The sequence below is a fragment of the Budorcas taxicolor genome, chromosome 2 (genome assembly GCF_023091745.1).
Source record: "Budorcas taxicolor isolate Tak-1 chromosome 2, Takin1.1, whole genome shotgun sequence".
Taxonomy (NCBI): domain Eukaryota; kingdom Metazoa; phylum Chordata; class Mammalia; order Artiodactyla; family Bovidae; genus Budorcas; species Budorcas taxicolor.
Genome location: NC_068911.1, coordinates 165,930,040 through 166,053,513, shown reverse-complemented (window position 1 = coordinate 166,053,513; position 123,474 = coordinate 165,930,040). Strand labels below are relative to the sequence as shown.

Genomic DNA, 123,474 nt, shown 5'->3' with positions numbered 1-123,474 from the left:
AATGGCTCATGGGAGAGAACACTGAATGCTCTCTGGGCTTCTTAGAGGAGGGGTCAGTCTGAGTTGTATCAGCCACTTCACAGGGGGACAAGAGGAGGAAAAGGTGCTTCAAGCAGAGCAGTAGCAAAGAGATTTGGAACATTCTGGTGTATCCAGGGAGGGTAAGCAGAATGTAGTTCCTAGAACAGGAAAGATAAGGAAAGTGGGGCAGAGGTGGATTGGAGCTGGAAAGGTCTGCAGGGACTGGATCAGGGAACCTCAATGGCTGTAGGCTAGGGAGATCAAGGCAGTCAATCCTAAAGGAAATCAGCCATGAATATTCATTAGGACTGAAGCTGAAGCTGCAATACTTTGGCCACTTGATACAAAGAGCCAACTCATTGGAAAAGACCCTGATGCTGGGAAAGATTGAAGGCAGAAGAAGAAGGGGGTGATAGGATGAGATGGTTAGATGGCATCACTGACTCAATGGACATGAATCTGAGCAAACTCGGAGACAGCGAAGCACAGGGAAAGCCGGCGTGCTACAGTCCATGGGGTCCCAAAGAGTCGGATAAGACTTAGGAACTGAACAACAAGGGAGGGGATGTGAGCAAGGCCAAGGGCAAGAATGGAAATGAAGCTGCTTGGAAGCCCTCCTGGCTCCCCGTGGACCACAGGATGGAGGGCTCAGGGGTTGGCAGGAGAAGAGACACAGTTATAGACACTCATCTAGTCTGAGCATGTCCCCTGAGTCCTTGTTCAGCCACAAGTTATACTGGCTCTCCCTTGGTGGTGCATAAAAGACAGACACTGCAGCAAATGTTTTTGGTGCTTTTGTTGAGTCAGGCATTGTGCCAGGCACTGGGACAGAGACAGAGATGAGGAAGATACAGTCTCTTCCATAGACAACCAGGAGAGAGAGACACCTCGTGAACAACTTACGGTGCCAAGTGCTGAGGAAAATGTGTGTCCAGGGCAAGAGGGAGCAGAGAGGACATAGGCTGACCCTGTCTGAAAATGCAGGGATGTGGGCTCGATCCCTGGTTGGGGAAGATGCCACGTGCCTTGGAGCAACTAAGCCTGTGGCCCTTGAGCTGGTGCTCCAAAACAGGAGAAGCCATTCCAATGATAAGCCCACGCACCACAACAAAGAGTAGCCCCTGCTTGCCATAACCAAAGCCGACACCCAGCAAGGAAGACCCAGCACAGCTAAAAATAAATAAACAAAAATACTTTTTAAAAAGCGTATGGAAAGGCACAAAAGAAGATAGGAGCATACATGGGAAAATGTGGTTTCCCAAATATGGATGGAGCCTGGATTGCCTGGTGGGGAGTTGCCCAAGAAGCCAGTAAGGACCAGCCTAACATGATAAGGTCTTTGCTTTTAAAGAGATTGGGGCAGGGAGTCAGTGCGGAGAATTCCCTCGTGGTCCAGTAGCTAAGACTCTCAGCTCCCAATGAAGGGGGCCTGGGTTCGATCCCTGGTCAGGGAACTAGATTCTGCATACAACTAAAGATCCCAAGTGCCACAACTAAGACTCACCATAGCCAAATGGAGCAAGTGGGAGAACCTGGACACAGGAGACCAGTGTGGAGACAGGTAAAACAGACCAGCAGAGAACAAAGGGGTCTGACCTTGAGCAGTGGCAGTAGGAAGAGGAAGATAAGGCTCCCTTTCTTGACCCCGAATCCTAGAACTGGCGTTTTGAGTTGCTTCCGTCAATGGGCTGGGTACACAATTAGAGATGGCAATTTATTGTGACAGGACCTCGGCTCCCAAAAGATAGTTCCTTCTTGGGATCCATGACTTAAAGACATAGCCTTCCTCTGTGTGTTGAGGTGGGGAACAGGCGGACCGGAATGCAATTATGTAAAAAGGGAGGTCTAATGTGTACCAGCCATAAATTTCATGATTCAAAAGGCACATAAGGAACTTCCCTGGTGGTTCAGTGGTTAAGATCACAGGCTCCCCACTACAGGGGATGAGGGCTCGATCCCTGGTCAGGGAACTAAGATCCCACACGCCACAGGGTGCAGCCAACAACAACAACAGCAAAAGACACTTGAACCTCAGAGTCTCAATTTCCTCATCTCAAAATAAGGAGATCATATTCCTTGTTTTGTGTAACTCACAGATCTGTTCATTCATCCGTTTATTCATTTAATAAACGTTTATGGAGCACATACACTGTCCCATATACTGTGCTAGGTGCTGAAGAGCAGTAATAAAGGGTATAGAACCGACCTCTGCCCTCAGAGAGCTTGCAGTAGGGATAAATGAAGCGCTCTGTCAACTATAAAGCCTGGCACCAGTGTCATTTTTCTACTTATCTCTCAATAGGATTGTAATCAGGTTTACTTTAGATTTCTTCATTTCCTTATCTCTATATCCTTGGGCAAGTCACTTTACCTTGCCGGATAACTCCTTATTCATATCCAGTTCAGGGTCTATGCGTGGTTTTAACTATTAATACAAAAGGAAGGAATGCCTTTTTGGAAGAAAAAGTTTCTAGGGGAGGACACCTCACTACAAACAGGAAATAGTAGAAGAAGCTGAGAAATCTTAAGCAGCTTAACTTTATTTAGTAGGTGTCCCTCCCAGTTTTCCTCCACCCACTGCTTTCATATCTCATCCCAGTTCCCCTCCTTTAGCGGCTGCGGTCTCTTTAAACGAGCTCGTCTGTGTGAACTAGAGGTTGGGGCCGAAAGCGCGTTTCTTCCCGGTATTGAATGTTAAGTTGTTTGTCCATTCCGGGCTGCCGTCCTGCAGATCCGCCATATTGTCTGCTGAAGCTGCCGCTGAAGCTGCCGCCGCTACCGCCGCCAAGTAGAAGCGAGCGGGGCCGCGATGGGTGAGTAAGGAAACCAGGCAATTGGGGATTCGGGCTGAGACAGTCTCGGAGCTTGGAGTCTGGCGAGAGCCTATCTCCAGGCTGTAGAGGATGTCTGAATCTCCTCCAAATAGATTTGAGGGGAAAAGCCAGGCCGGGAGCGCCGCTCAGGCCAGTTTGGGGCCGGGTTAGGGCCCATGCGGGGAGCAGTCTTTGGGGGTTGGTTCCGGGAATACCTTGTCACTTCTGGAACCCCCACGTGGTGGCCCTGGGCCGGATCGCACGCGTTCCCGGAGGCTAGACAGGGGCCGACCTTCTGGTCTGTGCCGGGCCTGGGCTTGGGGGCCGGGCTCCGGGTGGCAGGCCCGGACGACGCTGAGGGAGCCCTCTCCAGGCGTGTGTCTGACCGACGCGCCTATTAACTGGATTCACTGACTCCCCTGAACTTAGGGAAATCCTGCCTACGTCTGAGAGAGAAAGTCCTCTGGCGAAGGTACGCCAGGCGATCCGGCTCTAGGCCTGATAACCAGGGGCAGCCATGCCAAAAGCAGCTTGGGCCGCTGAAGGCCTGGAGAACTTACCGAGCCGAGGCGGAAATGGGGTGGTTCGGCTGGGTTCAGAGTGACAGCCCTCGTAGTGGTAGAAAACCAATGCCAATACCTCGTAGTCATGTATAGGTCGGGGACTTTAGGTTTCTGGGCCTGGCCCTGATTAGCAGAAAAGGAGCGACCTGTTGCTCTTATTAAAGGGACTCCAATCAGCAAAGGCAATGCTCAGAGAGATTACGATGGCGAAGTCTTTGGACTTAGGAACAGACCCATCAGTGGTACTTCTTCTCCAGCAATAAAAGCTGTTAAATTTGCTAAGCTCTTCCTGTTGTGCAGGCATTGTTCTGATTGCTTTACATGTCACGTTTTATTTAATTTGCACCATCTATTGAGATAATACTGTTATCCCAGATAAGGAAACTGAGGCTTAGGGAGGTAAAGTAACTTAGGCAAGGTCACACAGTAAGTGGCTTAAACCAGGTGGATCGCTCCAGAGCTCTAGTTTATAGCTGCTTTTTTTTGTGGCCTGGCCCTCTAGTGGTTGGGCTGGAAAAGAGGGAAAGAAAGCTTTTAATCCTAGGCAAGAGTTGTAAAGGTGTTTTGTTTTTGTTTGCTAGTGGGCCTGCTTTGAAATCTTTAATCTGAAAGAAACAGAACAACTCAAAGGTGAATTGCTAACCCCAACTATTGTGGGTGTTTTGGGGGTGGGGAGCTAAATGAGATTCTAAGATTGAGTTTTGTAAGATCCCTGATCCTGAGGAAACATAAATTATTCCCTTGAGCTGAACAACAATGAGTTTAGAATCAGATCTGGTATTATAATCCTGCCTACTACTTCCTAGCTCTCATCCAGAGAAGTCACTTAAATGTCAAATGTAGTAATGCATATGGAAAACATCTAGCACAGTTCAAAATAAATGTTATTTTCCTTCCTTTCTGAGCCTTCCTTTCCTCATCTCTAGAGAGGGGGAGGGGAAGGGGACAGTGTTACCCAGGTGTTTAAGAATTAAATGAGGTACCACATTGTCTGGAGACTAGTAGGGCTTCCCCAGTGGCTTACCCCAGTGGATGAAGAATCTGCCTGCAGTGCAGGAAGCACAGGAGACCTGGGTTCAATCCCTGGGTCAGGAAGATCTGGAGAAGGAAATAGCACCCCACTGCAGTATTCTTACCTGGAAATCCCATGGACAGAGAAGCCTGGTAGGTTACAGTCCGTGGGGCCACAAAGGGTTGGACAAGACTGAGCACACAAGCACAAGAGCTCTACAAATATCAAAACAGATTCTTTTTCACCTTCTGTGTCTGTTCCTTTCTTTTAAGCACTCTAGTTTCCAGAATCCTTCATTAAGGCTGATAGGCCTGTTATTTGCAGTTACAAATAACTGCAACTTCATGAATGAATGAAAAATTTTAGGGACTTTTATGTTATAGATTTTGTGTTGGCCTTCAGTTTCAGCAACATTGCTGCCTCAAAAGGGAGGGAGCTAATATTTAGTTTATTAAGCCCAGTGAAGTAAATTTGGCCATGATTTACTCAGTTTTTACAGATTGGGAAACCACTTCAGAGAATAGAACACACTAGTTACAGCAAATCCAGAAGTGAGATTCTTACCCATTTTGCTGCAGAGAAACCTCTAAGTAGAATCACGTTAGTCTTTTTCTGATACACTTTGAAATGGAAGTTCTTCAATAGAGCAGCAAAACCTGACCAGGGTCCTGAAGGGGATTTTTAGTCTAAAGTCAAGTAGCTTCCCCTTTTTCTCTGCAACCCCACTTCAGGCCGCTCCCCCACCCCATCCCACCTCCCACTTTGTCTTTCTGAATACTTAGCTGTTGGTGGTGATGTTTTGTGTGGGTTTTGTGGATTATTGTTTTGTTAGGTGTGGGTTGGTTGTTTTTGTTTTCTGATCCTTATACCACAGAGTGAAATGCATCCTTACATTTAATCCTAACATCAAATTCAAGATGGTTTTGTGTGCGTGCTCAGTCACTTCAGTTGTGTCTGACTCTGCAATCTTATGGACTGTAGCCCTGCCTGGCTTCTCTGTCCATGGGGATTCTCCAGGCACAAATACTGGAGTAGGTCGCCATGCCCTATTCCAGGGGATCTTTCCGATGCAGGAATCAAACCTGCATCTCTTAATGTCTCCTGCATTGGCAGGTGGGTTCTTTACCTCTAGCACCACCTGGGAAGGTGGTTTTGGTTATCCTCAGGATTCATGTCAATGTATGGCAAAACCAATACAGTATTGTAAAGTAAAATAAAGTAAAAATAAAAAAAAATTTAAAAAAAAGAGTAAACAGGCTTTGAGAAGATTTGGTGTTTAGTCCAAGGCTGGTGATCTAAGCCCTAGGGCTGGGGACACTAACACAGCCTGCCTCACACCTCCATGTCTAGACCCTGCTGTACTTCACTGCCTGACCAGCATACTCCCCTCAGGCTGTGGCCTATACTATACTGTTTCTTCTGTGCCAGACTTCACTAGCCTTCACAGGCCTTTGTCGTTATTTCATTGCTATTAGGAGTTTTGTAGGGGTGATGCTTGCAGCTCTGGAAGTTATTTGTTTTAACCCTCCTTAGCAGAGACCGCAGACTCTCAAGACTAAGTCTCGGCAGACGTTGATTGTTTTTATCAGGTTCCTACCATCCTGCTTCCCCAGTGGTGCAGAAGTTAAAGCGTCTGCCTGCAATGTGGGAGACCTGGGTTCAATCCCTGGATCGGGAAGATCCCCTGGAGAAGGAAATGGCAACCCACTCCAGTATTCTTGCCTGGAGAATCCCATGGACGGAGGAGCTTGGTGGGCTACAGTCCACGGATTGCAAAGAGTCAGACACGACTGAGCGACTTCACTTTCACTTTTACCATCCTGCTAACCAGGAATCTGGCAGCACCTTCCCAGCCCTGGGGTGATTGATATAGCCCACTAGTCTTGATTGATATAAACTCTAAATCAATCATAATTCTATCTCTCTAGACAGTGATTGATTTAGGCATAGGCAGGTGATACAGATTTTGGCTGATTAGATGTGAAGGGAAGCCTGGAGGACTTCTGAAAAAGCCTTTCTTATTTGCCAAATTTTATTCCTTTTTGCCAGTTTATACTTTAACCCAGGTATCTCACCAAAGTTTGAGAACTTAAAAAGAAATGGGAAAGCTATAGTAATAGTCATTACTTCTATAGAACTTGCTACACTAAGTACTGTAATACTAGTTCATTTATTTCTCAGATTCTCACATTCTAATTGAGAAAACTGAAGCACAAAGAGGTTCAATAACTAATGCAAGGTCAGAGCTAGTAAACAGAAGAATCACTTCCTCAGGCAGTATGGTTCTAACCAAAATATGGGCTATTAAGGACTGAGTTCTGCCCCTGGAAAGAAAGGAGCCCTTTTCTGACTCTTGAAATTGCCATTCGCAATGCTGGGAATTCATGAGGCAGAATTTATAAATAAAGAGCAGGCAGTTCTAAGAGTGAGGGTCCAGACGGAAAGAATCCGATCTCTTCGTGATGTTTTGGAACTGTCATTGCCATTGGCCTGTAGGATACTGAAGGTTGCCTCTAGTTTACTTCGAGTAACAAAACCTTTCTGATAACCCCTGCAGGTCAGGAAGTAATCTAGAACATTACTTCCAGCCTTGCCTCCCCACCCACCCCATAGTTCTAACAGCAACAGAGAAGGCGCTAAACTAAGTGTTCCCCAGCCTCAGACTCACTCCCGCGTGGGGTCCCTTTCCTGCATTTTTTGTTAATCGTCAGACCATTGGTCTAGACACTAGGGCATAAGAGAAATCTTACCTTTGGTAAGACTGGTTCCTTACTCTTTTCTTCCTTTCCTATATTGGCCGTTGTTGGATACTATGATCCTGTTACTGATGTCCTTCGTCATCCCTAAATTGTTTTGTGTACGTTTTTCTCAGAGCATGGTCCCAAAAAGACGATTAATTCTGTGGTCGTTAAACTTGCTGAGTCTCAAGCTCCTTGATGTGAAAATATAATAATACTGTTTATTAATGTTGTTAATGAAGTGTCAGTGAAGTATCAATACTAGAAAATACTGTAAGAAATACTGTTAGAAAGTCCTGTAAGTTGTAAAGGTGTCATTATTTCAGAAACTTTCTAAATCTCTTCTGTAACCTCCTATACCACAACCGCTTCTGCTGCAGCAGTATTGCTAAAACACCCATCAGATCTTGTCACCCTACTCCTTAATTTAGGAACGTTCATGGACTCCTTATTGTCTGCAGGATAAAATCATAACTCATAGGGTGTGGTATTGAAGGCCTTCCTACTGACTCCATTTAATATTTATCTACATATGCTTCATTCCACTCAGACGACCTCCTAGGTGTGTATTTCAGCTTTCCTGGTAGAGAAAGTGACAAAAGCAATCCCTTCCCCGCCCGGCTTTTCCTATGGAAATCTTGCCCCTTTTACAAGATGTGGTTTAAAGGCTACCTCCCTCAGGGACCTTTCCGAAATATGTACCTTATGCCTTTCAAACTGGAAGTGAACTATTCTTGTGAATTCTGTAGCACTTTGTTCTTGCCTTTCATATAGTCCTTTTCATATTTTATCTTGTGTTACGGCTAGAACTTTAGCCAGTTGCTTAATCTCCAGAGCTTTAGTTTCTTCATCTCTTGAAACAGGGATGATGATAATATCTGCCTCATAAGAGTGTTTAGGTGATTAAATGAGCAACTGCTTGTAAAGCATTTTAGCATGGTGTTTAGCACACCATGAGTACTCAGTAAATGATAACTAATTGCTGTTAGTCACTTTATTAGTACTTAGTATGTGTCGGGCCTTGTGTTAAATATAAAAGAGTAATCAATTTGTCTTTTAGGGGAAGGCAGAAATATTTTTAAGATTTACTTATGTTTGTTTTTGGCTGTGGTGGGTCTTTGTTGCTGCATGTAGGCTTTTCTCTGATTGTGGGGAGTGGGGGCTGCTCCTCCTTGTGTGCGGGCTGTGTTAGTTGTGGTCCGTGGGCTTAGTCGCTCCATGGCTTGTAGAATCTTCCCAAACCGGGGATCGAACCAGTGTCCCTCGCGTTATAAGGTGGATTCTTAACCACTGGACCACCAGGGAAGCCCAGAAAGCAAAAGTACTATAAACACTTGTTGGAAACATGATGAGACAGGCGACAGTTATTCATCATTAATTTCAGCAAATGTTTCTTGAAGGCCTACTGTGTGTCAGCTACTGTTTTAGCCCCTGGACACATAGCAGTGAATGAAGCAGACAAAAGTGTACTTCTCTAATGAAACCCTAGAATTTAAATTCTAATGGGTAATTGAGTAAAATTAACCGGATGGAAACTGACAGGCCAACTGGAGTCCCATGAGATCTGATTGATGAGTTCCAGCCAGTTGTTGCCATTACAGAATGTAGGTCTAATGTTGCCTTATTGCATAACTTCCCAGGCCTTTCCACAATCCCTTTCCCCAGAAGTTGGAAATCTGAATTTTCACATGATTTCTTAGTGGATTAAACATTTTTAGATGTTGCATGCTAATTTTTAAAATCTAAAAACATCTTGGAAATTCCCTGGTGGTCCAGTGGTTAGGACTCTGAGCTTGCACTGAAAGGGGTATGAGTTCGATCCCTGATTGGCGAACTTAGATTCTGCAAGCCACTGATGCAGCCAGTAAATAAACATAAATCTGAGAATATCTTCTTCAATATAAATAAACGAATAAATAAATAAATGTTTTTAAGAAACAGAATCTAAAAACATTAAGCTAACCAAAAATAGAAGAATATTTGAGGCCAAATATAGCCCCCAAACTGCCTGTCTTATTGATAAGTTTTGCCTTCATTAATATTCTATATATTTTATAAACTGTCTCAAGTAATCTATGTATTTTACCAGATTCTATGTATTTAAAAAATATTTTTGAGCGGTCCACTAGATAGAACTCGGCACTTGCAGTGCAGTAGCCCAGGTTCAATCCCTTAGGAAACTAAGATCCCACATGCTGTGTTACCAAAAATAAATAATCTTTAAAATAATTTTAAGTCTTTGGCTTCCTTAGATCTGATTAGCTGGTCATTATGTTATTTTGTGTTGTTTTATTGTGATGGGGCAAGTAAAATTCTGGTACTTAGGATCATTTACTTCCAGAGACATCAGTTCTGCTGTTTCTTTGTTCCTCTTCCTTGCATCATTAACATTGTCTTCCATTCAGTTTCTTGACAGAACTCTAAGCTGTTTATTTTGTAAATGTTAATTTAGTTAAAACTAGCTATCTTATAAATCCACTTAATGAGTTGCAAACCACAGTGTGATGCAGTATGATAAAATGTGAATGAACTTCTTCACCTGCAGATAAAAGTTGCCAGTATTAATAGGCTAATATATAATAAAGGTAAGCCCTACTAATGTATAAGTACATATTATATACGTATATTAGTAAAAATATGCATGTATGCATTTCTTCCTATGTCCCAGTTGATTTTGTATCTCATACTTTGGAGACCATTATGGTAGTATTTTGAGTGAGCAATCCAATCCACCCCAGCCTAGGGGAGTCAGGGAAAGCCATTAAGCTAATGAGACCTGACCTATGGATGTGATTTGTCAGCAGCAGGGTGGAAATGATTTCACAAGAAAAAGATCGCTAGGCTTGGTGGTTGGTAGCATTTCGGGGAATGATATTTAGACCTAACCCTGATGACAGTGAAATGCCATTGAAAGGTTTTAATCTCAGAAGTGACATGATCAAATTTATTTATTTATATTACTTGAAAGCTCTGGGGAGAATAAATTAAGACTGCTAGAAGATGCTAACCAGGAGATTCTTTAAGTTGTTGGTGGGGTTTTTTTTTGTTGTTTTCTTTTTAATTTATTTTTGGCTGTGCTGGTCCTCGCTGCTGAGCGAGGTCTTCTTCTAGTTGTGGTCAGGCTTCCTATTGTGGTGGCCCCTCCAACTGCGGAGCACCAGTTCTGGGTGCACAGGCTCAGCAATTGCTGCTTGCGGGCTCCCAAGTTGTGCCTCATGGGCCTCGTTGCTCCTTGGCAGGTGGGATCCTCCTGGACCAGGGATGGAACCCGAGTTCCCTGCACTGGCAAACGGATTCCTAACCACTGGACCACCAGGGAAGTCCCAGTAGTTAGTTCTTAAGTAGTATGGTAGTCCTAGCAAGAGAGGTTCAGAGACTGAGAGATGGTTACAGTAGAGAATGTTGTTGTTCAGTCACTCAGTTGTGTCTGACTCTTTGCATCCCCATCGACTGCAGCACGCCAGGCCTCCCTGTCCCTCACCATCTCCCTGAGTTTGCCCAAGTTCATGTCCATTGCATTGGTGATGCCATCCAGCCATCTTGTCCTCTGACACCTTCTTCTTCTGCCCTCAATCTTTCCTAGCATCAGGGACTTCTCCAGTGAGTCAGCTGTGTGCATCAGAAGACCAAAATACTGGAGTTTCTGCTTCAGCATCAGTCCTTCCAACAAGTGTTCAGGATTGATTTCCCTTAATATTGACTGGTTTGCTCTTCTTGCTGTCCAAGGGACTCTCAGGAATCTTCTCCAGCACCACAGTTCAAATGCATCAATTCTTCAGCGCTCCACCTTCTTTATGGTCCAGCTCTGGACCACTGGGGTAGCCTTGACTATACAGACCTTTGTCCGCAAAGTAATGTCTCTGCTTTTCAACACACTGTCTAGGTTTGTCATAGCTTTCCTGACAAGAAGCAGTTGTCTTTTGATCACAGTAGAAACTTTGAATTATCAGGCTTGGTTACTGGTTTCATTGGAAGGCTGCAAGTGGTTGGAGGACAGGGGTGCAATTAAGCATGACTCCTGGGCCTCTTGCCTTGAGCAGCACAGTGGATAGTGTTACTGTTAACTGAGTTGAGTTTAAATCTGGACATTTCGAGCAATCTCTGTGACCTCCAAGGGAAGATGTCCAAAAAACAACTGGATAGAGAAATCTGGAGCTCAAGAGTGGAGCTTGGGGTTGGAGACAGAGGTTTGATCATCTGTTTATTATGTGGTGGCTGAAACTGCTGGAATCACTGATAGTACCTATGAAAAATGTGTATCATGGGAGATGGGCTGACAAGATAACCTTTAATGTGCAGGAAGAAATGGATCAGCAGCCTTAATTTGAAGAAAGTTAATGAGTGACTGATGTCTCATAAACCAATGGAGGAGAAGGCAATGGCACCCCACTCCAGTACTCTTGCCTGGAAAATCCCATGGACGGAGGAGCCTGGTAGGCTGCAGTCCATGGGGTCGGTAGGAGTCGGACATGACTGAGCGACTTCACTTTCACTTTTCACTTTCATGCATTGGAGAAGGAAATGGCAACCCACTCCAGTGTTCTTGCCTGGAGAATCCCAGGGACGGGGAGCCTGGTGGGCTGCCATCTCTGGAGTCGCACAGAGTTGGACACGACTGAAGTGACTTAGCAGCAGCAGCAGCAGCAGCAAACCAGTGGAAAAAAGTAGGAAAGAAAGGAAGGTGAAGTCGCTCAGTCATGTCCGACTCCTAGCGATCCCATAGACTGTAGCCTACCAGGCTGCTCTGTCCATGGGACTCTCCAGGCAAGAATACTGGAGTGGGTTACCGTTTCCTTCTCCAGGGGATCTTCCTGACCCAGGGATCAAACCCGGGTCTCCCGCACTGGAGGCAGACACTTTAACCTGTGAGCCACCAGGGAAGACCATATGGAAAAGAGTACTTTATTTATTTATTATAAAATTTTATTTATTTTTGGCTCCACTGGGTCTTCATTGCTGCCAGCGGGCTTTCTATAGTTGGCAGAGCAGGGGGCTACTCTCAAGTTGCAGCATGAAGGCTTCTCATAGCCATGGCTTCTCTCGGAGCACAGACTCTAGACAGTGGGCCAGAAGTTATGGTGCACCGGCTTAGTTGCTCCGAGGCATGTGAAATCTTACTGGAACAAGGATCAAACCTATGTCCCCTGCATTGGCAGTTGGATTCTTAACTACTGGATCACCAGGGGCATCTGGAAAGAGGATTTTAGGAAGAAGGAAATGGCTGTTAGAATTGAGTGCTGCCAAGAGGACCAGCAAAATAAGGACTGAAGTTGAATTTAGCATCGTGCACTCCATCAGTGTCTTTTACAAAACCAGTTTGACATCATGGAAGCAAATTGGAGTGGACTAAGATGAGAGAGGAGAGACAAACTGTTTCAAGAAGTTTGAAATAAAGAGAAAAGAAGCAGATTAATGAGACTTGTAAAGTCTAGGCAAGAGATCATGAAGATCAGAGTTGGGATAATGGCAGTAGGAAAAAGAGACAGAGTCCAGAAATAATTAGGAGATAAAGCCCCTATTCTTAGTGATTGGATATGAGGATAAGGGGAAAGGAGTTGTCAAGGGTGACTCACAAGATCTGTCTTGAAAAGCTGAGAAGACACTGACTGGTACAGATCCTTAATCCTTTTTATCAGTGTTTTCTCAACCTTTCCATTTACTGTCACCTTTCTAAGAAGCCTTCTTAGGCATCTTTTTTCCCTAATGCATCCCTCCCAGAAAATTTTAAAACACAGATATACTCTATGGTTTTTTGCTTCCCTGATGGCTCCCACAGTAAAGTGTCTGCCCGCAATGCGGGAGACTCTGGTTCGATTCCTGGGTCGGGAAGGTCCCCTGGAGAAGGAAAAGGCAATCCACTACAGCACTCTTGCTTGGAAAATCCCATGGACGGAAGAGCCTGATAGGCTACAGTCCATGGGGTCACAAAGGGTCGGACATGACTGAGCGACTTCACTTCACTTCACTTCAGTATGTCTCTGCTTTATACATAAAAAGAATAAACATAAAACTTACTTTAATATTCAGTGCAAGGTTAAGAGTGACTGAACAAGATTTTTAGATTAGAGTTAAAAGACTATTTACATTTAGCTAAATTTTATAGCTGTATTTGCTGGGTAACTTTGATTTAATTACTTTAATATAAAGTATATCAAATTGCATATGCAAATTAGTATTTATAAATACAGAAACAAACTAGTCAAAACTTTAAAAATTATTTAAAGCTGTTCATTTTGCAGCAAAAGTGGAACAATAGAAAAAGTCAGTTTCTTGAAATTATTGTTGCTTGATATGAGAAAATAACTTTCAACAAGCTGCTGAATAGTCATTCAGATAGTTAACATTCTTTATTTTTAGCACTTGGCATAATTAATTGGGACAAATTTTAATTTGTCGAATTAAATAATAAAATGTAAAGTTTCAATTACCAGAACCATGGTCACATACAAAAGCACTGGGGATCAAACATAAATAACATCCACATAACAGGCATGCTCATTGCTCAGACCACCTCTTGTCATATGCCTTCAGAATTCAGCCGTCAGTCAAGAGAAAGTCCCCCAGTCGTGGCCGTCTGTTTGCCAAAGCTTTGTAGTACAGGTCTGATATACTTTTTTTTTGTCAGCCTTTCATGAAGTCAGTGTCAGTGCTGCTCATGGCATACTCAAGAAAATCCAGCAAGAAAAATTAAATACTAGGGAATAAAACATTATCGATAAAGGTTGAGCTTTGGAGGGCCACATACCATTGTAAAATCTAAGTTCTTCCCCTCTCTCATTAACCAGTTTCACCCTTTTGAGTGTATAACACCTCCAGCAGGGCCTGGGATAGAGCCCTGTATAGTCAAATATGATTAATATTTTCTGCCAAAGCATTTGAACGTTGAGTGAGATTAATAAGGGCTGTAAGTAGTCTCATGTTAGTTTTTGTTTTTAATATTTATTTACTTATTTGGCTGTGCCAGGTCTTAGTTGCAGGATGTGGGATCTAGTTCCCTGACCAGGGATCGAACCCTGCCCCCTGTAGTGGGAGCTTGGAGTCTTAGCCGCTGGACCACCAGGGAAGTCCCCTCATGTTAGTTTTATTCAGGTTTTGTTGCTTAAATATATTTTGAGGTTACATATACTAAAAACGTTCTTAATTTCAGTGCTCTTTTGATTCCAGAAATCCAAATAAGGGGTTGTGGTCAATGAAGTGTATAAAGAATGAATGAGGAGCAGGTTTATGGAGATAATGCTGACTTAAAAAAATTTTGTTTAAAGCATTTGAGGTGCTTATGGAACATGGGTAGAAAGAACACCTTGAGTGTTAGGTATGACTGCAGATATGGATTTAAAAGTCATCAGCTCCAAAGAAGCAATTATTGCAATGAGACGTGATCAGAATTGCTTATATTGCAGTGAGGTAAGTAGAGAACCAGCCCTTTTTAAAAAATCTGGCTCATTGGTTCTTACAGCCTAGCTTTGGAAGGAATAAAGATGGAATAGAAGGTAAAGATTAAGAGAAAGGAGCTACAGTGTTAGGAGAAAGGAAGAGGAAAAATCATCTATTAGTGGAGAGCAAGGAAATAGAATTGTTCTTTTGACTCTAACTTCCAGGAAATTGCCCTCATGGGGAATTGAAGATTTTCAGGGTAGGATCTGGGACGAGAAAAGAAATACCACTGATTCAGCATTTAGGGCCTAGACACTTTGACATTACCTCATCAATCATACAGGGCTATAAAGTTTATTGTTAAAATGAGAAGCAGAAATTCACAGGAGTGGGTAATTTGCCCATGGTTATTCAGTTGGGATGGGAAGCAGTTCACCTGACTCCCAAATCAATACTCTATCTCACTATATCATAATGGAAGGAGTTGACAGGGTGTGAGGGGCAACACTGAGTGTCTGTCTATAGTACGTCTAATGAGGACAGAGAGGATTCCCTTTGTGTGGCCTCTTAGTCTGTCTCTTCCCAACGTTGTCCCAGGCTCTTTGTACATAGGGCCTCAGAAGATCACATTCCAAAGCCAGCTCCTTTTTGAATTAATATACACAGGTTAGAGAAATCCTACTTTTAACTTGTCAGAATGGCTGTTGGAAAAGCTCTTTCTCCTATTAACCAAAGGTTGAAATGAAGACCTGATCGAAGGATTTGTGTAATTCTCCCACAGGTAATGCAGAACCCTCCTTGTCGGAAGACTGGGGATGAAGGGGTGCAGTGCTGCAGAATGGGGACCAGCAGCTCACTCGTGTGTCTCAGAGACATTCTGCTTGTGGGCCTTTGTATTTATACCTCTCTAACCAAACTGGTCTTGTTCCTCAAACCAGCCTTGGGTTTTCTGATCTCTTTGCTTTGGACTGCTCTCCCTCCCCGCCAATTGCCTTCAGAAATAATAACCATCTACCCTTCAGAGACTACTTCAGAGCTCACCACACAGTAAAAATAGTTCTCACTTCCACCCTGTGATGTCATTGCACACTTAGATTCTTTTTTTATTTTTTTTAAATTTTTTTTGGCCCTGCTGCTTGGCATGTGGGATCTTAGTTCTCTGATCCTGAGCTCCTTGCAGAAGAACTATGGAGTCTTAATCACTGGACCGCCAGGAAAGTCCTTTTTGGTTCTTGATGGTATGAAACTAAAGTAGATTGTAAAGCTTCTTGAAGGCAGAAACTTTAGCAGAGTGCCTGGCACATACATTTGATTAAGTGAATAATAAATCACTTGTTTATATGAGTCAGTTTAGAGATTTAACCATTTGGATTTTTTTCCCCCTTGATTCCTTGAGCAGTATGAGTGCTTGGGAGTTACTCAGTGAATGTTTTGGCATTGACTTAAGTGTAAGATGAGCGCTTTGGTTTTCCTACTTTTAAGTAGTTCATTATAGTTCCTTATAGCACCTAGTGGTAGTGGCAGTGGGGTGTCCCTAGGAGGGTAAGAACCTTTAGATTCTGCATAGTCTACAAGGGATGTTTGGAGCTTTTCTTATGAAGAAATCGGACTACAGCTATCCTGTTGGTTAGTTGCTAAGTTATGTCTGACTCTTTTTGCGATCCCATGGACTGTAGCCCACCAGGCTCCTTCTGTCCATGGAATTTCCCAGGCAAAAATACTGGAGTGGATTGCCATTTCCTTCTCTAGGGGATCATCCTGATCCAGGGATCGATCCCACATCTCCTGCATAGGCAGGTGGATTTTTTACCACCAGGGAAACCCGTAGCTATCATAGACCTCACCTGTATTTCTCACCACCCCTTACTTCCCCATTTCTAGGTCTGAGCATTGCGTTTAGATAGATAGATAGATAGATTCAAGGGCTAAAAGGACTGGTAAATGCTAGGAGAGAAGTACGACTAGAGAACTGGGACCATCAACTATCTGGTTGATTCGGTGCCTCAGAGTGCCATGCTTCTCTTAGGTCTCGAGCTTTGAATATATTAGTTGTGTGTACAAAAGATAGTTTTCCCCACATAATCTTTTAGCCAGACCTCCTGGTTTATAGATTCAGCTTTGTTTCCTGGAGTGATCATTCTTCAGTCCAGTCCTGTGAGGATCTGCCAGAATATGAGCTGCCTTATTATGGCTCCATTATGGACTAATCCAGTTGTCCATAGAGAAGTCTCTCCCATTGTCTTGGTGATTAGCAGTTCTGACAGGCTTGCAAATAACCCCCTGAGAGCCTCGTTCTGTCAGACTGTTGCAGTACTGTTTTCTTGTTTGCAGTATTGCTTGGTCATAGCTCTGAGAGAAATTCCAGAAGTTTGAAAAACTACTACCAAACCCAGTCCTACCTTGCCAGAAGAGCATTGTATTTTTCACAAAGCACTTTCGTGTGTATTCTCATAGGGCCTTCACTGTAACTCTGATGTGGAGAGGGTAAGGGTAGGAAAATTGAGATCCAAATAACAACAGACTGGTTCCAAATAGGAAAAGGAGTACGTCGAGGCTGTATATTGTCACCCTGCTTATTTAACTTATATGCAGAGTACATCATGAGAAACGCTGGGCTGGAGGAAGCACAAGGTGGAATCAAGATTCTCGGGAGAAATATCAATAACCTCAGATATGCAGATGACACCACTCTTATGGCAGAAAGTGAAGAGGAACTAAAAAGCCTCTTGATGAAAGTGAAAGAGGAGAGTGAAAAAGTTGGCTGAAAGCTCAACATTCAGAAAACGAAGATCATGGCATCTGGTCCCATCACTTCATGGAAAATAGATGGGGAAACAGTGGAAGCGGTGTCAGACTTTATTTTGGGGGCTCCAAAATCACTGCAGATGGTGATTGCAGCCATGAAATTAAAAGACGCTTACTCCTTGGAAGGAAAGTTATGACCAACCTAGATAGCATATTGAAAAGCAGACATTACTTTGCCGACTAAGGTCCGTCTAGTCAAGGCTATGGTTTTTCCAGTGGTCATGTATGGATGTGAGAGTTGGACTGTGAATAAAGCTGAGCGCCTAAGAATTGATGCTTTTGAACTGTGGTGTTGGAGAAGACTCTTGAGAGTCCCTTGGACTGCAAGGAGATCCAACCAGTCCATTCTGAAGGAGATCAGTCCTGGTTGTTCTTTGGAAGGAATGATGCTAAAGCTGAAACTCCAGTACTTTGGCCAACTCACGCGAAGAGCTGACTCATTGGAAAAGACTGTGATGCTGGGAGGGATTGGGGGCAGGAGGAGAAGGGACGACAGAGGATGAGATGGCTGGATGGCATCACTGACTTGATGGACGTGAGTCTGAGTGAACTCTGGGAGTTGGTGATGGACAGGGAGGCCTGGCGTGCTGCGATTCATGGGGTCGCAAAGAGTTGGACACGACTGAACCGACTGAACTGAACTGAACTAAGTGACGCCCAAGGCTGCACACTTGTTAAATAGCAGAGCAGAAATCAAATAGTCTGTTCCCAGTGTGCCTGCTGGTGGTCCATCCAGCACAGCTGCGTTCTCTCAGCCTAAGTATTTCTGATACAAACCCTTAGAGACAGTCTGCTCATTCACATAATGTTGAATTTTTAAAATAGATTTCAAGCCCTACACCAGAACTGGGAGAATTAATTCAAATGGTTGTTTTTGTTTTTCCTTTAAAGTGGCAGATAGCCTTCAGATGACTACCTAACTACTTGCTAGTCCCTACAATTTTCTACTTCCGTTCATATCTGTCTTGGTACCTTCTGATATTTGTATTCCCTAATCTTAGCAAGAACTGGACCACATCTCATTGACGGATTTAGACAGGCAATGGTTAGGGTGGTAGAATCCAAGGAGGAACATTGACATTTCTTCCAAGAAATAACAAAGGAGTTCCCTGTGGCTAGTATGCTGTTAAGTAGAATATATGTAATAGAGCTTTGATTTTAGTCAGAAAGATCTGGATTAGCGTCTCCCACTTATTATTATCTGAGGCCTTCTGCAAGTTGTGCCTCAATTTTCTCCCCTCTAAAATGGGGGTTTTATATGAGCTTAGACTTAAAAACTAAGTGAATTATCACTAAGTCATTGCCAATCAAATTTGAATTGTCCCTGGGAACATACCCTCTGTAGAGGTTAGAGATGACTTTGGCATTTTGAAAGAGCTTTCAAAGGAGATATCTTGACTTATAGTCCAGATCTAATAGATAAAAACATTCCACCATGGTTAGAAGCTTTGGAAAACATTCTGGACTGGACTTGAAAAGAGTGCTTCATTCACATCAAGCAGTGAGGACACAGATGTGTAATCTTCAGCAGGAGCATCATGATCCTTGCCTGCCTCGGTGCCTGACAGAGGTGTCCTAGCAGGACATGGAAATAAGTAGCGTGACACATGAGAGGAACTTATATACAGCAATAATTTGTTAGTTTAGTAGGTTGGTTCTGTCACAAAAACTTTGAAGGCATCTTAGTGCTAAATTCGTTAAAGGACTTGTGTGAATCACGGGATTACCCTAGCATGCTATTGCTATCTATAATGCCTAAAAAGAATAGGTATGCATATGCAGAAGAATGAAGCTGGACTCTACCTTACACATAAAAATTAACCTAGTGGATCAAAGACCTAAATGTAAAGAGCTAAATCTATAAAACTTTTAAGAAAGCATAGGAGTAAATCTTTATGACTTTGGATTAACAGCATTTTCTTAGATATGACACTGAAAGTACAAGCTACCCCTCACTACCCCCCCCCCCAAAAAAAAGAAAGATAAGTTAGGCTTGGTGAGAATTGTAAACTTTCGTGCTTCAAAGGGCACAGTCATGGATAATAAGAATTATGTAAGCACTCACTCATAATTGCTTTATTTTGGCTGACAGGTAGCTGACAAAACAAAATGCAAGTCAGTTTTAATAATTAAATGATGCTTGGGTTCTGCTTAAGTGTTGAGTTTAATATTTGAGAGTATTCATGTGCTGTGCACTGTGCTATCGACTCTTAATCTCAAAGATTTAATGATCTGGAAGTGAGAGGTGATGAGTTGTGACCAAAACAGGGTCATTGATGGTTGTCAGTGGGAACCAATTTATGGTTACAGGTGTCACAGATAAACAAAGCTGGACACTAGTTAAAGTGGTAAGGACAGGTTTTAATCAGTAATATACTATTGCAATAGGGAAAATTGAACTGATTTCAACTTTGATTTGTACAGAGTTAACTTTAAAAGGGAAAAAAAAAAAGGATGAGGGAAAAAGGGTCGGAGTGAGAGAGAACTCCGTACAGTCAGGGAAATGAAAAATTACAAACTGCAAGGAAGGGGAGGTGGTTCACATGAACCCAGCCAGGCTTGCTGCTGGCGCTTATTGAAAGTAGTCTCCTACCCTCCCACAGAGCCTGGGAAGCAGGAGCCCTATTTTCAGATGCTAGCTAAAACTGTAAATTCATGCAGCAGCCTTGAGATTTTCCCAGGCAGGCACTTTTAAGTGTGGCTGGGGTCATCTAGCATCGTGACCTTGAGCTGTTAGAAACTATTAGTGTTTTTTATTCACATCTTTATTGGAGAAGGCGATGGCACCCCACTGCAGTACTCTTGCCTGGAAAATCCCATGGACGGAGGAGCTTGGTGGGCTGCAGTCCATGGGGTTGCTAAGAGTCGGACACGACTGAGCGACTTCACTTTCCCTTTTTACTTTCATGCATTAGAGAAGGAAATGGCAACCCACTCCAGTGTTCTTGCCTGGAGAATCCCAGGGACGGGGGAGCCTGGTGGGCTGCCGTCTGTGGGTCGCACAGAGTTGGACACGACTGAAGCAACTTAGCAGCAGCAGCAGCGACATTCACATCTTTATAGGCCACGGTTGAGCCTCCTTGAAAAAGGGCTCAGAGGAGCCTGGATAGAGTTTAGTTAAGGACAGAATCTTTGGTACAGGTGAAAATCAGTTTACCAGCCTGTCGTCTTAGGGGAATAGAAAGTTCATGAGTGACTCTAAGACCAGGTGAATGGTAATGGCATGAATTCTGAACTAGGGAAGCTAGGGGAAGAAACTCGTTTAAGGAGACAGAAAGTGAGGTGGAGCTAGCCAGTTAGGCATTTGAAAGTACACTTGACATATTGTGACACTAGAGATTTGGAACTTGGTATAAAAGTGGACGTTGAAGCTAAGGGAGACCATTGGGAACAGGAGGCTGCTTCTGCTGAGAAGGACTAAGGGTAGATACACACTGACACTGAGGGACTGGTGGTGTGAAACCTAGGAGCGGTTAGGAAGGTAAGAGAACTGGTAGAGGGTGGTGCCCTCAGAATCACGGGTAGTTTCAGGAGGGCAAAAGTGACCGTCAGTGACAAAGTAGAACGTGACATACAATGAATTCTGACAAGGTTACTGGATGCGGCTGTCTAAAATGTCTCTTTCTGAGTCATTTGTGTCCTGAAGTCTCTTTTCTTTTAAGCTTAAGTTTTTTGTTTGTGTGTGTGTGTCCTTACATCAGAGCGTTTCCATTCAGTTTTCATACCCATTCTGGAGGAAACTTATGGTTTCTGGATTTCTAGGAAGAAATCTTTTTAAATTCTGCTTTTAGAAGATCTGCTTCCCTCCAGTCCCAAGGAAGATTCCTTTGCTGTACAATTCTTCCCTTACCTTATACTTGTTGGCAAACACATGTTAAGCAACTGTTATGGCTAGACCATATATCTGGGACAATGTAGGTGTTCAGTAAGTGTTGAGTAGGTATTTGAACAGTGATTCATTCAGCAAATACTTGTATATAGCATAGATGCTGGAAATAGAACAAAAGTTTTTGTAGAACTTACACAGCTGATGGAGGAGAACTGATACAGATCGTAAATAGTGTAATGAAGGAAATAAAACAGGTGTTCTGACAAAAATGGAGTCGCTTACTTTGTGGTGACAGGGGAAGGACCTAGCAATTCTAAGAGCTAGGGAAGAGAATTGTGGGCTGAAAGAAAACAGGAAATGTGAGGACCGAGTCCAGAAACAACTTGATAGTTTCCAAATGCAGAGAGCCATTGCGACAGGGGCATTTGATGACTAAAGGTAAACAATTGAATGAGATGAGATGAAGATACAGGCAGCGCTTTAAATTGTGAAGCTTTTACATGGGAGCAGTGGTATAGTCTGGTTTTGTTTTGTGGTGGTGGATTGGGGTTGAGTTGTTGTAGTTGCAGGCAAGAAATGACTTTGGGAAGGGGTGCTGTGCTTAGTCACTCAATCGTGTCCAACTCTTTGTGACCCCAGGGACTGTAGCCCCACAGGCTCCTCTGTCCGTGGGGTTTCTCCAAACAAGAATCCTGGAGTGGGTTGCCGTGCCCTCCTCCAGAGGATCTTCCCAACCCAGGGATTGAACACATCTCCTGCATTGCAGGTGGATTCTTTGCCGTTTGAGTCACCAGGGAAGCCCATGAATACTGGAGTGGGTAGCCTGTCCCCTCTCTAGGGGATCTTCCCAACCTGGAGCTGAACTAGGTCAACTGGGGTCTTCTGTATTGCAGGCAGATTTTTTACCAGCTGAGCTACCTGGGAAGGGGTGAGAGAGAGATAAATACAGTCAAGATACATTCAGGATTTGTCAGTAGATTTGATCAAAGAGATGTGAGAAGGGAAGGAATCAAGGATTTTTTTTTAACCTAGGGTTTAGAAAATACTTGTAAAATACTCTTGCTGTTGATGAGATCCAACCAGTCCATCCTAAAGGAGATCAGTTCTGGGTGTTCATCAGAAGGATTGATGCTGAAGCTGAAACTCCAGTCCTTTGGCCACCTGATGCGAAGAGCTGACTCATTTGAAAAGACCCTGATGCTGGGAAAGATTGAGGGCAGGAGGAGAAGGGGACAACAGAGGATGAGATGGTTGGATGGCATCACCAACTCAATGGACATGGGTTTGGGTGGACTCCGGGAGTTGGTGATAGACAAGGAGGCCTGGCGTGCTGCAGTTCATGGGGTCGCAAAGAGTCGGACACAATTGAGCGACTGAATGGAACTGAACTGAAGGGTATAAATTAATGACACAAAACTAGAATGTAGGGCATTCATTGAGACAACTAGTCTTTTCAGAGTCAGTATCACAAGTAAGCAAAAGGGTTGGGGGAAAGGAGGACAGGAACGTTGTAGATTAAAAGTGACCAAATGTTGAAATAATGATGATGTAATGTTTTAAAAGTACCAAAATTTTGCCGTCAACTTTGTAGGCATTCACTGTAGTTATCTGCTAAGTAGACCAGCAAGAAGACAGGCAAAATTTAAGCCAGTCTGTGTTTCCTTATGGCATTGTTGATAAGAAAAGGGACCATGTAAGTTTTAGAATCTCTTTAAAAAATGATTGTGTTTATTAGTCTCTGTATCTGTCACTTGTGTTATCTTCCCACCCTTCCAATCCCAGCATCATAGTGGGTTTTATACACTTTGGAGGAGTTTTGATTTCATTAATTCCAGTGGTACAGGTGTTCACAAAGGGTCAGATGTACTTTAGATTTTATGGTTGATTGGATTTGTGGTTTAGGGAGAGAACTCACTGCAAAAGAAAAACCTGCATTATGAAGTTGAGTTTCTAAAAGTCATATGGTGGGTTGAGGGGGGGAATCTCTTATGCAGATGTCTTTAGTACTAGTTCTTATGCACCTACAGAATTGATTGTCAGTAACTTTGTTTTTTTAAACAAGATACAAATTTAATGGAAATTAGTCATTGGTCAGTAACTCTTAAAGTGAGTAAAGAGATCAAGATGAATAGAACCTAGTCTAAGGTCAGGAGCCAAATAGAATAGAATTATGTGTCTTTTCAGAGAATTGAAACAAAGCAGTTCTTCAAGGATGGATGGAAAGAGAAGGCTATGAAATTAGAGAGTCTAGGTCCCAGTCCCAGCTTCACAGTTTAATAGCTAAATGATCCTGTGCAAGTCATAGCACCTCTGAACCTGGTCTCCTAGCTGTTAAGTGGATGTGCTCCAATTGACTGATATTTCTCATTGGATGTGGTAGAGTTCAGTTAGATGTTGTAAATGGAAACATTTTTTGAAAAGAGAGGTATGATGCTGGGGTTTATTTGATTGTTTGATTGTCCACAAATGAAGGGCTGTTTAACAGCTGATTTCACCCTAGCTCTTGTTGAAATTAAATTTTGCTTGTCTGGTACAAAAATGAATGTCCCCCAAGAAATAATTTTTTTTAACCCAAAATTGAATGTGTTGTAAAAATTGAATGAGAGTATAGTCCCTGATGTCCTGTTATAACTGTCCTGTTAAAAATCATTAACTCCTTGGGAATTCCCTGGCAATACAGTAGTTAGGGTTTGGCGCTTTCACTGCCGTGGCTGAGGGTTCGGTTCCTGGCTGGGGAACTAAGATCCTGCCAGCTGTGCAGCACCACCAGTGCATATTTGATAGAGAATTCATTGTGAGAAGTAAATGAGGTACCCAAGCTGAGAAAGCCATTTGAGTCTGGGAGGAATCAGGTTTCTTACATTCCTGAAGGAAGAGGCACTAAGTTTAGCTCATTTTCTATGCCTGAGGGGGTATAATAATATTTTATTAGAAACTTGCCCTCTGCCAAGAGAAGTGCTCACTCAGTTTAGCACCAGGATAAGACAAGTCTATTTATTTATTTATTTAGGCCACACCTAGAGACTTGTGGGATGAGGGAGCCTGGTGGGCTGCCATCTATGGGGTTGCACAGAGTCAGACACGACTGAAGCGACTTAGCAACAGTAGCAGCAGCAGAGACTTGTGGGATCTTCATTCCTTGACCAGGAATTGAACCTGCCCTCTTGGCAGTGAAAGCATGGAATCCTAACCACTGGACCACCAGGAAATTACCCCAAGAAGTAATTTTTTTTTAACCCTAAGAAATAATTTTAAAAGGCTGAATGATTGATTCATACTGTTAAATACAGACCATGAGTGTAAGACATAGATTGGGAAAATCCTAGACCCAGTGGCTGCCCAGGATGTGAGTTTGAAGGTGTAGCAGTGTCATTCCCGTTCCATACACAGGACTGTTGGCTATATGTATTATGTCTTTTTCTGAGAAAATATGTATAATTTTAAAATTTTATGAATCTTAAAAATTTTAAACATACCATTGATTAAATGGAGTACTGCAATAATCTGACTTCTCCCTTAGTATGTGACCTTAGACTCAGGTTATTTCTGTATCAATGAGGGCCTGTATTAATTTGCAAAGACTGAATAACAAAATACCACAGACTGGATGGCTTAAACAACAAAAATTTATCCTCTCATAGTTCTAGAGCCTAGAAGTCCAAGATCAAGATGTTAGCAGGATTGGCAAACCCTGAGACCTGTCTTCTTGGTTTTCAAATAGCTGTTTTCATGTTCACATGATGTTCTCCTGCTATGTACATCTGTATCTTAATCTTCTCTTATAAAGGCACTGGTCATATTGAATTAGGGCCTTATTCCAGTATCCTCATTTTTAAAAAAGCTATCTCCAAGTACAGTCACATTTTGAGGTATTAGGATTTCAGATTTCAACATATGAATTGGTGGAAGATGAGGTACAATTCAGGCCATAACAGAGTCCACACTTATTTTGTATTATTCTTGCTAGTTCCTTGGCTCTAAGAGCTTAGGAAGTGCATGGCAACAGTAGCAGTTATTTCCTAGAAACAAGAGGTGCCAGCAATTTCAGGGACCTATTCAGAGAGTTCTTCAACTAAGAAAACTCAAAGTCTGCCTGAGACAGGCAGATGTTTGAAAAGGAATGTTTGTATTGTGGATTTCCCGATCCAGGCTCAGCAAGGAAGGGAGTGCATGATGATAGAAGCCCCTTTGCCTGCTAGTCCCTGAATGAGAGTCCAGCATTCCTTTGGTCGCTGCTTCCAGATGTGCTTCTGCAAATGTTCCTCCTCCAATCTAACCTCCCCTGTTTGGCTTCTCCAGTGAAGTCATAAGCAAATATTTGTGATAGTTTCTTGTCACCATGGTGACTAAAGCCCAGCCTAGTTCTCCTTCCAAGCGTCACTGTCAGCTCTGCTTGAAGGAAGACACAGCCCTGTGGGAGAGCCCAGGCTCAGAGTCATGAAGAACCACGTGTCAGGTATTGGGGAACAGCAGTCCATAGTGTTGCCTTTAGGAATATGCCTGTGCCTATTAGTCTCCAGGCATGGGGGTGATCAGGGACCCCAAAGGGAGGCCACTGCATTCCCCTAGAACTTTTTTTTTTAACAGTAAATCGACGTGGGCTTTGCTAAGTGGATGTAGAAACTTGTACATCATGAGACCGCTACTGCTGCTGTGGTTTGCCTAGCTGTTCTCCAGAATGAACAGAGGCACCTTTTCTGAAGTTTCATTTCCTTAATCTCTAGCTCCAGAATTCAGCCTTCTCCTCAACTGCTTCCATTTTGATTTCTCTTTCATGCAGATTCTCTTAATAGACTACTTCCCCCTCACATTTATGTACTTTCTTACTGCACTTGAATCCTCAAGGTCTCCTGCTTGAAGAACCAGCCCTAATCCTACCTTTGGGAGATTTCTTTTTAAGCTCTCATCATGATCACCCCAAAACACTCCCCCAAAAAGGTGATATTAGAGTTAATTGTCCCTCTCTGTGTGCCTCTAAAACTTATTTTTCATCCCTTTTGTGATACTTTTAGTAAGTGTTTCAGATTAGAAATTTAAAGGATAAGAAATGACTGTAAAGGGTAGACCAAGTTAATAAGGCTCCCTCTGCTCATATTTCTACATAATCAGCTTCACTTTTATCAGTTTTTTAAATAGTGATGTAGTTTTTAAAATGTCAATATTGAGTAAGATATGATAAAGTCGCTGAGGTCACAGGAGGAAACACAAATGAGCCTTGGCAGGAGGAAGTTTATTATGGGTCCGCGGGCTGTGGGAGGTGGGTTACCACTTGCCACACAGGGTCACAGAGGAAAACACCAGGGTGGTCAGGGGGCAGAAGGGGCACGAGCAAGCAGAAGGTTTAGGCCAGATCCTTTATTGCAGTTTCAGAGGGAAAGTGAAGGCAGGGCAGAATAAACAGTTTAGTATTGGCTAATTTGAATAATTCTGGAGGGCTTTGGGCTGTAAGAGTGGTCTCTAGTTACCCGCTACTTTTGGGGCCCTGGGATGAAGCAGAGGAATATTGCCTCCTGGGTATACAGGCAAGATAAAGGAAATATGACTCTGGGTTGGTTCCTTTACAAAGACATGCTTTTAGACATGTTGTTATCTGTAGGAATTAGCTAGCCATGGGAGTGTTGATCTGTCCTGGGTTTGTAGGTTCCCAAATGGCGAAACATCAGGAACTCAGAAAATAAGAAAATATAATCAATATAATCAGCCCTGTGATGAATGAATACAAGTAGACAAATACAAAATCTTACCAAAAAAAACGACTAACTAAGATTCTATGTTAATGTAATTGGAGGAGATATGCTGCTATTTATAAATTTTGGGGTAAAATATGACACCAGAGGACTTCCCTGGTGGCTCAGATGGTAAAGCATCTGTTTACAATGCGGGAGACCCAGGTTCAATCCCTGGGTTGGGAAGATCCCCTGGAGAAGGAAATGGCAATCCACTCCAGTACTATTGCCTGGAAAATCCCATGGTCAGAGGAGCCTGGTAGGCTACAGTCCGTGGGGTCGAAAAGAGTCAGACACGACTGAGCGACTTCATGACACAATTCACCACTTTAGTCATTATTAAGCAGCATCCCTTGCATCTACAATGTTGTGCAACCGTCACCACTATCCATTTCCAAGCTTTTCATCACTACAGACAGAAACTTTGTTCCATTAAGCAGTGATTTCTCATTTCTCCCTCCCACTTGTACCTGATAATCTCTAATCTACTTTTTGTCTCCAGGTACCTCATGTAAGTGAAACCATGTAATCTTTATCCTTTACTTTATCCTTTATCCTGGCTTGGTTTACTTAACATACTCTCTTTAGGGTTCTTCAGTGTTGTTGTTGTTCAGTTGCTAAGTTGTGTCTGACTCTTTGCAACCTCATGGACTACCATGAGAAGCATGCCAAGCTTCTCTGTACTTCACTGTCTCCCAGAGTTTGCTCAGATTCATGTCCATTGAGTCAGTAATGCTACCTAACCATCTCATCCACTGCCGCCGTCTTCTCCTTTTGCCTTCGATCTTTCCCAGCATCAGAGTCTTTTCCAGTGAATCGGCTCTTCTCATCAGGTAGCCAAAGTATTGGAGCATCAGTCCTTCCAGTGAATATTCAGGGTTGATTTACTTTAGTACTGACTGCTTCCAGGGGTCTCTCAGTAGTCTTCTCTCACACCACAATTTGAAAGCATCAGTTCTTTGGCGCTCAGCCTTCTTTATGGCCCAACTCTCACATCCATAAATGACTACTGGAAAAACCATAGCTTTGACTGTATGGACCTTGGTTGGCAAAATGATGTCTTTGCTTTTTTATACACTGCCTAGGTTTGTCATAGCTTTCCTTCTAAGGAGCAAGCATATTTTAATTTTATAGCTGCAGTCACCGTCCACAGTGATTTTGGAGCCCAAGAATGTAGCATGTGTCAAATCTTCATTCCTTTTTATGAATGAATAATACCCCATCATATGTATATGCCACATTTTGTTTATCAATTCATTTATTTTTAATATCTTTTAAAAAATATTTATTTTTATTTATTATTTTCTTTTTGGCTGCACCATGTTAGTTGAATATGCATGGGATCATGTGGGATCTCCTTTCCTGACCAGGGATCAAACCCAGGCGCCCTGCATTGGAAGCATGGAGTCTTAGCCATTAGACCACCAGGAAGTCCCATTTGCCTATTTTTACTTTTTATCCTTTCTTTCTTTTTCTTAAATTTTTCATTTATTTTTGGCTGCTCTGGGTCTTCATTGCTACACAGGGGCTTTCTCTAGTTGTAGAGAGAGGGGGCTGCTCTCTTATTGGTGGTATGGTTTTCTTGTTGCAGTGACCTCTCTTGTGGAGTGTGGTTAGAGGCCTTCAGTAGTTATGATACGTGGGGTCAGTAGTTGTGGAGCATGGGTTTAGTTGCCCCATGACATGTGGGATCTTCCCGGACCAGGAATTGAACCAGTGTCTCCTGAATTGGGAGGCAGATTCCTAACCACTGCCCCAGCAGGGAAGCCCCATTTGCCTATTTTGAAGTTGAGTTGTCTTTGCTGTTGAGTTGGAGAAATTCTTTATATATTCTGAATATTAAAACCCTTATCAGATAGATTTGAAAGTTATTTCTCCTGTAAGTTGTCTTTTTACTTCCTTGTTAATGTCTTTCTTTTTTTTTTGCTTGTGCTTTTGATGTCATAGCTAAGAATCCATTGCAAAATCCAAGATCATAAAAATTTACCCATGTTCTATTGTAAGAGTTTTATAGTCTTTGTATATTTAGGTTGTTGATCCATTTTAAGTTTTGTCTTGTGTATGGTATAAGCTAAGGATCTGACTCCATTCTTTTGTATATAAACATTTTAGTTGTCCCAGCACCAGTTGAAGAGACTCTTCTTACTCCATTGAATGGACTTAATACCCTTGTCAAAAATCAGTTGGCTGGGGAAATTCCCTGGTGGTCCCGTGGCTAAGATTCCCTGCTCCCAATGCAGGTGGCCTGGGTTTGATTCTGGTCAAGGAACTGGATCCCACATGCCTCAGCTAAAACCAGCACAGCCAAATAAGTAAATAAAAATATTTTTAAAGATCAGTTTACTGGCCACGGATGTGTGAGTTTATTTCTGGACTCTCAATTCTGTTCTCTTGATTATAGAATTCTCTCTCAATTCCGTTCTTTTGTTTATCCTTACACCAGCATCACACTGTTTTGATCATTGTAACTTTGTAGTAAATTATGAAATCAGGAAGTGTGAGTCTTTCAACTTATTTAAGAGTCTGTTGTTTGGTTTCCACATATTTATGGATTTTCCAGTTTTCTTTTACTGTTTATTTCTAGTTTCTTTCCATGTGGTCAAAGAAGATAATTTGTGTAATATCAATCTTCTAGAATCTACTGAGACTCTGTGCCTTAATACAGTTTATTCTGGAGACTATTCCATGCATTCATACTTGGCAAGATGTTTTTTGCTCTTGTTGGGTGGGAGTGTTCTATGTGCCGTTTAGATCTAACTGATTTATAATGTAAAAGTCCTATTTACTTATTAATCTTCTGTCTAGTTTCTATTCATTATTGAAAGTGGTGTATTAAAGTCTCTAAATGTTATTGTAGAACTGTTTTTCTCTTTACTTGACTATTGTAACAGTTTTTTACTTAAAAATTTTCATCTGATATTTAGTATAGCCATCCCAGCTCTCTTTTGCTTACCATTTGCATGAATATCTTTTTTCACCCATTTACTTTCAACTTCTTTGTGTTTTCAAATATACAGTAAGTCTTTGCAGACAGCATGTAATAGTAGATCATGGTTGTTGTTTTTTTTTAATCTGCTGCCCGTCTTTGCCTTTCGACTAAAGAGTTTAATCTATTTAACTCCTCTGTTCATGGAATCTTCAGCAGGAATACTGGAGTGGTTAGCCATTCCCTTCTCCAGGGGATCTTCCCGACCCAGGGATCAAACCCACATCTCCTGGGTCTCCTGCATTGCAGGCAGATTCTTTACCATCTGACCCACCAGGGGCCAGTAAGTATAATATAATTACTTGGGTGTTCACTGGCAGTCCAGTGGTTCAGTTCAGTTCAGTTGCTCCATCGTGTCCGACTCTGTGACCCCATGGACTGCAGCGCGCCAGGCCTCCCTGTCCATCACCAACTCCCAGAGTTTACTCGAACTCATGTCCATTGAGTCAGTGATGCCATCCAACCATCTCATCCTCTGTCGTCCCCTTCTCCCACCTTCAGTCTTTCCCAGCATCAGGGTCTTTTCAGATGAGTCAGTTCTTCGCATCAGGTGGCCAAAGTATTGGAGTTTCAGCTTCAGCATCGGTCCTTCCAAAGAATATTGAGGACTGATTTCCTTTAGGATAGAGTGGTTGGTTCTCTTTGCAATCCAAGGGACTCTCAAGAGTCTTCTCCAACACCCCAGTTCAAAAGTATCAATTCTTCAGTGCTCAGCTTTCTTTATAGTCCAACTCTCACATCCATACATGACCACTGGAAAAACCATAGCCTTGATTAGATGGACCTTTGTTGGCAAAGTAATGTCTCTGCTTTTTAAGAGGCTGTCTAGGTTGGTCATAGCTTTTCTTCCCAGGAGCAAGTATCTTCTAATTTCATGGCTTCAGTCACCATCTGCAGTGATTTTGGAGCCCAGAAAAATAAAGTCTGACACTGTTTCCACATCTATTTCCCATGAAGTGATGGGACCAGATGCCATGATCTTCATTTTCTGAATGTTGAGCTTTAAGCCAACTTTTTCACTCTCCTCTTTCACTTTCGTCAAGAGGCTCTTTAGTTCTTCTTCACTTTCTGCCATAAGGGTGGTGTCATCTGCATATCTGAGGTTATTGATATTTCTCGCGGCAATCTTGATTCCAGCTTGTGTTTCTTCCAGCCCAGCGTTTCTCCTGATGTACTCTACATGTAAGTTAAATAAGCAGGGTGACAATATACAGCCTGGATGTACTCCTTTTCCTATTTGGAACCAGTCTGTTGTTCCATGTCCAGTTCTAAGGGTTGCTTCCTGACCTGCATACAGGTTTCTCAAGAGGCAGGTCAGGTGGTCTGGTATTCCCATCTCTTGAAGAATTTTCCACAGTTTGTGGTGATCCACACAGTCAAGGCTTTGGCATAGTCAATAAAGCAGAAATAGATGTTCTTCTGGAACTCTCTTGCTTTTTGATGATCCAACAGATGTTGGCAATTTGATCTCTGGTTCTTCTGCCTTTTCTGAAATAAGGTTGAACATCTGGAAGTTCATGGTTCACGTATTGCTGAAGCCTGGCTTGGAGAATTTGGGGCATTACTTTACTAGCATGTGAGATGAGTGCAATTGTGCAGTAGTTTGAGCATTCTTTGGCATTGTCTTTCTTTGGGATTGGAATGAAAACTGACCTTTTCCAGTCCTGTGGCCACTGCTGAGTTTTACAAATTTGCTGGGATATTGAGTGTAGCACCTGCACAGCATCATCTTTCAGGATTTGAAATAGCTCAACTGGAATTCCATCACCTCCACTAGCTTTGTTCATAGTGATGCTTTCTAAGGCCCACTTGACTTCACATTCCAGGATGTCTGGCTCTAGGTGAATGATCACACCATCGTGATTATCTTGGTTGTGAAGATCTTTTTTGTACAGTTCTTCTGTATATTCTTGCCACCTCTTCTTAATATCTTCTGCTACCATTTCTGTCCTTTATCGAGCCCATCTTTGCATGAAATGTTCCCTTGGTATCTCTAATTTTCTTGAAGAGATCTCTAGTCTTTCCCATTCTGTTGTTTTCCTCTATTTCTTTCCACTGATCACTGAGGAAGGCTTTCTTATCTCTCCTTGCTGTTCTTTGGAACTCTGCATTCAAATGGGTATATCTTTCCTTTTCTCCTTTGCTTTTCGCTTCTCTTCTTTTCACAACTATTTGTAAGGCCTCCTCAGACAGCCATTTTGCTTTTTTGCATTTCTTTTTCTTGGGGATGGTCTTAATCTCTGTCTCCTGTACAATGTCACGAACCTCCATCATAGTTGATCAGGCACTCTATCAGATCTGATCCCTTAAATCTATTTCTCACTTCCACTGTATGATCGTAAGGGATTTGATTTAGGTCATACCTGAATGGTCTAGTGGGTTTTCCCGACTTTCTTCAATTTTAGTCTGATTTGGCAATAAGTCCCATGGTTAAGACCCTGCATTTCCACTCTTGGGGGCCCACATTTGATTCCTGGTCACGGAACTAAGATCCTGCAAGCCACTTGGCACTGCCAAAAAAAGAAGTATAATTATTGATAAGGAAAGACTTCTGCCATTTTGTTCTTTTTTCTTTCTTTCTTATACCTTTTTGTCCCTCTCTTCCTCTATAACTGCCTTTTGTGTTTAATTGGTTTGTTGTAGTGAATTGTTTTCATTCACTTCTCATTTCCTTTGTGTATATTTTTATTTTGTGTGTTTTTTATGTATGTGTGTGTGTATATATATATATATATATATAGCGAGAGAGAGAGAAAGATTGTGGGCTTTACATTTAACATCCCAAATTTATCACAATGTAGTTTGAATTGATACCAACTTAATTCAATAACATACAGAAACTTTTGTTCATTATTATTTTATGCATTTGTCTTTTTAAAATAATTTCCTTGTTTTTCGTTGTGCTGAGTCTTCCTTGCCATGCGCAGGCTTTCTCTGTCTGTGGCGAGCAGGGCCCTCTCTTGTTGAGGAGCACAGGCTCTGGGCACATAGTAGTTGCAGCTCTCGGACACAATAGTTGTGATGGACACGTTTAGTTGCTCCGCAGCATGTGGAATCCTCCTGGACCAGGGATCAAACCCATGTCCTCTGTATTGGCAGGGGGACCCGCATCTATTCTACCACCAGAGAAGTCCTACGTTTTCTGTTAAATCATATAGAAAATAAAAAGTGGAATTACAAACCAAAAATCCTAGAAAACTGGCTTTTATATTTCCCCTTGTAGTTACCTTCGCTGGCTTCAAGTTACTGTGTAATGTCCTTTCATTCAACTTGAAGGACTCCCTTCAGCATTTCTTATAGAGAGTGGGTCTGGTGGTAACAGATTCCCTCAGCTTTTGCCTGAGAGTATCTTGGTTTCTCCCTTGTTTTTGAAGTGCGGTTTTGTCAGATACAGAATTCTTTGAACGTTTTTCTTTCAGCGCTTTCAATATCTATACATTTAAAGATCTCAGTGCCTTTTTGGTGAAAAACTGGCTTGTATGTGATAAGTCATTTCTTCCGTGCTGCTTTCAAGATTTTCGTTTTGTATTTGGCTCTCAATAGTTTGATGATGTTTCTAGATGTAGACCTGAATTTTTCTCCTTGAAATTGAGTATCTTTCTGTGTACATTGATGTCTCTTTTTTTGCCATTATTTCTACAAAATTCTTTCCCCCTTTATCTCCCATTTCTTTGACTCCCATAATGCGTATTTTGTGATTTGATTGTTGGAGTTTCATGGATCCCTAGGTGCTCTATTCACTTTTCTGCATTATTTTTCCCTTTCTGCTCAGACTGCATAATTTCAATTTTCCTATCTTCAAGCCTGCTACTTCTGTCTGTTGCCTGCTCAAATGTGCCGTTGAACCCTTCTAGTGAATTCTTCATTTCAGCTATTACATTTTTCAACTCCAGAATTTCTTTTTGGTTCCTTTTCTATTTGTTGAATTACCTTCTGGTATCATTTTCCCTCTACTTGAAGAACTTTCGACTTTCTTTAGTGCAGGTCTTAGAGCTTCCCTGATAACTAAGTGGCTAAAGAATCCACCTGCAGTGCAGGAGATAAAGGAGAAGTGGGTTTGATCCCTGGGTCAGGAAGATGGCAACCCACTCCAGTTTTCCTGCCTGAAAAATCTTGTGGACAGAGGAGCCTGGTGGGCTACAGTCCGTGGGGTCGCAAAGAATCATACAGGTCATACCTGACTGAGCCCAGCGCACACAGTGCAGGTCTGCTGGAGACAGTCTCAGCTTTTGTTTGTCCGAAAAAGTTTAAAGTACAATTAATGAAAGGATATTTCATTATCCTCTTTAACTTTATTTTTTGCTGAAGTATAGTTAATTTTCAGTGTTTTAGATTCAAGTGTACAGAAGAATGATTCAGTTATATATGTGTGTGTGTGTGTGCATGTGTGTGTGTGTGTTCTTTCTCAGATTTTTTTTTTTTTTGGCTGCACCATGTAGCATGTGGGATCTTAGCTCCCCAGTCAGAAACTGAGCCCATGTTCCCTGCAGGGGAAGTACGGAGTCCCAAACACTGGACTACCAGGGAATTCCTCAGATTCTTTTCTGTTATAGGTTACATTATAGGTCTTACAGGATATTGAGTGGAGTTCCCTGTGCTACACACTGGTTCCTTGTTTACATGCCTTATATATGGTAGTGTATATGTGTTAGTCCCAGACTCCTAATTTTTCTCTCCCCCACCTTGTGCTGGTATCATTTGGAATTTTTGTAGCTTCAGACATGACTAAGCAACTGAGCATGCACATCCTTGTTCATAAGTGATGCAGGAAATTATAGGACCTTCTCTCATATTATCCTTCTTTGGTATTGTTATCAAAAGAATGCCCTTTTTCCAGAAGGAAGTATGTGTAAGAGTGAAGCAACTTATTTAAAAAATTGGTAAAACTCGAGCATTCCCTGGTGGTCCAGTGGTTAGGACTCTGAGCTTTCATTGCCAAGGGCCTGGATTTGATTCCTGGTCAGGGAACTTAAATCCTAGAAGCTGCATATTGCAGCCCCCCCAAAAAAAAACTTTTCTTTTTTTAATCTCATTTGTAAAACCATTTAGACCTGGCATTTTCTTTGTAGAAATATTGTTTAGTGCTGATTCAGTATATTTAATGGTTATAAGGCTAGTTAGATATTCTGAGTCACTTTTAGCAAGTTATACTATTCTAGGAATTTGTCTTTTCGAGCAAGTTAGCTAGCATAAAGTTGTTCATATTCCTTTTTTTAATCTTTTTAGTTAACTGTAGTTATGTTCTTTTTTTCTTTTCTAAAATGTGTGCCCTCTTTTGTTCCTGAGAGACCTAACCAGAGACTTGACTATTTTCAATCTTTTGAAAGATTGAGTTTCACCCTTGTTGATTCTCTCTACTGTATGATTTCTCTCTCCTTTCTACTTTTTCTTCCCTAACCTGTGTACCTAAGTCATTAATGTTCAGACTTTATATTAACTTCCTAAGGCTTATATCCAATTAATTAAATTTCAGGCAAATGAAACACTGGCATGTAAAGGGCAAGCCTTAAAACTTTCAGAAGACATAACAGGGTAGCTTTCTGACCTTGGGAGCATTAAAGGATTTATTAAACAAGACACACAGAAAGAGCTAAGTATTAAAGCAAAACTTCCATTATAGTTAAGAACTTGTTAAAGAACTCCATAAAGTGAAAATTGAAAAAAAGTGAAGAGAGACTAGAAGATATTTGTAATACAAATAATCAACAAATAGTTAATAACTAGAATATCTTAAGAACTATGAATCAATAAGAAAAGGACAAGTAATTCAACGGGAAAATATTCCACGTACCATAAACACATTTTTCACAGAAAGGGAAACATGGCTAATTAACATAAAATCTAATAACCCTATCAGTAATACAAATCTTTATCCTAGTGAAGTACATTATATTCAGTAGATTGGCAAAAGTGACGGTTCTGAGTAATAGGATGAGTATAAATGAGAGCTCATTGTGTACTGCTAAGCTAATATGAATTGGCATCACTTTGGAAGGCAACGTGGTACTTATCTGATGAAGTAAGACTTGATGGTAACACCTGAAACTGTTAAAACTCCTATAAGAAGACACAGGAAAAAAAGACCTTAGTCTTGGCAATGATTTTTTTTTTGGAGGGGGGAGGGTGATATAACACCAAAGCACAAGCAGCAAAAACAGAGATAAACAAGTAGGACCCATAAGGTACAAAGCTTAAACTAGAAAGCTTAAAAGCTTCTGCACAGCACCACCCCCGCCCCCAAATAAAAAGGTCAGCATTTGATGGCTGTTTCTCTCACTGCTTGGAGCTTTAAGTAGTGGGATTTTAGCCTATCATATGTCTAAGCTGACTTACCTTCACTCAGGGCATCATGGGAATTGGGTGGCTGTCTGTCAGTGCCTTCTGATTTTTGCAGAGTCAGACAATTAAAAAGAGAGAAATGGTCAACAAAATGGAAAGACAACCTGTGGGAGAAAGTATTTCCTAACTATATATCTGATAAGGGATTAATATCCAAAGTATATCAAGGACTCGGTGATGCCATACAGCCATCTCCAAATCAACCACCACCGAACCAATGGACATGAGTTTGAGCAAACTCCAGGAAATAGCGAAGGACAGGGAAGTCTAGTGTGCTGCAGTCCACGGAGTCACAAAGAGTCAGACACGACTGAGAAATGCCACAGCAACAACAATATAAGGGACTCATACAACTCAATAGCAAACAAACACAAACACTGCAAGTGAAATTGGGCAAAGGATCTGAATACACACTTTTCCAAAGCAAACATATAAATGGCCAACAGGTTCATGAAAAAGATGCTTAACATCACTAATCATTGGGGAAATGCAAATAATGATGTGTTTATACAGTGAAATAATATAACATAGGAAAAATTAATGAAATAAGGCTTCATGCAAAAACACGGGTAAATCTTAGAAATCCAGTGGAGGGGGGCTATAAATTCTCAGTAGACTGAATGTAGTATGATGCAATATTTAGGGGTGTACATATATGTGATTCATAAAAATGAGAGCAAAGATAATGACAGTTCATAATAGCAGTTTTCTTTTGGCTGGAGTTGGGATGGAGGAGCCTGGGACAGGGGGAGACCTTACTACTAGCTTCAGGTATATTAATCTAGTTCTTGGATTTAGTGGTGAGTTGACAGATGCTTATTGTATTATTTTGCTTGGTAACTTAACGTGTTTCATCTTTTTTGTATGTAGCAAATATTACAGAATAAAATTTTAAATTTCTTTAAAAAAATAGAGGGGTGGCTGTATGAGTTACTTAAAAATATGCATCGTATTCCACTGAATTGGGTACACTGTATTTCACCTGCTAGGTTAAATATATTTGCATTTATTCAGCAAGTCATATAACTTTTCTCTCGTCATGGAAGTGATCATAGCTTGTGAGCGTTTACCATATGCCTAGTGCTGTTCTAAGTAGTTGTTGTTGTTCAATCACTAAGTTGTGTCCAGATCTTTTGTGTGGTCCCATGGACTGTAGCCCGCTAGGCTCCTCTGTCTGTGGGATTTCCCAGGCAAGAATACTGAAGTGGGTTGCCATTTCCTTCTCCGTCTAAGTAGTACTTCACATGTGTTAAGCTATACAGTCCTGCTAACAACTCTGTGTTTTAAAAGATGAGCTCCTGAGGCACAGAGGTTAAAGCAACTTACTGAAGGTATGGCAACCCATTCCAGTATTCTTGCCTGGAGAATCCCATGGACGGATGAGCTTGGTGGGCTACAGTCCACGGGTTGCAGAGAGTCAGACACGACTGAGCGACTTCACTTTCACTGAAGGTTGCACAGCTAACAAGTAGAAGAGTCAGTATTGGGACTTCCCTGGTGGTCCAGTGACTAAAGACTTCATGCTCCCAGGGCGGGGGGCCCGGGTTCTACCCCTGATCAGGAGACCTGGGACAGCCAAATAAATAAACAAATTTAAAAAGGGAAGAGCTGGTATTTGAATCCTATACCTTTTAACTACTAAGCTTGTATCAATTGCTATAACAGCACTTATTTAGTAAACTTGTTAAGGAAACTGTGTTGTTGGTGTGGGGGTGGTAATAGAGCTCTCAGGGGCAGTTATTGAGATTATCAGGCTTCACTGGGAAGCTGTGAGTCCCCCTGAGAAGGGGAGGGTGGGTGGGGAAAGAAGCCAGTGAATAGAAAATGCTGTCCTTTTAAGAGCCTTTGCCAGTGTGTTTGTATCTTCCCTTCTTCCAGAGACCATGGCGAGCCCAGGGAAAGACAATTATCGAATGAAGAGTTACAAGAACAATGCCCTAAACCCTGAGGAAATGAGGCGAAGAAGAGAGGAAGAGGGCATTCAGCTCCGGAAGCAGAAACGGGAGCAACAAGTGCGTTAACCTGAGTGTTCGCAAATGTGCTCTTTAGGGAGGTGGTTCAGCCACCATTGTTGGCCTCCACCTTACACTCTCACTTTCCCCCTGGGAAAGTAGCTTAACTCTGTAGGCTGTTCACCCAGTTTCATTTGTTGTGAAGAAATGTCTGAGAAAGAGCTGTCCCTTATTCCTCTTCCATAATTTCGTGCACCTTGGATCATTTTAATTGTCTTCAATATAACTGTCTAGCGTTAACCCCTTGTTTTTACTCGATAGTTACTGTTAGGTCTGGCTTTCAAGGCCCAGTCTCAAGCCTGGCCTTTTAAGAAGTCTGTCAACCATTCTGGGCTGCCTTCTATTTCCTGAGTCCATTCTTTGTAAGTCTCTCTAGAACTGAGACTGTATTAATGCTTCATCTCTGCCACACATCACCACCAAATTGGTTCCCTTCCCAGGTCTGGATGCTAACCTGCTTTTGTCCACCCTTATTTATCTTCTTTGAAGCCTTTTATATATGTGTGTATAAGGACATATATATATGTGTGTGTGTGTGTGTGTGTGTATAGGGTATATATAGGGTGTGTATATATTATATATACTTATTTTATATACTTATATATATTATATATACGTATATCTGTGCCCTTTGTAAAGGCACATAAATTTTAAAAGATTTGGTTATAAAAATGTTCTCCAAAAATATAAACAATAGATGTAACATAGAAAGTAAAGTCCTTGAATATCTTTCTATATTAGTAGATAAAGTTTGGCATTTTCTCATACACTAGCATTTCCTTGACAGTCATGCTGTAATTTAACATTATTAGGTCATTCTTTGTTCCTTGTTTCCGTGCACCATTTCTTCTCTTTCCTTTCAGCTTTTTAAACGGAGAAATGTGGAGCTGATCAATGAAGAAGCCGCCATGTTCGATAGTCTTCTCATGGACTCCTATGTGAGCTCTACCACTGGGGTAAGACCTCTGCATGTGCTTCAGGCAAGCTTGAGAAGTACTTGCTTCTACAGAACAGAAATTGAGCAGTTCATATCATCTAGTAGCTTTACCCGAAGAAGGCAATGGCACCCTACTCCAGTACTCTTTCCTGGAAGATCCCATGGATGGAGGAGCCTGGTAGGCTGCAGTCCATGGGGTCACTAAGAATCAGAAAGGACTGAGCGACTTCACTCTCATTTTTCACTTTCCTGCATTGGAGAAGGAAATGGCAACCCACTCCAGTGTTCTTGCCTGGAGAATCCCAGGGACGGGGGAGCCTGGTGGGCTGCCATCTATGGGGTCGCACAGAGTCGGACACAAATGAAGCGACTTAGCAGCAGCAGCAGCAGCAGCAGTAGCTTTACCAACAGTCATGCTAATCTCTTTATTCTGTGGGCCCTTTTGTATTAGGCTAGTGCGAATGTAATTACAGTTTCGGACCATGAATTTTAAATCATTGTGACTAGGCTCAAACACATCTTTATTAATCAAAACAGGAGCCATTACAATTAATTTGTTATTGCCAACAAGAAATGTTTTTTTTTTCCTGTAGCATAAAAAGCTGCACTTCAGGATTCAACAAACTCTGATAAAACGTTTTCTGCCTCCTGCTGGTTGTGGAAGCATTTTCCCTAGAAAAAGAGATGCTTGAAGAAGTGGTATTCGGTGAGAGGCCAGGTGAACATGGCAAATGAGGCAAAACTTTGTAGCCCAATTCGTTCACCTTTTGAAGCATTAGTTGTACAACATTCAGTCAGGCATTGTCATGGAGAAGAATTAGGCCGTTTTGTTGGCCAGTGCCTGCTCCAGGTGGTGTAGTTTTCAGTGCATCTCATCTATTTGCTGAGCATACTTCTCAGATGTCGTGGTTTCACCAGGATTCAGAAAGCTATAGTTGATCAGACAGGCAACAGACCACCAAACAGTGACCACGATTCTTTTCTGGTGTTAGTGGCTTTAAGAAATGCTTTGGAAGCTTATTCACGGTCCAGCCACTGAGCTGGTTATCATCAGTTGAAAATCCACTTTTTGTCACATACCACAATCCAATCAGGAAATGATTCATTGTTGTCGCGTATAATAAGAGAAGATGACCCTCCCAAACAACGGTTTTTTTTATTTGAGGCACCCACCTATTGTGTTTTTTCACCTTTCCAATTTGCTTCGAATGCCAACGAACCATAAAATGGTCAACATTGAGTTCTTCACCAGCTTCTCATGTAGTTAGATTTAAGAGGATAAGTTTCGATGATCCTCTCGATTGGTGGTGTCAAATTCTGATGGCTGGCCACTGTGCTCCTTATCTTCAAGGTTCTCGTCTCCTTTGCAAAACTTCTTAAAAAAAAAAATCAGGCATTTATAAACAAGAAAGTGTACATAAATTACATAAAAATAGTTTTTGAATAGTAGAGTAGGTCATTAGAGTATTGTGATTAGCAGCAACAAAGGAGAGAAGGGGATGGTGATGTGGACACTCCTGGCGAGCACCAGGGTGCAAAACTTCTTGAACCCACTGCACTGTACATTCATTAGCAGTTCCCGGGCCAGATGTGTTGTTGATGTTATAAGTTGTCTCCACCACTTTACAACCCATTTTGAACTCGAATAAGAAAATCACTCAGATTTGCTTTTTGTCTAACATCATTTCTCTAAGTCTAAAATAAACAGCAAGTAATAAAATCGGAGCTGGTAATGGACAGGGAGGCCTGGCGTGCTGCGGTCCATGGGGTCTCAAAGAGTCGGACACGACTGAGCAACTGAAGTGAACTTAATAAGTCGTTAGCAAAAAAACAAAGTGATGCATGCACATTGAAGTTATGTATAACATGACCACATTTATTCAAGAATGTATTCCAATATCAGGCGGCAGAGTTCAGCAATGCAAAACAGCAATCACTTTTGCACCAACCTAATACCCAGTCAGCTTAAGGAGTCAACCGGGATTTGTCTGTGGAAGACACCAGAGGAAACATTTAAGAGGAGCTGTCAGTTGCCTCAGAGGTTAAGAATCACTTCTAAATGTTACAGCTTGAAGCAGCTATGGATTAGACATCTGAGCTGCTGTTGTGCCTTCCTCTTGCCCTTAAGTCTTTTTTCTTTTTGGCTATGCTGGGTCTTCGTTGCTACAGGCAGGCTTTTCTCTAGTGAGAGCTACTCTCTGGTTGGGGTACAAGAGCGTCTCATTGCAGTAGCTTCTCTTGTTACAGCGTATGGGCTCTAGGAGCACAAGCTCAGTAGTTGTACATATGGGCTTAATTACTCCTCTGCATGTGGGATCTTCCCAGACCAGGGACTGAACCCATGTCTCCTGCACTGACAGGCAGATTCTCAACCAGTGGACCACCAGGGAAGCCCTGCCCTCAAGTCTTTAGAAAGCAGGATGCCAAACAGGATTATGGGCTTATATCTGGCTCTAGTGTTGGTTTGCAAAATCATGAACCTGTTTTATGTCCTAGGAGAGTGTGATCACAAGAGAGATGGTGGAGATGCTCTTTTCTGATGATCCTGACCTGCAGTTAGCAACCACACAGAAATTCCGGAAACTGCTCTCCAAAGGTACAAAGCCTAGACTTCCCCAGAGAGGCCTGCATGACTTAGCCTCTTGTTTCCTCTCACTGACCTCATCGATTACTGCCCTTCACTCATTCTCCCCTAGCCCTGCTGGCTGTGGCATCCTTGGACAAGCCAGGCACATTCTTACCTTTGCATGGCCATTCCCTCTGCTTGATACCCTTTAGTTACAGATATCTGTGTGACAGGGCTTCCCTGGTGGCTCAGTGGTAAAGAGTCCATCTGCCAATGTAGGAGAAGTGGGTTCGATTGCTGGGTCGGGAAGATCCCCTGGAGAAGGAAATAGCAACCCACTCTAGTATTATTCTTGCCTGGAAAATCTCATGGACAGAGGAGCCTGGCAGGCTACATTCCATAGGGTTGCAAGAGTCAGACACTACTCAACAACTAAAGAACAACAATCTGTGTGATAGCTGCTTCATTTCTGTGGTTAGATCCTACCTTTCTCAGCAAAGCCTACCCTGACACCCTATCTAAAATTGCCGCTCCCCCCACCCCCTGCAGCATTTTTAATCTCCTTACCTGGCCCTACGTATTTTATTTCCTATTACAGTTATTACCTTCAAACATAACAGTATTTCTTCTCACTAGGATATAAGCTCCATGAGGACAGAGACTTTTGGTTTGGTTCACTGTTGTATTCTTGGTACCCAGAACCACATCTGGCACACGTTTTTTGCTCAGTAAAAATTTGTTGTATGATGGGAAAAATATTTTCTTTTCTCCCAAGGACTTTTGTCCTTTGACCTTGGGAGGACTTTTCTTCCTCCCAAGAAAAGAATGCTGATCTTAGAAGGGAAGTGTTTAGACCAGCATTGCACCTTCTTTGGTCATCTCTCCCTTACTTTCTTGCTTGCTTAGGAAGGTAAGGTTATTTACTTGCTTAGATTTAAAAAGCCAAAGGTGAGCATACTTGGATTAAGATTGGCTTTACTTTTTAGACTCTCAGCTATTTGATACAGTTCAAAAATGACCTGCTATTGTTAAAACTACCTCACCAGAAGGAAGCTTGGGAGTGTTTCTAAGGATGGTCAGGAGTATTTAGGAAGGATGGTGGACTGACCCCAGTGAAGGCATCAGCCAGCCCTTCTCCTGACTTCTCTCTTTCCTTTGTCCCTCTCCCAGAGCCCAGTCCTCCAATAGATGAAGTTATCAACACTCCAGGAGTGGTGGACCGGTTTGTGGAGTTTCTGAAGAGGAATGAGAATTGCACATTACAGGTGAGGCCCAGGGTGGAGAGGTACCAGATGAATGCTCTTTTGCCAAGAAATTGCTAAGGCATGCTTCTGCAGACACATCTGTGAGGATGAAACATTTAAGGAGATGCTGTTACCTCAGAGGACTTGGCCTCAAGTAAGAGAGCCCCAAACTCTTCCCCAAAACAGTCTCAAAGGAAAGATACCAGAATATGACAGATTCATTATTCAGAGGTTGTAATATAGAATAAATATATATACATACGTATGTATGTATGTATACATATATGTACATAAAACGTTCTAGTCCATTTCTAATTCTGGAGTGAACCACTTTGCTTCTCTGGGCCTCTCTTCTCACAAATGAGTGATGAGCCACTCTATAAGAACTTATTAGAAATTTGGCTGAAGGGATCCTTGAGAGACCCATCTCACTTTTATCCTGGTTTCGGAAATGAATAAAGTGAAGTGCAGGAAATAAAAACATGGCTTGCCGCAACCCACTCCAGTATTATTGCCCGGGAAATCCCATGGACAGAGGATCCTGGCAGGCTTCAGTCTATTCGGTCGCAAAAGAGTCGGACATGACTTAGCGACTCTGCCGCAACAACCTACTGAGGTGGTGGGGGAATAGTAAAGATTTGGTGTTGCTCCCAGGTTTCACTACTCTTCTTTCATTCTTTCTCCTTCTCCTAACTCTTTCAACCTCTCTTCCTCTCTGCCTCTAGGAAAAACAAACCAACAAAAAACGCAGCTTGCCCAGGAACTCATGGGGGCTGTGGTAGTGCAGGCCTAGACCTGGAACCATGGAAGCCTAGTTCTGTCTTCCTATTATGTTATGTCACTGCCAGTAATTCTTCCTTTCTTTTAAAGGAGGAAAGGGAAAGGCATGTGTGGTGTTTTGTTTTTTTTTTGTTTTTTTTTTTTCAAGTCAGGGGCAGGAAACGTAACTGCTCTGAGCCAGCTGGTAGGCATGGCTGCTCTGTCCGGAATGACCTCTCAGTCATGGCTTTAATCTCACTTTCAGTTTGAAGCTGCCTGGGCTCTAACAAACATCGCCTCTGGAACCTCTCAGCAGACCAAAATTGTCATTGAAGCAGGGGCCGTCCCCATTTTTATAGAGCTGCTTAACTCAGACTTTGAGGATGTACAGGAACAGGTAATACCCAAATTTGACTTAATTCTTGATGATGTCAGCGGTATAATAAAAAATGTATTTTGTCTTTATCCCCAGTTAAGAGGTTAAGAGCAAAGAGCTCCTAAAAACCTTGGGATTTTCTTAGTGATCCAAGCGACTTCTCTTATCCCTAAAGAGCACCTTTGCAACACACCTGAGCGTGTGCTAATGAGATGACTCAGGGTGGGGCCCTAAATAGCTTTCGGAAGGGAGGGCTAGTGATCAGAAAGACCAAATTTGGGATTAGAGAATAGGAACTTTCAGCCCCGCCCCTACCACTCTTCCCACCCCTGCTCCCCAACCTCCCTAGGGATGTTACAGGGGGTAAATATTGGGTTATAAAAATCTTGAACAGTGAGATTCAGAGAGCGTCTGGGTTGGTGAATACTCACTGTGCTGGGAAGGTGCCATGCCTGGAGAGGGCACAGGAGTTCTGTGCAGCCCATACGCTTTGCCCCATGCCTTGCCCTCTGCATCTCTAGCTCTTCCTCAGTTGTATCCATTAGAGTAAACTGCTAAACATGAGTAGAGTTTTCCTGAGTTCTGTGAATCGTTGCAGAATGTGGAACTCCTGAATTTATAGCCAGTTGGTAAAAAGTATAGGTGGCACCTGGGAGTTGTAACTAGTATCTAAGTGAGGCCAGTCTTGTTGGACTGAGCCCCCTACCTATTGAACTGACATGGGTTTCCTGGTAGCTCAGCTGGTAAAGAATCTGCCAGTGGTGCAAGAGACCCCAGTTCGATTACTGGGTTGGGAAGACTCCCCTGGAGAAGGGAACGGCTACCCACTCCAATATTCTGGCCTAAGAGAATTCCATGGACTGTATAGTCCATGTGGTCACAAAGAGTCGGACACAACTGAGCGACTTTCACTTTTCACTGACACAGTATCAGAGAATTGATGTAGAAGAAAACTCTACATGTTTGGTGTCAGGTGGTGTTGGGAAAAAGACACCACAGTACCCATTTTTCAACATCTATGGATCATAAAAACCCTACTTCCAGTTCTTGCGCTGGAGTTTTACTGGTTGACTAGAAGTGGAGTGGTACTGGGGATTTTTCCTCTATTAATACATATAGGGTTGGTCCTATGAGACAAGAAGAATACAAGTTTCCCATCATTTTCTCCTTTTATGGGAGATGAGGAGGTGAGGATAAGGAGGTTTTGGTTTGGTTTCTCTGGCTACAGTACAGCGGCAGCCTGCTTTCCCCCCCAAACCCGGGAATTCTCAGAGGAAAAGTCCTCATAGAGCAAGTACTCAATGAGGATGTCAACAAGGAGGGTACTGAGCTTATTTGGTGTGTTTCAGGCCTTGATGGGATGTTCGTCCTGGTTACTGCTGTGTGTCACTCTGTAGTTGTGAGTGTAAAGTACTCACAGAAGCCACTAGGCTCTGTGGGTGACAGTTCCATCCTCCCTTTTTTAGGCAGTCTGGGCACTGGGAAACATAGCTGGAGACAGCTCCGTTTGCCGAGATTACGTCTTGAACTGTTCCATCCTCAATCCTTTGTTAACGTGAGTAACTACTGTCATCTGCACCTCAGGCATCTGTAGGGCAGCCATGTAGCAGATCTTTGGGGGACAGTTTACCTTAAAATGATGAGTAAATCCAAAATGCTACAAGTGCATTCTGATTGACAGAGTAAAAGGCTATCTTCTGAGAGTAAGAAGATTGTGCCGCTGGTGTGTGTCTTACGCTTCTCGCTTCACAGCACTGTAGAGTCTCCTGTTGGTCATACTGGGCTCATTGCTGAGCCAGAGGAGAGAAGGAGGAATAGCCCACCTGGAAAAACCTAACCTTCTCTGCAAAATGCATTGATTTTCTATGGGTTTATGCATAGGTACATTGGAGAGCTCTGTTGTAAACCACAGATCTAAGACCCCATGCAGGGTCATATGGATGCAGAGGGAGGAGTTTTTCTTCAGAAGTCACACCTCGTAAGCTACTATTAGAACTCTTTTGTGGGCCTGTCACAGAAAATCCATCCGTACTGCATAGCTAAAGCCCCCACACTAAAACTTCATTTAGCATGTTTATTCAAGGTCCAGCTCTCTGCTCTTATTAGCTGTGGGCTTAACAACCACATCTGGTCCTAATCCCCTATGAAGATGTAGGTTGGCCCCCTGGACCAAACTAACTCACTTAAATTATGGGTAGGAAAAGACAGTGAGGGGGCTAGAGTCGTAGGGGTCTGGTTGGATGTGCTCCTGGGGCTCACAGACAACAGCTCTATGCAAAGGGCATCATTGGTCAGCATCTGGCTTCTCTGTCTCCTTCAGACTCCTTACCAAGTCCACACGACTGACAATGACCCGGAATGCGGTCTGGGCCCTGTCAAACCTCTGCCGAGGGAAGAACCCACCCCCAGAGTTTGCAAAGGTAAGAGAGCTTCTTACCAGTTCCTGAGTAATAGCAAGTTCCTTCATATGGAGGAATTTTGACATGGGAGTTTTCAAGTCTTTGGGGAACCCTCAGAGTCTTGATCCACGGGAAACTGAAAGAGGCAATCATCAGTGAAGTAGGTGATCTCATGTGCCAGGGTGGTAAATGAAAATGTGGGCCTGATGGCTTAATGTAGTAGAAATCTCTGGGTCTTAGACTTACTCAGTAGAGGAGGGCTCGGACATGTTAGGGTTAGTGGTAGAGCTGATGTAACCCTGTCCCTCTATGAATCCCTCTCTCTCTGCTTCCAATAGGTCTCCCCCTGTTTGCCCGTGCTGTCTCGCCTTCTCTTCAGCAGCGACTCAGACTTGCTGGCAGATGCTTGCTGGGCCCTCTCTTATCTATCTGATGGCCCCAATGAGAAGATCCAGGCAGTCATAGACTCTGGAGTCTGCCGGAGATTGGTCGAGCTTCTCATGTGAGTGATCCCAGTTAGAAAGGGTACAGATTCCAAGCTCAGAACTGCAGTTAGCAGTCTGCTGCCCTGTGCAAAGGTCTGGACCCATGAGTGCTACCGGCCTTGGTGGTCAGCAGAACTGAAAGCTTGGTGCTGGCCCTCTACTGACCAGATCGCCCTCCTCTGTAGGCACAACGATAACAAAGTGGCTTCTCCTGCTCTGAGAGCTGTGGGTAACATCGTCACTGGGGATGACATCCAGACCCAGGTAAGGAGGAGGAAGAGAGCTATCTGTGGACAAAATCCTTCCCTGCTGTAGACTTTAGTCCTGGTGGGGGGCAGTGTGATCTAGGAGAGAAAGCATAGGCTTGAAGGAAAAATTCCAACTCTGCCACTTTCTGTATGATTTGTGGGCAACTTGGTTGCCTTTATTTTTTCTATAAATTGGAAGCAAGTCATTATCCATTGGGTGCTATTGAAGAAAAACTAAATGGAATAACTTGACTTAATACCTGGGACATGGTAAAGTCCCAGCTTTTCTGTTATGGTACCTTTGAAATACCAAAATCTTTGGAGCCTCACCCCTACTTTCTAACTAAACCTTTAGGATCCCATGGGTAACCTCATGTTAATCCTCTGTTAGTAATACCTCCATAGAGGGTGCAGTATGCAAGGTTTTTCTATACACAGGCTGGAGAGCTGGTTATTCTTTTAAGTATAATTCAGTGGCATTAAGTGCGTTCACATTGTTATTTAACCATCACAATCATCCATCTCCACAACTTTTGCGTCGTTCAGAACTGAAACTCTGTGCTCTTCAAATAATAACTTCCCGTTTCCCCCTCCCCTCATCCCCTGGTAACTACCACATTACTTTCTGTTTCTTGCGAGTTTGACTCCTCTAGAAACCTCACGTAAGCCAAACCATATATATTTGTTCTTTTGTTTCAACTTAGTTTACTTAGCATGTTTTCGAAGCTCATTCCATGTGTTAGTATGTCACACCTTCATTCCTTTCGGTGGCTGAATGATCTTCCTTGGCACACCTGTGCCACATTTGGTTTATTCATTCATCTGTTGATCAACATTTGGGTTGCTTTCACCTTTTGGCTAGTGTGAGTAATGTTGCATTGAATATTGGCATACAAATCTCTGAGTCCTTGTTTTCAGTTCTTTGGGATATACACCCAGAGGTGGAATTACTGGGTCATGGGGTAATTTTATATTTAAAGATTTTGAGGAACCACCATATTGTTTAGCACAATGGCTATACCATTTTACCTTCCCACCAGCAATGTACCAGGTTCCAATTTCTCCACATCTTTACCAACAGTTGTATTGCCTGGATTTTTTAAGAATAAAAATAATTTTATTTTTATAATAAATTTTAAATTTTATAAGTATTATAATAAATTTTTATATATAATAATTTTAAGACTATCCTAGAGACTCCCCTGGGATCTGGGGGTTAAGAACCCGCCTTCTAATGCAGGCGACTCGGGTTCAGTCCCTATTTGGGGAACTAAGATCCCACATGCTGTGGGGCAACTAAGCCTGCATGCTGCAATGAAGACCCAGCATGGCCAGGAAAACAGAATAACTGTCCTATGAAGTGTGAAGCTGTATCTCACTGAGGTTTTGATTTGCATTTCCCTACTGATTAATGATGTCTGACATCTTTCATGTGCTTTGGGGCCCCCTGCCTGTTTTCTTTGGAAAAATGTCTGTTTATGTCCTTTGCCCATTTTAAACTATGTTCAGCTTTTTTTTTTTTTTAATGTAATCTGGATATTCATCTTTATCAGATATATAATTTCAATATACTTTCTCCCATTCTGTGACTTGTGTAATTCACTCTGTTGAAAGATGTCTTTCGGTGCACAAAAGTTTTAAATTTTGATTAAGTCCAGTTTATCTCAATTTGTCTTTTGGTGTTCTAGGTCATTCTTAACTGTTCAGCCCTCCCTTGCCTCCTCCACCTCCTGAGCAGCTCCAAGGAGTCAATCCGAAAGGAAGCTTGTTGGACCATTTCAAATATCACTGCTGGCAACAGGGCTCAGATACAGGTAAAACAAGCAGTTGGGAGATTGAGGAGCGGTGGTAGAAAGACCTGGGATCACGAGACTTTGTGGGATATTGCTTTCTAGACAAAAAAATTTCTCTTTTGAAATTGGGATCAGTGTATGCTATTGGTCAAAGACTCTGGAGCAGAAGCCAGGTTCTTCTGCACCACCTTAGGTATATGGGAAAGACAAAGGAGAACTTTGAGGAAGGGGAATGTGTCTAAATCTTAGCTGATTTGTGTTCTGGATTTGCTTATTCTCCTTGAAATGACTTTTTTCCCCCATATCCCACCCCCGAACCCCTAATTCTTCTCAGGCTGTCATAGATGCAAACATCTTCCCTGTATTGATCGAAATCCTTCAGAAAGCAGAGTTCCGTACAAGGAAAGAAGCAGCCTGGGCCATCACCAATGCCACATCAGGAGGAACTCCTGAACAAATCAGGTACCACAGTCCTTCCCATTGTTTGAGTGACATGTTTACTCTACCTGTCAGCTTATGTTACATACAATCTCTAAACTCCCTTTGCTGGGATAAGTCTACTGCTGTTCAGTAGGGTTTAACTGATAAGCTGCTAGAGTGTAGCCTCTTTTCCCTCCTTGAGAATGGACACTTAAGACAGACATTCATCTCTCCTCTGCCTCTTTCTACCCACAAGAGAATTTAAATCTATATAATTCACAATTACTCATACAAATGAAAGAGAACCATTCGATGGCTCATTTGGAGCAGTTTCCTTGAGAAATCATTTTTGACAATGATACTTGAGAGAAGTAAATAGGAAAGCTGTTTTGTGTGAAGATGCTCTCTGATTCTGCTTTCCATTATGAACTTGAGTTGGAGTGGTGGGAATTAGAAAAGTACCTTGCCTTCAGCTTGTACCTTAGGAAGGGGGAGTATATTCAGTTCAGTCGCTCAGTCATGTCCGACTCTTTGCGACCCCATGAATCGCAGCACGCCAGGCCTCCCTATCCATCACCAACTCCCGGAGTTCACTCAAACTTATATCCATCGAGTCGGTGATGCCATCCTTGGTCGTCCCCTTTTCCTCCTGTCCCCAATCCCTCCCAGCATCAGAGTCTTTTCCAATGAGTCAGCTCTTTGCATGAGGTGGCCAAAGTACTGGAGTTTCAGCTTCGGCACCATTCCTTCCAAAGAACACCCAGGGTTGATCTCTTTTAGAATGGACTGGTTGGATCTCCTTGCAGTCCAAGGGACTCTCAAGAGTCTTCTCCAACACCACAGTTCAAAAGCATCAATTCTTCAGCGCTCAGCTTTCTTCACACTCCAACTCCCACATGCATACATGACCACTGGAAAACCATAGCCTTGACTAGACGGACCTTAGTCGGCAAAGTAATGTCTCTGCTTTTCAATATGCTATCTAGGTTGGTCATAACTTTTCTTCCAGGGAGTATATTCAGCATATTATAAAACCTTAGGAGAAAAGGATAGCCATTGAGTTAAGCTTTTGAGGATATAGGGTTGTGAATGGCACTTGGACAGGAATAGGCATAAGTAAAAGTACAAAAATCAGAAACCTAGAGACATTCACGTTTGGCTGGAATGTAATATTCTTGGAAGGGAATAATGTGAGATGAAGCTAAAAAAGCTTAGGAGCCTGATTGTATTGAGAGTAGAGCTTGGACTGTGAAAATTTTAAGTAGGGGAATGATGTTTCAGAGTAGGTAGTACTGTTGCAGGGACACATTACAGACCAGGAGGAGAAATCCGTGGCAGCCTTCTACATGGAAATGAACTAAACCAGTAGTATCGATGGAGTGGAGAGACTGAGATAAAGCCTGGGTGTTTATGAGGGCTCAGGCAGGGTGAATTGCTAAGAGCATTGATGTGTGTAAAGGAGACCCAGGGACCCCAGAGCACCGCCCTGGCACCTCCCTTATCTTGTCTTGATTTAGAACTTTCCTGGTCTCTGCCCTTCAGGTACCTGGTCTCCCTGGGCTGCATCAAACCCCTGTGCGACTTGCTGACTGTGATGGATTCAAAGATTGTGCAAGTGGCCCTCAATGGACTGGAGAACATCCTTCGGCTTGGAGAGCAAGAGGGCAAGCGCAGTGGCTCAGGGGTCAATCCCTACTGTGGCCTCATCGAGGAAGCCTATGGTATGTGCCCTCTCCCCAAACTAATGTCTGCCATAAGCAGAGTTCAGAACCGTAAGTTCTAGTTCAGAACCTCTGAAGTAGTATATGTATGTGAGGGTGTATGGTCAGCATTGAATGCAGAGTTTTATCCCACAAGTTCCATTTCTTCTGAGGAGCAAGAGCTCTCTTTCTGATGGGCTGTAACCAGTAAGTAGGTTATGGTACAGATGCAAAAATAAAGCTCCAGAATTGATAATAGGATAAGGAGCTGGAAGGCATGTTTTCAGCTGAGTTTCTAGCAAGTTCCTTTCTTTTGTTTTTCCACTATGAATAAGCTTATTACAAGATACTAGATAAGTTCTCTGTGCTGCACAGGAGGTCCTTGTTGTTCATCTATTTTGTTAATAGTAGTTTGTATCTAAAGCTTCCCAGGTGGCACAGTGGTTAAGAATCTTTCTGGCAGTGCAAGAGATGCGGTTTGATCCCTGGGTCATAGAGAGTCCCTGGAGGAGGAAATGGCAACCCACTCCAGTATTCTTACCTGGAAAATTCTGTGGACAGAATGTGTCAAAGAGTGGGATGCGACTGAGTAACTCACATGCACGTGCACGCACGCGCGCACACACACACACACACACACACACACAGTTTGTATGTGCTAATCCCAAACTCATAATTATCCCTCCCCACTCCAGTATTCTTGCCTGGAAAATTCTGTGGACAGAGGAGCCTGGCAGGCTATAGTCCATGGGATCTGACTGAACAACTCACGTGCATGCACGTGCACACGTGCACACACACACACACACACACACACACACAAATTTGTATCTGCTAATCCCAAACTCATAATTATCCCTCTCCACCTTTCCCCCTTTGTTAACCATAAGTTTGTGTTCTGTCTGTGAGTCTCTTTTTATTTTATAAATAAGTTCACTTCTATCAGTGTTTTTAGATTCCCCACATGTGATATCATATGATAATTGTCTTTGTCTGAGTTACTTTATTTAGTATGATTATGTCTGGGTCCATCCATGTTGCTGCAAATGGCATTATTTTATTCTTACTTGGGCCTGAGTAATTTTCCATTGTAAATGTACACCACGTCTTCTTTACCCATCATCTGTTGATGGACACTCAGGTGGCTTCCATGTCTTGGCTATAGTAAATAGTGCTGCTGTGAACACTGGGGTGTGTATACCTTCTCTCCAGATATATGCCCAGGAGTGGGATCGCTGGGTCATATGGTAGGTCTGTTTTTAGTTTTTCAAGGAGCATCCATAGTGGCTACAGCAGCTTACCTTCCCACCAACAGTACCGGAGGGTTCCCTTTTCTCCACACCCTCTCCAGCATTATTTGTAGACTTTTGGTTTGTTTTTGGTTTTTTATTTGTCATACCTCTTGGCTTGCGGGATTTAGGCCTTGGTAGTGAGACTGCTCAGTCCTAACCATTGGACTTCCAGGGAATTCCCTTGTAGACTTTTTGATGATGGCTGGTGTGAAGTAATACCCTCATTATAGTTTCGATTTCCATTTCTCTAATAATTAGTGATGTTGAGCATCTTTTCATGTGCCTCTTGGCCATCTATATGTCTTTGGAAAAATGTCTGTATAAGTCTTCTGCTCATTTTTTGGTTGGGTTGGGTTATTTGTTGTTCTTATTGAGCCATGTGAGCTGTTAATATGTTTTAGAAATTAAGCCCTTGTGAGTTGCATCAGTTGCAAATATTTTCTTCCATTCTACAGGTTATCTTTTTTGTTTTGTTTATGGTTTCCTTGGCAAGTTCTGTTAGGGGTACTGGGTTGACTCACTACTCATCTCCAGGAGATTCAGAATGGTTAACAAATCGCCCAGGTTAAACCACTGATTAATAACTGACATTTTAGTTGTTTTCCTTTGGGGCTATGTAATTTTAACTAAAGATCGCAGCTCTCCTCTTTCATATCAGAGAGAGACCTGATCATATTACTTTTGTTTATAAATGCTAATATACCTCAGGGAAGGCAAAATGCATTCATGTTTTATGGACCCATAGTAAAGCATTCCAAGTTCATTCTTGTCCCTGCTTCTTTGTTGCCACCATAGGCTTGGATAAAATTGAGTTTCTCCAGAGCCATGAGAACCAGGAGATCTACCAGAAGGCCTTCGACCTCATTGAGCACTACTTTGGTGTAGAAGATGATGATAGCAGCTTGGCTCCCCAAGTGGATGAGACGCAACAGCAGTTCATCTTCCAGCAGCCTGAGGCCCCCATGGAGGGCTTCCAGCTATAATGTCTGCCTCCAGGGAGGGGAGGGGATGGGAAGCACCACCAACCAGCGGAAAAGCAGCCCTCTGGTGGGCGGGAAACCAGCCCCCCCACCATCAGCCACCACACACCTCTGCTGCCCTGGAAACTGTGCTCTTGACCTGCTCCGACCCCTTCCCTGGAGGGAGCACCCTCTGGACAGACAGAACCATCTGAGGCTCACGTTTGGGTTTTGTGACAAGAAGGGGACGTGTTGGGTTTTTCTTCCTTACACTATATTTTGGCTGCACATATGTCTTTAACCCAGGAGCCCAGGGGTAGACAAAGGAGGACTGAGGTAACCAATTTTGCACCTTTTTTTTTTTTAATTTTAATTTTTTTCTTCTTTAGTGGTGACTTCCTTCCCTATTATCTTCCTTCATCCTTCCCAGTCCTCTGCCCTGATCTGTGTAACTCTTATCTTGGGTACTTGAGCAGATGGAATATTCCAGAGGTGAGGGGGGTGGGAGGGGAGGGGAGAAATCCGAAACAAAGTGTTCTTGCTCTGACAGAATATTAATCTTGTATGCTTGGATTGAATTATTTAATTTTTTCTTTTGCACATTTTTTCTTGTATTAAGATTGCTCTTTCCCAGAGCCATGAGTTCCTGGTATTAGGAAACCCAGCTGCCAGCATTGTCTGGGACTAGAGACTGAGGGGGAGGTCACCATGCGAGAAAGGCCCCTCCCTCCCTCTAACCCGTTGCCCAGACCTCTTTAGTTTGGGAGATCCCCTTCACTCTCCTGGGGCACGTGCACCAGTGGGAGTCAGCGAGGAGGAGCACAGGCCTTCAGACAGGGCTTCCCATGTGTCGCTACTGATCCCATGTTTCCTACCCACCTTCCAGTGGCGCGACCTGACTTCATTTGTTTACTTGAAAATTCCCCTCAGAGTTGAAATGAACCTCTGAGGTAGCTGTATTTTCTCCTAAGCACGCAACAGAGGGCTGTGGTCCTTGCTTTCTCCTGAGGAGAAAGTCCTTGCTCGGGTGACCCATAAGTTGCAGAGGAGGTTGGAGTGAGTGTCATGTATTGGGATAGCCAGGGGATCCTTGCCTTTGGCCTTTCTTCTTCCTCTTCCTCTTCCATAGGTGGATCATGTATATTTGACTTCCAAAGGAGAGAATGTCAAAAGTTCTGTATTTTTTTATATTCTATATATTAGGTAGGTCAATCTTAATTGGTCTCGAGAGGAAGAACTGTCCCTGTAATTTCTGTAAGTAGGATACCGTGAGGAAAACCAAGAGATGTGGAAGTTCTTTGGCTCAGGAAGCCTGACCTTGATCCATCTCTTTGCTTGGGTTCCGGGCTGCCACCTGGACAAACCCTTAGCTCTGGAGCCTTCATATCACAGGTCAGCCTAGTCTGATTGTCCCAGTACCTGAAGGGAGCAAGGGCTCCAGGGCCTGGTGAAGTCTACCACTCTAGTCCTTAGTGCTGAGCATCCTGCTCGCATCAGGAAACCCAGACAGCAGTCTGCCGCCTCGGATTTGGTCTCAAATGCCCTTGTCCACGTAAGTTATCACAGGTGGCTTTCTCTCTTTCTACAGAAATACAGCAGCTTCAGGACTTTTTTGAGAGTGACTGATACCTTCCTGGATTGGGATCCCTGTACATGGTTTGGATATTGCCCTTCCTATGACACTTTCAATCCCAATGCCTGGCCTTTTCCCTTTGAGTAGAGCTACTGCAGTGCCTCACTGGCTTGCCTGTATGCGTCAGTGGATTACATAGTAATGAAGTGAAGCCCAGCTGGTGGGGTGGGTGGAGGAATTTGTTGCCTAAGTGTAGGCCAGTGGTGGAGCTGAAGGCACACTCTGTCTGCCCTGTCGCTGCTTCCCCACAGAGATCAGTTAGAGATGCCCTGGTCCAAGCTGTATTTTCCCTTCCCCAGAAACACTGCCATTCTTGCTCCCATTCCTGCATATCCCACCTCTGGCTCAGGTGAAATCTGTGCCACTCTGCTTACAGATAAAAAGTTCAGGTCCTTTTGCCCATTGTTTTTGAATCTGCCCTCTTTTTCAAGCATTGAGATCCAACTCCAGAGGCATTTTCTGAGAAAAATGGTTCGGACTAGTGGTTATCACTGAAAAGTGATAGCAGAGCCATACCACCTAAGTGAGTCAGATGCTACTCTTCAGTTTGGGCATGATAATTACCAAGCCCCACTCTCCCTGGTAGGCAAGGGGCAGGACCCTTTTCACTTGGCCTGCTGACTCCATTACTCCTACAGTTCAAAAGAAAGTCACCCCCCACCCCTTGATCTTGTCCAACAGCCAGAGCATTTGAGTAAGAACTACTTTTGTATCTCTAGCAATAGTTAAGTCCCTGACATTGGGGCCAAATTCTTACTGTGAGACATACACATCCTGCCTTCCCCAGCTGTTCCTACTTTTGCTTCAGATCTGGGACATGTACTAAATAGAAGACTCTTCTGATTATCACTTACTGCTTGAAGGCTGCTTTCTCCAAGGACTCCAAAGGCTGAAGTGTCTCCCAGGGCACAACCCGAGGATAAATTTCTCATCAGATAAACATGGCCTCTGGGAGCTTTCCTCTGTTAGTGTCTTCTTCAGACTGTTTTCCCATTATATTCCTCTGACCCGCCTTTCAGTTAACAGGTGAAGTTCTTTCAGCCCCCTGAGATGGTAACATCATCTTTTGTGTCCCCTTCTCCTTTGTTCATCTAGGGAAGCAAAATATTGTTTCTTTTTAGCCCAGGCTTGACAGTCACTCTTCGTGGACAGCCCCCATCTTCATGGACAGCCCCCATCTGGACTGCAGACCCTGGCCCAGGTGAAGGCAGAGTTTTCTGACAGATTTCTGAATGGATGTTACAGGGATGGAGGGGCTCCCCAGCCTGCTGTAGGGAATAGCCAGAGAAGACGTGTATTTGAAAGGTTAATGTTTTGGCACACGGTTATTTGCATTTTAAAATCTCTGGTGGGTTGGTGATGTTTAGGTGTGAATTAAGGGGACAAGGAACCGTTTTCTTAGCTAAAGTGTTCCAAGTACTGTTTTGAACAGCTATTTGTTTTTGCCAGCCCTTCTGGACATCCCACACCCACCCATCTTCGCTGGTCTTAGAAGACTGAGCTATCCCGTGACTGGCTGGCCTTGGTATTGGCTGCAACCTTGTTAGAACCACACAGGTTCCATCCTCACCTGGCCAGCCTGTTTACTTTAGGCAGTGGGTACAAAGGACCCTTCCAAGGAACAGATGTAGAAGACTTCAGCTTTCAGGGACCCTTTGTGTGCCCCTTTACCTAGAACCCCTAGATCTACTCCCATTCTCTTTTCCCTTGGAAGACTTTCCAACAGCCCTATTTTTTAGAGCTGAACTACACAGATTATAGCTGCTACTATGCTTAGTCAGGGAAGAGCAAAAGAAGGCTCTCGGGCACTGACTTTCCATTTCCCTCAAGCCAGACCAGTTTAATCTGAAAACTCTAGCAGAATGAACTGGACTTCCATTTTCTCAAGTCTGCCTGCCTTCCCCCTACACACTATAATAGAGTTACCTGTTTCTAGCAAAATAGAAGGGAAGGAGATGAATGCCTATCAATACTTCCTCCTCCCAACGCCCCCTTCTTTGAGGGCCTCTCAGATCATTTGTTCAGGCCACGTCTCTTCTCCCCAAGACTCACTTAGTTTGGTGTCCATCATCTTGAATATTCTTCAGTAGATACATCTCTGGGGCTCATGTTCTGGATTTTCAGTTGAAGTGAGAGAGCCAGATTCTACAGGTCTCTGCAGGCACTACATAGGGTGCTGGCTGGGGGCCTCCTTGGCAGGCTGGGGAAGGGTGCAAGGCTCACTGCACGAACCATAGGAAAGGCTCACAACCATAGGAAAGGCTAGCAACATCTTCCAGATAGGACTGTCCTAGCAATAAGTACATGTGAGGCTTGAGAAACTGCTCAGAGTAGGTTTCTTCCACAGCTGTTTCAGGATTGCACATTTTAGACCAATCTTGTCCAGTATTTTTTCTGTCTTTTGTATTTTTCTGTTAAGCCAGCAAGCTGAGAATTGGGCCCTGCAGGGATCCATGTGGTAGGCAATAGCTGTTCTTTGGCCAAGGCCTTCATAAAGGATCCAGTCATCCCATTGACTATTCCTGAGCCCCACCCCCAGATGAAGACCATGGTAAGGGAAGAATTTTGAGGTCAGTACAAACCAAATAAGTCTGTAAATTGAAGCTGTTAGTTTTCCTCTGAGAGGGCATTTTGCATCAGGCCTGGGCTATGTTCAGAATCAAACCTGGCTGTGAGTTAGAAGAAGCACCATTAAATTTTGGACCTAGAACACCCCAGGAAAAAGGTTTGTGTAGTGTGTCGTAAAGGCCTTGAGTGTGTTTGGGCCCACCTTACTACTTCTGGGCCAGCCTGACTGCTGCTGTGCACATTAGCATATACCTGAACCCCTCTGCTAAACTCAAGCCCTGCATCCCTACCTAGGTCAGATGTTCAGCCTCTGGGTTTGGGAAGAGAAAACTGCCATGGTGAGAATCCTCAAGCCCTGGAGTTGGGTATTGGCTCTTTCAGGCAGTTTTTGTGGGAATTGCCACAAAATTGGTTGGACCACTAAAGAAGCAAATAAGGCGTGAGGTCCCAATTACCCAAGACAGAGCAGATGTCCCTCCAAAAACATCTTGGGTTCCCAGCTACAGACCCTCGGAAGGTGAATCAAACCTGTTTCCTCACTGGTTTTTCTCTCTAAATTTATTTTGCTTTTAAGAACTATAAACTCTAGCTATTGTTTTCCATGTTCTCAGGGCCCCTGGGTAGACAAACAAAGCTTGATGATTTCAGAGCAGATATAGGCCAAGAAACCATGGCATTGAGTGTGCTGAGTCCAGACAAATGATATTTATATACACATCCAAATTTGAAGAGAAAATGTATTTCTTTAGGTTTCAAACACTGTAATAGATATAAAGCAAAAATAAAAACCTGTTGCAGAGTTCTAAATAGTGTTCTTTGGAGTGATCCTAGACTGGATTTCTTGGAAGTCAATGAAGTGAAGGTGTTTAAATTTGTGGCCTAACAAGTGGAATTAAGAATTGTTAACAGCCTGCTTCTGCTACAAAGCATTTTTGAAATCAGCTTTATTGAACTATAACTGACATACAGTAAATGGCACATATTTAAAATGAACAATCTGTTAAGTGTTGATAAATCTACATCCATGAAACCATCACCACAATCAAGATAGTGAACATACCTATCGCCACATGCCCCTTGGGAATCCCTCCTTTCTGCCTAAAGCTCAGCAAGCACTGATGCGAGTTCTGTCTCACTATGGTTTAGTTTGCATTTTCTAGAGTTTCTATAAGATTTTCACATCATTTCATCACTTCACAGCTCACTGAGCCCAAAGTAGTTCACAAACTACTCACTTTGGTTTACATCAATTCCTAATGTAGCAATTAGACTAGCAGCCAAAAAGTTGATACAACTCAAAAGGAGGATTTTGGTTGGCTTGAGTACATTTTACGTTTTAATTCATTGCCAACATTAAAAGATGCAGCTGTATTTAAAAATACCTGGCACTTCCCTAGTGGTCCACTGATAAAGAATCTGCCTTCCAATGCAGATTTGATCCCTGGTCCAGGAACTAAGATCCCACGTGCTGTAGGGCAGCTAAGCCAGCAGGCCGCAGAGAGTCTCCATGCGCCCCAATTACTGAGACTGCTCTAGAGCCCCTGCTTGGCAACCAGTGAAGCCAGTGTGCGCCACAACTAGAGGAAAAAAGCCTCCCCACCCCCAAATATCTGGCACTCCTGGGCCTGAGTTTCTGCTTGAAGACAATCTGCAAGAGTTTTATTACTGTTCACCACCATTACCAGTAGGCTCTCTGGCAGATACTAATGTTGTTCCCATTTTCTCTTATAGCAAAGGAAAAAGTAACTTTTTACCCATTTTTCTATCAGATTTTCATATTCCTTACCTGTCTGTTTTATTCATTACCTAGCAGGGCTTCCCTGATAGGTCAGTTGGTAAAGAATCCACCTGCAATGCAGGAGACCCTGGCTGGATTCCTGGGTTGGGAAGATTCACTGGAGAAGGGATAGGATACCCACTCCAACTTTCTTAGGCTTCCCTTATGGCTCAGCTGGTCAAAAAAAGCTGGCCCTCAGTGTGGGGAGGGACCTGAGTTCGATCCCTGGGTTGGGAAGATAACCTGGAGAAGGAAAAGGCTACCCCTACCCACTCCAGTATTCTGGCCTGGAGAATCTGGCCATGGACTATACAGTCCATGGGGTTGCAAAGAGTCGGACACAACTGAGCAACTTTCATAGCTGGCCCTTGGAGGCCACTGTTGACCCTTCTCCATACATCACTCCTCTCATCCCATGCATACCTTGTTCTACTGTTTTTTATCTCTGCATAGAACACCCTATTCTTATACAGATCCATCAAGGCCTGATTCATATGTTACCTCAAGAGATTTCCCACATGCTTTTCTGGAAATAATGAGGGCCTTGGTTTTTAGAGACCTGAATTCCAAACCTTTTTGCGCTTGAGTTCCACCTTTTACCATTATTTCAATACTGCCTCTCAATGTTACTTGGTAGACACTGCCTAAGGGGTGGGGAAGAGCATTGCCCTGAAGTCTCTGCAACTAGGGAAAAATATTTTAACATCTTAAGAGCTGTAATATACCCTTCTGAATGCAGACTTCCAAAAAATAGCAAGGAGAGATGAGAAAGCCTTCCTCAGTGATGAATGCAAAGAAGTAGAGAAAACAATAGAATGGGAAAGACTAGAGATCTCTTCAAGAAAATTAGAGATACCAAGGGAACATTTCATGCAAAGATGGGCACAATAAAGGACAGAAACAGTATGGACCAAACAGAAGCAGAGGCTAAGAAACGTGGCAAGATACACAGAAGAACTATACAAAAAAGATCTTAACAACCCAGATAACCTCGATGGTGTGATCACTCACCTAGAACCAAACATCCTGGTATTCGAAGTCAAGTGGGCCTTAGGAAGCATCACTATGAACAAAGCTAGTGGAGGTGATGGAATTCCAGTTGAGCTATTTCAAATCCTAAAAGATGATACTGTGAAAGTGCTGCACTCAATATGCCAGCAAAACTGGGAAACTCAGCAGTGACCACAGGACTAGAAAAGGTCAGTTCTCATTCCAATTCCAAAGAAAGGCAATACCAAAGAATGTTTGAACTACCGCACAATTGCACTCATCTCACGATAGCAAAGTATTGCTCAAACTTCTCCAAGCCCAGTTTCAACAGTTCATGAACCAAGAACTTCCAGATGTTCAAGCTGGATTTAGAAAAGGCAGAGGAACCAGATATCAAATTGCCAACATCCACTGGATCATAGAAAAAGCAAGAGTTCAAAAAAAACTTCTACTTCTCCTTTACTGACTACGCCAAAGCCTTGACTGTGTGGATCACAACAAACTGTGGAAAATTCTTAAAGAGATGGGAATACCAGACCACCTGACCTGCCTCCTGAGACATCAGTATGAAGGTCAAGAAGCAACAGTTGGAACTGGACATGGAACATCGGACTGGTTCCAAATTGGGAAAGGAGTACATCAAGGCTATGTACTGTCACCTTGCTTATTTAACTTATATCCAGAGTACATCATGCAAAATGCCAGGATGGATGAAGCACGAACTGGAATTAAGATTGCTGAGAGAAATCTCAGATATGCAGATGACACCACCCTATGGCAGAAAGCAAAGAAGAACTAAAGAGGCTCTTGATGAAAGTGAAAGAGGAGTGAAAAAGCTGATTTAAATCTCAACATCCAAAAAATGAAGATCATGGCATCTGGTCCCATCTCTTCATGGCAAATAGATGGGGGAAAATGGAAACAGTGACAGACTTTTTTTTCCTGGGCTCCAAAATCACTGCAGATGGTGACTGCAGCCATGAAATTAAAAGACACTTGCTCCTTGGAAGAAAAGCTATGACCAACCTAGACAGCATATTAAAAAGCAAAGGTAGTACTTTACTGACAAAGGTCCATCTAGTCAATGCTCTGTTTTTTCCAGTAGTCATGTATGGATGTGAGAGTTGGACCATAAAGAAAGCTGAGCGCCGAAGAATTGATGCTTTTGAACTATCGTGACAGTTCAAGACTCTTGAGTCATCTCCAACTGCAAGGAGATCAAACCAGTTAATCCTGAAGGAAATCAATACTAAATATTCATTGGAAGGACTGATGCTGAAGCTGAAACTCCAATGCTTTAGCCACCTGATGCAAAGAACTGACTTACTGGAAAAGACCCTGATGCTGGGAACAATTGAAGGCAGGAGGAGAAGGGGACAACAGAGTGCACATGAGTTTGAGCAAGCTCCAGGAGTTGGTGATAGGGAGGGGAGCCTGGCGTGCTACAGTCCATAGGGTCACAAAGAGTCTGACACAACTGAGCGACTGAACTGAAGAGCTCTAAATGCCCAATTCGCAAAATAATTCAAAATATTCTCTGCCATCTCAGCCCCGAGACTGATGTTAGGCTTTAGGAGTAGAGCTTTTAGCCAACAGTTCTTGCGATGTTCAGTGACTTGTAAGCAAATAATCTCAACACCTCCCCACTAATGCTGGAACAGAACTCTGTCCAGACCTAGAAAGCTGAAACAAACTGCAGAGAACTGAAAAGGCTCTGAAGTGGCCTTTGAGTTTGGTGGGCCTCAAAAGATTTTGTTTTGCGAAGAAGGGAATTTTGGAAGGTAGAACAGCACCTACAAAAACCTAGGAAGTCCTGGAAATAGTAAAAGTATAGATGGAATGAAAAAGGCTGACGGCATGGATAGGACTGGCTGGAAACAGAAGCCATACCAGTTAGGCATTTAATCCAGCACACAGGTTGTTGCCTTTTATTTCACTAATAGACAAACGGATCAAGTATTGCAGTTAGTCTCACATTTGTCTTGTGGTCTCATAAGGAGAAAAGCTTGGCTTTTTTTCCTCTTTAGCCCCAGTGCAACTGGAACTTTGTAGACGGTGCGCCAGGCAGAGAAAACACTCGAATCTGCTGAGGCCAAATTCCCCCTGGCAGGGCACCCTCAGTACCTTCCAAAGAGCGACTCGAGCTGGTAATGAAGATGGAAAAATAAGTTACTTTCCAAGTTATCTTGATTCATCCTCAAGGAAGGCCTACCATGGGTGGTTATTCTGAGTAAGAGGCAGGTAGTCCGATAGTTAGGATGGGTGCCAAACTTCCTGGCTTTGAATCTGCCCTCATCAGTCACTAGCGATGTAACTTTGGACAAGATACCTAACCTGTGTCTTGCAGTCCACAGCTGTAAATTGGGAATAACAAAAGTTACAGTATTTGAGATACTGGGGAAACTAACGTTTAAAAAAAAAAAACTATTAAAAACTTCTATTTGAATACAGAAACTGAAGTCCTGGGAAGGAAAAGAATGCCCAGTCACACAGCAAATTAGTGATGCAGCTGGGACTGAAATACAGGTCTGATGCCCAGCCCAGTATTCTCCCCCGACTCCTCAGAGTTCCTAGACAGTCACAGATGTTCACATGGACAGAGGAGCCTGGCAGGTTACAGTCTGTGGGGTCGCAAGAGTCGGACACGACTGGGCGACTAAGCACAGACACACACACACACACACACACGTTCACAGCAGGAGGGACGGGGTAGTGGAGGCGTGCAGAAAAAAGTAGCCAGCCGGAAGGCTCTAGGAGCTGAATCATAGTTTCTGCGTGACAGAAACGAGGTTGACGTGAGTATTTGTGCACAATGACTGGCTCCTTTCGGACCTCCTGGGTCTGCGGCTCCGAGGACTGGAGCCCTATTGCATCCTGGGAGTCAGGGGTTAGCCCCGATGCATGGAGGGACGTGTAGTCCTTTCCCTCCCCCGCCTTTCCAACTCACCCTCCTCGGAGGCCGCCTTCGCTGCATCTTTCCCAGCAAGCCCCGCGCTAGCGCGGGCTATTGATTGGCTGCGGCGCGAGCAGGAGGCTCTGCCGGCAGCAGTTATCCAGGGTTTCCGGTGCGAGGCCAGAGCGGGCGAAGCCGTCGGGGTGTCGGCGGTGGGGGTGCGTACGGCGGCGGCTAGGGGGAACAACGCGAGCAGAGGGTCTGTGGTCTCAGATGGTTTTGGCCGGTGCGGGGAATCGCGCGGGTTCAATGTGACGGCTCGGGCCTGAGGGGGGGGAGGGGGGAGGGGTGTGGCCTGTGCGCATGCGCGCGGGGGCGCGCGCGGCTCTTGGGCGCGCGGGGCGTGGGTGGCTGCGCGCGCGCGACGGGGGTGCGCCCACGTGGGGCCAGAGAGGCGGGGAGGAACCGGGATCCAGCGTCCCGCCACGTCAGTCCCGGGCCTTGAGCCTGTTCCGCGTGCGGCCTGTGGTGAGGGGCCAGTGTTGTGCTGGGAAGTGACTTCTGGAAAAAGGAGGCCTGGCTGGGCACACCGGACAGACCAGAGACTGGGAGAACCGCTGACTCCCTCCGGTGAAGGCCTGCCGGTTTGTTTCAAGCTTCGCGCGCCCCCTGATATTGAGATTTCTGATCCAAGTCTGGAAAATAGCCATGTGTTTGTTTCTATAGGATCTGCTCCTAACCTGACATTGCAAACTACAATGAAGAACCAAGACAAAAAGAATGGGCCTGCCAAGCAATCAGGCAACACTTCCAACCCCAAAAACACTCCGGGGCAACCGGAAGCAGGACCTGAGGGAGCCCAGGGGAGGCCCAGCCAGTCGGCTCCTGCGACAGAAGCTGAAGGTTCCACCAGCCAGGCTGCAGGGAAGGCAGAGGGTGTGTGCCAGCTCTGCTTTTCCAATGCGCAGGGGGAGGAGTTTGTGGCGCGCCGGTCTAGCTTCTGGAATTAGAGGCCCGGGCCACTGTTTACCCAGCAGAGAGGAAATGTGGAGAGGAGGCCAATGCTGAGTCTGCGCAGCCCCCACCAGGCGCTGGGGAGTGGATACAGCCTCCCATTCAGAGCACAGGGGCAGACCTCCAGACAAGGCTCTGACAGGATTAAGTCAGGTTGAGGTTGGCAGTCAGATGAGACTCCCAACCAGCAAATCCAGGTTAGAAACACCTCATTCACAAGTGGGTAACTGATGTTTATACTTGAGGCATTTCTGGTGCTTTTTTTTTTCCTCTCCCAGAGAAGGATTTATTACTTGAAGAAAGTAAAGAGAAAACTTGATTTCCCAAAGCACTGTCTCCTCCGACTGGTTTTTTTTTTGTTTTTTTTTTTTTAAGACAGCACCCAGTGGCTTGCAGGGTCTTAATTCCTACCAGGGATGGAACCTCCCCTCACCCCGTGAAGCCCAGAGTCCTAACCACTGGACTGCTAGGGAATTCCCTGGAACGTTTTTAATATCAAGAGGCAACATTGGCAGGGTGGAGAAGGGAATGGACTAGAGTTGAGATGTAGAGTTCCTGCTACATGATGCCACCCCTGTGTGTTGGATGGTCTGCTTAGTTGATTTCTTTTATGCTCAAAATAAGCGTGGTTAGAGAGTAGTGAGAAATAGTTGGCTTATAGGGAAGTAAACTAAGGCTTAGAGAATTTAGGCAACATTTACCCAAACCAATATGTTTGGGCCTGAAAAATCCCAACCAGCGGCCTAACCATCTTATTTCCCTCTCTGCCCTTCATCCTCTCCTGTAGGAGCACAAGCCAAGAGTGCTCAGTCTGGAGCCCTCTGTGATGTCTCTGAGGAGTTGAGCCGCCAGTTGGAAGACATCCTCAGTACATACTGTGTGGACAACAGTCAGGGGGCCCCAGGTGAGGATGTGGCACAGGGTGAGCCTGCTGAACCCGAAGATGCAGAGAAGTCCCGGACCTATGCCTCAAGGAATGGGGAGCCTGAGCCAGAGACTCCAGTAGTCAATGGTGAGAAGGAGATCTCCAAGGGGGAGCCGGGCCCGGACGAGATCCGGACCAGTGATGAGGTCGTAGACCGAGACCACCGAAGGCCACAGGAGAAGAAGAAAGCCAAGGGTCTGGGTGAGCAGAGAACAGCTACTTGTGAGGGGAGGGAGTTTGGACCTGACATACCTGGGCCAGCCCACTCTGCAAGGATTCAGAAGAAACCTGACTTCCAGAGCTGCCAAACCACATAGTCTAATCAAAGCCGCGACAGTGGGGCCATCATGTAGAGGTGTGCGGTTGTTCATTGCATTAGGGGAACAAGTGCAAACCAAAGTCCAATATACTCTTTGAGAAGATGGGAAGCAGGAGTCATCAGTAGGCATCCTGTGCCATCACCATTTCTAATTTGCTGTGTGACCTTAGGCAAGACAGTTCTCCTCTCTGTTCCTTAGTTTTCACTTCTCTACACAATAAGAGAATTGGACTAGACCAGAGTTGAAAACTCAAATAAGTTAAGCTTAGCCAGAGGGCCCCAGGAGACCAAGAGAATACCTCATTTATCCAAAGGCTTGACTGCCACCTGGTCCCAGTGAGTTGATAGTATGTTAGAACTGTAGCTGGCTGCCTTTTTTAGCCACAAATATAGAGTTATGTGAAATCTCTAGATTTGTAACAGTTGGCAACTAATAGGATAGAAGCCAAACAAAACCCATCTGTGGGTTGGATTTGGCCTGTGTGCCAACGATTTGCATTCTCTGCATTGGTCTCTCAGAGCCTCCGGGGGTTGACACTTCAGGAACCTGTCACAGTGCTATGCGTGGTGGCCCCCTCTGACTCAGGCACAGGCAGTGGAGGAGTCACTTGGGTGGGGATGGAGAGTGAGTGGGTTAAAGAAGCAAGGTGATATTATACCCACATCTTATGGGGTCACTACTCCCCCACCCCCTCCTTGTTATCCTAATTTAAAGAAGTGTGTAGGTTTGTTTTTTAATCTTATGATCAGATATCGAAAGGTATATCTATTTATTGGCAGGGGTATAGTCATTTTAAAGTGCACTGTTGGCTGCCACTGTTGACTGAAGTGCAGTGTTCTTGAGGAGACCTATTCCTTTTGTGTCCTTCCTTTTTCAGAAGGGCTTTCTTTGCATTGAAAGTGAAAGTCGCTCAGTCGTGTCCGACTCTTCACAACCCCATGGACTATACAGTCCATGGACTTCTCCAGGCCAGAATACTGGAGTGGGTAGCCTTTTCCTTCTCCGGGGGATCTTCCCAACCCAGGGATCAAACCCAGGTCTCCTGCATTGCAGGCGGATTCTTTACCGCTGAACCACCAAGGAAGCCCTACTTTGCACTGAAACAGCACTGAATTCACAGGTGGGATACCTTTTTTTCACCTGTAGGTAGAGCAGGCAGTTTTCTTTCTCCCACTCCTGGTACTCATCTCTGAGATTTCATAGAGACTCATTCTTTTTTTTTTTTTGTCTTTTTTATAAAGATCTTTGTGTAATGGGTGGATTGATTCATTGATTGTTTTGGCTGCACTGCGTGGCTTGCGGGATCTTGGTTCCCTGACCAGAGATTGAATCTGCACCCTTGGTAGTGAACACATGGAGCCCTAACCACTGGACTGTCAGGGAACTCCCTCAGTCCTTCACTGAATGAGTATTTGTTGAGTGTGTCCTCTGTGGTGGGCACTCAGGACGGTACTGGGGCTATACTGGTGGGCAGAACTGAGTGGGTCCCAGTGTTCCTGAGGCACACAGAAGAGCAGGGAAGGCAGCCAGGTCAGCAAACGGAAATGTAACGTCTGATAGGTGAGAATAGTGGGCCCAAATCCAAAGGGGGCCTCTTGAAAAGGAGGTACATGCCTTTGCTCCCTGTGCTTTGCAGGAAAGGAGATAACATTACTGATGCAGACGCTGAACACGCTGAGTACCCCTGAGGAGAAGCTTGCAGCTCTGTGCAAGAAGTATGCTGAGCTGGTCAGTGCTCCCCCTTCATACACCCTCCCTGCCCTGGGAGGGTGGCACATTTTTAACTATCCCAAGTTGCATTATATTTCTTCCTATGGTGCTGAATAAGCTTATAGGAGGGGAGCTGAGCTGAACTGGGAAAGGACTGGGTCTTAGAAGGGGATGAAGGTGTGAGGCCAGGAAGCAGAAGGATTATCTGTCAGTAATGAAAAGGCCAACATGATACTCAGTATCGTATTGAGGAGAGAAATGGGGAATCCAGGTCTGTTGCTGTATATAAGGAAGAGGGTAGCAGGTGGGCTGGTTTGTGGAGAAAGTTGGGCAAATGTCGTGGTTGGAGAGTCTCACAAGCTTTGAATCTGGAGTCACAGCTTGGAGAGAAACTGGCATCTGCTGACTGTGAGCCTCTGCTGGTCGGTCCTCAGCGTCCATTTCTGTATCCTTGACATGGGGCCCTTGGGGTTACTGGGGGCATTGTGTGACGCACCATCATAGTGTCTAACCTGACCTTCAGTGGCTGGAGTTGGGTCAACTCTGGAGACCCTGAGTTCCCACAGGGCTCTTCCTCTGTCCCTGTCTCCAGCTGGAAGAACACCGGAACTCCCAGAAGCAGATGAAGCTCTTGCAGAAGAAGCAGAGCCAGCTGGTGCAGGAGAAGGACCACCTGCGCGGCGAGCACAGCAAGGCCGTCCTGGCCCGCAGCAAGCTCGAGAGCCTCTGCCGTGAGCTGCAGCGCCATAACCGCTCCCTCAAGGTGGGGCATCCACTTTTCCTGACCTCACTCGTCTTCAGTAGCTTTCCCCCTAAAAGTAGCACGTGCTTTGGGATAGAGATTTCCTCAGTGACGCTGTGCCTTAGAGCTGCTTTACCACTTGACGTGCACTTGTATTAGGTGAGGTAAAGGTTAAGGTGCTGAGGGAATCCGGACGAGGGGCTTCAGGTTTCTCCATTCCATAGAGTCCCGGGGAGCAGCTCTTCTCCTGGAGGGCTGTCAGTCAGGCCTTTGTCCTTGCTGTGCTTCACCTAGGATGGGGTCAGTCTGATTAAGGCTTGGTCAGTACTGTGACCTCCAGATCGTTAAATATACCCTTTGTGTTTCTTTAAAACTTTGCATCAGTAAGCATGTTTTGCAACTTGTTTTGCTCAGTTTTACTGTATGTTTTAAAATGTTATAAATTTAATATAGATGTGATAGAGAGTGAAAGGTGACAAAAGTCTAATAAATCAAAGGTAATTATTGCCCACCATCCTCAACCCCAGCCCCAGTAGAAACTAATGGGAAACAAACCTGCTTATATGTAGGTTTAAGCATAGCCTTGTAAGTTTCCTTAGTATAAAATGTAACATAGTTTTGTTTTTTAGTGAACTTATTGTACATGTATTGTTTCATAGCCTATTCCGTTTTCTCAGTGCCTCATCTTTCCCTATCGTTTATATAAGCCTGTCCCATTCCTTTTAACGGTGGCATTATATGGATACACTGCATTTAGTCAGTACCCTAGTTAGTGTGTTCTGTGTTGTTTCCAGTTTTTCTCTGTTATGGAGCTACAGTGAAAATTCTTTTTATATATATCCCTGGCTAATTATATAGGATTTATCCATAGGCTGAATCTCAGAAGTGAAATGTCTAGGTCAAAGAGTATCAAATTTTAATCTTAGTAGATTTTGCCTTCCCACCAACAGTGTCCAAGTGCCTAATTCTGCACAACCCTACCAACCCTGGGTATTACTGAATTTTAACTACTTGGTCAGGGTGAGGGGGTCACAGATGAAAGCACATTTAACTGAGACTAATAGATCCTCCAAACTTATTCTGAGACCAGGAAAAGTAGGCTTCAGGAGATCCAGATTTATTTAGAAAGGCACTTACCTGTAAACCTACATTTTTCTAGGGAGTCTCTGGCTTGATGTCACCTGTTTACAGAGGGGTCCATTAGTAGCCCCCATTGCTTGACATCTCTTTAGAGCCTGGCTCCTCCTCACTGGGAGAGCAGGGAGGGCTACTGGGAAAGAGCATCCGTGGACTGGTGCGAGAGCCCTGTGAGGCTGGGAGCGGTGGATGATGGACCTGGGGGTGACTTCTCTGCCCAGGAAGAAGGCGTGCAGCGGGCCCGGGAGGAGGAGGAGAAGCGCAAGGAAGTGACCTCACACTTCCAGGTGACGCTGAACGACATCCAGCTGCAGATGGAACAGCACAATGAGCGCAATTCCAAGCTGCGCCAGGAGAACGTGGAGCTGGCTGAGAGGCTCAAGAAGCTGATCGAGCAGTATGAGCTGCGGGAGGAGGTGAGGGGTCGCCGGGGATGGAGGGGTCCGGGCGGGTGCCAGCGCCAGGCAGCACTTTCCAGGCTTCATCCCTTCACCCATTCTCCCTTCTTAGGCTGGGAGGGATCTAGAGGAGGAACTGAGGTGATGAGAGGAATCTTGCTTGTGACCACACAGCTGGATCCGCAGTGCCCTGTCCTGAACTGTAGGGCCAGGTGTCTTTGGGAGTGAAACTGTCCACGTTCTGAACTGGAGTTACATTCACGGGTCATGTATTTTGTCGCATCCCAGCAGGGATTTGTGGCAGCACCCAACTGGACACGTTAATGCTTATGTAGTTAAACTTGTGAGTATTCTCACCTAGGTTTATAATTAGCCCTACAGTGATATGGGTCAAGTTTTTCTGCCTACTTAAGGCAGTTTCAGTTTTCAGAGTATTTTAGAATTTGGAGTCACAGGGTAGGAGCTGGAACTGTTCGGTCATCGACTCTGGGGGCTGTGCCCGCCAGTTACTTGCTGCTTTGCTGCCCCCGCCACCTGAAAGGGCAGGGCGTCACTCCCTGGACTGGTGTTGACTGCTGTCCCAGGCACTCGAATCCCTCTCTTTGGGTCCCTGCACACTGTCTCTTGGAAGGGCCCTCTTCCTCTTCCCTCTCCTTTCCCCCTGGTACTCCCATTTACTAGGGAGTTGGGCTACAAAAGTGCGGGTTCTCAGTCCAGTGGAGTAATGAGGCTGAAGGTTTAAGTGTATCTGTTACTTGGCTTCCTGGGAGGTGATCTCATCCCGTGCTCATGCCAGACTGACTCAGTGGGAAAGAAACAAGGTGAGGTTGGGAAGTAGACCTTCCAGGGACTTGGGGCCCACAACCTGTGGGACACATGGGAGCCCAGCATGTCATGCTGAAGTGGGACACTGGGCAGCACCCTGGTCTCTGCATGCGGAGCATCCTGTAGCTATTGGGCCTCCCCAAGAAAAGCTCCTGACAGATGGAAACCACACACCCACCCCCGACAATGCTTTCCTGCAGCACATTGACAAAGTCTTCAAACACAAGGACCTGCAGCAGCAGCTGGTGGACGCCAAGCTCCAGCAGGCCCAGGAGATGCTGAAGGAGGCAGAGGAGAGGCACCAGCGGGAGAAGGATTTTGTGAGGCTCAGGCCCCAGGGGTGGGGGTTCTGGGAGGAGGTGGGTCGGGTTCTGGCTCAGCTCACAGTTAGGTGTGCCCAGGAGAGGTTGTTGTCTGGTTAGGCCAGAGCACTGCTAGCTCAGAAACCGTCTGAGAGCAGAAGCCTCGGGGGTCGTGGTGTGTATGGCTAAAACAGTCCAGATGCAGCCTCTAGGGGCTTCTGATGGAATCTGGGGTCCTGTCTCGGAAATAGCTTCTCAAAGAGGCTGTGGAGTCCCAGAGGATGTGCGAGCTGATGAAGCAGCAGGAGACCCACCTGAAACAGCAGGTAAGACTGTGTAGCCTCCCCCTGTGCCTCCATGGTCCCCAAGCTGAGCCCCATCCGGAGGGAGGGAAGTGGGACCTCATTCTAGGCCCACCTTGACTCCTGCGTGACCTTGCCAAGCCTTTGTTCTCTCTGAACCTGGCTGGCACCTATGTGGTGGTGATCAGGTGGGAAGGCAAGCTAGAAGGACTTGTTCCTGGTCCAGAGTGTTGTATTCCTTTTGAGGAGGTGGAGACAGAACAGGTGATTTTAATTATGTAATCAGACTTCATTCTGGAAGAAGAGTTTGAAAAGAAACATTACAGGAAATATATAAATCACCCCCAGTCCTACTTTTTAGGCTTAACATTTTAGATTCTATCCTTCCAAATAGATGGGGTTTTTTTTGTTTGTTTTAAGGAAAACTGGTATCTCCACAGAATTGTTGGGTCAGGGGGCTAAGGGTGGGTCTGAGTGTGTTGACCAGAACTGCCCTCCAGAAAAGCCCAGTCTTACTTGTGGGCTTCTCTCTCACCCAGCTTGCCCTGTACACTGAGAAGTTTGAGGAGTTCCAGAACACTCTTTCTAAAAGCAGTGAGGTGTTCACCACATTCAAACAGGAGATGGAAAAGGTAACTGTGGTCTAGATTGTGGGTGGCTATGGGGGTGCAAGCAGCTTCATTCTGAATTGAACACTGGGCCTGCCTTCAGGAAGCCCCCATCCCTGGAGTGCTTCATGTGGCACTGTTTACAATAATATGTGATTGATACCATAGAGGGCTAAGAGTGGGCCGTATTTACCTGGATACACCTTGGGGTGGCTCAGAAAGCGCTGATCTCGCCCCCTTGGGACGGTTTCCCACCTTGGAGACACAGATGCACAAATGGCCTGACCTCCTGATCATTTCCTTCTGTGTCACATAACCCAGATGACTAAGAAGATCAAGAAGCTGGAAAAAGAAACCACCATGTACCGGTCCCGGTGGGAGAGCAGCAACAAGGCCCTGCTTGAGATGGCCGAGGAGGTGGGCTGAGTACGGTGTGCAGCCGGGCTGGGGGTGTGTGTAATTCTTGGCCCTTTCCTGTACTTTCTACCAAGAAGGATGCAGTGAGCCCCGAGTGGAGCTGGGATTCATGCGCATGTCTGTCCAAGTCCAGAGGCACCAGCCGTCTCCTCAAGGGAGGTAGTGAGCTTAGTGGATGGGTCTGTAGTGGAAGCAAAGAGAGCAAATGGAAGAAAGGGGGAAACAGCAGAGAAAGCAAGGGTTGCCGACGTGTGTGCAGCTGGCATGCAGAGCCGTGCAGATAATTTGATTCTGTGGCTTGAAGGGAAGGAGGAGAAAGTAATTGACGGTGAGGCTGCTGTGCGCTGGACCCTGCTGTGTGTGGATGCCCCAGCTCACTGAGCTCTCTCAGGATCTGTGAGGTGATGCTAGTAGTCCAGGCTAACTGATAAGGCAACAGACTCAAAAGCCAAGCACTTGCTAAGGCCATCTGGTGAATAAACAGAGGAACCCGTCACCTCCACGCCATGCCCCTTCTCTATACCACACCTGTCTCCGGCTGGCAGCCATGCCTCAGCATAAACCAAGACTGTTTACTCAAAAGGGGCCAGCTTTTGACTCTGGCCAGCGCCCAGCGTTGTTAAAATGTGAATGGTGAATGTTTTCTACCAAGTGGCAGTGGGTGGGCGGTTGATGACATGAAACTGAAGGCCCCATTTCTCTCCCTAGAAAACACTCCGGGACAAAGAGCTGGAGGGCCTGCAGGTGAAAATCCAGCGGCTGGAGAAGCTGTGCCGAGCGCTGCAGTCAGAGCGCAATGACCTGAACAAGAGGGTGCAGGACCTGAGTGCTGGCGGCCAGGCTCCCCTCACTGACAGTGGCCCTGAGCGAAGGGCAGAGGCTTCCAGTGCCTCTAAGGAACAGGGTGGCGAGGGGCCCAGGGTTCAAACACCGAGCTCCCCGAGGGCCACAGAAGCTCCTTGCTGCCCTGGAGCACTGAGCACAGATCCTTCAGGCCAAACGGGGCCCCAGGAACCCACCTCCATCACCGCCTAGGGTGCCCATGCCAGGGGGTGCTCTGGGAAGGGAGTGAGCCACTCAGCCAGGCCCAGCCTGTGCGAGGCTCCCGCCGCTGAGGCCCAGGGTGCTCTGACCTGGCTGACATCTGACTCTGCAGTTTTGGATTTTATGGGTCAGTCCTGCATACATACAGCATATGTGCAAGGCCTCATACATTTATATATCTGTAAGTGTAAAACAGGCTTGCATCACAGGTGGGGGTGTGTACACATCAAGTCAGTGCCTCTTCTGTGAGCTGAAGCGTCTTAAAGGGGAGCTGCCGTCACAGGAAGCTGGCAGGACAAGTGTCTTGAGCTTTCCCCTGCCTGATGTGAGGCTCACCCCTCCCTCCCTGCCCTTCAGAGCTCATGACGGGTGACACACCCAGGCCATGACTTTGTTTCTCCTGTTAGCGGGACTTGGGCAGCTCCAGCTCTCCCAGCTCCCCTGGACGCTCCTTTGCTTCCCTGGAAAAGGGGTCTCCAGGCAGAGCGTTGACAGAGCACTTGGAGCTGGTGATCGGACTGCTTCCCTGCCTAGGACAAGGGACCTGGAGCATGCTCTGTGCAGGGTGATGTGCTGGTAGGGAGCCCCTCAGGTGCCGCTTCCCCTGCGTGCTGGTGGTGCCAGGACCAGGCCAATGATGCTTCGCAGTAGCCTTATCATTCACAGGTGCCTCTCTAGCCTGCACAAATGATGGACAAGAGATCACCCAAAGGATTCTTTCTGAAGGTTTGGGGTTTTGCTTCCTTTGTGTTTGTTTTGCACATGGCAGTGTTTATATTGAGGATCTTCTGAGGAGGAAGGGGTGCCTAGCGGTGGTGCCTGGGCTCCTGGCCTCTAGCGCCCCACCCGCCTCAGCACCCTGCCTGGCACCTTGGCCACACTGGTGCTTAGGTTTCCTGCTTGATGAAGTCAGATTATTTATAGTGAGAGAAAGGCAAGGGTCCCCATGGGTTTGCCACAAGCTTACCGGTGGCTTCAGTCCTGGGTGGCCACTGCTGATGCCATCACTGCTGTCTCCACGCAGCAGATGCTGGGCCCCGGGTCCAACCATCCCCTTGGCTTGATGAGTCTGCTTCATATATCCATGCCCACAATGTCCATTCTTTTTTGAGATTTGCCCTGATTTTGTTACCCACATAATAAGAGCTGAGATATGCCCTCCTTGACATCCTACTTGTTCCTGTGTGAGAGCCCCCAGGTCTTGTCCAACAGCTAACGGATAAGAATGAGACTTGGCCATTGGCTGAGCCCCAGAAGTCCGCAGAATGGCTACAGATAGTTGTGTCTGTTTCTTCTGTACCCCGACTCCCGCCCCTCACACATGCTACGCTGTACTCTGAAACACCTACTGTTTGCAAACTTGCCAGCGCATTAGCCAGTGTTTGTACAAAACACTTCTGGGACAGCAGAATGTATGAGTCTTGCATCAGGAAGCAGGGGTACGGTGTGTTTGGGGTACCATAACCCCATCTCCAGCTGGGCCTCAGCTTCATTGTAGCTGGAAGCCATAGACCAAGATGGATTGAGTGGATGAGTTTTTGCTTCTTGCTGTATTTCCTCAAAGTTAGTTCATTGTCTTATAGCTCCCTTCATCTTCCACAAACAGCCCGCTCTTTTTTTTTTTTTTTTTAACAGCCCACTCTTAACAGCTCTTAAATCCCTCAGGTGATAAGGTTCATAAAGAGTGTGAAGTACTCCTGAATTATGTTAGGACTTAAACCAGAGATGGCAAATGAATGACACACCATTTCCCCTCTTCATCCATGGGTGGTACCACTAATCATCTGAGTATTTCCTGTTACGTTCCTGGTATACCCTCATTTCTCAAGATTCCCCCAGCAGCCAGTGTGAGTGTTGAGACCTGTTTGCCATCTTTGGCTGAGATCCTGCTCTGCTGAGGAACAGAAGAGCTGCCAACAGGGTTTGCTGGGCTAAGGAAGCACGGGAAGAGGCAGACGTTTCTGCCTGCCCCCTTCAAAGAGCAGGGAGGCCAGCAGTGGCCCACAGGGTCACCTGCCCGATTTCAGCTACCTCTTAAAGCCTATAGTGTTGGCAGGGAGGGGACTGCCAGAGCCCAGTATGGTGTGGCAAGTTACAGTCTTCAGAAGCCAAGAATAGCTGCTTGGTGAGCAAGGTGGCCCCAGCTGTGCAGGGTAGAAGCTCTGCTCTCAGCTCAGCCGTCCGTCTGTAGCCATCCAGGCCAGGCTGTAGGTGGGGTCCCATTCTCCGTTGACCAAATCTTTTTAATCACTACAGCTGCTCTGCTCTGCTTTCCAAAGTCAGCCCAGGCTCCTGGGTGCTGCCCACACCAGCCAGGGTCCTGGGCCAGATGCAGAGGTGGCCTATCCATGAATGAAGGCCAGTTCCTTCCTCACTGGGGCAGGTCTCATGCCTATGACCTCAGTTTTTGGACCAAGAGCTGTGTTGGTTTCTTAGGTTGCTAGCTTTTCCTCTAGGGGACCACCGCGGGTGAGGCTCTGCTGACAGTAACTTGTGTTCAGGGTCTTGTCCAGCTGAGAGCTTCGTGTCCACCAGATTCTGAGAGGTGGCAGCAGCACTTTTTAAAAGGTTTGTTTTCCGTGAGGTTTTTGGACCATGGGCTGCGCTCAGGCACTTTCTATGAGAGAATGTTATGTCTGTAAAGGATGGTTATTTCCCCACCCTGGTGTCTGCGGCAGGGGGCCCCAAGCCTGCTGAGGTGGTTCTCCTGCTGCTGCTCCAGCCCTCCCACCTTGCACAGCACAGAGGAGGTCACCCTAGGGACAGCCAGGCACCTGCCTGGGGGAGGGGTGCTGCCTTCTGTCCCTATAACTGCTTCCCTTATGGCCCAACCTGGCCGTCCAGATTTGTTTGAAGCTGTGCTGACAGCTTTTTTGTCTCCTTTTGGTATTCACAACAGCCAGGGACTTGATGTATTTTAAAACCACATTAAATAAAGAGTCTGTTGCCTTAGTTTTTCTCTTCCAACCTTCGTGGTCCTTTGCTACTTCTGGATCCATCCAGCCATCACTGATGTGTCCAGATCTGTGACATCTCTGGTTCTGCCCTGGTATCGTGCACCTTCCAGGGTGCCCTCCTGCCTTCCAGCAGTCACCGCAGGCTTAGGACACTAGCAGATTCTCTTCAACTGCCTCAGCAGGGCCTTTGGCAAAGTTGGCATGATGCTCATCAGATATGATTTTTTCCCATCAAAACTTGTCCCTGCCCTCTCAGAGTTCATGGACTAGTGAGGAGGAAAGGTGCTTTTAGATACAGAAAAGTTGGTTGTGCTGTGGGAGCAGAGAAGAGGTCCTGTTCCCTTCACCAAGGGGATAGAGTTAGATCCCAGAAGAGCCTTAGGACCCAAAAGGCAAGTGGAAGTTCAACATTTAGTGAGGAAGTGGTTGATTTGGCAAAGCAGGTGCACTGGAGGGTAGTGGGAGGAAATGAGACCAGCCAAACCACCATGAGCCCCTGTGCCAGGCTAAGGAATCTGGGCTAGGTCTAGAGAGAAGGAACCACTGAAGTTTAAATACGAATCAGTCAAGTCTATGAGGAAGGCACAAAGAGGGGAGACTAGAGAGTTTGGCATAGGCCAACTAGTGGGGCCCAAATTAAAGGGAGTGGATGCTGCTGCCATCGCCACTGGGCCTGTCCACCGTGGGTTGTATCTCTGGCACTGGCCCAGCCAAGAGAATACACAGGAACCTCCAGGTCCCTTTGATTTCATGCTTTCCATTCCAAGACCAGAAGCTGCACTTAATGCTTATGAATGGGTGTGTTTCTTGACTCCTGTTCACCCACCCGAGGCAAGGTGTAAAGTTGAGACTCCTGTAAGGGAGACAACTTACTGGTACCTCACACAGCATCCTGTTCACCTGTGCTGGTCTTGCCCAAAGGATTACATATGAATAATTGCCACACAGCAGAGACAAGTGTCCTTCCCTCCAGCTTCCACAGGCTTATGTGTCCACAGTGATTGTTGAAGTCTTAATGTCTTCCCTTCTGGAGCAGTCTAGATGTTAGAAGCACCTGGGAAAGAGCCCCAATGAGGTGCCTTTGGAAAGGGTGCCCACCCCTCTGGAACTCAGTGAGGCCCAGGCCCGAGAAAGATGCTCCTACTCAGTGGGGGTGGGGTGGGGGGAGGGGGAGGTAGGTGCGGTGGTGGTGTGCTGGCCCTGGGGCAGTTATCTGAGACTGCAGGGCAGCCTCCTGTTGCATTAGATGCTTCTCAAGAGACCTGAGCTGGGAGCCTCTGGTCTTTTAATAGCTGCCCCATTGATCCGGCCTCTTGGGGCAGCACCCGCAGCGCTGGCTCAGCCTTGATCAGATACTCAGGTTTCCCTCCTGGGGACCGGTGTCAAGTGCTGGGTTTGCTCTGACCTGATGCTACCCACACGCATCCCCTAGGCCTGGGGGTGGGGAGAGGGTAGGCTTGGTCTTGTCATTTCGTGAATGGCTGAACACACCCCCACTGCCTACCAGAATGGGTGCTCTGGAGGGAGTGGTATTACCCTCAAAAGAATATTGTTGACTTTTAGTATAACGGGACAATGACTACCTTCCTTCAGGATTGTTAAAAGGATACATAAAATGCATAATAGGGGGCCTGGACTCACTTGAAAGATGGTTGTCTTCTCTTGCAGTTTCTGCTGCTGCTTTTTGTGTTTCATATTTGTCGTTGTTCAGTTACTCAGTTGTGTCCAACTCTTTTTGACCCCATGGACTGCAGCACGCCAGGCAACCCTGTCCTTCACCAGCTCCCAGAGCTTGCTCAAACTCCTGTCCATTGAGTCGGTGATGCCATCCAACTATCTCATCCTCTGTCGTCCCCTTCTTCTCCTACTTTCAATCTTTCCTAACATCAGAATCTTTTCCAATGAGTCACTTCCTCCGATCAGGTGGCCAAAGTATGGGAGCTTCAGGTTCAGTACTTCCAATGAATGCTCAGGATTGATTTCTTTTAGGATTGACAGGTTTCTCCTTGCAGTCCAGTTCAGTTCAGTCGCTCAGTTGTGTCCAACTCTGCGACCCCATGAACTGCAGCACGCCAGGCCTCCCTGTCCATCACCAACTCCCGGAGTTCACTCAAACTCATGTCCTTCAAGTCAGTGATGCCATCCAGCCATCTCATCCTCTGTCATCCCCTTCTCCTCCTGCCCCCAATCCCTCCCAGCATCAAGGTCTTTTCCAATGAGTCAACTCTTCGCATGAGGTGGCCAAAGTATTGGAGTTTCAGCTTCAGCATCAGTCCTTCCAATGAACACCCAGGACTGATCTCCTTTAGAATGGACTGGTTGGATCTCCTTGCAGTCCAAGGGACTCTCAAAAGTCTTCTGCAACACATTCAAAAGCATCAGTTCTTCAGTGCTCAGCCTTCTTTATAGTTCAACTCTCACATCCATACATGACTATTGGAAAAACCATAGCTTTGATTAGACAGACCTTTGTCGGCAAAGCACTATCTCTGCTTTTTAATATGCCTTCTAGATTTGTCATAGCTTTTCTTCCAAGGAGCAAGTGTCTTTCAATTTCATGGCTGAAGTCACCATCTGCAGTGATTTTGGAGCCCAAGAAAATAAAGTCTGTCGCTGTTTCCATTTCCATTGTTTCCCCATCTATTTGCCATGAAGTGTTGGGACTAGATGCCATGATCTTCGTTTTTTGGATGTTGAGTCTTAAACCAACTTTTTCACTCTCACTCTTTCACCTTCATCAATAGGCTCTTTAGTTCCTCTTTGCTTTCTGCCATTAGGGTGATGTCATCTGCATATCTGAGGTTATTGATATTTCTCCCCCAGCAATCTTGATTCCAGCTTGTGCTTCATCCAGCCCAGCATTTTGCGTGATGTACTCTGCATATAAGTTAAATAAGCAGGGTGACAATATGCAGTCTTGACATACTCCTTTCCCAAAGTGGAACCAGTCTTGTTCCATGTCCGGTTCTAACTGTTGCTTCTTGTCTTGATCTGAATACAGGTTTCTAAGGAGGCAGGTCAGGTGGTCTGATATTCCCATCTCTTTAAGAATTTTCCAGTTTGTTGTGATCCACACAGTCAAAGGCTTTGGCGCAGTCAATGAAGCAAAAGTAGATGTTTTTCTGAAACTCTCTTGCTTTTTCTAGGATCCAGTGGTTGTTGGCAATTTGATCTCTGGTTCCTCTGCCTTTTTGTAAATCCAGCTTGAACATCTGAAAGCTCTTGGTTCACGAACTGTTGAAACCTAGCTTGGAGAATTTTGAGCATTACTTTGGTAGCGTGTGAGATGAGTTCAATTGCGCAGTAGTTTGAACACTCTTTGGCATTGCCTTTCTTTGGGATTGGAATGAAAACTGACCTTTTCCAGTCCTGTATCTCCCAGCTCCCCACCTTTCTCTCCTCCATTTCTGACAAAGCTTCCACCATTTTGCAAGGGACTGTAGCTTCTCTCTTAAACTGATAGGCAGTGAAAGGGTTTTTTGGATTGTCCTCACATAACCAATATCAGCACCTTAATTCAAATGGAGACGTGAAGTCGAGTGAAAGAGACAACTCAATAAATGTGGAGATGCTCCTCCCATCTTACTCCCTCCACTCTATAAAAGGTCAGTTTCTCTTTAAATGCAAATTACCTACTGCGAGCTCAGCTTCCACCCATTCGTTTCCCTAGTTGGAGAGAGCTGAGGGCGGAGGGAACCGGCACGGAAGCATCACTCCGGACCCTAAATCTTCAGGTTAGTTTCCCCCTTGGGGGTGGGTACAGAGGCGGAATGACGCTGATCTCTCGCTCCATTTCGGATCCTGGCTCCCGAGCTGAGAGATCTTTTTGGCACGCGACTTTAGAAACTGATTGTGGAAAATAGATCCCAGGTCGCCACCACGCATTCCTAGGGAGCTGGGGCTCCCGCTGTAATTCTTCTCTCGCGTCTCTAATTGGACTAAGCTGGGGCTGGGCCAGACATTTGACGCGCTCGTTTCCCCAGCACCACACCCCCTCAGTGCCTGCCTGATTCGTGTGGATTTAAATACTTATGCCCCAGGCGCCACCCCAGAGTGCGGAGTCGGGCTTGGTGGTGGAACCTGGGAGTAAGCAGCTTGGGGAAACCCTGTAAAGGGCCTCCAGACCTCAGGCCGAGGGACCTCCGCGGACCTGGAAGCCGAGGGGGCAGGCCGGGAGGGAGGCCGAGTGGTGCGAGCTTCAGCGCAGCCTTTGTTGGAGGCCCAGCCTGCCGGCTGCCCTGCCGTACCACCCGGCCCTCTCTGACTACAGCTGCAGCCAAGAGGGGACTTCCCGACTGGGGAGGGTGAAGCAGCTGGAAGGCTGTCCCAGGGAACTAACGGGAGTCTCCTGGTGTTTACCGGGAGGTGGGGTGGAAGAGAAAGGATGCCAAGTGTCTAAATGCGGGGACTGAGCCCTGCTAGCTCAACCATTGATGCCCATCCTCTAGGGGTCCTACATGGGGTCTTCCCAGGTGATCCCATGCACGTTTTGATCCCCTTCTATGCTGAGGTTCGTCAGGGTTTGTCCAGGCAGTTGCTGAATAGAACCGGAGTCTAATTAAAACACCCCTAAACCCCAGCTGGGCTCCTGCCAGCTCACTTCCACCCTGACTCCCCCTACATTTCCTCCGCCGGCTCCACCCCCTCCGCTACAGGGCCTGGAAACCCCGAGAGCAGCTGCAGCCCGAGAATAGTGTCTGGTCCAGTCCTTTCAGGCAAGACCTAGGTTTCAAGCTAAGGCTCGAGGGCAGAGGAGACCTGGATTGGGCCACAGGTCTTTCAAATACACAGCTGTGATCTCAGCAGTAGGTGCTGGCACCTGGCCTTGCCCATACTGGAGTGATGAGGGGACAGTCAGAAGGTCCTGGGGCCATCCTTTGCAGTTCTCAGGGATAGGTGGATTGGAGGGATGGCTTTGCCCACACCACCTCAGTGGGGCTGCCTCCCTCCCAGGGCCTGAGGCCTAGCCAGCATCCAATGGAGGACAAGAAGAAGAAAAGGAGTCCCAAGCCCTGTCTGACCCAGCCAGCCCAGCCCCCAGGCACACTACGCAGGGTCCCAGTGCCCACAAGCCACAGTGGCTCCTTGGCCCTGGGACTCCCTCACCTGCCATCCCCCAAACAGCGGACCAAGTTCAAGAGGTAGGTACAGACGGGAAGCAGGGCAAGGAGGGAGGGACCCTAACTCTGGCCTGAGCCCTGTGGGCAGCAAGGTAAAGTGGGGTTTAGCCTATAATTTCTAAGCAGGAATCCATGCCTTCCCTGGGGCTCCCCCTCCCTCCACTGGCCCCTGAGAATTCAGACCCAGTCCCTACTTTCAGGTGTGTTGGGAAAAGACCAGGTGGGTCACAGGGATCACCCAGTGTGATGATGCACCTCAGAGCAGGGAGTGTGCAGACTTCCAGAAACTTCCAGAAGTGAGTCAGAGAAGGCTGTTGGGCACACTGGAGACAGAGACTGTTCTAAGCGGAGGGGCCTGCCTGGCAGAAGTATGGAAGAAAAATATTGCCTGCAAGGTTCCAGGAATCACAAAGTGGTCTGGTGGTCCCGGAGTGTCATGGGCCAGGAAATGGTGAGGGGATACTCAAGTAAACGATTTGAGTTCGCCTCCTACCCTACCTTGCCTGTCTACCCTATAGTGCGTCCACTAAACACACATTCCTCCTCTGATTACTATGTTTCCCTGTGCCTTTGGCACTGCCTGCCTAAGAGGCATGTTTGGACACGGCCAAGTGAGCGTAGCGGAAGCTCAGGGCTGGGACAGGAATAGTAGGAAGTGCAGTTGGAGAGGCATGGAGGCCAAGCTGGGAAGGTCGTGCAGTGTTCTCCTGTGGGCAATGGAAGATTCAAAAAATGGTTTTTATATACAAGAGGGGCAGAAAAATGTTTTTGGAAGTGGTAAAATGGCTCTCATGGCAATAAGGAAGTAACTGTCCCCAAATTCACTGAGGACCAGTAAGGCCAAGTGATCACAGGAGGATTGAGTGAGGGGTCAGACAGGAACCCAAGAGCCCTGCTCCAGGCGTGGTTCTGGCTATACCACTGGAAGAAAATGACTTCTTCTGACCTCTCATCCTCACCCCTCTTCATCCACTTGCTTCCCTTAATGCATCCTAGTGCCCCAGACAGGGTCAGAAGAACAAACGTCCACTTATGTTGACAGGTGGATAGAAAGATGAATTAGTGCATAGACAGATGGCACAAAAGACCTGGGGTACCTGGCTTCCCCCACCCTGTGACCATGGCCACGCCCACTCACCCAGGGTAGGCAAGGAGAAATGCCGCCCAGTGCTGGCAGGAGGTGCAGGCGGCTCTGCAGGCACGCCCCTGCAGCACTCTTTCCTGACCGAGGTGACCGACGTCTATGAAATGGAAGGGGGGCTGCTGAACCTGCTCAACGACTTCCACTCAGGCCGGCTGCAGGCCTTCGGTGAGTCCTGGGGGTGGGGCTGGAGGGGGAGGCTGGGACGTGGGTCCCAAGCTTGCTCCCAGAGCTGACAGGTGCTATCCAGGGAAGGAATGCTCCTTCGAGCAGTTGGAGCACGTGCGGGAGATGCAGGAGAAGCTGGCCCGGCTGCACTTCAGCCTAGATGTGTGTGGAGAGGAGGAAGAGGAGGAGGAAGAGGAGGACGGGGTGATGGACGGGCTGCCTGAGGAGCAGAAGAAGACAATGGCTGACCGCAACCTGGACCAGCTGCTTAGCAATGTGGGTCAGGGCTGGGGGCTTCAGTTCCTGAGGGCACCAGGGGGTGGGAGGGTGCATGCTTCCAAAACCATTCCTGGCCCCTAGGTGAAAAACTGGGGGTGCATGGAGGCAAAAGCTCTGGGCCTCTCAACCCCCAGCAGAAGATGAGCCCCAGAACATCCAGAGTTTGGCCTGGTGCCCTCCTTACAGAAACCCCCCTTTCTCTTTCTGTTCACAGCTGGAAGATCTTAGTAATTCTATGTATCCTTTCTAGGGAACTTGACAGTGGGTGTCCTCCACTCCCAGATATAAAATCAGCTTCCTCCTCCCCACCACCCTGCAGGAATATTTACAGATAACCAACGTCCTCACCCCTTTCAGAATTAGCCCCCAACTCCCCCTACCCTGGTAGAGGTGCAGAAAGAATTCCCCAAATTTTAGGTGAAAGAATAGTGGTTGCAGGAAATATGTTCTACGTACTTACCAAAATATTTTTAGGCACTTTAGCTTACACCAATCTATGACAAAGCTTGTCTGATGTCTCCCTATTCTTTGAGCACTGAACAATTATTTTTACTGATCAGATTATCTCCCATCTAGTCCTAAGAGAAGTAGTGCACACACACCTGCATGATCCAAACCAAAAGCGAAGGGGGTAAGGCACCTGGCAAGAGGGGCCAGCAAGGGCTGCAACCCTAAATCACAGACCACCCCAGAGTCCCTGACCCCCGCCCCTTTGCACAGTTGGGGAAACTAAGCTTGCGCAGGCTGGGACAATAGGGCTGGAAAGACCTGGGGTCCAAAGCATCACAGTCCTTGACCCGCACAGACAGAAGCTGCACCTGGCTGAGAACGCCGAGCCCGAGGAGCCGTCAGCTGTGTAGGTGTTAAGACCCAGGCCTTGACTGTCCATTCTCATTTCCTTCAAACTGTGACTTTTTTACGGACTCGAGTGGGTGTTTCGCGGCCCCCCCAGGTGCTATGGGAGAGGGGGGCACTGAATGGAATTAAACCAGAAGGAAAGAAAGCGGTGTATGTCTTCTCTCTTGCGCCTTCTACTCGGCAAGGGCGCCCGGGCCCCAGCTCTCGCAGGGACGCCCCTGCGCAACACACTTCTGGTTTGGGAGGTCCCGCTCGGGCGGTTAGATTCCCCGGAGCTGCTCGGGGTGTGTGGGGACAGCACCGGCTCGCGCCGGGTCCTGGCTGGAGCCCAAAGGAGGCCACGGAGACGGCGGGGCGGGGCCTGAGCCCGTCGGCCCGCGGCGCAGGCCGGTGACGCGCTGCGCAGGCGCCGGGCGGGTCAGTTTGCGCCCGGATGGAGCGGGAGCGGTTGGTTCGGAAGGTGACGGCGCTGCAGGTGCGGGGCGGGAGGCTTGCCTGTGATTTCCCCCTACGGGTTCTCGGACTGGGTGGGACCTATGGACCAAATGAGGCTCTCACGTCTAGTAACCTGCCCGCGTGCCCACGTCCGAAGCTACCGACCCACCCCACGGGCCTGAAAAATGTGGGGACCCCACGGATCCTCGGAGAAGGCAATGGCACCCCACTCCAGTACGCTTGCCTGGAAAATCCCATGGACGGAGGAGCCTGGTAGGCTGCAGTCCATGGGGTTGCTAAGAGTCGGACACGACTGAAGGGACTTAGCAGCAGCAGCACGGATCCTCCCGCGTCCCCCCACCCCCACCCCCAACTGCCACCACAAGCTCTTATGCGATCAGGGAAAAGGTGGGAAGGGCCTTCAGTCGAAGAATTGTGCTGGATGCAGCCCAGCACACTCCCTCGAACCCCCAGAGCCCCAACGCACAGCGTCACCTGTCCTTTCCCCGGGGCCGGGTCCCCTCTTGCAGTCACGCCGATGACCTCTTCAGGAGTGTTCCCCAAGATATCCCCATGTTGCAGTGATAAGGGTTTTCTCTCCCCTCGTTCTCCACACCAGGCCTGCATCCGGGGCTTCTTGGTTCGACGCCAGTTCCAGAGTCTTCGAGGTGAATATGAAGCTATTGTACGAGAGATCGACGGTGATCTGGGCACGCTTCAGTGGACTGAGGGCTGGATTCCCAGGCCCCGATTTCTCCCAAAGGTACTACACACCTAGAGGTAAAATGGGCAAGGGCATTCCACATTACCTGCCGACAAGCGTTCCTCAGTGGAAAAGGGAGCAGACTCACCTCCTCACACCCCAATTCTTAGTCCTCATCAATTGGTATGCTAAATCAGAGTGTCCAGATCCTTGGAGGGTTTAGCCTCCGGGCTCTCACACCTTTGATTTCTCAGAAGGCAAAATCCTGTCAGACCTGGAAAGCCGCTAGAGAGAGGGCACCAAATCCAGAGCAGGAGCTATGGAGTCACTCCGCACATAAAGAGACTGAGAAAGAGACCATCCAGGAGGATACGCTACTGAAGAAGTCAGGAGAGAGCTTCACAAACGCCAGCAGTCTTCCCTGCAGAGATGCCAGTGCCTGGCTTCAGGATGAGCAGAGCAGGAGGACCAGGAAACCAAGCCAAGAGACCAGAGACGTGTCAAGGATGAAAAACCCAGGTACACCTCTACCTAGATCAGGGCAAGCCTCTGCCCTCTGGGCCTAAGCATTCCCGTCTGAAAAGTGAAAGGCTTGTGCTAGATAAGCTGCATCCCTTTCTTCCCTCCTGGTTGGGGGCGACTTACGGGTGCGTAGGGGGAAGGTGCCAGGGTCTAAGGACTAGGCCAGTGCCCAGTGCCTGTCCCCTCAAGGCTTTCTCCCTTCATCCTCCTTCACAGAAGCTGCAGGTCCAGGACTGTCCCACAGCCAGACTGAGCTCCAGGAGCTCCAGAACCACCGCAGCCACTTGGCCATGGAGCTGCTGTGGCTACAGCAGGCCATCAATAGCCGTAAGGAGGTAGGCACTAATTTGGAGCCTTTTTTGCACATTTAGAGCCAAGGGTGGTGGTGAGGGAAAAGCCTCCTGCCAGGCCCAAGCAGACCTGCCTGGTACAGTGTCTCTTCTTTTCTCTAACAGTACCTAGTTCTCAAACAAACACTGAGATCCCCAGAAGGGAACCAGAATAGACATGAGCCCAGCTTGTGCCAAGATCATGGGGGACAGAGCTGTGAAAAAGCTGGATCACAACCAGGCCCACCGCTGGAAGACCAGCCCTACAGAGGCAGGACCCTTGGAGAGCCAGGCCATGTGGATGCCTCCTACTGGAGGCTCAGATCACAACCCCACAAATTCCCAGAAAGACTGGCCACTCCAGATAAAACAACTGCTGGGGCCAAGTACAGGGACCCATCCTACAGATGGCCTGGGCCACAGCTGCCCACACCATCGGAATACCAGGCCACAGGGAAGAGGCTCACCAAAGAGCAGGACTGTGGAGAAGAGATCTCTGGAGAGACCTGCCTGCAGCTGACAACACTTCTAGAGGATGAAAGCCACAAAGAGCTCAAATCTAAGGGCTCCTGTCCTGGAAAGGCCAGGACACAGCTGCCCACACTCCATGAGGACCCAAACATTGAAGACAGCTCTCCCAGGGGGCCATGCCAGAAAGAGCCTGATTGGCAAGGAGCTGTGCCACGAGAGTTGGGCATCTCAGAGGACCATGTCACCTGGGATGGGTCTTTGGCAGAGCATGGTGGCCTGGATCTCTGGAAGAATAAACCACCCAAGGGCCAGACCCCCAGTGATAAAAGCTCCATAGATAGAACCTCCAGTGAATCTAGTGATGAAGGATGGCAAAACCAGAGGACTGTACCATGTAGGTCAAGGCCCCCTGAGAAACTGTCCACAGAGTCAGACCACACAGGAGAGGATCACTGGAGGGGCAGACAGTGGGAAACAGGACCAGCAGGCTAGACCCTGGGGAACCAGAGAGGACCGGGTTCCAAAGGGCGATGCTATGAAAGGGCAGTGAGGGAGACAGGACCTCATCCTAGCTCCCTGGTTCCAGTTGTACCTCCTGCCCCTGGGTATTGGTGGCTAGTGAAGCCAAGAGAAGCTGGAGCACAGAGCTGGCACCAGTAGAGGGAGAAGGTAGGAGGCTACTTTCATCCTCTGCCTGTGGTTCAACCCACATTTAGGGATAGGGAGCAACCTGGGGCAAGTCAAGTTGGAGAGTAAAGGTTGAGAATAAATAAAGATGGAGAATAAAGGTTTTCATTAGATTCTGAGCCTGGTTGTATTTGTCTTCTGCCCCTGGTCAGGATAAGCTTCTGGGACCTCCTGTTCACTTTCTGCTGATATGGGGCATCCTCTCCAGAGCTGGCCGAGAGCCACAGCCCAGGAGCAGACTAGCATCCTTGGGGAACAGCCCCCCAATGCTGTTGGGCTACAGTGGCGGGGAGGCTCTGAGAATCCCTGCCCCGACCCAGTATTGAACATCTGTGCTTCAGTGTGATCTCTGCCACTGCCCCTCTCACTGAGCCCTGGCTCTTCCTTCATACCTAATGACCAGACCCACCCTACTCCTGTGAGGCCCCACCAAGAGCAGACCGGATGAGACCCTGAATGCAGACAGGTGCTCCTATGGAGGCTCTCCCTGCCTTCCTGGGTAAAAAGGCAGGACTCCACCTCTGATTGGCATTGCTCCCAACCCTGTCTTAGTTGCCCGGCAACAGCTCTGCGTCTCTAGCCACGGACACACAATGGCCGGTGGCAGTCCAGCAGCCAAGAAGGTAGTGGTGTACCGGAATGGGGACCCCTTCTCCCCAGGCCGCCAGCTGGTGGTGACTCAACGCCGCTTCCCCACCCTGGAGACCTTCCTCTGTGAGGTGACATCGGCTGTGCGGGCCCCAGTGGCTGTGCGTGCTCTCTACACCCCTTGTCATGGCCACCCTGTCACCGACCTGGCAGACCTGCAGAACGGAGGGCTGTATGTGGCTGCTGGTTTCGAACATTTCCACAAGCTCCCGTGAGTGGGCTGGGGGTGGTCAAAAAGCCTGGGGAGGGAGGTAATAGCAACAGCAACAGTCAGTACTGACCAAGCAGCTCACTCATGGGACATTAACAGTCCTGTAAGGCGGGTGGTCTTATCCCCAGTCTTTGGAAGGGTAAATCAGGATAGTCCTAAGCTGCCTAGGAGTAGACAACACGAGCGGCGCCACTGTTCAAGTCAAGAGTCTGACGCTGATGATCATGCCTATCCAGCCAGGACCAAACCATGGGAAGAACAACATTCTCATGCTACCTGAGCCCCCTTTTCCAAAGGCTCTGCCTGATGGAATCCTTATCACCCCCATCACCACCACCACCAAATACTCTAAATCCATCCATAGGCATCCCGTGCTCTCCAGTAGGCTGGGATCACCCTTTACAGGGTGTGGCTGTGCTTTCCAAGATGGGAGACTAATTTCAGTGTCTGAGCTTCCAACTCAGATCTGGCTTCCAGGTCTTCCTCCACTCTCAGCTGAGAGGTTGCTCGCTGTAACCTAAGGAGCCAGGAGTTGGGAGCTAGACAGACTTAGAATCTGGGCTTGGTCACTCCCATGTTACTTAGGGAGTCCTTGTTCCGTCTCATACAAAATGAGATGAAACCACATACCCCATGAAGGAGAACATCTCTCTGAGATACAGGAGGATTTAGACCTTTAATTATGTGGTTTGTGCCCTGGACTGGATGTGCAGCCTGATACATGCAGGGCCTAAGGCAGGTTCAAGTATCAGCATCTGTTTCTGGACTGAGATGACTTGAGACTGTTTCACTGGGAAGGGAGACCTGGTGAGCTGGGCCCCAGCCCCGCCCTCTGGCAGCTGCTGGGCTGCTGAGTTCTCCCGGCTCCCCAAGATGACCTGTGACCTCTCTGTCCTTTCAGCTATTTACCCCCTGGAGGGAAGGATCCAGGTGGGAAGAGCAGCAGACTGGCAGTGAGTCCTGGGGCAGGCCAGCCCCCAGCCCTCTGTTCTCCCCCTCCTCTGGGACGGCTCCCACTTTGGTCTGGGAGGTCAGGGGCCCCAGAAGCAGCTGGATATGCGGCTCTCCACACCTGCTCTGGAGCCAGCTGCTAGCCTTCCCAGGGTGCAGGATTTCAAAATGCTGTTCCCTGCGCCTTTTGCAACCTTTTATCTCCAGGCTGTGGTCCTCAGAGGAAAGAGTACGTTATAAAACAGAGGGATGGGAAGGGGTTAAGAATGTGACTTAGGGAGGTACCCTGTGGTAAAAGGTGTGACCGGTCCCACCCTCCTTACCCCCTCTTCCGCCCCAGTCTGGTTCCTTTCCCTCACCCTACCCACCTTAGACTGACCTACCCTTGACCAAAGGCCTCAGTGCGTTCCTGACCTGGGGACCTGATGGGTTTCAGGGTCTTCCCATGACTCAGGAGCTGTGTGATGGGGCCCTTGGACGGCAGCTACCTGCAGGTTCCCCCTGCTACATCCAGTGAGTGCCTGTGTTGGGGAGGCGGGGGCATAGATTTTTGTCTCAGTGAGGCCAAGGAAAAGTAGGTGGATTTGTTCCAGGAGCTCCTGGTGACTGGTAGGGATGGGAAAAGTCCAACATGCTTACTGGGTGAAGGGGGACCCATGCACCGGGTCTGACTGTCTTCTGGCCCCAGTGCCATCCTCCTCTCACGTGTAAGGAGTTCTGAGGACCGTTCCCCTTACCAGGCTGCTCTTTGTCCCAGTGTGTTCAGGAATGGGGACCTGTTAAGTCCTCCGTTCAGCCTGAAGCTGTCCCAGGCCGCCAGCAAGGACTGGGAAGCAGTGTTGAAGCTCCTGACAGAGAAGGTGAAATTACAGACCGGGGTTGTGCGCAAGTGAGTCTGGGGACTGCGGAAACCCGAATGTCCCCAAAGGGAGCCGCCCTACTGGTTCTGGCCTTCCTGAAAGATGAAAAGGCCAAAGGAAAGCATGTTTCCCCAAAGGGGACTTCTTTCTGTGCCAGAGGGAGAGGCCCTTCCGACCCAGCCCTTGGAGCCAGGGTGGAGCCTGGGGGACTGGCCCTGGTACCCAGAGGACCAGCAGCTGCCAGGCACCTTGGAAGAGCTGTACCCACCCTCTCACAGTCTGCTGAATATCAATCCACCTTGTTCACTGGCCCTTATTGTACTCACCTCTCTCCCAGGCTCTACACCCTGGATGGGCTCCCACTGTCAGCAAGGGAGGCTCTGGTGAGCGGCCATTACTATGTGGCCGTTGGAGAGGATGAGTTCAAGGCCCTCCCCTATCTGGAGCTGCTGGTGCCCAGTCCCTCGCTGCCCAGGGGCTGCTGGTATGTATATATGAGGGGGAGAGGAGGCAGGTTAGAGCAAAGGAAGCCACCCTGATTCCATGTCCTGCTCTGCCCCCTATAAGCCTTCTCTTTTTTCATTGCAGGCATCCCCCAGGTCCAAAGTCCAGGTCCCACAAGCAGGTGGTAGGTGACCCAGGGTGTTGTTGGGGGGCGGGAAAGAAGGAAGTGACTAGCTTCCCACTGAGGCTCTGACCTTATTGTACTGTATACTCTCAATAATTTTGTGAAATAAAGATTGTTATCCCCATTTTCTAGAGGAGAGGCTGAAGTTCAGAGGAGTGGTGTGATTTGTTCAGGGTAACACAGATACTGACAGCAGCCAGACCAGGACCAGGTCTGAAAGCCAGCTTATCTGAGCTCTGTGAAGATCTTCAGGACTCTGAGTTGCTGGACCTGATGCCAGATTGGATGCTGGGAAAATCAGTATATCTGGCATAGCAGGGTCCAAAATGCTTGTCAGCTTCCCGTCTTATCCCAGGCCTGAGCCCTCCCAAGAGATGAGCCAGTGAGTTGAGGGTAGGAGGACACAACCTGATTTCACTGGGCATTTAGAACACCAGGCATCATCTACTATGTCCCTGGATAAAGCAGCCTGATGGAAGAGGGAGCAGGGAGGGAAGACGCAGGCTGTGAAGGTAGATGGCTTCTCCTCTCCCAGCTGCCAAAGGCATCGGAGGCATCCGCACCTGAACTGGGAGTGGAGAAGGCAAGGACAGCCTGCAACCACGGCCGACGCTCAGCGTTCCCCCTGCAGGGCCACAGGGCACAGGCAAGCCAGTCCTCTCCAGACGGAGCCAGACAAATGGCGCCATCCGCTTTCTGTGCCAGACCCCAGCGAGCTACTGACCCAAGAGGCATGCGCCCCACGCTCTCATTTCCACCAGGCAAGGGGACCCCAGAATTCAAGGCCTTCTCAGCCAGCCCCTGACAGCGACATGGGGTGGCAGCGACATGGGGTGGCAGCGACATGGGGTGGCAGCGACATGGGGTGGTGCCTGCTGGGGATGACACAGGAGGGGGAGGGAGTTCCATGGTCCAGAGCTGGTCTTGACTTCAGCACAACTGTCTCCTACCCCCTCATGTGCATAGCCAGTCCTTTGCCTTTTCATGGGGGCCTGGTTTACGAAAAGAAGCACATGAAAACTCGAAGCCATGAATTTCAGGGGTGGGATTTGGAAGGGTTGGGGATGGGGGCCAAAGGCCTGCCTCCGAACTAACCTCCATCCTCGCAGGTCATGAGCGAGGCTCAGGGCCAGGGAGGGGGCTGATAAAGTCTAGGGAAAGAATGTTGAGGGCTCCTCAGCCTCAGCGTTGGTCTCTTGCCTTCCACATCAGGAACCAAGGGAGTGTATGGGGCTCCCCACCCAAGGAAGGAGACGGCAGGGGCCCAGGAAGTAGCAGATGATGAAGACACCCAGACAGAAGAGCCCTGGGATCAGGTGGGCTGGGGCTGGAAGCCGTGTGTTGGCTTGTTTTGCTTGTATGGTTTGTTTTTTTTGCTATACCCTGCAGCATGTGGGATCTTAATTCCCCAACCAGGGATCAAACCCACACCCACTGCATTGGAAGCCAGAGAAGTCCCTGGAAGCCACATGTTGGGACAGGAGTTCTGAGCTGGAAACCAGCAGCCCTGGGTCCCAGAAACAATTCTCCCTTGTGTCTGTGAACAAATCTAACCTTCTCAGAGCCCAAGTTCCTATGTTAAATGAAATGGTGGATCCAGATTTCTGGTCTCTTCCTTTCCTGGGGTTGGGAAACCCCAGGCTAAAGGCTGGAGGCTGGACTGGGGTGCTCAACGGCTCCGTTCTGTGTGGCCTTCCTCCTCCAGCCGACAGCACAGATAGTGGAAGAGGCCCTGTTCCTGGAAAAACAGCCTGAGGCTGGGGCAGCTATCTCAGCCTGATGCCTGCTCCACCATCTTGAGATCCGGCAGCTCCAGCCAGGAACTGGGGAGCTTTATTCTGCAGTCACCTTTTATCCTCAGCCTCCAGCAGCCTGTTCTCAAGGAACCAGCGTCTCCTCTGCACTCACAGGGTATGATGCAACCCCTTCAGTCCGGCTCTTCTGCTCGTAAACCTACACCCCTGTCTTCCTTTCCTTTCAGAGCAGAGAAGCCCCAGCTACAGAGGCCGTTTCCTTATGAGAGTCTCTGGCCAGAGAAAGGAGTAGCCAGCTGGGTTTGGGGACAGACCACAAACACGGGAGCGGGTCTGTCACAATAAAAGAATACTTACTAACCTCCATCTGTTTACTACAGATTTATTACAGACAACTGATTTAGTGACTCAACAACAACTGCTCACCCAGCATTGCTCCACACACTGGAGTTGGGCAGTGCCGGGGCCCACAGGCGTTTGAGGGAGGCAGGCAGTTGAGGATTTACACCCACCTCATGGGAGGGACAGGGAGGCTAACAGCCAGCTCCTCTCCCACAGGTCATCTGCTATTCTTACGCACTTTCCCCTCAGTTCCCCCCTCAGCCAGCGAAGGCTGAGCCCTGGAGGCCTCCTGCCTGCATTTCTGGCCCAGAGGCTGTAGCTGGCCTTCTCCTTGCAGCTGGGGTTCTGCAGTCCACCGCCCAGCTGCTGGGATAGTCCAGGTCAGGCCATAGTAACAGTGACAGCTCTGGGGACCTGACGAGACAGCAGAGAGAGTGCTGCTGGGGCACGAGGGCTGCTGAGGGTGAGGGTGAAGTCTCTTGTGCTAAATCTGAGTGGTTGAACAGCACGTGAAAGTTACAAAACCCTTTCACTCTTGTTCTCTTATTATGATCCATGAGGTAGTTATTATCCCAGGAGGTGAGGAAGCTGAGGCTGGGGCTGGGGCTGGGGTGGGAGGCCTAATTCCCAGGCTCACTGCCTCCACCTCATGGCCCAAGGGTTTCCTGGAGATAGCAGAGCTGGAGGTGGCCTTGGTTCACTCAAAGTGCAGACGGTTGCCCCTGGCTCTTGGTCACTGAGCTTGTGATGCAGAGTGTAATTCCTGCCACGGTGAGCACCATGCCAGCAAATGCTCCTGGGATAATGGGTAGAAACTGAGGAGCTCTGAGGCTAGCCATGCCAGTAGTAGCTGACACAGGGCTGAGGGAAGGGCTCAGATGGGAACTACCCAGGGGAAGGCAACTCTGATGGCAACAAGGAGGCAGGAGAGCTACAGAGGAAAGGGCAGGATGTGGGAAGAGCCTCTCCTCACCTGATCACAGGAGACGGCTCTGGAAAAAAACTAACCCAGGGGTGTCAAAGTCCAAGTAGTGGCTTCCCGAACTTGCAGTGTCCTGACTTACGTTTTCCACCAATATCTTCTCCAAGGACCTTCCCAACAATCAGTGTAAAGATGATGCCCAGAGAGTTACTGATGGGCACAGCTAGGGTCAGATCTGGGTGATCAGAATGAAAAGAATCTCTGAGATGCAAACAAAAAAAAAGTCTTTCTAGGCACAAAACACTTTCATTACATCATCAAGACCGTTTTAAAAAAGGTGTCTCATGACCCCAGTTTTCAGACAAAGTCACAGCCAAGCTCAGGATTCAAACCCAGGTCTCCTGACTTCAAATTCAGTGCTCCCTCAGGATTCCAGCAAGAAAACCTAAACTACAAGGTCTGGGACCATCTTGGTTTGCTGGTAAGGATGAGGTCGTACTCAAACAGAACTACTGTGAGCTCAAGGACATCTGGACAGACAGGTACCCCAAACCCAAAGGCTACAGTAGCAAGAGTGCAGTAACGCCAAACACAGCGCCACTTACCAAGCACACGGGTGCTTTGTGTACACATCGAGTCAATCTTCATAACAACAATGCAGGAAGCGCATTAGCATCATAATGGAAACAAAGGCTCAAAGACACCACGTAAATGGAGGCAAACAGGATTTAAACCGAGGTCTGCCTGACTCCAAAGGTAGTAGAACTAAATGGATAAGGACAAAGCAAAACAGCAGGCGAAGCACATTCGTTTCTGTTTCAGTTCGGGCTTGGGCCTCATGGAATTATGTAAGACTAAAAACGTCAGAGATAGGAACGGGTACAGGACACGCCCCACAGGGCTGGTTCTTAAGTAGAGGTCACCACAGTCCAGGATCTGTTGCTTAGTTTTGAAGCTCTGACTTCAATAAATGAAACTTCAAAAAGACTTAGTGGAGTTAACAATACTCTTAACTTAAAATGTATTACACTTAAATTTTGTACATTTGGAGCTATTTAAGAAGACAGATTTTATGTTGTGTTCTTAAAAGTGCCTCTAATGCGGGAGACCTGGGTTCGATCCCTGGGTTGGGAAGATCCCCTGGAGAAGGAAATGGCAATCCACTCCAGTATTCTTTTTTTTTTTTTTCCACTCCAGTATTCTTGCCTGGAGAATCCCATGGACGGAGAAGCCTAGTAGGTTACCGTCCACGGAGTCGCAAAGAGTCGGACACGACTGAGCGACTTCACCTTCACCTTCTTAAAACACATACCAAAAAATAAATAAATAAATAAAACCAAAAAAACTAATGGATAAATCAGAAACTGAGTTACTTGTTTGCAAGACTCATAACTGCCAGGCAGGCTGTGCACGTTGGCTCCTCAGCACATTCTTTCCCAGGCCTCACCTGTTCCAGGCAGAGGAGAGAACTGCGAAGCTGCTCATCCCCTGCGAGGCGTGGCCATGGCTGCTATTGGCCATCCAAGAAACGGACACAACTGCCGCCTACTCAGAGACCTTTCCTTAACCTTACACAACACAGAATGTAGTGGTTGCTAAAGACTGGTTGGCAACAGTAGATGGGAGAGGGAAGCAGCATAGTGTGAGGAAAAAATAGGACACTGGAGTGAGGCAGACCCAGGTTTCCCTACGTGATCTTGGCTAGATCAGTCAAACACTCTGAGCCTGGTCCCTACCTGAAAAACAGTGACAGCAAAATAACAGCGTCGTCTTACAAAAGGGTTGTTGTAAGATGAAATATGATAACATGTGTATATCCTTCCCTGAATAAATATTGACCACTGTTCTGATTATTAGAATGGATACAGGCAGGGTAAGTGGTGAGATAAGAGGATCCCGAAATTCCAGTTTGCTCAAAACTTGGTAAAAGGCTAGCTGCAGGCATTTTTCCAGAGCACTCAGTGTTCTGGGCAGCAGGGAGTGCCAGAGGCTTTCAAACTTTCTTTTAAATGAAGTCTTATGAGAAGCCCAAAATGTAAAACAGATGAAAGTGGAGTGATGCTAGTTGAAGCTGACATGGCAGATCTGGAGGAGGTGGGTCTAGCCCCTCCCACGACTTCTGAGGGGTTTCCCAGGGTTATTTGGGGTCCAAACTCCCCTCAAATCCCTGGGGGGGGGGGGGTGCCCATGTGAGACTCCAGGTGAGCTATAGCAAAATTATAGCAAAAACTTCTCTTAGCAAAGTTCAAGAGCATAAACTTCAGCAACAGATGGCTTCGCATCCTTCTGCACTGACATGCTGTGGGACTTAAGAGATGAAATAAGTTGCCCAAAGTTTTGTAACTTCATTGCCTTGGTGGAGACAATCATGTCCATTTTATAAGGTTGGGCTGAGAATTTTTTAAAATGTGTAAAACTAGAACAGTATCTGATGCAGGAGAGGGCACACAACAATCGAGGGAAAGAAATTTATCCTTATCGAGCTCCTTCAGTCCATCGTGCACCAGGCACTGCTCCGGATGCTTCTCAATACTGAACTCAATTCTCTCAGTGCTACGAAGTCAACCATAAAAAATCAAGGTTCAAATAAGAGACTTGCCCAAGGTCAGGCAGGCAGTTAGCAGCGGAAGCAAGAGTGTCAAAGGCAGCCCTTGAGGAATTTGCTGTCAGTCGGTGGTTAGGACTCTGTGCTTCCACTGCAGCGGGCCTGGGTCTGATCCCTGGTCAGGGAACTAAGATCCCATAAACCGCATGGTACACACACACACACACAAACCCTTCACACAGCCAAAGGAACTTTCTTTCTCTGCTGCTGCACAAGATTGCCAGGCTTCAAACCAACCCTGTGCCTGGCAGCATACTCATAACCAAACCACCATACTCTACTGCCTAGAGAAGAGGGTCAGATATGGAACCAATCCCTCACTCATGGCAACAAGGTGTTTGAGACATTCCCTCCATCCTAAGTATAGCGGTTCTAAGCCAGAGACCCACCTGCTGATGCCAAGGTGAGGTAATAGAGAAGGGAGCCACACTGGTTGAGAGAAAAGGGCATCAGGTACTGGAAACAGAAGAAAACTGGTTAGTGTGATTGCTTAACTGAGCAGGGCTGCCTTCTTTGAGCTTCGAGATAAGCCTTTCCTTGGAGGGAGGGGTAGCTGTAAGGGCTAGGGCCCAAGCCATCTGAAAAGGACCCTTCCAGGGCAGAGGGAACATCACTGACTGAACCCCATGCCTTTGCCCTGAATGCCCTCCCCCTCAGCCCCGCTGGTTTCTGTCCTCCCCATCCTGCAAGTCCCTGAGCGCCAGTGTTCCTCTCTCCAAGAAACCTTCCCTCAGTCGCCTAGCTCCAGCCTCCCTCCTCTGAACTCACAAAGCACTTTGTCTGTACCTCACTCAAAGCCCTTACCCTTGAGAGGCAGTTGTGTCTATGACTTTCCCACCAGCCGAGACTGGCAGCACTGAGCTCAGAAGTAGTACTCTAGATTCTCCCTTATGCCCCCCTCCCCAGGGCCAATTTAAGCCCTAAGCCCTCTCTCTGGAAAAGTCTGTTGGAAGGATCACCATAATAAAATATTACTAGCGGCTCAGGGCATCAGAGACTTGAGACCTAATTATAATAGGTATAAGGCCCACTGCTAACTGCTTTAGTGCCTCACCTCACTTAACCCTCACATCTGCCCCGTAAGAGGGTTACCCTTATTATCCCCATTTTACAGATGACGAAACTGAGACTCAAGGCAAACAAGACTCATCCAAGAGCTTCTGGCGAGTAAGCGGTGGAGCGCAGATTTTGACCCTGATCTGTTTGACTCCAGAGACCAAATTCTTAGCTGCTACCCTCTAGAGAGGACTCATTCACAGACGCACCTCGGGATTCAAGAACAAGGTTTTCATTTCCTGCAGCAACTGCCGGGCCCAGGTCCGCTCATGAACCTGCTGCAGGCGAGAGGAGGCCCGCTTCAGCAATGGCTGTGTGCCACCCCACAGAGCGGCCACTAGCACCAGAGCCAGCACCTGCCCTGGATGGAGAGACGAGTGACATCCCCCGCCGCCCCACCGCACGGCCTTAGCCCTCCTCCGGCCTCCCATTCCCACCCCGCCGCTCCCACATCCCTTCTTTGCTCTCCGACGCCCCGGGTGTGATTGGCGGGTAGGACAGGCCCCGGGAAGCCGGGGAGATGGATCCTGGAGCCCAAGTTCGGGGTTGTAGCAAGGGTCGGGGGGTTAGGTGGTGGAGGGGGAGTAAGAAATGAACTTGGGATAGCAGTCTGGAAGCGAGGGGAGGGGCGGGGCCCGCTTACCCAGGGTCGCCGCCATGGCAACGCCGATCCTCTCCACTTCCGGGAACAAAGGGGGCGGAGACTCGTAATCCGGAAGTGGCGCCAAAGCCTCTTCCGGTTCTACTCACGTTGCCGCTTTCCTCGCGTCACCGCCGGGATGGTGAGTTCTCCTGTGTTAGAGGTATTGCCGTGGGGGTCCGAGCTGGGGCAGGGGCCAATTCTGGGCGCTGACACTGCCGTCCTGTCCCCACAGAAGCCGATCCTGCTGCAGGGCCATGAGCGGTCCATTACTCAGATTAAGTACAACCGCGAGGGAGACCTCCTCTTCACGGTGGCGAAGGACCCTGTGAGCGTCGGCCGAAGGGCGGGCCCGCTGGGACCTTGCGGAGGGGGCCCGGGAGCGGGCGAGTTCATTCTCCCGGGGCGAAGGGTGGACAAGCTAGTTTTGCTGCGAGAAAAACCGAGGAGTGCCCCGTTCTGAGAAGTAGGGAGAGATCAGCCCGGGGTTTGGAGGGCAAGAGCATTACACCGATAGATGTGGGAAAGGACTCCATTGTTGATAGGAGGAGGGAGTAGCCAGGGAGAAGAAAAGCAAGGGTACCTTGTGGAAAGGGGACGGGGACGTGGGTCATCTCGCTCATGGGGCGGAGAGGAGCTCATTCCGGGGAAGAACAAAACTATTCTACGAGGATAGGGGAACAGACCACCTGGAGAAGGGGGAAGTTGATCCTGGGGCGGCGAGGGTAAAGACCTTAAAGAAGGTGTCCTTGGTATCATTTCAGTCATCCCTCTTCCTGCCACTCACTCACTGCAAACAGCCCCTCTGAGTACTGCATTTTGAGGCACCTCCATATGGAGAAAGTTGACCCTAGTGGCTAAACGTGGGGGCTGACACACCTGATTTGAATCCTGAGTCCTGTGTTCACTAGCAGTGTGACTTTGAACATGCCATTTAACCATTATAAACTTTAAGAGCCCCTTTTTACAAAATATGGGTAGTAATAGTACCTCCCTCTTGGGGTTGTCTTTAGAATTAAATGAGATTATTCAAATAAAGAGCTTACTTGAATAAAGAGTGTTTGTGAGTACCATATTAATGTTAGACACATTTTAAATTCCTTAGACATTATTTTATTAGAGTCTCACAGCTACTCTTTGAAAAAGGCGTTATTGTCCTGGGCAGTTTACACGTGGGAAAACTGAAGTTCAGAGGGAAAAGCACACATTTTGATAATACAGTGAGATAGTAGCAGAGCAGGGACTGGAACCCAGGTTTCTCTCCTACCAACTGCTCCCGTTTGGACAGAACACCAAAACACTACTCTTTTGCTAGGCTGATACTCAGCTTGACCTGTTATTCCTCAAAGGGTTTAGGAGTCTGGGGAAAGGCTGGTATGATGGAGACTTTTTCGCAAGCAGGAGGAGAATCCAGGAGTTGGTCTTTTTACCAGCAACCTGCTGTTCCCCAAGAGATGAGCAGGGGAGGGTAGAATCTGGCCTGGCTAGAAGCTTCTGGGGCAAAATAGGCCGTGGCTCTGCCCGCGATGCCTGTCATCCTGTCACATTGTCCTTGATCCTCCAGATCGTCAATGTATGGTACTCTGTGAATGGTGAGAGACTGGGCACCTACATGGGCCATACCGGAGCTGTGTGGTGTGTGGATGCTGACTGTATCCTTATCTTTGTTCTGAGTCTGTGCTCCCAGGGTCTGCCAGCAGTGGAGAAGCTGCTGACCTGAAGCTGAGAGTTTGAGATGCTCTGGTGGGGTCTGGAGAATGATGCTACCTACCTCCTACTCCTTGATCTGTTCACTAGTTCGGGGAACATTTAGCACAGGTTCTAGTTCTGAATGAGGAGGTTAGGATGAGAGAAGGAAGGCTCTCTGGTGCTGAATAGGGAGATGATTCACTTGGCCTTCCAAGAGGACAAGGACTCAGGTGAATTCTGTCATGCTTCTTAACACCCTCTTCAGGGGACACCAAGCATGTCCTCACTGGCTCAGCTGACAACAGCTGTCGTCTCTGGGACTGTGAAACAGGTAAGCCTGGATCCTTCACTTTTTCAGCAAACAGTGACCACCTACAATATACTTATTGAGGCCAACAGGTTTTGGGGAAATAGAGATAAATCCAGAGATGGTTGCCAGTCTAGGGAAAAAGAGACAAGAAAATAAGGAAGACAGAGGTGAAAAGAGGCACTCCAGTGAGATATAAGCCTTGTTAGAGGTAGCACAGTGCGCTATGAAAGCTGAGGGGGAGGCACCTGAAGGCTGAAATGGGGATGGGATCAGCCTGGGAAGGCTTCCCAAAGCAAGTGTCATATGAGGCGATCGCTGTGGCAGATGGAAGAGTGAAAGCACAGCGAGTGGCACGTCCAAGTCATCTGATCTGGCAGGAGCTCCTGCTTCTTGGGGATGAAATAGACAGCAGTGGAGAAGCTGAGGCAGGCTGGGGCCAGAGCGGGCCTTGAATGTGAGCTCAGGAACATGACTTTGTTCTGTAGGACTTCATGCTGGGGAGGGTCCTGAGCAGGGAAAAGCCTGTTCAGTTCTTTTTTTTTTTTTTTTTTAATTTTTGGCCACACCCTGTGGCAACTGGGATCTTAGTTCCCTGACCAGGGATTGAACCCACACCACCTGCATTGGAAGGCAGAGTCTTAACCACTGCTGGGGAAGTCCCCAAGCATGTTTAGCTTTGGCAAGCCCAGGTAGCAGTGGGGAACACTGCAGGAACAGACAGAAGACGGGAGCCTATTGAACGGCTCCATTTAGTAAATATTTTCTGGGTACCCAGATCTCTCCCAGGTCTTTGCTGGGCACTGGTGACATGCAGAGAAGTTAGAGCAGGTCTTTGCTATGGAGAAGCACATTCTCCAGAGGTGGAGACAGATACAATGTCGTCCGTTGTGAGTGCCACAGTGGCGGGATGTGTGAGGAGGGACTGTGTGGAGAAGTTAAAAGACCTGACCCAAACCACAGCAGCGAGGGAAGAAGACGGGCGGGGGGGTGCGGCTAGCGTCACCAGTGCAGGAGGAACAGTGCATTGTAATGGTAGGCAGGGGTTAGGGCATCCTCCCGGCATCAGCAGGGGGCAGGGACTAACCGAGACTCTGCCTGTTCCCAGGGAAGCAGCTGGCCCTGCTCAAGACCAATTCAGCAGTCCGCACCTGTGGCTTTGACTTTGGGGGCAACATCATCATGTTCTCCACAGACAAGCAGATGGGCTACCAGTGCTTCGTGAGCTTCTTTGACCTGCGGGATCCAAGCCAGATCGGTGCGCCACGGTTGGGGCACAGGACTGGGGCTGAGGTGAGGGGCACGGCTCCAGAGCCCAGGGCCTGACATGTGCTGCCCTACACAGACAGCAATGAGCCCTACATGAGGATCCCTTGCAACGACTCCAAGATCACCAGTGCCGTCTGGGGACCTCTGGGAGAGTGCATCATCGCAGGCCACGAAGGTGGAGAGCTCAACCAGTATAGTGCCAAGGTAAGGTGGGTGAGGCCTACGTCCATCAGAATGATTCTCTGTGAGAGGCGGGATGAGCCTGGGGGTTGAGATCGAGGGCCAGACTCACACAGACTTCACCATTTTCTAAGTATGTGATCTTGGTCGTATTACATAACTTTATGGAGCCTGTTTATCTGTAAGTTGTTTCAAGCATCAGATTACCTCAGGTGTTTGAAAAACTTGTCATAGAGTACTCGGGCATGTTACCAGTGATCACAATTAAGCGTTTCCCTGCCCACACTGAGTGGCAGGCCCCATGCTAGACTCAGGACAAAGAAGGGAATCAGACATGGACCCTGCCCTGGGAGACAGGCTGCAAACAGTTGGCACATGGGTCAGGTTGTGAGCTGTGCCACTACTGAGGTTTCAACCAAATACAGAAAGTGCCCTCTGTCACAGAAGAGGTGGCATGCACATTAAGCTGTGAAGAATAAATGGAGCTTCAAGCCAGAAGAGAGGGTTGCTCCACAGACAGGAGCAGTGTGTGCGGAGGCACAGAGTTGAGGGAGTAGGCAGATCCTTCAGGAATGGGAGTTTGGTTTCACTGGAATGCAGTGTTGGGGAAGGGGGACTGGGACTAGATTGCGGAGCTGTGATTTCCCCTTAGGCAGGAGGAATCGTCAAATGGTTATGATGATCAGGTTTTCTCTTATTTTTTAAAATATTTGTTGATTGATTATGTATTGGCTGTATCGGGTCTTGGTGGTGGCACCCCAGAGTGTGTGAACTCGGCTGTGGCTCTCAGTCTTCATGTGGGATATTAGTTTTCCAACCAAGGATCAAACCCACATTCCCTGCACTGTAAGATGGATTCCTAACCACTGGACCACCAGGGAAGTCCCAGGTTTTTCCTTTAGAAAGCTCTCACAGGCCAGATTGGAGAATGCACAAAAACTAGGCAGTAGTGACAGGGATGTGGGGCACCTGACAGGAGACATTCAGGGTGACCAGTGAGAGGGAGGGTGACCGAAAGGGTGGGGCCAGGCTGTCTCAGATTTCTCACGTGGGCTCCTGGGTTTCTGGGGAATGCTGAGATGTGATATCGTAAAGGTTGGTCAGTCACTCAACAAGCACTGGCTGTGGTCCACTGAAGTACCAGGCCTACCTGCAGGAAGGGAATGGGAACCAAGGTCAAGGCCATGAATAGTGCTTGATGCTAGCGAACAGTGGAGCTGATCTGTGCCCTCAGGTAGGCCTGACTGCAAAACTGGTACTTGTTCCCCAAAATGGAGGCGCCAGATGCCTCCCTACCCTGTGTCCATGGAGGAGACAAAGATACAGTCTTCCCTGACAGTGGGTGAAAGTAACTCAGGGAAGGAGATGGCAGTCTTCTGAGAGTCTGTGTGAGGCCCAGTGCTTGAGGCCGTTTAGTCATCTTCACAAATGTTTGCAGAGCGCATGCCAGGCGCCCATCACTCAAATTCAGGTAAGACCCAGTCCCGGTGTCCTCGTGTCAGGAAGACCCCCTGGAGGAGGAAGTGGCAGCCCACTCTGGAATTCTTGCCTGGAAGATCCCCTGGACATAGAAGCCTGGGGGGCTGCAGTCCACCGGGTCACGAGGAGTTGGACATGACTGAGCACGCACACACAGTGTCCTTACAGGGATCCTGGGGACTTGTTTGTTTGTTACTAGTCCTAACCACTGGACCACCAGGGAATTACTCCTAGGGGCTTTTAATAATCTTATTTCCTAAATAGAGAAATCAAGGCACAGAGAGGTTGGTTTTGTGTTTTTATTTTTTTTTTGGCCATGCTGCAAGGTTTGCAAGATCCTAATTCCCCACTTAGGGATTGAATCCAGGCCGTCAGTAGTCAAAGCACTGAGTTCTAACCACTGGACCACCAAGGAACTCCCACAGAGATGTACTTTTAAGGACAGATTCTAAAACTCTTTGTACTACATAGTCTGGCAGGGTCTGTAAGTGGGAAGGGAAATCAGATGAAAGAGCCCTTTGAGAAGACCTGAAAAAAGGCTGGATGAGCATCGGTCCTCATGAACTGTGCCCAAGACCCCTCAAGGGAAGGAGATGCCAGTGGGTTCTGACTTTTACTGGTTTTGAGATCTCCAAGTCACACCACCTATCTGAACCATAGTTTCCTTTTAAAATTGTGGTAAAATATCCACTTCATAGGATTGTTGTGGGGATTAAAAGAAAATAAGTGTTGTTAAGTGCTTAGCACAGTGCTTGGCAGATAGTGTTGCTGCTGCTGCTGTTACTCAGTCACTAAGTTGTGTCCATGTCTTTGCAACCCTATGGGCTGCAGCATGCCAGGGTCCTCTGTCCTCCACTATCTTCCAGAGTTTGCTCAGATTCATGTCCATGGAGTCAGTGAGGCTGTCTAACCATCTCATATTCTGCTTCTGGCAAATAGTAGCCATTCAGTATTTTTTGGAAGAAGGATTAAATGGAACTGCTCTACTGTTACATGATGATTAATGAATAGGTGTCACCATAAGTGTGTGTTTTCCTAGGTGGACTAGCAGTATTTATGAAACCTGCACACTTGGGCCAGATTGGGCTTGGTAGTGGGAGTAAATGTTGATTCAGGGGATACTAAGGCAGACCCCACCTGACCTCCCCCTCCTTCATGGGACGAGAAAGAGTCCAGAATTCTGGCTGAGCCTGGGGTGCTGGGAATGGAGCTGGTCAGAGCCTCCCTCTTCTGTCCGCAGTCTGGGGAGGTACTGGTGAATGTTAAGGAGCACTCCCGGCAGATCAATGACATCCAGTTATCCAGGGATATGACCATGTTCGTCACTGCATCCAAGGACAACACTGCCAAGGTGAGCCTGGGCAAGGAGTCTGGCAGGCCTGCTCCTACCCTCCCGCAGGGCTCTCATCTTCCCCCAAGAAGACTCCTTTTAGAGACATCTCGTCTGCCTTCTCTCTAGCTCTTCGACTCCACAACCCTTGAACACCAGAAGACTTTCCGGACAGAACGACCTGTCAACTCAGCTGCCCTCTCTCCTAACTACGATCATGTAAGGAAACCCAGCCAAGCTTCCCGCTAAAGACTCCTTGTTTCCAGGATCTAGCTGTTTGTCTAGCAATTAAGAAAAGAGCTTTGGGGGAAAATAGTGTCAGGCAGAGAGGAGATCTCAGAGCAGGAACAAAGGTGAATGATGGGGACGCTCTGGGGGCAGGGCAGGAGGTGGCTGAGGGATGTTTGTTCCTTACCCTTAATATCTTCCCAGTCTGATGTAGGAGATACTAAAGGCTTTTAGGGTTGGGGGAAGAAATGGAAAATGGACTTGCCTGCTCTTTGGGCCCATCTAGAGTTTCTTCCCTTCAGGTGGTGCTGGGCGGTGGTCAGGAAGCCATGGATGTAACTACCACCTCCACCAGGATTGGCAAGTTCGAGGCCAGGTAAAGGGGGAAGGAGAGCTTCCCAACAGAAACATCATGAGGTGTCTCTCACAATGGCCACAAACCGGATAACCAAGGAAACTTTCCTTAATTCACTGGCTGTTGGGAGTGCAGCCAGACTGGGGGCCCTCCTGTGACAAGTGTCTGATACAGTAGTTAAAAGCATGAACTCTTGGGCTCACTCTGAAGCCCTGCACATCATTGGAGTTGTCTATGCCCAATCACCCTTGACTGTATAATGGGCACAGTGATACTATACTTACCTCATAACAGTATGCAGATTAAATAAGTTAATAGTTGTGAAGCCTTTAAGAGCACTGCCCAGCACATAGCAAGGAAGACATTTGAGTCCAGTCCTCCCAACTTCATCTTGTTTTGTTCTCATTCATTTCCCCCTTATCCCAGTTTCCCTGCTTTATAGTTTTGTTTGGGGAATGGTTCCCGTTGATGTGTTTTCGTAGGAGATGGGGACTGAATGAACTGTTGCTTCCCACCCTGCTCTTTCCTCTAGGTTCTTCCACTTGGCCTTTGAAGAAGAGTTTGGAAGAGTCAAGGGTCACTTCGGACCTATCAACAGTGTTGCCTTCCATCCTGATGGCAAGAGGTAGGGCCTGGTGAAGGGGGCTGAGCCAGCCCTGGTTTGCCCACCTCTGCTCCTTTCCCACGTCCTGTCCCCCAGGCCTGCTTCCCAAAGAGCAGGCCTCTGACTGGGCCCTGGCTGTCTCTTTGCAGCTACAGCAGCGGTGGCGAAGATGGTTACGTCCGCATCCACTACTTCGACCCACAGTACTTTGAATTTGAGTTTGAAGCTTAATAAGCCAGACCTGGGAATTCCCTGGCGCTTCCTCTACAGGGGGCACGGGTGATCTGCAATCACCATGCAGCCACACACACACACAAGGAAGCCGGACCTCCATCTGAGCCAGGGTCACAGGAGCTTTTGGACTCTATGAAATAAACTAGTTTGGAAATAAATGGTTTCTGGTCAGATATTTGATCATTTTCCCTTCTCAGTGACACCCCAGCCAGCTGATACCAATCATGGATGCCTTTATTATTTGGACCTTCCGCCTATACTTTGGACACTTCACATGTGGATCCAGGCTGGGTTGTAGGCACTCTTCCAAGATCCAGAGGTGCTGAGGGGCCTGGAGAGCTTCCAGGAACATCTCAAACACCATCTAAGGACCAGTACTTAGGGTCCAGCCTCAGAGGCTGAATCTGTTGGCTGAGAGCCTTCTGTCTTCTCCTGATCTGTCGCTATTTGCCACACTTTCTCCCACGCTACCTCTGAAGGCTCAGGTGGACGGGTCCCGCGCAGAAACAGGCCTGAGGAGGAAGAGGACAGGTAAGGAAGCTGAGCAGAGGTGAGAACTCCCCCAGGGAGGAGGAGGAGGGTCACCTTGCCACAGTCGCAGGCTCTGGGGCTCCGCCGAGGGCCAGATAGCCAGGGGGTTGGGGACGTAGAGCGGGTTCCGGAGCTTTCGTTGCTCTTTTGGCTGACTGAGCCCAGACCACAGGGAGTGTGTTCGAGTTCTCACTTCACACAGGCATCTGGAGGGAGTGAGACCATGAGCTTCCAGACTTGGCTGTATAAGATTCTGGGTGGGGACCCTGGTTAGTAGGGTGAAAGATCCCCCAGGGCAGTGATAACACCTGCAAATGTTACTGGGAGTCAGATCCTGAACTACGATAAAGCAGGAACAAGGCAAAGTCCTAGCTCTTAAGGAGTTCTGCTTATCTTTGCCTGAAAGGATCATGGAAGGCTAATTAAGAATGTGCCATTTGAGGGATTTCCCTTGCGGTCCAGTGGTTAAGAATCTGCCTTTCAATGCCGGGGATGTGGGATCAGTTCCTGGTAAGGGAACTAAGATCCCACATGCTACAGAGCAACTAAGCCTGAGCACTGCAACTACTGAGCCCATGTGCCACAGCTAGAGAGTGTGCACCACAAAAGATCTCCACGACGCAACGAAGACCTCACGTACTGCAACGAAGACCTGACGCAGCCCAGTAAGTGATGAAAAAATTTAAGAAAGAGCGTGCCATTTTAGCTGGGTCTAGCAGCAATTCACCAGGTGTGCAAGAACATGGAAATACAAAAACAAAAGCAGGGAAGTGGGAAAGGGCTCAACATGAATACTGATAGGTCTAGACTGATGAGTTTAAAAGAGAAAAAAAAGATGGAAGTGAAGATACTATAAGTAGTGAGGAAGCTATTCCAATGGTCTACATGGAAAGGAAAGTCTGGATTAGGGAAGTAGAAGGGGCCTTGGATGGGAAAGGACTAAGAAAAATTCTTAAAAGAGAAGCTGAATATGAAGGATGGGGAGAGAGGTAAAAAGTTTCTAACCTGGATAAGCAGAATTAGTGAAAACAACAGGACGGGGAGGCCACTGGGCAAGAAAAGATCACTAAATATATGATCGCCTTCGTGGAGAGGACTGAACCCTCCCTCCCCTTGTCTCAGTCTGATGAAAGAAAGATGGCTAATGGGAGCAACAAGTCAACCAAATAATGAAAGCAACTACCACTTGTGTGCCCACTGTAGAGCACTTGCTAGGCTTTAACTCAGCTAATCCTGTCACACACACATATAGCCCACCTCTAAATTATGGTGACTATTATGATCACCTCCTTGCTACTATGGAGAAGGAAATGGCAACCCACTCCAGTATTCTTGCCTGGAGAATCCCATGGACAGAGGAGCCTGGTGGGCTACAGTCCATGGGGTCTCAAAGAGTCGGACACAACTGAGCGACTTCACTTCACTTCACTTCCTTGCTACTGATGAAACAGACTCAGGGTTGCTTTTGATCATCCATTAGGTGAATGGTGAGCCAGAATTTGAGCCCAACAATTTGACTCCGCTTTCAACCTCCAATCTATTGCTTCACTAGAATCAACCCTGCAAAGTGGTAGAGAGCCCCAGAAATGATTTTGGCAGCAATTTCCCCGTTCAGTCCTTGTTTTTAAGCTAGGAGTGCATGGTTCTTGGCTGTGGACAGGGTAGGTAGGTCTGAAGGACAGACCGTGGACCCACTCATTTCTAGCTTTGCAGAAGTTAGGGGAACATGTGAGATCCGGAGGCAGGAGCGGAGAGGACACACGGTTTTTCTACAAGAGAAACTCAAAAGGGAAAGATACCTTCTTTTTTGGAGGGGAGGGAGGAGGGGCAGTCTTAGTTCCCTGACCAGGGATTGAACCCAGTCCCCAGCAATGAAAGCCCTGAGTTCTAACCACTGGACCACCAAGGAATTCCCAAAGATGTCTTCTAAGGAAGTAGATACCCACCCCGCCCCTGCCTTGTGCCTGCCCTCTGGCCCACCTGGACAGCCCCTTAGCTCACCTCTCCTTTTCGTTGTTGCACAGGAAGGTGCCAAAAGGGGAGGCATAGGCGTGATCAAACAGCGCCAGTAGCATCCCCTCCCCAAACTCCAGCGACAGCGGGAACTGGCGGCCCACCTGCCACACGCAGTCCAGGAAGAGGAGAAAGGTGGGGGCCTCGTGTTTGGGGCGGGCGTGGGAGAAGGCCGAGTGAGCACAGCGCAGCTGGAAGGGGTGGCCAGCCTGGGGAAGGGGCAGAGTGATGGGCATGAGGAAGCGGGGTTTCTGGATAGAGGGGGGTAGGGCTGGGCTGGGCGGCCACTCACCTGGATCCACTCTCGCTCTATTAGTTCCTGGAATCCAGCCGTGGTTCGGCTCAAGGGGTCTAGGATGAGTTGGGCCAGCGAAGTGATGAGCAGGGTGCTGTCTGTGCCTTCAGCCCCATGTACCAGGACACAGGCCCCTTCCCTGTGGGCCCAGGGCTCATCAATAGTGGCCTGTTCTTCCCTGCCTGGAGTGGCCAGGTCAGGAATAGAATGGCCCTATTTGAAGGCTACCTTTGCTTGCTTACTGAGACACGGCTTTGCATCCAGGCATGGAGAGCCCTGCCCACCCTGCCCTGTTCCCTGTCTTGTAGGGCGGTGGTCTTACTGTTCCATGCTCTGGGCTGCTAGGCAGGCGGTGCTCAGAGTCTCCTTCACATGTGACAGCCAGCGGCAGCTCTCTAGTCGATTAAGCCAGCGGTCCATGCTCTGCTCCAGGTCCCCGCAGGCCTCCACCAGGCGCACGAAGCTCTCCTGTAGGGGCCGCCCCCTGCACAAGCGGGAGTCTGGTCATTGTTCCTCCAGTCTAAAGCTCTGGTGAGCACAACCTTGGAACAAGGGCTCCAGGCCAGTGTGGAAGACACAGAGCCCTCAGAGGAGCCCATCTGACAAGAGGGACACAAGACCCTTTGGAGAGCCCACCTAATCTGATGGAAGTGACTCCCTAACCTGGAGGATTCCCCAATCTGCTGGAGGAGACCCAAGACCCTTTGGGGAAACCTAGTCTCCTGGAGAGGCACAGCATTGCCTCCTGGAGCAACAATGCTCTGTTGTTGTTTAGTCACTATGTCCGATTTTTTGCGACCCCAAGCAGCATTCCAGGCCTCCCTGTCCCTCACTGTCTCCCAGAGTTTGCCCAAGTTCATGTCCATTGAGTCGGTGATGGTGTCCAACCATCTCATCCTCTGTGCTTCCCTCTTCTCCTTCATGGATCACAGCCTTGTCATGGCGAAGGGGCTTATGTAACTCAATGAAGCTATGAGCCATGCCATGCAGGGCCACCCAAGACCAGCGGGTCATAGTGGAGAGTTCTGACAAAACATGGTCCACTGGAGGAGGGAATGGCAAACCACTCCAGTGTTCTTGCCGCGAGAATCCCATGAACAGTATAAAAAGGCAAAAAGATGAGCCTCCCAGGTTTGAAGGTGTCCAGTATGCTCCTGGGGGAGAACGGAGGGCAATTACTAATAGCTCCAGAAAGAATGCCCTGGGAAACTCCCAATTTGATGAAGGTGTCACAGTCCCCTTGATGTACCCCAGCCCAATGGGAGCTACACAGTACTCCCTTGGGAGAACCAGTCTGACAAAAGGTATAGAATACACTTTGGATTCTGGAATCTTCCCAGGAACTGTTCTAGATCACCAGGAACCTTCTGCCAGAAAATCTAATTGGTACTTTTTTCAGGCTTGTTTAAAAGCCTTCAATGACTCCCCATTGCCTTTAGGATAAAATCTAAGCCCATAATCATGGTACTCAAGACCCTTGCTCTGGCCTGGGTCGCCCCTTTAGCCTCCCTACGTCCACCTCATGCTCCACACTCCCACCACACTGTGCTGTGCGTGCAAAGTGGCTCAGTCGTGTCCAACTCTTTGTGACCCCATGGACTGTAGCCCACCAGGCTCCTTTGTCCATAGGATTCTCCAGGCAAGAATACTGGAGTGGGTTGCCATGCTCTCCTCCAGGGGATCTTCCTCGACCCAGGGATCGAATCCACATCTCTGCATTGGCAGACTGGTTCTTTACCACTAGCACCACCAGAGTCCAAAACAGGGCAATTGACTAGGCTGCCTACTGCTACACACCTGGAAGGTCTTCCACCTGGAATGTCCTTCTCCCACCCTCTGGCTTGCCGCTCCTGTGTTTTAGATCTCACTTAAAGCACCCTGTTCTCAGGGAAGCTTTCGTAGGATGACCTGTTCTAAGAGGGGAGTGCCTCCAGTGCTGCTGCTTATCACACTGAACTATAATTGCCCGTTTACTGCTGATCTGCCAGCCATGTCTGGGCTGGCCACCATCTCAGCCTCTCTGCTGGGTCAATCGGTCAAAAAAATGAATAAACAGTTTTGTATTCTGGATAGGGGAGCAGTCCACTCTCCTCAAAGCACAAAAGTCCCTCAGGATCTCCTCTTGGTACTACCAGCACCTGGAGACAGCGGGAACAGATAACAACTGTGTGGGTACAGCCCTCAGGGCACGGCTGGACCAGTGCAGAGAGAGAGAGAGTGAGAATGTGTGTGTATGATGAAGCTGTTCCTGGAAGACAAACTTCAGTTTAATGTAAAGAAGAGATTTCTCTTTTGAGGCAAAGTTGGGATGCCTAGAGAGGAAAGAGCTTTGTCAGTGGGTGCCTGCAAGTGGCCATGCCCACCTGGCAGGATGGCTACCAGGAAAGATCGAACAGTCTTGGAAGTTCCTAGAAGACGCCAGTCCCCCACCCCCATCCATAAAGAGTCCTAGAGGAAAGAACCTAGGCGGGCATGAGAAAGCCCTTACGTCTCCAGGGGCCGGTGCAGTCGTTTCCAGCCAGGGTAGGCAGCCTTGGCCTCGGTGCCTCCACCAGTCATGCGGGCCTGTTTGGCGGCCTGGGGCGAGCGCGTGTCCACGATGAAGCCCCGGGCCCCGGGCCGAGCCCCCGCCAACACAGCTCTCAGCAGGTCCTCGTCCTCAGAGCAACGCCGCTTCTGGGGCCCAGTCAGGGGCTGACCGGCACGTAGCAGCACCTGCAGACAGGGATCCAGCTCCAGAAATTGTACCCACCCAGGCTTGGTTCAGGAACTTCGCTCAGAGCATCCCTTGGGCCGCGTGTACACACTGGAGCGGATCTAGAGCTGGCTGGGTCAGGCTAGATGGAGCTCAGGAACCTTACGGCCTTCGAATCGGGTCTCAGTGGGTTGTGGCCAGAGAGGGAAGGGACCCGAGAGTAGGCCGTGGGCGGGTCACGGGTGGACAAAAGAAGAGGAGGTTTCGGGGAGGGGGCCAGACCAGCCGGAGGCGGAGCCAGAAGCGGGAAGACTCCAAAACTGCGGAGAAGGGCGGGGTCAGCACCGGTGAAGGCAAGATTGAGCCGAGGGGGCGGGGCCATGTTACGGCACGGACCGCAGAAGAGCCGGCCAGTGCACAGTGGAGCCAAATAGGGAGGCAGAGGGTCCTAGCCGCGGAGTCTGGGGAGGGGCGGGGCTCACGGTTCCGCTGGGAGCGTGGTAGTAGCTGAGCACAGGGAAGCGGCCTCCCTGGCGGAAGCGGGCGCTACGCGCCAGGGCACTGTCGTCCACCGCGCGAGGCACGATCACGGCGCGGGGGTAACTGGGGCACAAGCTGAAGTCCTCGTTCGCCTCGCTCAGCCGCCACGCGTTGGTCTGCGGCACAAGGACGAGTGAAGACCCGGTCTATGGCACCCGATGAGTGCCCAGTCCCCGCGCCCCTTCCAGACCAGGCTCTCCCATATCCCCAGCCCCGCACGACCGCGCCCACCTCGCGAGCTACTCGCTTGTAGTAGCATTCGGGAGGGTGGAAGTGCCAGGCGTCGCCTAACCTCAAACCTTTGGGACGGTAGAAGAACGGAAAGGAGGTGATGACCGATTCCAGGGAGGACAGCGCCTGGGGAAGGAAGTCAAGAGATCTGGAAAAGATCGGAATCCAGCCCTCCGTTCCGCAGCTGCTGCCTCTCCACGCATTCCAGACAACCCTGCATCCCCTTCTGCTCCGGGACAAACCTGGACGCTGAGCCCCCTAGAGAGGTAAACCCTGCTGACTCCTCCCGTTACGGGATGGGGCAACTTAAGTGCCTCCGTTGCATCCTTGGCATACCTCGATGGAGCGGGCGATGTCCAGCGTCGCCTCCACGCCCTCTATGTCCAGCTGGAACACTCGCAGGTCCTTACAGCGCAGCGTGATGGTGCCCGAGTCGCCCGCGACCCTGGGAATGCACAAGCTTTAGGTTTAATGTCCACTGACCCAGGGGCAGGAGAAAGGAGTTTCTTAGGATTGTACGTTATGCAGCGGGGCACCAGCTCCAACTACGCTAGCCCTTTTCCCTCTCCCTGCCGAGCCACGCGCTCCCCGACTACGGGGACGCCCCCGCCACGTCTCACCGCTTCTCGATGGAGTCAACGTTACGCAACAGCAGCAGCCACAGGTCTGGAGTCGCCTGGGGCCCTGGCGACAGCAGCAGGTGGTGGCCGGTGATGCAAAGCGTGCCACGCAGTGGGGGCTCCTCCGGACCCCGCAGGAGCTCGGCTTGGGCCTGGCCTGTGCGGATCAGCTCCGCGAACTCCATTCCTCCAGCGGCCTGACGCCCGGCAGGGCTTGACTCCGAGCGTCAGGCGGGGTGAGCGCGGGCTCTGAAAGGGACAGGAACTGGCTGGGTAGCTGGCGACGCCGCCAGGACAGCTGTTAAGGAGGCCCCTTGGAGGAAGAAATCTCACAGTTTCACAGGAATTCCCCCACCCCCACCCCATTGCTAGCACTTCTTAGTGAGGACCCTGGGACTAAAACCTGTTAGGGAAACCTCAGTTTCAGCATCTGTGAAATGGGGGAGAAAAATCTTGCTAAAGTCCTTTAAGACCTCGTGTCTGGATCGCAGGAGGCATGAAAAAAAAAATCTCTAAGGTGCTGACACTCCCACCGATTTAAAAAACAAAGAAAAATACCCGTCTCTTCTCCTGTACCCTGGTGGGAGGGGTGGAAAGGGTGAGTGTGAAACTAGGAAGTGTCTGCATCCTCTCCTGCAGCTGAGGCTGGGTGGGGAAATCCCTGGGTCCACCTTAAATGCAAGCAGCTGTTTAGCTGGCACCCCTCCCCCACCACAGCTGGCAGTCCTTGCCTGAGGGCGCCCTCTACGGGGGGCCACTTCTGGTATAGTTCTGCCCTCTGGAGCCCCATCCCTCATCACTCCATCCTTTGACCAAAGAGGAATTGCCTATACACTGAGCTGGGCCCTAGAGACCCAAGGGTGTTTCCTTCACAGGGTTTTCAGTCTGGCAAGAGACACACTTAAGCTGGTAAATTACAAGAGCTTAAATCTATTTACTGGAGGACCCATCCATCCAGATATTCTTTTATTTCTTAAACAAGGATGCCTACAATGTGTTAAGTGATAATCACTAAGAAAAATAAAAGATAATCCTGCCTTTAAAGAGCGTTCTGGTGTACTAGGTTCCAGGCTTTTGTGCGTATGCAAAACCCTTCTTTCAAATAATGAAATCATAAGTGGATTCCCCCCACCACACACACACACACACACACACACACACACACATGATATAAACACAAAGTTGGAACTGCTCTATAAAAGGAACTAGATATAAAGAGTATAAATTGTAAAATTCCAGACCAAGAGCATTAGCTGGGATGGGAATTCATTAAAAATGCAAATTATACGCCCTACCCCAAACATACTGAATCTGAATCTCTGGGAAAGGGGCAGTCTATTTTGATAAGTTTCCAGGGGATTAGGATCCATGTTAAAGACTAAGAAACACTGGAAAGTATACAAAAAGGCAAAACTAATCTAGGCTGTCAAAAATTAGGGCAGTATTACTGAAACTGGGTTCCCCAGAAACCAAGTTCCCTTACTGAGTTTATGATTAATTACTCCATCCCAAACTTTTTTATCTTATTTATCCCCTCTGTCTAGTCAAAGCTTTGGTTTTTCCAGTAGTCATGTATGGATGCGAGAGCTGGACTATAAAGAAAGCTGAGCGCCAAAGAATTGATGCTTTTCAACTGTAGTGTTGGAGGAGACTCTTGAGAGTCCCTTGGACTGCAAGGAGATCCAACCAGTCCAGCCTAAAGGAAATCAGTCCTGAATATTCATTAGAGGGACTGATGCTGAAGCTGAAACTCTAATTCTTTGGCCACCTGATACGAAGAACTGTAAATTTGTAAAGACCGTGATGCTGGGAATGATTGAAGGTGGAAGGAGAAGGGGAAGACAGAGGATAAGATAGTTGGATGGCATCACCAACTCAATGGACATGAGTTTGAGTAAACTCCAGGAGTTGGTGATGGACAGGGAAGCCTGGTGTGCTGCAGTCCATGGGGTTGCAAAGAGTCAGACAAGACTGAGCGACTGAACTGAATTGACTTCAGTTCTGTGCTGCTGCTGCTGCTAAGTCGCTTCAGTCGTGTCCGACTCTGTGTGACCCCATAGATGGCAGCCCACCAGGCTCCCCCGTCCCTGGGATTCTCCAGGCAAGAACACTGGAGTGGGTTGCCATTTCCTTCTCCAATGCATGAAAGTGAAAAGTGAAAGTGAAAGTGAAGTCGTGCCCGACCCTCAGTGACCCCAAGGACTGCAGCCTTCCAGGCTCCTCTGTCCATGGGATTTTCTAGGCAAGAGTACTGGAGTGGGGTGCCATTGCCTTCTCCGCAATTCTGTGCTAGATGAACACTAATCAACCAGAGTTGGAAAACTCCCTGGTGGTCCAGTGGTTAAGACCCTGGTTGGGGAACTAAGATCCCCCATGCCTTGTGCCTAGGCTGAAAACCAAACAAACAAAAAAACCCCACAGAGTCAGATGTCTAAAATTGCTGTTGTTGATAATATCATTAAGGTACTGAAATTGCTATCCTAGGTATCATCATTAACATACAAATTCAAGCTGTTTCTCTAGGACAAGATGAACTCATCAGCCCCGAGCCATGGGCCACCTGGCCAGATAATCATAAACCAGAGACATTCCTGTATGCAGGTCAGGAAGCAACAGTTAGAACTGGACATGGAACAACAGACTGGTTCCAAATAGAAAAAGGACTACGTCAAGGCTGTATATTGTCACACTGCTTATTTAACTTATATGCAGAGTACATCATGAGAAATGCTGGGCTGGAAGAAGCACAAGCTGGAATCAAGATTGCCGGGAGAAATATCAATTACCTCAGATATGCAGATGACACCACCCTTATGGCAGAAAGTGAAGAGGAGCTAAAGGGCCTCTTGATGAAAGTGAAAGAGGAGAGTGAAAAAGTTGGCTTAAAGCTCAACATTCAGAAAACTAAAATCATGGCATCCGGTCCATCACTTCATGGCAAATAGATGGGAAAACAGTGGAAACAGTGGCTGCCTTAATTTTTCTGGGCTCCAAAGTCACTGCAGATGGTGATTGCAGCCATGAAATGAAAAGACTCTTGCTCCTTGGAAGGAAAGTTATGACCAACCTAGACAGCATATTAAAAAGCAGAGACATTACTTTGTCAACAAAGGTCTGTCTAGTCAAGGCTATGGTTTTTCCCGTGGTCATGTATGGATATGAGAGTTGGACTATAAAGAAAGCTGAGCCCTGAAGAATTGATGCTTTTTGCTGGAGAAGACTCTTGAGAGTCCCTTGGACTGCAAGGAGATCCAACCAGTCCATCCTAAAGGAGATCAGTCCTGGGTGTTCATTGGAGAGACTGATGCTGAAGCTGAAACTCCAATACTTTGGCCACCTCATGCGAAGAGCTGACTCATTGGAAAAGACCCTGATGCTGGGAAAGATTGAGGGCAGGAGGAGAAAGGGATGACAGAGGATGAGATGGTTGGATGGCATCACTGACTCAATGGACATGGGTTTGAGTGGACTCCAGGAGTTGGTGATGGACAGGAAGGCCTGGCGTGCTGTGGTTCATGGGGTCGCAAAGAGTCGGACATGACTGAGGGACTGAACTGAACTGAACCGAAGAGACATTCTGACTCTGAAACTACTATTAAGAAATGTCACAGAAACTTCACAAGGTGATGATTAATCCCAGGCTCTTTGCTCTTCCCCTTTTTTTTTCTTTTCTTTCTTTCTTTTGGCCATACCACGTGGCATGCGGAACTTCCCCAACCAGGGATTGAACCCGTGCCTACTGCGGTGGAAGTCTTAACCACTGGACCACTGGGGAAGTCCAGTTCTTCCCCTTTAAAAACAAAAAACAAAAACCTAACACTCAAAGACCAAGTTGATGTGGATCTGAGACTTGTCTCTCACTCCCCTGCTTGCCCCCCCTGCAATAAACCCTTACTTTGCTGCAAACACCCTGTCAGAGTTTGGCTTTCTCAACTGTAGGTACATGAGCAAGCTATGCTTGGTTACATTACCCTTAGGAGAGTTGGTCTAGACCAGTAACACAAAGGAGCTTCCTGGGTGATGGTAATACTCCTTTGCTTGATCTGTTTACATCAGTGTGTTCAGCTGGGGAGAATTCACTAAGCCATGTATTTATGACATGTAAATTTTTCTGGGTGTGTGTTATATTTCAATACAAAGTTTTAAAAAGGGAAATACTCTGGTTGAATCCCTGGGAGGGGCAGGGAGAGGAAGGTCGAGGAGCCCATCCACAGCTCTGCCCTTACCCCGCACACAGTCCTTGTGGGATTTCCAAGGGAACCTAAAGTTCCTTAGAATATAGCTTGAAATCACTGATCTGTCCCAACAGAGTCAGTGACTTGTCCAAGGTCCCACAGAGCCAGCACCTGAACCTAAGTCTCCTGACTCCCAAATTGAGGATCTGGACACTATTCCTTTGCTGAAGGGCCACAGTCATGAGTCAGGACTGGGGGCAGCTTGTCAGCCTCCTCTCCCCTCCCCAATCCCTTAACTTGGGTCTTGGGAAGAGGGCCAAGACTCTGGTGTGGACGATGCTTTTCTTATCCTGGAGCAACTTCCTTTCTGGGAACTGGGTGTCTCCTTTCGGGCAAAGACAATAAATTTCATCCAAGGGGCCAGAGGCGCAGGGCTCCTCCTGCCCCCACCCGGATGGGCATCACGTGGCTCCTGGGATAGCAGTCCAGGAAAATCCCAGCCCTGGCACACTCAGCCTCCCACACTCATCTGCTAACCCTGACACACTCAAGCCTCCCTGACCCACCTTGAACATTCACCATTGCACACTCCCTGGCACATTTCTTTCACCCTCAGCTTCTCCCACCTCTTCCTGGGTCATACTGCCAGCCTTTCCCTAACCCCAGGGCTGCAGCCTTTCCCTGTCACTGCTCACCCCCTACCATGTCCCTGGGACCATTAAGATTCCAGGCAGTGGGTGAAGACGAGGAGGATGAGGAAGCAGAGAGCTTGGACTCTGTGAAGGCGCTGACGGCCAAGCTGCAGCTGCAGACACGGCGGCCCTCATACCTGGAGTGGACAGCCCGGGTCCAGAGCCAGGCCTGGCGCAGGGCCCAAGCCAGACCCGAGCCAGGGGGACCTGGGGCCATTTGCGGATTCGACTCAATGGACTCTGCCCTTGAGTGGCTCCGACGGGAGCTGGTGAGTCTGGTGGGGTGGGCAGCCTTGCAGAGGGCCTTGAGGGCAGTCCTCAGGGCCCAAAACCCCGGGTATGGGGAGGGGATGAGAATGACCCTGCCTCCAGCAACTGCCCTCTTCTGTGGCTTTGTCCCAGGGTTGAGGAGCCAAGAATGGACTTGTCCAGTGTTTTATTCAGGGAGCCTTACTGAAGAAGGAGTCCATCAGTCTACTGATCTTGTGCTCCCGTGGCTCAGGACAGAGTCCTGCCCTTGGGGGCCACCAGGGATGGCTGGGGAAGGCATGGCCTCCCAGTCTCCTCTGCAAATTGCTATACCCCAAAGATACAAAGGAGGCACTAACCACGCTGTCCCCAGAGGAGGCCAGTATTAACTAGGTGGCTCTTAATCTAATATGTCCGAATATAAAAATGTCCAGCCTCCAGACTGGAGATTCCATCTAGTTGATCTAAGATCAGGCCCCAGGTACCTGTACTTGTTTAGCTTAGTTTTAGAGCAAGATCTATGAGATGGGCTGTATAGAGCTGGGGTATGAGGGGGTAGGAAGGACATAGCCAGGGCAAAGCCCCCGGGGTGTTGACCGGAAGGGAAGAATGGAGGTTCAGCGGGCTCATGCCCCCTCTCGGCCGCAGCGGGAGATGCAGGCACAGGACCGGCAGCTGGCAGGGCAGCTGCTTAGGCTGCGGGCCCAGCTGCACCGGCTGAAGGTGGACCAAGTCTGTCACCTGCACCAAGAGCTGCTGAACGAGGCCGAGATGGAGCTGGAGCTGGAGCCCGGGGCCGGCCTGGCCCTGGCCCCGCCACTGCGGCACCTGGGCCTCACCCGCATGAACATCAGTGCCCGGCGCTTCACCCTCTGCTAAGGGATCCCTGCGTGTCTCCTGTACCACCCGCTACCCATTCCCCAGCCCACCTGGGACGAAGGAAGAGAGGGGCGCCCCAGAGGAGCCAGCACCTGGAGAAGGGTCGGGGTAGAGTTGGGGAGATGCTCAGCGCTCTGGGAGCTTAAAGCCCCGGCATCCTGGGGCCCTGCTGCCCGGATGGGGGAAGAGGGCGGTTTGGAGGAAGGGGAGGAGTTCACAGACCCTTAGTCTCCTCAATAAATCTCTGCTTCCCATCAAGGTCTCTGCAGTCCTTTATTCAGGCCCGGGTTCACTGTCTCTCTGGTTGCTAAGGCCAGGGAGGGGTTCTACCTCGGGAGAGGAGACTGGCCTTGCGGGTAGAGAAGCTTTGATGGATCCTCATCTCCCCCACAGCTCCACTTCTATTGCTCTGTCTCATCAAGATGAGGACTGGAAAAAAATGTAACAGTCTAAATCACCCCTATGGAATGTGACTCAGATAAATGAGCAGCTGAAGAAAGCAGGATCTGGTAGACCTGGGTTCAATACCAGCTGCAACATTGATTCTATCAGACCTGGAGGAGCTCTCTTAACCCCTGCAGCTGTCTCTTTATCTTTACAATGGAAAATCCAACTCCACAAGTAGTTAGACACATCTTAAGTGAGATAATGTACAGTAAGTCCTCAATAAAAAGTGCATTATTATCATTAGCCCCAGTCGTGTTCTTACTGTGGTTCTGGGGCCCAGAGATGGACTGTGAAGTGCTCAGGTTCATAGCAAGAGGGTGGGGCCTGCAGCCGGGACTCTGGGCTCTGTGTCATTCTGTAGGCCTGTTTTTTAGTTTTTTTTCTTTTTTTTTTTTTCAAAAAAAACTTCGTGTTTCTCAGCTTTTGTTTCTGTGTCACCCTCTTTGTCTGACTTTCCAACTCAGGCTTCCTCTTCCCCCCACCCATTTCCTGTCTCCCCCTTCTCTCCGCAGCAGCTGAAGGTGCATACAGCATCGGCTTCCACCTCACAAACCCCAACAATGCTCTGTGGGCTTCCCCTCCCCCAGCCTGCTGCCTCAGTGCAGCCTCAGGCGGTGGCAACAGGCTTCTGTCTTCCGATGGGTGCGGCCAAGGCCCAGCTCTTGGGCCCGAGAGAGGCCACCTAGAGTTCCTCGTAACACTGGTGACCTGGCCCTCAGCCTCTGACATACGCCACCCTCAGCCTGGCTCCTGGGGAAAGGGAGATTGTTGGCCTGCTTCGTGCTTGTGACAGGGTCCCTTCCTCCTGCCTGTACCGGGGGGCCTGGGCAGGAGTGTTTGTTCTGTCTCCCACCTGTTGCAGGAGGTGGTGTCAGGCCTTCGCCTCTGACAGAGGCTGTGGCCTTGTCTCTACCTGGGTTAGAAGGGTTGCCCTACTCTCCAACCATAATTAGGGGGTGTTGTCCTGCCCTCTGCCCACAAAAGAGGCTGTGACTCTGCTCCCTTAAAGACACCGGGTTGTCCTGTCTGCTTCCTTGAACAGCCTGTTGTCCAGCAGACTGTCTGTAGGAGGGGTCTTAGCCTCCCCTCTGCAAATAATAAAGCTCTTCCCCATGCCCTGAGATGGCATGGCTGTGGTTCCATTGTGTGGCTAGCAGCTGTGTGCGCCTGGTATCTATCTATCATCGTATCTGCCCTCCAGTGATTTTACAGGGATGTTGTTCCCCCTGACTCTGAGGGGATGTTACTTTTGCCCTCTGACTGTAGTGCAAGGATCACCTGGCTCTCAGACTGATAGCCGTGCAGCTTGCCCTTCACTGAAAGCTGAGTGGGTGTCTCCTTGCCTCCTGCTCACTGGGGCTTCAAGGCAGCCCTTGAATCTCTGGTCCAGGTGCTCCCTGGGTGGGGGGGGGGGGGCGGAGGAAGTTCCATCCAATATTCTCCTCTACCTCCGGGTGCCACCTTCGGGGTGAATGGGGCCTGGACTGGGGTGAAAGGACCCTAGAGGGCTGAGAGGCAGGGGGCGATGGCAGCAGGAAGCTTGGGGTGCTGGAGGCTTGCGGTTGGGCTGCTGGGGCCCGGTTGGCTGCGGAGCCCTCAGGAGGAGGCAGGAAGTCAGGGTGGGACGTGGGCGCGGGGAGACAGCCGGTGGCTACGACGGTGAGGGGAGCCGAAGCTGTGTCTGGGCAGCCGGGCTGGGCCAGGAAGACCATGTGAATGGGGCCAGGGGGCTCCTGGGCTGGGCAGGTAAGGAGTACCGGGAACAGGGGCCTAAGGGCTGGGAGTGGGACCTTCCAGCAGAAGGCTGCAGCTGGGCCTAGGGTCAGGCTCCCCTGGGATGCGCAGCCTATCAGGCTGGGGTCAGAAACACCTGGAGGTCAGGTGGGAGGCAGGCTGAACAGCCAGATCGCCTCTTTCCTGTGTAGTTGTTGCCTCCTGCCTCCACCACACCGCCTGCCATCAGAGCCCACCTCACTGGGAGCCTTTTCCTTGGGGATCTCTTAAGTACTGAAAAGGCCTTCAGAAATCCCTGCATCCAGCCCCTCATCCCATGATGGATAAGCCTCCTAAGCCCTGGACTGGGCAAAGTGCTCCCTCCCCATAGTCCGTCAGCAACGCAGAGGCAGAGAGGGTGATGGCCCTGGGAGAGGTGATGGCCTAGGATGTGATTCCCCACTGGAACAAGGTGATAGACAGGCTTGAGTCAAGGCTCCCAAGAGTCCTTCCACTTGCTGGTGTAGACCCCAGTGACAAGACTCTCTTGAGAGAGCGAGGGGAATCACCCAGAGCATCCGGACAGACACGTGAGGAGTGACTTTAGCCTCGACCCACACTGCTTGAGAGAAGGAGGGGGTCTTCCTTTGGGAATGGATGGGCATGCAAGGGAATATTTATCATCTGGGATGAGGACTGGGGCGGAAGTATCTGACAGGACTCCGGGATGTTGGGGGGTGAGAGGATGATGGGAGAAGGGAAGAGGAAGGGCTATTTTTATCCTGGACAAGGGTGCTGTTGGCCCTGGGCAAGGACCGTCTGGATTTCCATCTGGAAAATTGCCACGCCTGCCCCTGCCAAGTGTCCACAGGATGTCCTTTCCTCTTCCCTTTGCTCCTTCCTGCCCCCTACCCCCACCCCTGCCACTGCCTGATTAGGGCCAGTGGGTCCTGCTGGTTCCTGCTTCAGACCCCAGGAAGGTGGAGGCCCAGGGAGGCAGAATCAGCTCCTTGTCCATCCCCTCACTTTTAGCTCTCAGCCTGCAATTTATGGGGGTAAATCCCCACCTGAGCCACACTTTCCAGGTTTCCCCTGCCACCCTCACCGCCACTGGAGTTTTTCTTGAAACAGTTTCCACTGTCTCAGCCATGTCGCAGTCTTTCTTTCGTCCCCAGCTCCAAGGCCTGCAACCTCTTGTGGGGTCTGGAAAACAAGCTGGGTCTTCCCTAGACTCATCCAGACCCTGGACTGGCATCAGCCATCCCCCACCCTAGCCTGTGCTGAAGGATGATTCAGGGTCCCTTGCCCTCAAGGCTCTGCGACAGAGGCGCTTCTCAAAGGGAAAAAGGGCCAAGTGATGGAGCAAGAGAATGAGCGGAAGCTCCAGAAGTTGAGAGGAGGCCTCGCTTGGGTGATCGGAAGGCTTCCTGGAAGAGTCAGGCGGCTATGAGAACAAAGGCCCATTTTGCAGAGTACCTAGGATATGCAGCTAGGGTCACTGTCTCTGGGTTGTTCCTTGGATCCTAGGAGGGCAGAAACCTCAGGGCAAGACCAAACACAAGAGAGCCAGAGGGTTTGGTGTAGCGCAAAGGACATGCATTTCACAGTCAGGCTGACCCAGGCACAATTCTGTTTCTGCCATTTCCTTGAACAAATGACTTCACCTCTCCAAACTCCAGTTGCTTTATTGGTAAAGAGGCAATAATAAATCCCTCCTTACAGAGTGCTGGTGGGAAATCAAAGAGAAAATGGCTGTGATGTGCTGTGGGTAGTAACTGGCATGCCGAAGGTGCTTAACAGAGGTTAGGCAACCGCTTCTCCTGCAAATGGTGCACCCAAGGGTGTGTGTGTGGGGGGGGTGTTGGGGGGTGCTGTCCGTACCCGGAATTACTCCTACTCAGCACCTTGGCAGGCCAGTGGGCAGCCCATTCCTTCACACTTGTGGTGTAGCTTTGCAAATGAGCTTGTTTCCTGTGTGTTCTAGTGGGTGTGAGAATTTTAGGCTGGGCCACAGAGTCTATCTTGGAGGAGGGTCCCACACATACCTTCCTACAGACACATAGATACACACACACACACACACACACACACATGATCCTTCCCTTCCTAGCCCAAATACCATTCATATCATCACTGGAAAATGTAGGTGTGCATGGATGTTCAGAGGCAGAGGCAGGGACCACATATATATCACACATCAGTTCAGTTCAGTTCAGTTCAGTCACTCAGTTGTATACGACTCAGCAACCCCATGGACTGCAACACACCAGGCCTCCCTGTCCATCACTAACTCCCGGACCTTGCTCAAACTCATGTCCATTGAGCTGGTGATGCCATCCAACCATTTCATCCTCTGTCACCACCTTCTCCTCCCACCTTCAATCATTCCCAGCATCAGGGTCTTTTCCAATGACTCAGTTCTTCGCATCAGGTGGCCAAACTATTGGAGTTTCAGCTTCAACATCAGTCCTTCCAATGAACACTCAGGACTAATTTCCTTTAGAATGGACTGGTTGGATCTTCTTGCAGTCCAAGGGACTCTCAAGAGTCTTCTCCAGCACCACAGTGGGATCCTATAAATCCATGCACACACCCACAGACTGATGGCTTCAAGGCCAAGCTCAATTCAGTGAAAGCAATGCTGAGAGGAGCTGAGTTTGTGGGTGGGATGGAGGCAAGTGGGGCCTCCATCTGGGTGTTGGTTGGAAGGTATCTGAGCTATATTTCCAATGCTTGGTCTAAAGAATGCTAGTCCCACGAGGCGCCCAGAAAGGAAACACTTCTGGGTCCAAATCAACACTGCCTCAGCTATGAAGTGTCCCATGTGAAATTTACCATCAGTGTTGGCTTGTGGAAACTCTGAAAGTCTCCCCAGAGAAGGCGGCTGTTTGCTTTTGTCTAACCCGGTGTTTCTCAGACTTCGGTGGTTGCAGAACCTTTTTTCTTGTATCCCTAGTTCCTTGCCTGCACCTCTGGAGACAAGAGGAGCAGTGGAAGGACAGCTGTAAGGTTGATTCTTCTCAAAGGACTATGTCTCTTACCAGAGTTTTTGCGTTGGTAGGGACTTGGTTGTTTCTGTTTTTCAATTATAAAATTAGCACATGGCTGCTTCTAAAAATTTAAACAGTAGGGACTTCCCTGGTGGTCCAGTGGCTAAGGCTATATGCTCCCAGTGCATGGGGCCCAGGTTCAATCCCTGGTCAGGGAACTAGATCCCACATGCCACAACTAAAGATCCTGCATGCTGCAACTAAGATTCTGTGCCATTAAGTAAAATAAATAAATATTTAAAAAAAAATTTTAACAGTACGGAGACATATACAGAAATATAAGAAATGCAGCTCCCTTCAATCTCACTCGTGGGCTATGCTCACTGTGAACAGTTTGGTGTACAACCTTCCAGATTTTCCCCTATGTGGCCATTAAAAAGC

At 47.7% G+C, this 123,474-nt stretch overlaps 9 protein-coding genes and 1 non-coding gene across 16 annotated transcripts; 8 read left to right on the top strand and 2 right to left on the bottom strand.

Annotated features, from left to right (window-relative positions):
• Nucleotides 1-2,743: 2,743 nt before the first annotated feature.
• KPNA6 (karyopherin subunit alpha 6) lies at nt 2,744-58,570 on the top strand. Its single transcript, XM_052636242.1, has 14 exons — nt 2,744-2,834; nt 38,085-38,218; nt 39,082-39,174; nt 41,652-41,751; nt 42,892-42,986; nt 43,990-44,121; nt 45,567-45,655; nt 46,421-46,520; nt 46,838-47,001; nt 47,170-47,248; nt 48,921-49,046; nt 49,360-49,487; nt 50,988-51,166; nt 53,233-58,570. Exons 1-14 carry the CDS (start codon nt 2,831-2,833, stop codon nt 53,418-53,420), a joined length of 1,611 nt encoding a protein of 536 aa, XP_052492202.1. The 5' UTR covers nt 2,744-2,830; the 3' UTR covers nt 53,421-58,570.
• LOC128044073 (small nucleolar RNA SNORA79) lies at nt 36,126-36,273 on the top strand. Its single transcript, XR_008199051.1, has one exon. It is a non-coding gene; the product is annotated as a small nucleolar RNA SNORA79 (small nucleolar RNA).
• A 4,824-nt stretch (nt 58,571-63,394) lies between the features above and the next one.
• On the top strand, nt 63,395-75,946 carry TXLNA (taxilin alpha). 3 transcript variants are annotated; one of them, XM_052661820.1, is made up of 11 exons: nt 63,395-63,475; nt 63,984-64,193; nt 65,059-65,397; nt 67,153-67,244; nt 67,819-67,989; nt 69,327-69,521; nt 70,529-70,648; nt 70,882-70,956; nt 71,472-71,564; nt 71,862-71,957; nt 72,666-75,946. In XM_052661820.1, the coding sequence occupies exons 2-11, from the start codon at nt 64,016-64,018 to the stop codon at nt 72,990-72,992; spliced, it is 1,686 nt and encodes a 561-aa protein (XP_052517780.1). In that variant the 5' UTR covers nt 63,395-63,475; nt 63,984-64,015; the 3' UTR covers nt 72,993-75,946. The 3 variants fall into 3 exon arrangements, with proteins under 3 accessions (XP_052517780.1, XP_052517790.1, XP_052517771.1); XM_052661830.1 differs by lacking the exon at nt 63,395-63,475 and adding an exon at nt 63,501-63,516; XM_052661811.1 differs by lacking the exon at nt 63,395-63,475 and adding an exon at nt 63,501-63,543.
• Nucleotides 75,947-79,642: 3,696 nt separating this feature from the next.
• CCDC28B (coiled-coil domain containing 28B) lies at nt 79,643-83,649 on the top strand. Of its 2 annotated transcripts, none has more exons than XM_052635784.1 (6): nt 79,643-79,692; nt 80,912-81,099; nt 82,221-82,387; nt 82,470-82,663; nt 82,881-82,903; nt 83,472-83,649. In XM_052635784.1, the coding sequence occupies exons 2-6, from the start codon at nt 80,936-80,938 to the stop codon at nt 83,524-83,526; spliced, it is 603 nt and encodes a 200-aa protein (XP_052491744.1). In that variant the 5' UTR covers nt 79,643-79,692; nt 80,912-80,935; the 3' UTR covers nt 83,527-83,649. The 2 variants fall into 2 exon arrangements, with proteins under 2 accessions (XP_052491744.1, XP_052491745.1); XM_052635785.1 differs by having other exon boundaries at nt 79,660-79,692; nt 80,892-81,099.
• A 298-nt stretch (nt 83,650-83,947) lies between these two features.
• IQCC (IQ motif containing C) lies at nt 83,948-86,759 on the top strand. Of its 2 annotated transcripts, none has more exons than XM_052635486.1 (5): nt 83,948-83,999; nt 84,579-84,722; nt 84,920-85,181; nt 85,401-85,519; nt 85,640-86,759. In XM_052635486.1, exons 1-5 carry the CDS (start codon nt 83,958-83,960, stop codon nt 86,474-86,476), a joined length of 1,404 nt encoding a protein of 467 aa, XP_052491446.1. In that variant the 5' UTR covers nt 83,948-83,957; the 3' UTR covers nt 86,477-86,759. The 2 variants fall into 2 exon arrangements, with proteins under 2 accessions (XP_052491446.1, XP_052491445.1); XM_052635485.1 differs by having other exon boundaries at nt 84,917-85,181.
• Nucleotides 86,760-87,264: 505 nt separating this feature from the next.
• DCDC2B (doublecortin domain containing 2B) lies at nt 87,265-91,749 on the top strand. The gene is made up of 9 exons (XM_052636299.1): nt 87,265-87,530; nt 88,432-88,483; nt 88,918-88,994; nt 89,239-89,370; nt 89,679-89,825; nt 89,930-89,973; nt 90,587-90,730; nt 91,182-91,285; nt 91,675-91,749. The coding sequence occupies exons 1-9, from the start codon at nt 87,265-87,267 to the stop codon at nt 91,747-91,749; spliced, it is 1,041 nt and encodes a 346-aa protein (XP_052492259.1).
• A 390-nt stretch (nt 91,750-92,139) lies between these two features.
• TMEM234 (transmembrane protein 234) lies at nt 92,140-97,347 on the bottom strand. Of its 3 annotated transcripts, none has more exons than XM_052657542.1 (5): nt 97,292-97,347; nt 96,858-97,009; nt 95,982-96,048; nt 93,130-93,222; nt 92,140-92,479 (listed from the first exon to the last, which is right to left on the bottom strand). In XM_052657542.1, exons 1-5 carry the CDS (start codon nt 97,305-97,307, stop codon nt 92,283-92,285), a joined length of 525 nt encoding a protein of 174 aa, XP_052513502.1. In that variant the 5' UTR covers nt 97,308-97,347; the 3' UTR covers nt 92,140-92,282. The 3 variants fall into 3 exon arrangements, with proteins under 3 accessions (XP_052513502.1, XP_052513510.1, XP_052513519.1); XM_052657550.1 differs by having other exon boundaries at nt 92,347-92,861; XM_052657559.1 differs by lacking the exon at nt 92,140-92,479 and adding an exon at nt 92,757-92,861 and having other exon boundaries at nt 93,039-93,222.
• Nucleotides 97,348-97,418: 71 nt separating this feature from the next.
• EIF3I (eukaryotic translation initiation factor 3 subunit I) lies at nt 97,419-105,118 on the top strand. The gene is made up of 11 exons (XM_052657530.1): nt 97,419-97,451; nt 97,524-97,616; nt 98,853-98,940; nt 99,243-99,308; nt 100,393-100,542; nt 100,630-100,757; nt 103,453-103,563; nt 103,672-103,761; nt 104,073-104,146; nt 104,658-104,750; nt 104,879-105,118. The coding sequence occupies exons 1-11, from the start codon at nt 97,428-97,430 to the stop codon at nt 104,958-104,960; spliced, it is 999 nt and encodes a 332-aa protein (XP_052513490.1). The 5' UTR covers nt 97,419-97,427; the 3' UTR covers nt 104,961-105,118.
• Nucleotides 105,119-105,179: 61 nt separating this feature from the next.
• Nucleotides 105,180-112,123, bottom strand: LOC128064650 (myotubularin-related protein 9-like). Its single transcript, XM_052657518.1, has 10 exons — nt 111,889-112,123; nt 111,605-111,713; nt 111,269-111,394; nt 110,980-111,153; nt 110,291-110,517; nt 108,125-108,286; nt 107,800-107,941; nt 107,496-107,716; nt 105,549-105,700; nt 105,180-105,475 (listed from the first exon to the last, which is right to left on the bottom strand). The coding sequence occupies exons 1-10, from the start codon at nt 112,071-112,073 to the stop codon at nt 105,342-105,344; spliced, it is 1,632 nt and encodes a 543-aa protein (XP_052513478.1). The 5' UTR covers nt 112,074-112,123; the 3' UTR covers nt 105,180-105,341.
• A 4,477-nt stretch (nt 112,124-116,600) lies between these two features.
• FAM167B (family with sequence similarity 167 member B) lies at nt 116,601-117,909 on the top strand. Its single transcript, XM_052636199.1, has 2 exons — nt 116,601-117,024; nt 117,653-117,909. Exons 1-2 carry the CDS (start codon nt 116,767-116,769, stop codon nt 117,881-117,883), a joined length of 489 nt encoding a protein of 162 aa, XP_052492159.1. The 5' UTR covers nt 116,601-116,766; the 3' UTR covers nt 117,884-117,909.
• The last annotated feature ends 5,565 nt before the right edge of the window (nt 117,910-123,474 follow it).

What these genes read in the sequence shown, in the direction of transcription:
- TMEM234 (XM_052657542.1), bottom strand. An exon ending in CCTCACCTTGGCATCAGCAG is followed by an intron (nt 93,223 to 95,981) that starts GTGGGTCTCTGG and finishes CTGATCACCCAG; the next exon opens with ATCTGACCCTAGCTGTGCCC. An exon ending in AGAAGATATTGGTGGAAAAC is followed by an intron (nt 92,480 to 93,129) that starts GTAAGTCAGGAC and finishes CTGTCTCGTCAG; the next exon opens with GTCCCCAGAGCTGTCACTGT.
- FAM167B (XM_052636199.1), top strand. Translation starts at nt 116,767, where the DNA reads ATGTCCCTGGGACCATTAAGATTCCAGGCAGTGGGTGAAGACGAGGAG. An exon ending in AGTGGCTCCGACGGGAGCTG is followed by an intron (nt 117,025 to 117,652) that starts GTGAGTCTGGTG and finishes TCTCGGCCGCAG; the next exon opens with CGGGAGATGCAGGCACAGGA.
- EIF3I (XM_052657530.1), top strand. Translation starts at nt 97,428, where the DNA reads ATGGTGAGTTCTCCTGTGTTAGAG. An exon ending in ATTGGCAAGTTCGAGGCCAG is followed by an intron (nt 104,147 to 104,657) that starts GTAAAGGGGGAA and finishes TCTTTCCTCTAG; the next exon opens with GTTCTTCCACTTGGCCTTTG. An exon ending in TTCCATCCTGATGGCAAGAG is followed by an intron (nt 104,751 to 104,878) that starts GTAGGGCCTGGT and finishes GTCTCTTTGCAG; the next exon opens with CTACAGCAGCGGTGGCGAAG.
- LOC128064650 (XM_052657518.1), bottom strand. Translation starts at nt 112,073, where the DNA reads ATGGAGTTCGCGGAGCTGATCCGCACAGGCCAGGCCCAAGCCGAGCTC. An exon ending in GTTGACTCCATCGAGAAGCG is followed by an intron (nt 111,714 to 111,888) that starts GTGAGACGTGGC and finishes GTGCATTCCCAG; the next exon opens with GGTCGCGGGCGACTCGGGCA. An exon ending in ACCACGCTCCCAGCGGAACC is followed by an intron (nt 110,518 to 110,979) that starts GTGAGCCCCGCC and finishes CCCTGTCTGCAG; the next exon opens with GTGCTGCTACGTGCCGGTCA.
- TXLNA (XM_052661811.1), top strand. An exon ending in AGACCCACCTGAAACAGCAG is followed by an intron (nt 70,957 to 71,471) that starts GTAAGACTGTGT and finishes TCTCTCACCCAG; the next exon opens with CTTGCCCTGTACACTGAGAA. An exon ending in TCAAACAGGAGATGGAAAAG is followed by an intron (nt 71,565 to 71,861) that starts GTAACTGTGGTC and finishes CACATAACCCAG; the next exon opens with ATGACTAAGAAGATCAAGAA.
- IQCC (XM_052635485.1), top strand. Translation starts at nt 83,958, where the DNA reads ATGGAGCGGGAGCGGTTGGTTCGGAAGGTGACGGCGCTGCAG. An exon ending in GGAAGGTGACGGCGCTGCAG is followed by an intron (nt 84,000 to 84,578) that starts GTGCGGGGCGGG and finishes TCTCCACACCAG; the next exon opens with GCCTGCATCCGGGGCTTCTT. An exon ending in GTCAAGGATGAAAAACCCAG is followed by an intron (nt 85,182 to 85,400) that starts GTACACCTCTAC and finishes CCTCCTTCACAG; the next exon opens with AAGCTGCAGGTCCAGGACTG.
- DCDC2B (XM_052636299.1), top strand. Translation starts at nt 87,265, where the DNA reads ATGGCCGGTGGCAGTCCAGCAGCCAAGAAGGTAGTGGTGTACCGGAAT. An exon ending in GGTTCCCCCTGCTACATCCA is followed by an intron (nt 88,995 to 89,238) that starts GTGAGTGCCTGT and finishes TCTTTGTCCCAG; the next exon opens with TGTGTTCAGGAATGGGGACC. An exon ending in CACGCTCTCATTTCCACCAG is followed by an intron (nt 90,731 to 91,181) that starts GCAAGGGGACCC and finishes CTTCCACATCAG; the next exon opens with GAACCAAGGGAGTGTATGGG.
- CCDC28B (XM_052635784.1), top strand. Translation starts at nt 80,936, where the DNA reads ATGGAGGACAAGAAGAAGAAAAGGAGTCCCAAGCCCTGTCTGACCCAG. An exon ending in CAGCGGACCAAGTTCAAGAG is followed by an intron (nt 81,100 to 82,220) that starts GTAGGTACAGAC and finishes CCACTCACCCAG; the next exon opens with GGTAGGCAAGGAGAAATGCC. An exon ending in AGGCCGGCTGCAGGCCTTCG is followed by an intron (nt 82,388 to 82,469) that starts GTGAGTCCTGGG and finishes GGTGCTATCCAG; the next exon opens with GGAAGGAATGCTCCTTCGAG.
- KPNA6 (XM_052636242.1), top strand. An exon ending in ATGAGAATTGCACATTACAG is followed by an intron (nt 42,987 to 43,989) that starts GTGAGGCCCAGG and finishes TCTCACTTTCAG; the next exon opens with TTTGAAGCTGCCTGGGCTCT. An exon ending in GGAACTCCTGAACAAATCAG is followed by an intron (nt 49,488 to 50,987) that starts GTACCACAGTCC and finishes TCTGCCCTTCAG; the next exon opens with GTACCTGGTCTCCCTGGGCT.